At 60.9% G+C, this 137,038-nt stretch overlaps 3 protein-coding genes and 2 long non-coding RNA genes across 10 annotated transcripts; 2 read left to right on the forward strand and 3 right to left on the reverse strand.

The window, feature by feature from the left end:
* Positions 1–13,403: 13,403 nt before the first annotated feature.
* IP6K3 (inositol hexakisphosphate kinase 3) lies at positions 13,404–31,987 on the forward strand. Of its 2 annotated transcripts, XM_002714623.5 has the most exons (6): positions 13,404–13,639; positions 22,035–22,380; positions 25,982–26,153; positions 27,044–27,210; positions 28,151–28,326; positions 30,226–31,987. In XM_002714623.5, exons 2-6 carry the CDS (start codon positions 22,182–22,184, stop codon positions 30,691–30,693), a joined length of 1,182 nt encoding a protein of 393 aa, XP_002714669.1. In that variant the 5' UTR covers positions 13,404–13,639; positions 22,035–22,181; the 3' UTR covers positions 30,694–31,987. The 2 variants fall into 2 exon arrangements, with proteins under 2 accessions (XP_002714669.1, XP_008261013.1); XM_008262791.4 differs by lacking the exons at positions 13,404–13,639; positions 22,035–22,380 and adding an exon at positions 23,257–23,529.
* Positions 19,914–23,498, reverse strand: LOC127493052 (uncharacterized). Its single transcript, XR_007922988.2, has 3 exons — positions 23,195–23,498; positions 22,596–22,691; positions 19,914–20,147 (listed from the first exon to the last, which is right to left on the reverse strand). It is a non-coding gene; the product is annotated as an uncharacterized lncRNA (long non-coding RNA).
* Positions 31,988–37,887: 5,900 nt separating the features above from the next.
* LOC127493051 (uncharacterized) lies at positions 37,888–39,769 on the reverse strand. The gene is made up of 3 exons (XR_011388721.1): positions 39,615–39,769; positions 38,654–38,769; positions 37,888–38,511 (listed from the first exon to the last, which is right to left on the reverse strand). It is a non-coding gene; the product is annotated as an uncharacterized lncRNA (long non-coding RNA).
* A 101-nt stretch (positions 39,770–39,870) lies between these two features.
* Positions 39,871–53,950, forward strand: UQCC2 (ubiquinol-cytochrome c reductase complex assembly factor 2). The gene is made up of 4 exons (XM_002714622.5): positions 39,871–40,096; positions 49,088–49,162; positions 50,404–50,473; positions 53,775–53,950. Exons 1-4 carry the CDS (start codon positions 39,959–39,961, stop codon positions 53,900–53,902), a joined length of 411 nt encoding a protein of 136 aa, XP_002714668.2. The 5' UTR covers positions 39,871–39,958; the 3' UTR covers positions 53,903–53,950.
* A 576-nt stretch (positions 53,951–54,526) lies between these two features.
* ITPR3 (inositol 1,4,5-trisphosphate receptor type 3) lies at positions 54,527–114,815 on the reverse strand. 5 transcript variants are annotated; one of them, XM_051854826.2, is made up of 58 exons: positions 114,580–114,815; positions 101,882–101,952; positions 88,208–88,329; positions 87,299–87,385; positions 86,223–86,381; positions 85,968–86,066; positions 85,752–85,835; positions 83,729–83,875; positions 83,490–83,585; positions 82,957–83,007; positions 82,699–82,841; positions 81,749–81,848; positions 81,508–81,668; positions 80,764–80,905; positions 77,819–77,980; positions 77,198–77,370; positions 76,719–76,838; positions 76,247–76,429; positions 74,856–75,107; positions 74,626–74,770; positions 74,260–74,401; positions 73,680–73,879; positions 72,942–73,071; positions 72,642–72,699; positions 71,543–71,708; positions 70,590–70,754; positions 70,425–70,499; positions 69,964–70,089; positions 68,792–68,914; positions 68,495–68,695; positions 67,433–67,684; positions 67,202–67,327; positions 66,982–67,107; positions 66,236–66,356; positions 65,649–65,839; positions 65,035–65,183; positions 64,787–64,895; positions 64,587–64,677; positions 64,284–64,453; positions 63,121–63,280; positions 62,861–63,042; positions 62,576–62,776; positions 62,375–62,485; positions 61,884–61,979; positions 61,690–61,791; positions 61,520–61,606; positions 60,948–61,058; positions 60,658–60,850; positions 60,389–60,514; positions 60,041–60,213; positions 59,400–59,564; positions 58,406–58,598; positions 57,929–58,033; positions 57,718–57,842; positions 56,923–57,088; positions 56,485–56,645; positions 55,678–55,839; positions 54,527–55,276 (listed from the first exon to the last, which is right to left on the reverse strand). In XM_051854826.2, the coding sequence occupies exons 1-58, from the start codon at positions 114,666–114,668 to the stop codon at positions 55,208–55,210; spliced, it is 7,995 nt and encodes a 2,664-aa protein (XP_051710786.2). In that variant the 5' UTR covers positions 114,669–114,815; the 3' UTR covers positions 54,527–55,207. The 5 variants fall into 5 exon arrangements, with proteins under 5 accessions (XP_051710786.2, XP_051710785.2, XP_069930285.1 ...); XM_051854825.2 differs by having other exon boundaries at positions 57,718–57,845; XM_070074184.1 differs by having other exon boundaries at positions 62,861–63,280.
* Between the last annotated feature and the right edge of the window lie 22,223 nt (positions 114,816–137,038).

Below are 137,038 nucleotides of genomic sequence, written 5' to 3' on the forward strand. Positions count from 1 at the left end.
TTGCAGATGCCACACAGCTGGGGGGATGCTGGCAAATACGCCAGATGACAGAGCTGGGATCTAAAGAGAAGCTGACAGGCCGGAGCGCTGGGGTGGATCTAACGAGATGAAACTTAGCAGGGACAAACGCGCTGATTTCATCTTATGTATTTATTTGTGCCCTGCCTCCAGGTGCCGGGGAACAGGGAGGAACAGCGGCTGTCGGGAGGAAGAAGCCGAGTCGCACGTGTACGGGACCACACACCTGCCCGCACAGCCGCAGCTGACTCAGCGTGGGCGCAGGGTCTGTAGTCTGTGGCTACATCAGCAGAGGTGTAGCACCCAGGTCAAGGAGGGGACAGGGGACTCAGGGGTCAGAGCAGCTGGCTTTGAGGCCGGGACCATCAGGCCATCCTGCTGGGCAGGCTCACGCCCAGCTTCTCCTCGCTGTCCTCCTGGGAAACGGAATTCCAGACCCAGGCCAGGGACCCAGGCCAGCTCCTCAAGGATCCCCCTCCCCGCCCCAGGCTCAGAGCTGAGGCAGCTCAGCTTCTCCGAGGGTCTCCTACCCACCCTCCCCGCCCCCGACGTGGCTCTCCCTGGGAAGAAGCTTCAAATCTCATGGCAGGGCGGGTGAGGTGGGTCCCGGGGCTGGGAGTGGAAGCCTCAGAAAGACACAGGTAGTGAGGCTCCCGTCACTGGAGGGATGTAAGTGGAGGTTTCGTTGGCCGCTCAGCAGAGCTGCCAGCCCTGAATGGATGGACAGAGCCGGCTGAGCTGAGGCCTTGCCCTACCCTGAGACCGTGCAGCCCTGGGCCGAGCTCCTTACTCCCGGGAACCTTCCTGACTGAGGTGTCTGGCCCCGGGGGCGTGGCCTGCCGGGCCCCAGAAGGGGGGTGGGGAGTACAAGGAGCTCGAGTGGCAGCCAGCAGAGGGTGCTGAGACGGTGCCATGCAGTATGACCAAGGGTCAAACAAGAGTCTGACCCCCGACTCGCTGCAGACCCAGGGTCCTGTGTCCTGCCCCCAGCGCAGCCCCATCTTCTCACCCACACCTGACCCTGTGCTTGGGAGAAGGCAGAACCCAGGCTGCTGTGTGTAAGCCCCCTCCCTGCGCCTCATCCTGGAGCAGCCCCTCCTCGCCCCTTGGCTGCCCCTCGAGGGCTTCCTGGAGGAGGAGCACTCCAGCTGCAGGGAGGGGCAGCGGGGCGGGGGCACAGCCCAGGCGGTCGGGTCGTGGGCCCTGGGTTCTGGGAGCTGTCCTAAGCAACCACCCCTTTGTTTCCCCATCTGCGCAATGCGGTGACTCAGGCACCGGCTCGCAGGTGTCAGAAGGACTAAGCAGCATGATGCTTGACCAGCTTTATTTATTTGAAAGGTTGAGTGACACAAGACAGGGAGAGAGACAGAAAGATCGTCCATCTTCTGTTTCATTTCCCAAATGCCCGAACAGCCAGGGCTGGGCCAGTCGGAAGCCAGGAGCCAGGAGCTTCCTCTGGGTCTCCTATGTGGGTGCAGAGGCACAGGCACTCGGGCCATCCTCCACTGCTCTCCCAGGCCATAGCAGGGAGCTGCATGGGAAGCAAAGGGAGAGGCGGGCTGGACCCCAGACACCGGGGTACAGGAAGTGGGCGCCCAAGGACCGGTCTGAGAGGCTGGGCGTGAGCTGCAAGCAGGCAAGCACAGGGGCCCATGGAGGGAGACCGGGCAGGCCGCTTGTGTGAGCACGGCCAGCAGGCGCCCGCAGCACAGCACAGGGAAGGCTCTGGGACAGGAGCAACCCCAGGCCCAGGCTGGGGGAGGCCCGAGTCCCAGAGGCGCAGGCCGGGCAGGCGATGGGGAGGAGGATTCCAGGGAGGCCCCCGGCACTGAGCACACCATTAGCCTAGAGGCCCTGGGCAGGCCAGGGAGTGGGAGCAGGGGTACCCGTGGCCCAGGGGGAGAAGCTCCAGGTATAGGCCACACAGGGGTCCGGGAGGGGACCCCGCTGACCAGGTCTGTGCCCAAGCCTCCCGAGCCTCCCCCCAGCACTGAGCCGGGTCAGCTCCCTGGGGCCTGTCCGTTGTACCTGCTGCCACAGCCAAGCTCCCTGAAGAGTGTGGAGACTGAGAGGGGCAGCCCTGGGGAGACGGGGTGTGATGTCGCCCAGCTAGAGAGGTGGGGAGAGCCTGACACCTCCCTATAGCCTGCCTGGGTGCACAGAACGCGGGGCCAGGGCCGCAGACAGAGGGGCCCACGCCTGCACTGCCCTGCTGACACGCCTGCCCCTCTTTCGCTCTTTTCAAATTGATTTACTTATTTGAAAGGCAGAGAGAGAGAGAGAGAGAGAGAGAGAGAGAGAGAGAGAGAAGGTCCTCCATCCACTGGTCACTCCCCAAAAGGCTACAGTGGCCAGGGCTGGCCAGGCCTAAGCCAGGAGCTTCCTTCGGGTCTCCCACCTGAGCACAGGGGCCCAAGCGCTTGGGCCATCCTCTGCTGATTTCCCAGGAGCATTAGCAAAGAGCTGGATCAGAAGTGGAGCAACCAGGACCAGAACTGGTGCTCATATGGGATGCAGGCAACGGCTTAACCACAGCGCCTGTGAGGCCTCCCTCTCAGACACAGCACGTGCTCCCCCGGGACCGAGGTCGGGGGGAGGGAGACTGAGCCAGGTAGGAGCTGACACGGCGTCAGAGCTGTCAGCTTCATATATGGCTGCGGCGCTGCTGGGGGCCTGGAGCAGCCCTGGCCCCTGGGTGGGGCTGTGGGCCCCCCTAGACCCCTGGAGTGACCCCACCTCTCCATGGGAGCTGTGCCAGGACAGGGCAGGCTGAAGGCAGGGACAGAGCAGCAGGGAGGCCACCTACCCCTGGCAGGCGGCCCATTTCTTTTTTTTTTTTAAGATTATTTATTTATTTATTTGAGAGGTAGAGTTACAGACAGTGAGAGGGAGAGACAGAGAGAGAGGTCTTTCTTCTGTTGGTTTACTCCCCAGATGGCCGCAACGGCCAGAGCTGTGCTGATCTGAAGCCAGGAGGCAGGAGCCAGGTGCTTCTTCCCAGTTTCCCATGGGGGTGCAGGGGCCCAAGGACTTGGGCCATCTTCTGCTTTCCCAGGCCATAGCAGAGAGCTGGATTGGAAGAGGGGCAGACAGGACTAGAACCGGCGCCCATAGGGGATGGTGGCACTACAGGTGGAGGATGAACCCACGGCGCGGCCCCCAGGTGGCCCATTGCATGGCTAGGGAGAGCTGATATCCCCCACCTCCATCCCCAACCCAGCAAGAGCTCTGGTGAGGGTGACCTCAGGGCCCAGAAGGGGCTCCAGGGACACAGGGAAGCTTCCTCACCAAAACCAAACAACAGCCAAAACAAACGGAACCTCTCCTGAGAGCAAGAGGCCTGAAACGCCACCATTAAAGATTCATTCCTTTAACTTGAACACTTTGTCCTTTTAAAAAATGCAAACCTACCAGAGACCCACTTACGAGTAGGTTTAGTAAAGGAGAGAAGAGAAAGAGAACGCACAGTACCCTGGTTAAGAAAGAATGCAAGGGGGCCAGCCCTGTGGCACAGTGGGTTAACGCCCTGGCCTGAAGTGCCAGCATCCCATATGGCACCGGTTCTAGTCCTGGCTGCTCCACTTCCGATCCAGCTCTCTGCTATGGCCTGGGAAAGCAGTGGAAGATGGCCAGTTCCTTGGGCTCCTGCACCTGCGTGGGAGACCCGGAAGAAGCTCCAGGCTCCTGGCTTCGGATCTGTGCAGCTCCGGCCGTTGTGGCCATCTGGGGAGTGAACCAGCAGATGGAAGACCTCTCTCTCTGAGTCTCTACCTCTCTCTGTAACTCTGACTTTCAAATAACTAAATAAATCTTTAAAAAAGAAAAGGGATGAAAAGAAAGAATGCAAGGAGGCCTGGAGAAAGCTGCAGTGTTCCCAGGACCCACCCTGCTGGCTGCACAGCTGCGGCCCAGGAAGAAGCTCTGAGTGGCCCTGTGTCAGGGATTGAGGCTGGACGGGGCATACAAGCACCCCCCATGCATGCCAAGACACTGTCCATGTATGCACATGCCCCACACGTGTGTGGACACGGGCACACCTGTGCACACAGACACACACATCCAGAAGTCCATGGAAAGCAGAATGAAAGGATAAATTTATTTTGGTGCAAAAAGTATTGAGATCTGGGCAGTTTTCATTAAATACACGTTTTCCATGAACTTTTGAAGGGCACTTGTATGCATAGATTTCAAATTTTTTTTGCACCAGAATGAACCTCCCATTGCGTTTCCTATGAGTTTTCAGTACCCCTTGTGGGAGAAACCACGTGTGTAAACCTACTCCCCCCGCCCCAGGTCTTGCCTGTGGCACGGGATCCTGGACACGAGAGCCCCTGGGCCCAGACAAAGCGGGGAAGGGAGGGGATGCGGCTCTCCACTGCCCCCTGTAGCACCTCTCCAGGGGGCGGCTGCCGTGAGCCATGTCCACCCGTTCAGAGCTCCCGGTGAGTGAATATTTACGGGGTGTGTTGGAAGTCGCTGAAGCCCTTGTGATGGCTGAGAGGTGGAGCAATTAGCAGTATTAGCCGGATTAGCCTTCCTCTGCCGGCCTGCCTACAGGTGGCTGGCTGCAGGCTCCGCCCTCTGCAGCCCTGGGCCCTTCCCCGGCCCAGATCCACCTGGTCAGCTTCCGGGGCAGGCTCCCCGCTGGTGCATTGGGCCCACATGCTGGGGCTCTCTTCCTTTCCTTTCTCGTCCCCCCACTTTTATAAAAGGAACACATGGTGGAGCCGCCCTCCCTTGCGCCCCTGTTTTCCTCTGCCCCGTCTCAGTCCTACCTGATCAGACACAGGTGTGCTGCCTGGGGTCACCTGCTGACTCCTGATCAAAGGAGACTGCATTCTGACTCCCCAGCCCTGCGCACCGGCACTGGACCGGCACTGCTCGGCTCCCCAGCCCGCCTCTGCACTCCTACAGCTCTCTGCAGCCAGCCCAGTGCTATTCTAGCTGAGCTCTGGAGTGCGTCAGATTGACTTTTTGCTTCCTAACGTTAATTAAGTTGCCTTCTGGGCACTGGCACCCAAGGATCCCCAGCTCTCTGCTCGGACTTCAAACCGGTCAGTTTCCACCTCACTGGTAACCGGACCAGTTCTGATCTCCCGGACGGCCCTCTCCCCGGTGTCCTGGGACTGCCCCCACCACCCTCCTGCTGCCGGCCAGCCCCTTGCCCTGTGTAGGTACTCACCCCAGCGGAGGTTGTGGGAAAGTAAACATTAGTTCACTTTCGGAGTGAGATGGTTGGCCGTGAGTAGACAACCAGCTGGCGTCTCAACCTTCAGGCCTGCATCCCACAATCCCTCTTCCTCTTCCTAGCATGGGAGCCGGAACATCGGGGAGCAGGTCATGGCCATGCAGGCAGTGCCCTACCCAGTAGTACCCACCTAGAGACAGGCTGCACCAGCCCCGCCCCCCGCCCCGCCCTCAGGGGACCTCCTGCTGCTGGGTGGGGGGGCTCAGTTTCAGGATTTCCTACCTTGTTTCTGGATTCCTGCACGGCTGGCCCTCGCCCAGGAGGGTGACCGCCCGGCTGTCCACAGCCCTCTGTGGCTCATGCTCCCGTCCTGGGGGACACCTTTTCTTCTCATGGCTGAGTTCTCATACCCAGTAGCTGGTCCTCCGAGTGGATTCTTTGTTATAAATCCTCCGAGACCCAGCACCATGCCTGACACCCAGCAGGTGCTGCCCTGGGGAATGGATGGATGAATGACAGAGCGCACAGCCCAGCTGGGTCGAGGATGCAGACTGGAAGGAAGGGAAAGCAAACGCACACACAGCTGCACTGGAACTCGGTGTGGACAAGTACTGAAGGGGGCAGTGCACCAGCTTGCCACGGAGGTCAGCAGAGGGCAAGTGTACCAGCTGCACAAGCAGGAAGGGCTCCCTGGGGGCGGCAGCTGCTGATCAGGGTAAGACTTGGGAAGGAAGGGAAGAGAGAGAGAGGTGGATGGAAGGAGTGGCAGGACATGGATATCTGGTCAACCAAGCTCAAGAAGCTGGCGGCATGGTGCCTGCGGGAGCTTCGAGTGCTGACCTTGCCCCGTCCATCACTGGGGGGACTGCCACAGCCTGTGTGGGGGCAGGAGGCTGTGCCTTAGCGTGTGCAGAGGATAGGGTCTTTCCATGTAAGAAGTGGAGGCTGAAGCCAACAGGGGAGTTGGGGGGGCAGGGGGCAGAGGTTTTGCCCCAGCCACAGGGTGAGGCCGTGGTCAGGGGCCTGGCCACGGATGCACAGCAGTGCTAGGTGAGACCGGGATGGACAGGCCAGGACAAGGAGGCTGGGGGTGGGTTTCGGCTCCAGGTCCCCGTGGCCCGTGCTGAGATCAGGGGTACCCTGCCCGCGGGCGGGGGCTGGAGAGCGACAGTGCCTGTAACCGGGTTTCCATCCTGGTCACTTACAGGCCGAGGGCTTCTGGACTGGTGACTTACAGCCCCTAAGGCTCAGTTTCCCCGGCTATAGAATGGGGCTGCTCTGGGCACCTGCGCGTGTCGCCTGCAGCCTGCCAGCTGTAAAACCGCCTCCCTCCGGGTTCCCTCCCTTCACCCAGGGCTTCAGGACACCCAGGGCTTCAGGACACACAGCACTACGGGTGCTCCTACGCTCAGAAGGTTCACGCTTGCCCACGTGCTCGGCTGTTGACGTCTTGAAAAGTTTTTTGAAAAATAATTTATTTGAAAGGCAGAATGATAGAAATATATATCTTCCATCTACCAGTTCACTCCTCTAAATGGCCACAATGGCCTGGGCTGGGCCCGGCGGAAGCCAGCAGCCTTAACTCCATCCGGGTCTCCCACTTGGGTGCAAGGGCCCAAGCACTTGGGCTATCATCTTTCCCAGGCTCATCAGCAGGGAGCAGGATTGGAAATGGAGCAGCCGGGACTCGAACCAGTGCCCATACGGGATGATGGTGTCGCAGGTGTTGGCTTAACCCACTGAGCCACAGTACCGGCCTCAATTCTTAATTTTTGAACAAGGGTCCCACTATCTCATGTTGCAATGAGCTCTGCAAGTTGTATAGATTGGAATTGGCTCCCATCCACTCAAAGTAGAAGCCAAAGTTACACACACACACACACACACACACACGACCCCCTCCCCTCCAGCCACCATGGCCTCGCCACCCCTGGACTCTGGGGTCTCCACCTGGCAATGCCACATCCCAAGTGTCTACTGAAAGGACCCCTCGGGCGAGGCCTCCCCGGCCCCCCTCCCCCCTTCCCCCCTCTTGTCCTCCCGACCACCCACCTGCCTCTCCTGGCTTTCCATATTTTGTTAACTGTCTCCCAGCTTCCACCAAGCACTTGTGCCGCATCTGTTCCACGTTCAGCCCCCTCCACTCAGCCGTGCACATGGCAGAAGGGGCGCTGTGAATCGGTGAGGGATGAACTGCAGCTGGGACCCCAGCCCAACGCGTCGGTTCCTGGTGAGCCCTAGAGATGCCAGGAGGGCGGCACTTACAGGGCTCCGCCAGGAGGAGCCCTTCCGGAGGGTGTGGCTGGGCAGAGCCCCTCCCGGGGGCGTGGCTAGGATGAGCCTGGGTGAGGAGGGGGGCTGCCACAGGAAACAAAGGACCCCATGGAGATTTTTGAGTCATGTGGGCCACAGGTCCTTGTTGTCTGTCTGAAAGCGAACCGGTTGTTTTATATTTGTATTTGCTGTCTGGCCACCTTAGGGACGGGCTTGAGGTCATGGTCACCCGCAGTTTGAGTCTAGAGCCAGCCCCTCCCCACCAGCTCTGGGCTGCCTTTCCCAGCAGTGCCCTGAGGCCATTGTAGCAGCCCCAGCCTGAGAAGGAGCCTGCCTCTCACATTCCAGGCCTAATTTTATCCCAGAGCTCAGCAGTCAGTGCGAGCTGGGCCAGGCCTGCAGGTGGCCCCCTGCTGCCCACGGGGGTCCAAGCTTCTGCCTTGAGGGGCAGGCCGTGCCTGGGCCAGGCTGCAGCCAGTTAGGAAGTGAGAGAGAAAGCCTGCAGGGTTTAGGGCTCCTGGGGCTCTGGAGGGGCCGGGCCCTGGGGGATGCTCATGGCCAGGCGTCTATCTCAGCTAAGTGGCTGCTGCAGCCCCCTCTTGGGGCCCCTCAGAATCTGAGGCTCCCAGGAGCCCCCCAGTCTAGTGTGAGGAGTCCCCAGCCTGCCCCTCAGTTCCCTCCCCTGTGAAAGCTGAGGCTACCACAGCTCTTCCGGCAGGCACCTGCTGAGGGTCCGGTGGTGCGTGGGCGTGGCCAGCACAGGTAAGGGCTGCTGACAGCCGTCACAATCTGGTCCCTGCTCTTGCAGCCAGGCCCCTGAGCAGCCCCCTCCTCTGTGGATAGCAGCCTCCGGGGACCTTCCTGGGGCAGGGAGCGGGGGTGGGGGGCTGCACCCCCAGCCTGGCCAAGCGTGGAGCCGGCTGCCAGGGACAGGGCGGGCGAAGGCGGAGAATGGATGGCCACTGCAGCCCCGTGTGCTCCTCTCAGCAGAAACCAGGGCGGCTGTAATGGGCTGGCGGCCCCCAAGCTGCAACCAGCTTTGTTTTCTGCCACAAATGATCGCCCACCTTTGCTCACGCTCGCTTGTTCCATTACCTTGGTGGGCCTGAAGGACTGGCGGAGAAACAGCGCAGCTGCCCCGGCTGCCCCAGCCCAGCCCCAGTCTCCTTGGCAGGGGCCCAACGCCCACACACCCTGGCCCCACACACCCTGCCACCCACGCACCCAGCCGCCGGCGCACCCTGGTCCTGCACACCCTCCTCTTCTGAAAGTCCCGGCCCCGGGAGTCAGCAGATCTGGGTCCCCACCTGGCTGTGCCCCTGCCTTGCTTGGGGGCCTCTGCGGGGGCACCTCCTCTGTGGGCCTCCACTTCCCCATCTGTGAAAAGAGAAATTCCATGTGAGCTGGAAGGCGCCACCCTAACAGATCACAGCCCTGGCTTCACCCACCTTGAAACACGGGCGCCCCCTAGCGGGGAGGAGCCACAGGGGGTCTTGGCTCTGCCTGCCTCCACCCCACCCCCACACCAGCTGCCTTGACGCCTCCAGGAATGCCAGGCTCTTCTTTGCCTCTGCGCCTTTGTGGGTGCTGTTCCCTGCTGTTCCCTCCTCGCTCCTCTGCCTGGGGCCACCCCACACCCTTCGCGGCCAGCCTGCATTCCCCCTCTCCTGGGGGGCCTGCGCCCCTCCCACCTTGTGCTCCCACACACCTGTGTGTCTCAGGAGCTAATATTCTGGGTGGCAAGACACAGGTGTGAATTCAGGTTGGAAAGTGTGAATGCCGTGTTCCCCTCTCAGATAGAGACCCGCCCCCCACGCAACCCCACTCAGGATTCCCCTTCACTCTTAGCCCCCCGTCTTTCTAACAGGCAGCCCCATGGCCACACCACACGCTGGCGCAGAGACCTCCCCATTCAGAAGGGGCATCACAGAGTCCCCTCTCCATCTCCCAGCCATGCCAGGGACTCCCACAGTCCCCACCCCGCCTGGCCTGTGTGTCAGGTGCACCGGGCAGCCCATTCGCATGGACCTGGGTGAGACACCCCTGTGACTTCCGGCTCGGCAAGTGCTGCGGTGTCAGTGCAGGTTTGGGGGACCCTGCAGCAGACACGGTGGTCGGAGCGCTTTACTTGCACCGCCACTGAAATAGCACAGCCCCTCTGGGAAGCTCCTGACTCACAGGCAGGGAGGCCGAGGCTCACCAGAGCCCGGAGCCGGTCCCCAGTGGCGTGCCCAGGAAGTGGCTGAGCCAGACCTTGCCCCTGGTGTGTCCACACCCGCAGCCCTGCTCATGGCCTGCCCTCAACTCCAGGCGGCAACAGCCAGCGGTGTCGGGACTCCGGCCGCCCTCTCTCCGCAGCCCTGCTGTGTGTCCCCTCTACTGTGAAATGACAGCATCGCAACAGGTGTCACTCAGGGTCCTGATGTTCTTTTTCTTTCTTTCCTTCCCTCCTTTCCCTCCCTGTCAGAGTGACAAAGGAGAGACAGAGGGGCTGGCGCTGTGGTGCAGTGGGTTAACACCCTGGCCTGAAGTGCCGGCATCCCATATGGGCGCTGGTCCCAGATCCAGCTGCTCCTCTTCCGATCCAGCTCTCTGCTATGGTCTGGGAAAGCAGTAGAAGATGGCCCAGGTCCTTAGGCCCCTGCACCCTTGTGGGAGACCTGGTAGATGCTCCTGGCTCCTGACTTCAGATAGGCCCAGTTCCAGCCATTGCAGCCATTGGGGAGTGAACCATCGGATAGAAGACCTCTCTCTCTCCCTACCTCTCCTCTCTCTGTGTAACTCTGACTTTCAAATAAACAAATAAATCTTTAAAGAAAAAAAAAAAAAAGAGAGACAGAGAGAGAGGTCTTCCATGTGCTGGTTCACTCCCCAAATGGCCACAATGGCCAGAGTGGAGCCAAGCCAAAGCCAGGAGCCAGGAGCTTCTTCAGGTTCTCCCACAGGGGTGCAGGGGCCCCAGCACTTGGACCATCTTCCTCTGTTTCCCAGGTGCATTAGCGGGGAGCTGGATTAGAAGTGGAGCAGCTGGGACTCAAACCAGGACCCCAGGACCCTTATGGGATGTTGGCACTGCAGGCAGAGGCTTCTCTTTTATGCCACAGCCTTGGCTCCTAAATAAATCTTTTTAAAAATACTTGAGGGCCCATGTTCAACCTGCAGCTCTGCCACTTACTGTGGGACATAGAGCCTCAACGTTGCTATAGGATGAGGGCAGTGGCAGCCCCTCCCCCACAGCTATGGTAAGGATCAAGTGAGACCCTCTGCGAAGAGCTGACAGCCCCCCTGCCTCCCCTCACCCGCTGCTCTATTGCGGGACTCCCCCACCCGGCCTGTGGTCAGCTGTGCCGACTTCCTGTCCCTCGGGACCTGAGGACAGCCCAGCCACACCCACAAAAGGCGACACCTCCCCGAATGGCTCATACCCCCCCAGATTCCCCGGACAGGTGGTGGGGTGAGGGCTTTGATTGCACAGGTAGCGAGCGGGAGTGGCTGCAGCCTTTCTCAGGCCCCCTACCCAAGCCCTCTGGGAGCTGACCGGAGCCTGGGCAGGTGCTGGTGCTGAGTCCTGGAAGGTGCCAGGGGAGCTGGGTGATCCTGGGGGTGTCGCAAGCCCTGGGCGTGACCTCCCAGGGGGTGCCCCACTCCTCACTTTCCGAGAAAGAGGAGGGGCTGTGCCAAGCAGGGCTACAGCGGGCGGGGAGCCTGCAGGGGGAGGGGCTTGTACTGGAATAGGGGCAGGCTGGCCACGGCTGGGGTGCCGCCCACGGGAGTGCTGTTGGCGGAGGTGGTGACACGGCCTGGAATGGGGGGTTGCTTTCCTGGACCCAGGCCGCCAGGCCACAGGAACAGGGACAGGGCAGCTGGTGGCAAGGCCTCTGTCGCCTAAGGTCTGGAGGAGAAAAGGGACTTGAGAGGCCCACAGTGAGTTCATACATTAATTCCTTCATTCATTCCCCAAACGCGCACTGGAAGGCTGATGCTGGGGACACAGGGCTGAGACCCCGACGTGGCTCCTGGCTTTGGCCTGGCCCAGCCCTGGCTGCTGTGGTCACTTGGAGAGTGAACCAGCAAATAGAAGATCTCTCTCTTTTTCTCTCTCCTCTCTCTCTCTCACTCTGCATTTCAAATTAAGTGCATCTCAAAGAGATAGATATAAAAACCACAAAATATATATATACATAATTCAGTTTAAAAATCAGAAGAGGAAATCGGTGCACAAGAAGCCGTGTGCTCCCGGCTCAGCAGCGACAGACAGAAGCCGGAAGCCAGAGCTGGGTGCGGAGGGGCCTCCTGGAGGCCTGGCTCTGCCCAGCTCGGCCACGCACCGGCCCCCCGCTTGCTGGGCAGTTCCTTCTCCCCCAGACCTCTAGGGCCTTCCAGCTCTGGCCTCTGGTGCTCTAGGGTCCCCAGAACAAGGATCTGAGTCCAGCCAGGTGGGAGGGGGGCTGGGCCAGTGGGAGCGCTGGAGGCCCCCGGGGGCTGGAAATTGGCAGGGCGGCCCGACCGTGTGTCCTGCTGGGGTATGCAGGGGGCCCTCCCCCACCCAAAACCAGGCTTCAGGGCACTCCAGGAGCTGCCGTGGTGAGGCTCTGACACCCAGGGGCCCAAGTGTGATGCAGCCATGACCTCGCTGTGGAGGTGGGAAAAGTGGTCAGCTCCAGGGAGCACTGTGGGCGGGTGGCCGCCTGCCCATACCACCCTGCCTCCTTGCTCAGCTGGGCACTGGGTGGGCAGGGCTGACGGTCAGGGCCCGGAGCCCCTCAGCTCCCAGCTTGCTCCGTGAGAGGGCAGTGGGGGAAGAGAGGCCGCGTGTGTGGCATGCGCTCTCCTGGACACAGGCAGGATGCGAGAGGAGGGCCGTCCGGGCCCAGGACTGCCCCGACAGCTCTGGGGGAATCCTGGGGACGCCACACACAGAAGCCCAGGGAGAGACAGGAGGGCCTGGGGCAGGTGGGGTTCTCAGGGAGACTTCGGCCGGAAGTCCAGGGTAGCTTGAGCTGCCTGAAGGGTCGACCTTCAGAAGGGTCGACCACTACCTTCTGAACATGGCTCAGGAGTCGCTCAGACGTGAAGCTGGCCTCGGCCCCCAGGCCACCTGTGCCATCCACGAAGTCACCAGCCCACCTGGGCCACGTCATCTCCGAGAAGCCCCGCCCCACCCCACCAGCGCTTGCCCTGTAGACAGCACCTGTCTGCGGCCTTTGAGCCACTCCTCTCCAATCCGCTGTCCTCTGAGCCCAGCAGGTGTTCCAACCCTCCCAGAGGCTAAGGGTAGAGACCTGAGTCCTGCCACACACCCCCCCCCCCAGCTCCTCCACCATCTCCCCCACCCTCTACTCCCTCGGGGCTCCTCCCTGACCTTCCCCACCCTGTCCTGCCTCTGGGCTTAGCCGGGGCCCTCTTCTCCCCCTGCCCCGCCCCCAACCCTGCACCTCCCTCAGAGCCCAATTGATCACTTTCTCCAGGACATTCTCCCTGCTGCCCCCAGGTTGGGCGAGGAGCCCCTCCTGAGCCCCGTGTTCTCTCCCCACACTGGCACTGCTCTGTCCCTGGCTTGCGAGCGCCCCCTGCAGTCTCCTGACAGCGGGCACTTGTGGAGCAGGTTCCTGGGCCCGCTGCCCAACTGGCGTCCTTGGCCCAACCGCCGCCTTCTGTAGGGCTCTCCTCTCCCCGCAGCCATGCTCGGTCCACACTACAGCGAGGCCATCAGGAAGGGTGGGGGGAGCGCACAGGAGACCAGGGGAAGGGGTGTGTGGCGCCCACCCGAGCCTCACCCATTTCCTTCTGAACGGGGTTGGGAGAATAAGCAGGGGCCTGGGGCAGCTGTCCCTCCAGGCAGCTGTGTGACCTCTCCTGCCTTGAGGCCACTCCCAGAGCAGTGAATCACCCAGCTGATAGCTGGCTGTGCCAGCCCCCTGCCAGTCCTTCCCCTCCCAGGGTCAGGTGACCCTGCCCTGCCCAGGCTGCAAGCGGTCTGGCGCTCCCGGGCAGAGCTCTCCACCCAGTGCCCGAGTGGGCAGCCAGTGCCCTGAGCAGGGAGGAAGGGCCTCCCCCCGCCCCGAGGCCTGCAGACGGTGGAAGCTGAGGCACAGAAGTTCTCTCTGCCTGACCCCCCCCTTCCCGCGTACTCGCCACCCACCCTGGAAGGAAGCCCTGGTGAGTGCTGCCTTGGCCCGCAGGGATGGGCGGGGACGGCCTTGCTGAGCCCTGCTCTGGGCCTGAGTCGGGGCAGGGTCTGCTGGCCCCAGGGCCTAGGCACACTGCGGGGATGCTGTGTGTGGCTGGGCCAGCGTCCCTGAGGGCCTACACATCCCCGTCTGCCCGTGTGCGAGCTGGGCTGGCCACAGCTCAGCAGTCTGGAAACTCCGGAGTTCGCGCCCCTTCCAGCTCCGGTGGAGGCAGGGAGGACTGCGGTGAGCTGGGTCTGCTGAGGAAGCTGTGCAGGGGCAGGTGTGGGGGCCAGAAGCCAGCGATTCCCACCGCACGCTGGGCTAACCCCTCAGAGAGGCAGGCGTCCAGGACAAAAACAGCGGTGCCTGGGCCCCGGGAATGGCATGTCCTGTCCCGGCAGCCATGGGTGACGTCAGTGTCCATGGCAGTGGCCTGGGGCCCAGCTGCAGGGTGGTGGAGGCTGACCGTGGACATGGCGGAGGGGTCAGCCCGCTGCCCTGGGCTGCGACAGCCTTGGGGGCCCCACCGGCCCATGGCTCTTCAGGGTCCCCCACCACCTTGGTGAGCCCGAGGCCTGATCCTGAGCCTGCCTGGTGGTCCCCAAAACCCCTGGGTCATAAAGGCGCCGATGCTGGCCCCTCTCCAAGGTGGCCTCGCTTTTTAAAGGCACCAATTGGATTCTTAATCTCTTTATTGTGAAAATATGAAAGCGTGGGGGTGACATCGCGAGCGCTTGCACACCTGCCCCTGGGCTGAAGCAGTGGTTCCGCCGCCTTTGCTTCATCAAAGCTGTGAAGGCTGAGGGTTGGGTTTGTTTTTTTTTTTAAGATTATTTATTTGGAAGTCAGAGTTATAGAGAAGGAGAGCCAGAGGCAGAGAGACAGAGAGAGAGAGAGAGAGAGAGAGAGAGAGAGAGAGAGAGAGAGAAAGATACCTTCTATCCACTGGTTCAATTCTATCCAACGCCTGCAATGACTGGGGCTGGGCCAAGCCAAAGCCAGGAGCCAGGAGCTTCTTCCAGGTCTCCCATGTGAGTGCAGGGGCCCAGGTACTTGGGCCATCTTCTACTGTTTTCCCAGGCACATTGGCAGGGAGCTGTATTGGAAGTGGAGCAGCCAGGACCCTAACCAGTGCTCATATGCAGGCACAGGCTTAACCACAGCACAGGCCCCAGGGCTGAAGGGTTTTGAGGACCTCCCAGCACCCCCCAACACACACACACAGTGCCTTGTGGGTGCTTATATAACCCAGTACCATCATATCTGCGTCCAGCGTGGATCTTTATACCCACAGCTGTCTTTTTCAAGCAGGGTCCGTGCAAGGTGCATTTGCTCAGCCCCTCTCTTCATCACATTCAGTCTGCATGAGCCTCTGCCAGCCCCACACGCTGGCTGGCTGGGTTGAGGGCCAGTTGTCCCATAGGAGGGACGGAACACAGCTGGGTCAGACAGCTCTGTCTACACAGGGCCCAGAGAGGCAGGGCCAGGTCTCCCCTGCACCCTGCCCAACAAACTCCTTAGGAGGGACCTCCACATCTCCCTCTGCACAGGGGCTGTGGCCCCTGGGACTCTCATTAACCTCCGCCCCAGTGCATCCTGGTCCGAGGCCAGGCTGAGTGCACCGGGGGCCTGAGCAGGCACTGAAATAGCCCTCCCCTCGCAGAAATCCAATCCGCGTGGTTGCTGGCCAGTTCACCAGCCTGCAGGGAAAACCATTAACTTCATGAGCACCAGGCTGGGGAGGTGGGGGAAGGTGGGGCGGGGGAGCTCTGGAGGACGGAGCTGCAGGGGTGGAGGATGGTAACGCAGGGGGAGTGGGGAGATGGGACATGAGAACTTGTCTTGCTGAATCCACCTTGATGGTGATGTAAAAACTGCTGCCTGGTAGAGGCGGGTCTTCAGCTGCTGTTTGGGACAAACCCAGGGCTGTCGGGGAATGCATCCCCTGGTCCCTGGGTGAGGGGATGGGTGCTGGCTTTGGTTTTCAGGCCTCTTTGGGCATTTCTGGCCTCAGCACGTCCGCTGCTGCCCTCTGCTGGAGAAAGGCCTTGCCTGCGGCCAGCTCTGCAGTGCCAAGGGCCAAGGTGGCCTGCACAAGACAGGTGGCAGTGGCCAATCACATTGCTTAGAGAAGTGGGTGGGGTGTCTGAGGTTGGGAACCTTATGGGTGGGTTTTGAAATTCAGCCTTGTCCAAGATCCTGGGTGCACCTGCAAGTGGTCAGATCTGCGGCAGCAGAGCTCACTCACTGCCGGGGGCCCCGGGGGCGGTTAGCAGGCCGCCTGGGACCCGGGAGCTGCCCAGCAGGCAAAAGTCTATGATGGAGCAGAGGCGGGGACACAGTGCGTCCCATCCCAGGGCGCTCAGCTTGGCCATCCTCGCCCCACGGTTCTCCTGCCTCCACAGCAGGATCAGAATGTGGCTGGAAAGTGCGTCGGTCAGGGCTGAAGGTTCTAAAAGAATCATCGCTGTATTAAAATCCTGTCTGGCCCACAAGCTGCAGGAACGTTGGGAGATTTTGAACATTAAGGGAAAAAGAAGGAGAGGGGCAAAATTCCCTCTCAAAGGGTCAAATCAGCCCTGAAATAAGTTTCGGTAGCAGCGGAGTTTGAGGCATTGCAAATCAAGCTTCCTGGGGAAAACGGATGTTCTGTGAAGCCACATATCAGCCCCGCCTGGGAAGGAGCCGGGCGCGGCCCGCCCCGCCCCCTCCAGTATCGATCCCACCCCGCCGGGGAGGCGTCCCGCTTGAGTCATTTTTAGAATGGATTTTAAAACCCCATTTCTGTGCCCCTCTGGAAAATAAGCTCGTGCCTTCTCAGCCTGGATGGCCCCAGATGATGCAGTGCTCAGCCACAGGAGAAATGCCGCAACCCTCCTGCCCATTACCACCTAAGCGGTTTTAAATGGGTTTCGGGTCCTCTCATCTCTACTAGATTAAAAAAACCGCTCCCTTGAGCGTCACAAGGACATGGAGTGGTGCTTGTGGCCAGCCCCTGGCTCCGAGAGGCCCGAGAAGGGCGCATCTGGGCTCCCGAAGTGAGTGGCCAGGTCACGCGGCAGGCTGCCTTTCCACGCACAGCCGCCACATTGCAGGTCCTACACCCAGGATTTACTGGGTGTAGCCCCCCAGGCTCCATCACCCCCACCATCTTGGAGTCCACCGCCCCCCTGGGCCGAGCTGGGGCCCAGGCAAACCTCCAGGTCAGACCCTGGGCAGGGGCGGCCCCCGCATCTCCATCCACCTGCTCCTCCTCCATGCAGGCACCCTCTCCCCCACCCTGTCCAGGCCCTTCCAGCTGTGCACACGAGGGGTCCTCAACACGCTCCCAGGAAACACATGTGATAAAAATACCATGCACATGTCTCAAAAAATGTTTTGCACTAAGATAAGTGTAGCTTTTAATCCCAGTTCCTCCACAGACTCCCTGAAGTACCCCAGCACCTAGCCTCCCTGCAGCAGGCCCTCTGCAGGCGCCCCTAAGGCTGAGCCAGACCCCTGGAGCTGCCTCCGCCCAGCCCCGAGCAGGCCAGGACCTCTCCTAACCTTTCCAACCAGGACTCATTTTCCAGTGTGACTTCCCAGCGGGCCCCGTGCGGTGCTCATCGCCCTTCTAGTGTCTGTTGATTGAGAAAACAGATGATGACCAAAGCTACCAGGGATTCCACAGTGCCTTTGAATGCATCCGTGTCCGGTAATCACCAAGTTTACGTACACTTGAGGAATGTCCGGGCTCCGTGGCTGTTGTGTTTCTGGTCTGCAGAGGCCGCTTGTGGTGGTGTGGGTTTGGGCAGGGACATGACGGCCTCACAGGTGGCAGCCCCCCGCCCCCTGCCCGGGCCCCATGGACCTGCACCTCTGCAGATGGTGCTCACAGAGCAGGGCTCAGCTCCTGGACCGCTCCTGACCCTCTCCCGGGCACTGGGCCAGCAGGGGGCGTCAGACAGGACCTGGCCCCATGGAGCTTGGCCGGAGACAGCCAGGGCGGCTTGCAAGGGGGACTGCTGCATTTGGGATGGCCCAGACCTCCTGTGGCCGCACCCCAGCTGGGGCGTCCATAGCTCTGGCTCTGGGCAAAGCCATCCGCTTCCCCCCACCTGCTGCGTTTCTCCAGGGGAAGACCCTCACCTTGGAACCAAGGTGTGACGGGTGGGAGCGGCTGTTGCCTGGGGCGCCTTTGTGCAAGGAAGTGGTCAAGCGCCTGATGCAGGCGCAGGGGCTGCCAGTCTGGGCGCCACGCTGGGTCTCTGGCTGTGAGTTGGCAGGTTGGTCAGAAGGAATTGGGTTTGTGCTGCAGAACAAGCCAGCCCACATCTCGGTGTAGCAGAGATTTCTTTCCGTCACTCAGGGACCCAGGGTGACACAGGCCCCTCCCACCGTGAGCTTTCTGGAGCACCAGGCCAGGAGCACAGAGAACTGTCCCTATTGGGCTGGCCCTAGGCTGCTATCCCCACACCCCCAGGGGGCAAACCTGAATACCTGTGACAATGACAACAGTCAGCCACTTTTTCCAGCTGGAAGGAGTCGACAGGAGACAAGGTCTATGAGAAATGGATTCCCAGTTTCAGCCCTCGCAGGTTTGATTTGTGGTCTCTTCTGCCATCTTCCCTAGTACGGGAAAGGAGAGGCTACAAGAATGCCTCTGCCAGTGAACTTGGATTTGGCAGGCGGGCAGAGGCCGCCTCCGGGAGTGCGCTCTGGAAATTCAGAGCACCGACTGGAGTGACAGGTGCCGATGCCCTCGTCTGCCCCGGCTTGACGGGTGGCATCTGTCGCTGTGTCTGGCATCAGTGAGGTCGTAGGGTCTCCGAATCACCGGGACTGTCATCTGTCCCCACTGTGAAAGCAAACACAACCGTGGCCCTGATGCCAGTGAACCTGTTTGCAGACCAGGGAGCATCGTGCCACCCAGGGGCAGGCTGGTGGCTGCCCCAGCCCCGCGGGGCGGCAGAGCAGGGTTTGCGTGGACACTAGCAGCCCAGGCTCTCATTTCACAACCAGCTCCATGGCTGCACCCATCAGCAGAAATCACCTCTTGAGTCTCCTGGAGCGAGGCCCAGAGTTATCTCATTCAGGACATGACCCTGGGCGGGAGGGGGGGTTGGACACAGGGACCTGGGGCCATCTGTGCACTTCCTGGGGGGAGGGGCCGTCGTTCAGCTGAGCCCTGAGCCCTGGGGAAGGATGGTGGGCAGAGACGGGTGCTGGACAGAGGGACATCCGGCTGCCTTCAGAGCACAGGAGTCAGAGCCGCAGGTGTGGAGAGGGAGGCGGAGCCCACCTCAGGCGCGCACCCTACCGGCCTTCCCAGCACCCAAGCTCACTCCCGGGGCCGTCCTGGGAATAACCTTGCAGGGGCGAACCCCAGTGAGGAGGCCGCAGAACCAGGGCTCCACAGAGGAGTCCTGGGCCCTTTGTCATGTGGGCATCGTGTCGGGGCTGTGACCCAAGACCCGGGAGTTCCCGCCACTTACAGCACAGCCCCGGGCTCCTGACCAGCGGGGCGAGGTGACAGAAGTGCCTGCCTGCGGCCAGAGGAAGTGCAGGGTTGCCAAAGTCCTGTCACCAGGACTTCCTTCCGGGGAGTGGCGGCGGGGGTGGGAAGAATGGAAGCCTGCCCCCACCCAGCCCCTCTCCCCCACCCCACCCCCGCCCAGAGGAGGTGGCTGCACACAGAGGCAGAGACCGCCAGAAAACCTGGAGAGCTTCCTTGGGGAGCACGGTTGCCCCCAGAGCCCTGGCAATGCCCCTGGCTCCAGAGGCGGAAGTGACGGCCCTCCCCACCAGCCCTTGTGAAACCTGCAGGCCACGCAGACGTCACCTAACCCACACCCTAAGGTGACCCCCAAGAGAAGTTTCCCCAGCTGTCGAGTCCAGCTTTTGTAAAGTGTAGGCTGGATACCCACCAGACAGCCAGGCACCACCAACCGGTCCCAAGCTGGGGACAGCCTGGCTAACACAAGAGGGGGTGGGGACACGGCCAGGTGGCAGGGGACTAACTGAGTGCTGCCATGACAGCACCCCTGGGCCCGGCTGACATCCCTGGAGCAGGTCCACCCCTGATCTCGCATGACAGCTCCTGCAGTGGTGGGGCGTGACGCTCTCCTCCTGCAGCCCACCCACCACCAGGACCTGCCCTTCGTGTCACCAGGGGCATGAGGAGGACTGGCCAGGGGGACAAGCAAACCTGTCCCAGCACTGCAGTGACGTGCAGGCGATTTGGGCTAAGTCCTGGCCTCCTTGGGGCTCCATGTCCTGACTTTTAAAAAAAAAAAAAAGATTTATTTATTTATTTGAAAATCAGAGTTACACAGAGAGAGGAGAGGCAGGGAGAGATAGAGAGGTCTTCCATCCGCTGGTTCACTCCCCAGTTGGTTGCAATGGCTGGAGCTACGCCAATCAGGAGCCAGGAGCTTCTTCAGGTCTCCCATGCAGGTGCAGAGGCCCAAGGACTTGGGCCATCTCCCACTGCTCTCCCAGGCCATGGCAGAGAGCTGGATGGGAAGTAGAGCAGCCGGGATTTGAACGGGCGCCCACATGGGATGCCGGCACTGCAGGCGGCAGCTTTACCTGCTATGCCACAGCACCGGCCCCAATGTCCTGACTTTTAAACTAGGTGAAGGACAGCCCTCTGTCCCCCAGCCACCTCCTTGCTGGACTGCAGTGAGCCCATGCTCCTCCTGGGCTCCAATCCCGGCTCTCCCCCTCGCTAGCTATGTGTGCACACGGGCAGGCGGGGGCTGGGTCCGGTGCGGCCAGGCCTGGTTAGTGCTGGCCTGGACCCAGGGGAGGTAAGAGTGGGGGAACAGGAACTTGGGCTCCGTGCGGGGGTGGCCATACATGAATATTGCAGACTAGCTGTCCCGCTAGCTACTGGCAGGGCGAGTATGGGGGAAAGGTCAGCCGGCTAAGGCTAAGAAAGCCCAGAGGGAGGAGTGGAGTCAGGCTGCCCTGGGTGCTCCATGTCTCTTCCTTCTCGCTTTCCCTGCATTTGCAAGTGACACTGAATTTGCCAAGCAGCTGTGATGTCCTGCATGGTGAACTCAGGGCTATCAAACTCGTCCCTGGCCCATGTCCCTGGCCCATGTCCCTCTGCATCTAGACTTGTCCCCCTCCCCCTCCCCCACTTAGTTCCCGTGTGGGGCTGGCCCCTGTGCTGCCTCGGGCTGCACCCCATTTCCTCCAAAGCGGAGCACACACACCAGGCAGAACCCGCCTCTGTCGCCCTTCCTCAAGGACCACTGTGTAGCCTGCAGAGCAGTAGCTGAGCCCGGCCACGGCTTTCAATGCCACCGTGAGCTGAGACCCCCGGGGACCCACAGAGGAGTCTCTCAGAGCTGGAGGCCGGAACGTGTCAGTGGGCACCGCTGTACGTAGAACCAGTCAGCCGTGCCTGCGGCCTGAAGGGCCGGCAGAGGCTCACTCATGCCCAGAGCTGCCGGGCCCGGGGCGTCCACGGCCAGCAGTCCAGCAGAGGGAGAAGGTATTAATAGCTTGCGGTGCCGGGCACCGCCGGGGGAATGTGCTCTCAAGCAGCACCGGTCGGTAACGAGGGCCTCGCCTGGCCGAGTCTCCTTGGTGCCCTCCTGAGACAAAGTCAGGGCGTCTTCAGGGGCCATTTGCAGCCCAGAGCTCGGCACTGGCCAGCCCGGGGAGGAGGAGATCCCAGCTCCACTTCCCGCTCTGCTCCCAGCCAGGCCTCGCTTTGTCTTACTTGCAAAGTGGCCGTGAGCAAGCCTGCCTTTCCTAGAGCCCAGGGCGGGTGGGGGGGGGGGGAGGGGGGGCCGGGAACCTGAGCACTGTGACCATGTTGCTAGAAATAGTAATCACCTGTGTTCAGGGCCCTGGGCTAACCTTTGCACATTCCGTGGGACTTAGCATCATTATTACCTGTTCTACAGACAGGGGAAACTGAGGCTCGGAGTTTCCCCAGCTTGTCCGAGGTCACACAGCAACAGTACAGCGGGGCCGTGACGTAGCTCAAAGGTACAGCTTTGCTGTACTCCTCCAGGCCCGGGCTGCACAAAGGCAGGGGCCCTGCTTGCTTCCTGTGGGGCCCGGGTCCACGTTCCCACAGGAAGGAGGCCAGCGTGGAGGAGCAGAGACATCATCTGCACTTTATTTGTGGCTTTTTTTCCCTAACATTTAAACCTAAGAGGTAACAACGTTAACGTTTCCCTCTCGTCCCTGGCTCCATAAAGCAACCACCATCACTCTGGCAACAGAGTATTCCGGAAGTAATATTTGGCGGTTTCTTAAGTTCCCCCCGGAGGGGGTGGAATCTGCTCTGGTCACAGCTGGGACGATGCAGGGCCACCCCTCCCGCCAAGTGCCCACCCAGGCCTCCCTCATTAAAATCCCACCCTCCCCCTGCTTTCCAGAGGCCCTGCCCACGGCAGCAATCAAAGTGAGAAGGAGCAAACCGAGGACCCCGCCGCCGACAGGCACCCCACATCCTGCCCAGGCTGCGACTTCCCCCACGTCTTCGCCTTGCAGACTTCGTGGGGCGGCCCTCCCCACACGGCACCATGGTTGTGCAGGACAGTGCGGATGCCGGGGACAGCAGGCTGGGCGTGCGGCTGCAGCCCTTCCTGCACCAGGTCGGGGGGCACCTGAGCGTGATGACGTATGACGAGCACACCGTGTGCAAGCCCCTCATCTCCCGGGAGCACAGGTTCTACGAGGCCCTGCCTCCGGCCATGAAGCGCTTCACCCCGCAGTACAAAGGTGAGGGGCCGGGGGCCCAGGCGGGCAGGGTTGCCATGGAGACGAGCCCCTCTCCCAGCCGGGCGGCCTTCATGTCCTAGTTTTCTCTGAACTCCCAGTCTCCAGGTCTGGCTTTCCTGCAAATTAGCTCAGGCTGCCAGACCTGCCCCCGGGGAGGGGGCATTAGGATGGGGGTCCGTCCTCTGGTCTCCGCCCGGGGTGTCAGGTCTGCTTACCTGACGGTGGCCGCACTTCCTCGATGCAGGTGATGGCCGGGAAGGGTGGCAAGTGGCACTCACAGTGTGGGCGCATGGCAAATGCTTGCGTGGGACCTGTGCATCAGAACTCCAAGGTCAGCGCCCAGGCCATTTCCAGCACGGTCCAGAGGACCACTAGTGGGGTGGCCACGGGGTCTCGTGCCCCAGATACTGAGTCCAAGCACTGTTCCCACTGGCTCACTCACTGCCCACAGCACGGGCCACACAGGGCCACGGGCCTGACCCAGCTGATGAGACACGCCCACGTGGGCAGACACCAGACTCAGCACCTAGGGGGGTGGGGGCACGAGGAGAGGGAGCAGGGTCGGGCTGTGGATGGGAGGGTTCCTGGAAGTGCCCCCAGGCTGTGCAGCCCTCCTGGGGGTCGGCCAGCCCAAGGACAGAGGTGACCTGCCTCGCCCAGGCCCCTCAGCAGGTGACCTCGGGCTATGAGTCACAAGGGTGCACGAGGCTCCCACATGGGGTCTCCCATCCTGTCCCAGAATGGAGCAGCCTCCCAGGAATGGGGCCATTTCCGAAGCGGCCAACACACACCACAGGGCACACCGTCTCCTTACTGGCATCTGGGAGAGCACGGGGTCAGGGACATCGCTCCAGAGGGCAGCCTCCCGGTGCCAGCAGTCTCTGTGGGCCCTTGTGGGCTCCCGAGCGCGACGGTCTCGTGGGCTGCACGCTGCTGCCTCGTGGGCTGCCTGTCAGCCGTGGGCAGATGAGGAAGTGCTCTTGGGCCCGGCTGGCCAACAGTTGAGCCAGATTCGGATTGCAGACGGCGGCGAGTGAATGTTCTCTCATGAGCTTAAAAATAAGCACATGAGAGAATGCTCACCGAGGCTCGGGAAGCTGCTCAGCCAAAGCGAAGGTGCTGAGGTGCCCAGGGCATGCGGATCCGGCGGTAAGCTGCCCGCCCAGCTGGCACGGTCTGGGGCCGAGGCGAGCGGGGAGGGCTGGCGAGCAGGCAGACGGGGGCCCTGGCCTGGCCCTGCACGCTCCTGGTGAGCAGAGCCCTGGGAGCCCCTGAACCTCCACTGCCCAATGCCCCAGACACACAGGGCAAGCTGGAGGCCAGGCCGGAGCCCGCACGGGCAACACTGCTCTGCCAAGGCCAGACCCCATCCAGTGGGTCCCAGCTTTGGGAGGGAAGGGCTGGGCTAAGCCACAGGTGGGCGGGTATGCAGGAGCGACAGAGGGAGACAGACAGACAGAGCCAGCAGAGGCCCGCAGGACAGCGAGGCAGGCAGGGATGCGGGGTCTGGCCGTGTGGCTCTGACAACATGAGAATAGAAATGACTTTGGGCTTCTTGCAGGTTTGGGGTTATTTGCACTCCCTGCTCTCCTGGGTTCACTCAGACACTCAGGACCAATGAGCTCAGACAAGAGCTGGGGCCTGCAGGAGTGGGTGAAGGTCACATGTCTTGCCCTCCAGGGAGGGCTTCTGGGTCTGGGGTCCTCCAGGGTCAAGGTCCTGTCTGATCTGTCACCACAGGCTCCCAGGGGCCTGCCACATCCTAGGTGGAACTTGACACAGCCAGTGCACGCCCCTCCTCCTGCCCTAGGCCCCCAGGAGCTGGGAGGCGGCTGAATGGCTCTCGCACAAGCACACAGGCCATGGCCCTCTCTCTCCCCCTCTTGCTCACGGAGGGATGGGCTCAGGGCCTGGTGCTGGTTTCCAGAAGTGTGGTTCTCTCCCTGAAGACACCGAGCTTACACCGCCCTCTGGAGGTCGTAGCCTCTCTGTTCTCTTCCAGGGAGCAGAACCAGGAGGACCCGTGTGACGAGGGGCACGGCTCGCGGGGCAACACCCGCTCTGGGTCCCTTCTTCCATACTCGTGTCTGCTGTGGCCCTGTCAGAGCTCCTTGCAGGCATACGGTCCCTGAGAGGCCACAATGCGTCCGGCCATCCACGGCGGGCAGCAGAGGCTTGCGGGTGGGACAGTGGGGATGGATACCACCGTGATTCTGGTCTCAGCCTGCCGTCGTGTGCACAACAGCTCTGGTGGGCTTGGCCTGGAGACCAAGAGCAATGGGGTCAGCCAGATAGTAAAGCGCCGGGCTCTGGGCAGTCTTACTTTACAGTCACGATGATGTCACGGGACACAGGTGCAGGGAGGGAGCCTTTGCAGGCCTGGAGAGACCTGGACGCACAGAGAATCTGAGAGGCCAGGACTGGCCCGGGGAGACACCTGCGGCCCTGGGGAGCTTACGGAGCAGCCCCCACAAGGAGCGCAGCACGGGTGGCACTGACCAGGCGGGAAATCTGCCCACTCAGCAAAAATCACCACCTCCTCTGAGAAGGTGCCCAAGTGGCCCGGGGGAGGAAATAGATACCTCGGAGGACATCCAAACATGTAGCCCACCTCCTCTCAGCAACAGGGTCCCCGCAGGAAGCAGATGATACATTCAAGGGAGTCCATTTAAAGGGGCTGTTTGTAGAAGTGCACGCAGGCTCATGGGGACCACGGCTCGGTGCCATCTACCTGCCCACGTGATGGGGTAGGGAACCATGCAATAAAGGCCTCTGTCTTTCTCCTCCCATCCTCCCTTCCCCTGGCCAGACTGACTGGGAAGAAGGAGGCAAGGAACCCACAGGTGCCCTGCACAGGGCCAGCCCCCACCCCCGACACAAGGCTGAGCCGAGAGGGCTGGCAAGGGGTGGAGGGAGGGCTGCAGACAGGAGAACACACAGCAGGCACAGGAACAGTGGGCAGCAAACACTCTCAGCATTCGAGGGGCATCTCCTATGCCAGCACCAGAACTGGCAAAGCTGGGCACCTGCCAGATGCCAAGCTGCATGAAGGAAAGCCAGGACCGTGCCACCAGGGCGGAGGGTGACCACAGCTCACCCGAGCCGTGCGCTGCTTATGCGGGTTTCCGGGGCTCTCTGCTTCTCCTGCCCTTGTTGCAAACACCCATGGGAGGAGACACCGGGGACGGGGCAAATCTCACAGGTCTCCAGGTTTTTAGAGGACTGCATTCCAACAACAATGTCCATGTGCCCGTGCACCTGACCAAGGGTTCGGCAGACGTGGGGACGGGACCCCGGCCCCAGGCTGGTGACAGGGAGATGGGGAAGGCGTGGCTGCAGCGAGGAGCCAGAATGTGAGACCGAAAGGGCCGGGGCTGGCTCTGCTTACAGCACAGAGGCGCAGAGAGGGGGATGAAGTGAGGATGCGCCTGGGTCAGGCCCGTTGGGAAGGGGACCAGAATCAGTGAAACCAGGCCAGCCCCCATGGCTTTCCCTTGGACCAGGAGTTGGGGGAAGGAAAAGTTGACTGATGCCATCGAACCAGATTCAGCCACGCCTCCCTTAGAGGCGTCCCTTAGAGGGTTTCTCTTCCCTCCCGCAGGGACCATCACCGTGCACCTCCACAAAGACAGCAGGGGCCGTCTCAGCCTGGTCGCCCACCCACTAAAGGAGAGCCGCGAGCCCTTCAAGGTGTCCCCGGAGTCGGCGGCCGTGGCAAAGCGGCACCCGCGGCGGCGGCAGCACGCCCAGTGGGCACAGTCTCCCGCCGAGAGGTGAGGGCCATCACGCGGATGACAGATGCGAGGACACTGCTCCCGCCTGAGCCCAAGGCCGCCCGCTCCCCATTCGGGGCGGTGCCCAGAAAATGAGAAATCACAGGAAGGCTCTGTCGAGATAAGCGATGGGACCGAGGAAAGGGACCGGCGTGCTCTCTGCGATGGTTTTATCTGAGCAGCTGAGACGTGGGCAGAGCTGTAGACGGAGGAGGAGGTCGGGACAGGTTTGCTCAATTAAATACCTGTGTCACTGAGACCAGGGAGTGTCTGGGATCACAGCGCAGACACCGCAGAGTAGCTACAAGAAAGCGAAAGCGCGGCTTACACTGGGATGGGGCAAGGAGGGAGGTTAACCGGGTGTTCAAGGGTCCCTTGAGACACACAAGACTGAGGGTCTATGGGCCCTGGAGAGGGGTCAACAAAACCTCGGGTAACGTTAGCTGACCTGGGCAGACACAGATTCCTGGGGCTACTGACCACTCGCTAGGCAGTGGGGGACACCTCCCCTTCCCCAGGGTGCGCTGTGGGCACTGTACCTCCACTTCTCCCACCTGGACTCCAGGGCGCTCACGGACTGCAGATGTGGGCGGCCCAGCTCTCCTGAGGCTCCCCGTGGCACCCTGGGGGCTCAAGGACACGGCAGAGTATCAGGGCCCAAGCCCCAGCCCTGCGATTCTGGGTGGGGCCAAGTCACCAAAAATCCACGTCACTGATAAGGGATCTCCCCCAGGCTGGGGAAGGGGCGAGTGCTGGGCTCTATGAGCTGCCCTGGGGTCAGGAGAAACCCCCTGAGAGGGCTGCCGTGTGATCGGGTGCCTGCCGGGCAGCCTGGGGACAGAGGGGACAGAGCCCACGCTGACTGTCACACTGTGCTTCCCTCACCTCAGCCACAGCCTGGCCAAGCTCCACACGCACCCCCAGGTGTCCTCGCTGGTGCTGGAAGATGCTAATGGGAACCAGGTAGAGGCAAGGAGCTTTAACCCGTGGGGCCTGCACTGCCACCAGGCACACCTGACCCGCCTGTGCTCCGAGTACCCAGAGAACCAGCGGCACCGTATCCTTGCCACCTGCAGGAAGGCGTGCCGGGCCGGGGCTGGAGAGACGGCCATGTCTGTGGCAGGCGTGGGCAGGGGGACAGGGGAGGCGGGAGGGGGGGAGACAGGTGTGGAGATAGTTTGGAGACCCAAACCTGGGGCCTAGAAGGAAGCAGGCCTCTCCCAGGGAAAGCGGACTGGGAACACCCAAGGCTGAACCTCGAGGGCCGCGGGCTCTGGCTGTGCGGCCTGGGCAGCCAGGTGAGCTGGGCGGGGCGGGGGCGGGGCTCTGTGAGCAGACAGCAATGATTGATGCCACGCTGGGTTAAGGCGGCAGGCCGTGCAGAGGGTTGGGTGGAGCCCCCACCCCCGCCACATCCCAGAGGGAGCATGGGCAGGGCCTGCGGGGGCTGCCAGGTTCTCAGTGAGCAAATCCAAATTGAAAACGCCTCTTGGTCAGCGCCGTGCCGGCTCGCGCAGACGGGCGGCCGGCTGCACGGTATTTACGGAGACACATCCGCAGCCCTGAACCCTGAGCAGCTTTGGCAGCATAATTACTCCACTGAAATTAATATTCCTGTAGCTCATCTCCGAAGCTCACATCGGCTCGCTTCTCCCAGAAGGTATTGGCCCATTCAGCGACTGAGGGTTTCCGCCTGGTGATTTTCCGCCATAAAATGTAAATTGGGCATGGCCTGCTAGGGATTTCACGCCTGCATTTAAATCTCAACCCCAGAGCAAAAATGGAAAAGGGGGAAAAAAAAGCTCCCATACTCATAAACTCCCCCTAAATAAATGGGCTTATTAGAGCAGCCTGCAAAGCGAATATCTTGAATTCTTAATAGCGAGAAGGGGCCCGTCCAGAGGGAAGGCGGAGGCAGCGGGGACTCGCTCTGCTCTCCCAGGGCAATTCTGAGTTGTGCACCTGCCCCAGGCGGGCTCCTTAACCCACGTGGCCAGGGTTCCTGCTGCTGGAGAACGTGGTGTCCCGGCACACGCACCCCTGCATCCTGGACCTGAAGATGGGGACGCGGCAGCACGGAGACGACGCCTCCGAGGAGAAGAAGGCCCGGCACGTGAAGAAGTGTGCGCAGAGCACCTCGGGCCGCCTGGGCGTGCGGGTCTGCGGCATGCAGGTGGGTGGCCCGGGGACCCACCTCAAGGCACACCCTGGCCTGTCCACTCTGGGCTGGGGCCGTCTCCTGTCCACACACCACTGACCCGGGTGTGGCTGGGCCCGGGGGCCACCCGGAGACACCCTTATGGGGTGCACGGACCTGGTCCACGCCACCCAGGGTATTTTAAGAAGCACTGCCCGAGCAGTGGGGTCCAAACCCCACCATGTTTGAACGTGGTCCCATGGTCTTGGCATCTGAAGCTTCCCACAGTGGCCACGTGGCCCAGCCCAGCAGGGCTTTGATGAGAGTGTGCGGGCAGGGGCTGAGGGTGGAGTGGAAGGAAAGTGTCTGGGCGCCCCCGTGGCCCCCTGGTTCCTCTCTGAGCCCTCACCTCCCCGGGTGCTGCCGCTGTGTGTCCCTTGCATCCTTATCCTTAGTAGCCAAGCCCCTCCTCCCAGTCCACTCCTTCTGCCTCTTTCTGACTGCCTGCCCTGGCTACCAAGGTGGGACGGTCACGATCGGCTAAGCCCAGGCAAAGGAACGGTTAATTTTGATGCTGCGCAGACTCTGTGCTTACTGAAGCTCTGCTCCGGCTCCCGCAGGGCTGCAGGAGAGCAGGAGGAAATGATCTTCCTCCCGTCGTTCACGTCGCTCACTCGGGCAGTCGATGAGACATCAGCTTGTCAGTGTTTGTTACCGCTTGCCTTAACCGCACACACACACACACACACACACACACACCCCGCTGGAAGTGGAGTCTATGAGTTTGTGGCTCACATGTCCCTTGGAAGGCTTGGGATGCAGTTGTCAAGAGAGCGGAGTGTGATGATGTGCCGTGTGAATGGAATCTCTCTCTGGACCTCAAACCTTCTGAAATTGATCTGATTTATTTAGAAGGTGACGCCTGTCATGTGTTTATGACGGCTAATTTAGCAGCCAGTCTCTGGCCTTCCAAAGGCGAGACAGAGCCTATCATAACTCTCTGGGTTGGTTTCTTTTTTTTTCAATCTTGGTTTTCTGTAAGCACACCATGTAACATGAAGGCAGGAGAGACCTGAGAAACCGTCTTGGCCAGGTACGGGCAGTCCTGCCTAGGTGTGGCAAGTCCCCCTCTGGCCATGCCATTCGCAGGCCTTGGTTCAGCCTCTGCTGCCGCCTGTGCCGTCTGAATGAAGTGGGGGCGGCTGCCACAGTCCCCTCCATCAGCGTCTCTCTTCCATCTGCTCCCTTCTGGTGCCAAGACATAATGGGGAGGGGATGGGAGATGGTGCCAAGGAGAGGAGGTGCCACCCCCCCAAGAGTGGCAGTGAACGTCCTGTGTCCCCCGGGCTGCCCCCGGTGCACTGGCTGCTGGCACATCCCAGGCACACCCGAGCTCGCCTGTGTTTTCATCCTCCAACAACTCACCCCTCCCCCTTAAGAACCATGACTGTTCCCTGCGAATCTGCAGAGGAAGGACTTTATAAACTTTGTTGGGGGAAAATTTAATCTGGTTGGCTTTCCAAGGCCATTGGCTGTGATTTCGAATTCCTGCTAAAGCTCTCCAGCTTGGGTTTGCTAATATTTGAATTGAAGAGGGCCGGGAGCCAAGACTTAAATCAGGAGGTGGAGGTTGATGCTGGAAATTCACAAGACAGAAGATCCACATCTTTTCCTCGTGGGTGGAGCGTCACCTCTGTGGGGTGAAGGATTTTTAGACCTTGGATTGCCATTAGAGACTCACACGGAGAGCATTTTCAATGGCACAGTTCTGGTGCTAGAGCGAAGACCCTCTCCTGCCCGTGGCAGCCACTCCGTCCTTTGTGCTCTCGAAAGCTGTTCATAGATTATCATAGCTGGTGACGCTGCAAATGTAGCAGGTGCAATTGTGTTTGACGTTGGCAACTCCTCACGTTTCTCTCTCCATCTTCGCGTTAGGTTTATCAGACGGATAAGAAGTACTATCTCTGCAAAGACAAGTACTACGGGAGAAAGCTCTCGGTGGAGGGCTTCCGACAGACCCTGCATCAGTTCCTGCACGACGGGACCCGCCTGCGCACCGAGCTCCTGGAACCCATCCTCAGCCAGCTGCAGGCCCTCCTCTCGGTCATTAAGAGCCAGAGCTCCTACCGGTTCTACTCCAGCTCTCTCCTCATCATCTACGATGGACAGCAGCTGCCAGAAAGACCCCCGGGCAGCCGGCACCCTCAGGAAGCTTCGGGGGAGGCCCGGGCCGGCCCTCCGGGCGGTCTCCCCAGGGTAGACATCCGCATGATCGACTTTGCTCACACAACATACAAGGGCTCCAGGGACGGGCACACCACCTACGACGGACCGGATCCTGGCTACATTTTTGGGCTGCAAAACCTCATTGGGATCCTGCAGGATATCCAAGAGGGAGTCTGACCCCTTCCTGGGCCTCCCTGGGTTCCTCTGGGCTACAGATTGCAAAAAGGCACCTACTTGTAGCCAGCGCAGTTGAGATGATGCTTAGATGTCTTTATACAGCCCGCAAAAGCCAGCTGTCCGAGGCGGACTCTCCTGAGAGCTGCTAAAGAAACCCTCTGGCACCCTGGAGGTCGTTCCACGTAGCCTGGCGTCTTGCTCTAGTGCTGGTCATCAGACAATGGACAGTCCATGCAAAAAGCAGCCCCGTCTTGGAGCGCACCAGAGAGTGGCCTTGGGAGTCAGAGGCCAGTGTGACGGGGACAACCGGAGTCTCTGCTGCTAAAGATGCTTTCCTGGCCGGCGCCGCAGCTCACTAGGCTAATCCTCCGCCTTGTGGCACCGGCACCCTGGGTTCTAGTCCCATTCAGGGCACCGGATTCTGTCCTGGTTGCCCCTCTTCCAGGCCAGCTCTCTGCTGTGGCCAGGGAGTGCAGTGGAGGATGGCCCACGTGCTTGGGCCCTGCACCCCATGGGAGACCAGGAGAAGAACCTGGCTCCTGCCTTCGGATCAGTGCGGTGCGCCGGCCGCAGCGGCCACTGGGGGATGAACCAACGGAAAAAGAAGACCCTTCTCTCTCTCTCACTGTCCACTTTGCCTGTCAAAAAAAAAAATGATTTCCTGTCACCGCACCACCATCCTCACACACTGGGAGGCAGAAACAGAACGAGGAGAAGCCTTGTAGGGTATGGTTTTTCTCCGCTGCAAGCTACTCATGGCCTCCCACCTTCCGAAGAGCAGCTTCGGGTGGGGTAGGAGGAAGTGGAACAGACCTGCGCATCGCACCTGCTCTGTCTCCGGGTTCTAAGTGGACAAGGACGAGCCCAGACAGGAGTGTGGGTAGCCCAGGGTCCCATGTTGCCGGTGGACAGGAGGGTCGCCTCACAGCCTCCTGCCTGGCCCCCCCTCCCCGGAGAAGAGAGGATTCTGCCACATTCTGACCATGCAATGACTCTGACCATGATCTGCGGCTTCCGGGGCAGGGATGGAGGGGAAGAGGAGCCACCCCGTTAACCTCTGCTCCCCGCTTTCTATTTATTTATTTTGGGGGTGGGCTGGGGGAGGCAGAAGACCCGGAAGGCATGTGGGAACCAGGGGCAATGTTTACAAGGCCAGAGGACAAGTGTAAATCCAGAACCAGCATGCACAGTCCTAATTAATTCCTTCCTCGGTGGTGTGGAAACCTATTACAATGCCCCGGAGTCACGCGCCGGGATACGTTACCCAATTAGGGAAATAAATTTGCTAAGAAAATTGCTGAGGTCACCAGTGATTATCGGCGCGCCTTATTACCAGTTCTGTTTGTTGATTCTGATCATCAGGCGCCAGGGCCCTTCTGATTCATGGGTGACTCAAGCACACAGCGAGAAGGGCGCACTGATTTCCCGCCATCCTTCAGGGAGCTGGGGGGCGGAGGGGGAACGGTGGCTACTGAGACACAGGCGTGGATCTGCAAAGCCGGAGGCAGCCCTGAGAGCGAGGGGTCCTTTCTTCTGCATCTTAGACGCCGCTGAATTCAGGAGCTGGGGGATTCTCACGGATGATGACCGCCAACTTCCTGACATCCACACTCACAGAAGGGAAGAGAGGCCTGGGTCACGAGATTCCAGAATCTTGTTTGATTTTGGAATCCACTGATCTGATTTCAAGGCAGGTTCACTTCTCAAATTACTTTTGGCCAAAGCAATGCTGCGGCTTCGTCCCACGCTCGGCGCTCGTGGTGGGAGCAGGGTCAGAGCCCGTTGGACAGCAAAGGGGAGAAACTTGTAGATGATGGGAAAGCCCTCACACTGCCTTTCCCAGGCCACTCCCTCGCCTGAGAGCCTGGTGCTACAGCAGCCAAGCCCCAAGCTCCAGGCTTCAGCTGCTTGGACCTCCACCCTCGCTGAGCTCTGGGGGCTTATGAGATTTGCCTGAGGATGAGCCACAGCCTCCCCCCACCCATGGCACTGCTGTCACGGAGTGCTCTCCTTCACCCCACCCGCCCTTCCTGCATGAGGCCTTCCTCCTCTTCTCCACATCAGCCTAGGCCCAACCGGAGTTCCCGTCTCCCGATGTCCCTGGCAACTGCAGTTTGTTCTAAGAAGGGGACAGGGTAGGCCACGAGGGTTTCGATTGCCATTTCTGAACTACTGGGCTCAGAAGGCCTGCTGTGGTCTGGACACGGCTCTGCAGACTCAAAACCCCAAAGGCATGAGCCCGCCCGAACCGATCGGAATCTGGGAAGAGGGGTGAAGAACACAAGGTAGGGAGAGAGGTGATGGGGTGTGGGTGTGTTTGGTCTCCGATCTGAATTTCCTGGAAACTGGCAGAAGGAAGGAGGGAGCCTGGGATCAGCTGGGAGCTGGCAGGTGCCTCCCAAGCAGCCATTCATGCCGACCTCCTTACTGCTTCTGAAAGCTTAGGTTCTAGCAGAGGGGCCAAAGGGCAGCCCACAAAACCTGACAGCAGACTTCACCAGACGGCGCCAATGACGTAGGGGACTAAGCTGTGTGGCGAGCAATCACCCCTGGGATCTCTTGTTCGCTAATTGTGGCCATGGGGGGAGCTGCTGGAGGAGGTGGGGCTACGTGGGCCCTGGAGGGAGAGGGGAGTGCACACGGGGCCCAACGTGGGGGTAGACCACGCCATTCGGAACGGGGGCTTTGTGGCGGGGAGCAGTAGAAATGAGAAGGAGGGGAAGGCAAGTGAGCCCAGATGGTGGAGACACTGGAAAAGCTGCCCAAGAGCTCCTTCATAGAGATTTTATTAATCCCGCAGCCTGCCTGCCTGCCCGCCCGGCCTTTCCCCAAATATTTACCACGTCCCTGGCACACAGGGCACAGTGCTAGGCCCGTATGGCAAACAAGCGCGTGAGGATCGTGATGTTCTCATTAAGAACCTTGGGGTTTCGCAAGCCAGTCAGGAGACGGCCCGAACATATCAGGCATGAAAATACCTCCAAGTGCTTCAGCAGGGGCGAGGGCTGCCTGCTCAGGTGTGTGTGCAGCGCCCCTGGAGAGCAGAGGCCTCGCGGGTCTCTGCCGCGGGCGATGGTCACCCAGCGTGGCTTCGAGCTGTGCCTTGGAAGACCATCGGGTCTGCAAAGTGGGGCAGAAGGGCGTGTGTTCCTGGAAGAGGGTCCACACGCACGGGCTCAGGGCTTCCTGCTCAGGACCAGCAAGTGGTCTGGGTGGGCCTCCCACCCTGAAGTGCACGGCCCCGGGGAGAGAGGGACACGGAAACGCGGGGTCCTAGCATGTGAGAACTGGCAAGCGGCTCTGAGCCGCCCCCACGGCCCCCACTGCTCCCTCCCTGCCTACCCACCCCAGTCTGGGAGGCTCTCTTCTTTTTAGGTTGAGAAACACACAGAGTGGGCAAACTCCTTTAATAAACAGGCCGCTGTCGGGTGTAAGAGTCCTGTCCAGTGTAGTAGCAGGGAAACCACTCTGGGCTCCAGGCCCCTCCCTCCCTAGCAGGTACACCTGTGTCCTGTGGCCTGCAGGTGCCCAGGGTGGGGGTGGGGGTACCTCACATGGAGTTTAATTATGAGGCTGGAAACCGGAAGCAGATCTGATGAGACCCCAGCTGGTCTCTACCACAACCTCTCTCTCCACACTCCTCGTGACACAGGGACACCCAAGTTAAAGAGGGAAAGAGAGAGAGAAGTAAAAAGCAGGTGAGGGTCACGTGCATCTCGCCTCCCCTGGTCCCCTCCCTGCCCCCCTAGACAGGTGTTGTGGAAGAGCAGGCACGGCTTGGTACACCCGGGTCGGGGGTGGGGGGGGAAGCGGCCTGCCCCTGACCCAACCTCCCCTCCTCCACCACCAGCGGCGAGTGGGGAGACGGTGGCTGCTCCCCACAGTCCCCTGGGCTCCCCCGGGTGATTGAGGAGCCGGCTGAAGGGTGGAATGTTATTGCAGCTTTTCCATAATGCAGTGTCATCAGGACGCGCTGGGCCTCTGGGCAGCGCCGTGGCAGCCCCATCACTCTTCGCAGCCGCGCGGAGCTTCTGGACCGCGCGGGAAAGGGCAGGCGGCAGTCTCATAAAACAAATGGCAAGGCAAGACCACTCATCAGCAGCTCTCCAGAATGATCTAAACTTCTGACTTTTGATTTAAATCTGCATCCTCTGTGGCCAAAACATAAAGCAGAAGATGAGGCAAAGAGCTAAAGCGAAAGTATGGGTGCCAAGAACCAGCGGCCCGGTGGCAGGGGGGGGCAGCCTGGAACCACGGCCAGCGGAGCCCAGCCGGGCAGGCGGGCTTGTGGCTGGGCTCGGGCCCCTGTCGTTGTTATGCATCGCTCAGAACTGCTTGCGCCTGGCCTGAAATGGGACAGAAGATCTGAGAACGAGCCCAAGCCCCAAATCCTGCCATCTGCTGGCTCCTGGTCTGCCCTGACCCTGTCCCCCACAGCAGCCCCGGCACACCAGGCTCTTGGGGGGTGGGTGGCAGTGGGACAGGTGGACGGGGGGAGACCTGGGTTGTATTCTAAATGAGGCACGCACTCGACAAATATTCAGGGAGAGACCATGGTGCTCAAGGCCCTGCTGCCAGATACTGAGGCTGCTACCAGGAGCCCAGGGAGGGCAGGCCAACACCACTCAGACACCTGCCCGGCTTAGAAAGAGTTCAGCGCGGCAGGGGGCAGGTGGCCGGTGGGACCCTTGAGGCTACTTCTGCCGGGGCGGGGGGGCACTCAGCGGCTGTCTGGATTCAAGTCCAGGCCCACGTTTTCCTGGTAACCTCTGGGTACTGCGGCCAATCCTTTCCTCCAGCTGAAGAAGTCATCAGGAGAAACCTGGGCAATCGCACCACAATGGAGCTCGAGTATTTAATTCCTTTTTAATGTTTACATGATTAACACCAGCATTACAAAAAGGATATTTTCACTTTCAAGCCACTGAAAATGGGCAATCCGAGGTCTCGATTACAGGGATCATTATAACTTGAAACGCTGAAGCAGCGTGCCCTCCCTGCTGCCTCTCCCCGCCCCCTCCCCCATGGATTCTGCCTTCTTGCCATAATGAGCCATCAGGGCTCCAGAAAGGCCAAATCCCTGCTCCAAAGGGCTGGGAGGTGGGGCCCGGTGGGGGTTTCCACGGAGCCGGAGGAGGCTGCATTCAGCGTGGAATGAGTGACAGCAGCAGGTGGGTGGCAAAGTGGTCATCAACTCCCTGAGCGGCTGGCATCGCACAGCTGCATTCCAGGCAGCGCCTCTCAATGCGCCCAGAATGGCACTGGGTGATTGACAAGCCAGTGGGCCCGGCCTCCGGCACAAACCACCCACGGGCACAGGGAAAGGAAAGGGGACCTGGGGAAAACAGGACCGGAGAGGGGCCCAGGACCTCGGAAAGCCACGGGCTCTGGGGGTTTCTTTTGTACCACCTGGGCAGCAGGCTGGGCAGGGGGAGGCATCCAACGCCTCACTACAACTCGCAGAGGAGGCCTCCGGACACCTGAGTGAGTAGGGATGGGAGCCAGGCTCTGGGGAACTCAGCTTGGGTTCAAGTCCTGGCTGTGCCGTCCACTTGCCCATGACCTTGGCAAGACCCTACCCTCTCCGTGCCTCTGTTCCCACCTCTGCACCAGGGGGAAGATGGTGGAACCAACCTCCGAGAGCCACTTTGCGTAAGGCAATGGAACAACACACACTCCCAGCTCTTTTATCCTCCTAAGTCCCATTGCAAGATAAAGAAATGGATGCTCAGAGCAGTTACACAGCCCACCCAAGCCTGGCTGCTCCAAAGGCCTTCCCTTTGCTGCCCGTCTGCCTGGAAGCCTCTCCCCCCACCCCCACGAGGCCGCCCCCTGGGGGACTCAGGTGTCTGTCAAACACAAGCCCCTCAGGGAAGGCCCTGGCACCCTCTCTCCCTGGCTCAGAGCACGGTGAGATCGCCTTGTTTCTGCAAGGGATGAGTTAAGACATAAACGTGTACCATCACTGTGTGTGCCGCATTGTCGCCTCCCACACTTCAGTGTAGAAGCCACAGGAGCAGTGCCCTCACCTGTCTCGCCCGCCACGCGACAACGTGACCTGTGCAGCCACAGGGCCAGGGAGGGCCCTGTGCTGGCGTGACGCTTTGCTGCCCCTGGCGGAGAAGTCTCAATAGCTCTTTTTCAAGGGGGCTTCCCATTTGTATTCTGTAGCGGGCTCCAAAAAAAAATCACACAGCTGGTCCCAGACGAACCAATGAACAAGCCCACTCTGCAAGCCGGTGTGCCAGACTCCAGAGGCAAGCCAGGGGCAGGGGAGGTGGGCAGGCCCGTCCGAGTCGAGGGCGACCAGCGTGCAGGGGGGGCACTGGTGTGAGCTTGCCCTGGCGTCCCGTCGGTTTCTTCAGCCTCTGGTTGCACTTGCTGCCACTGAAGTCGACTCTTCCTGTTGCCTGTGACAACAGACCTCAGTCCTGAGCTCCCAGGACAGCTGCCAGCCAGCCAGGGGGCTCTTCAAATGACAAGGTCTAGGGGTGGGGGCTCTCAGTGGGAGCCCTGGGTGCCTGTAGCTCCGTAGTAAAGACACAGATTCTTGCCTTCTGGGCCTCCCGACAGCCATGGTGTGAGGATGGAGCAGGGGGTGTCTGTGGGCTTGGGTTAACCAGGCAGGCTTCCTGGAGGTGGTGCCCATGAGTGCCTCATTTCCCACACCCCTCCAACTCACACCCTGGGTCCCCAGAGGTTCTCCTTCAATAGGTCTTTATTCCCAACACCTCCAAGGCAGTTAAAGCTGTTCAAGCTGTTCCCACTTCCCACCACCCCTTCATCCTTCCTCAAATTCCACTCCCCCCTTCCTCTCATCCCTGCCTCTTGCTGCTCTTAGAAGCCATCTGAATCTTCTCGCACTCCCCTGAGCCGCTAGAAAGAATAGTTCCTCCCCCGGAACCCGCGCCTCATCTCACACTTCAGTCAGAGCCCCTGTCGCTGTTAACTGTGTGTTCTGGGTAAGTAAATACTCCCAGGAGTCTCCTGGGCTCCCCGCTACAATGCAGGTGGGGTGAGAAGGGGGGGTAGAGGGGGTGGGAGGCTGCTCCCCTGCAGGACGCGGACATGCAGGGCAGGGCTGAGGCCTTCTTAAGGGAAAGCTGGACGGTGCAGCAATCCCTTAGAAAGAAAAACCAGGCCGCCTGGTGATGCAGAATTGTGTAGGAGCAGACGTGGCCAAACACACACATCTTTATTATTTACTTATTTATTTATTATTTGAAAGTCAGAGTTAGCGAGAAGGGGGGAGAGACAGCGATCTTCCATCCGCTGGTTCATTCCCCAAACAGCAGCGACAGCTGGAGCGGGGCCAGGCTGGCCAGGAGCCAGAAGCCTCATCCGGGTCTCCCACATGGGTGGCAGGGGCCCAAACACTTGGGCTGCTTTTCCCAGACACGCTGGCAGGGAGCTGGATCGGAAGTACAGCAGCTGGGACGTGAACCGGCGCCCCTGGAGGATGCCAGCGTCACAGGTGGCAGCTTTACTAGCTACGCCACAACGCCGGCCTCAAAACAAAAACAGTCTCAATGAGAGAAAACGTGTGCACGTCGTAAATCTGATTAACATCCAGGAAACACAGGCTTCCGAAGCTCAGCGGCAATCCGGTCCAGAGCATGCTGCCAGTGGACGGGAGTTCTCCCTCTGCCTCCCACATTTATTTCCTAAAACAGTGGACCAAGGACCTGAGTAGATATTTCTCCAAAGATACACGAAGGGGTGGTAAGCGCGTGAAGTCTTGCTCAGCATCACCAATCATCGGAGAAGCGCAGTTCAAAGCTGTCATGCCACACCTCCGCACACCCACCGGGACGGCTGCTACCAAAAACCCAGAAAACAGCACACGCTGGTGAGGACGCGGGAGTGGCCGGAACGCTCACGCACTGGTGGGCGGAATGTCACACGGGGCAGCCCCGACAGAAAGCAGGGCAGTCCCTCAAGGAGTTAAGAATGGGATTACCGTAGGAGCCACGATCTCACGTCTCTGTCTCCATCCAGGAAAGGACCGGCTCAGAGATATTTATGCCCCAGGGGCAGGAGAGCAGGATGGACAAGCAAAATGTCTACATTCTCCACCTGAAAAAGGAAGCAAATTCTTTTTTTTTCTTTTAAGATTTGAAAGTCAGAGTCACAGTGAGAGAAGGAGAGACAGAGACAGAGAGAGAGAGAGAGAGAGAGAATGATCTTCCGTCTGCTGGTTCACTCTCCAAATGGCCTTAATGACCAGGGCTGGGCCAGAGGGAAGCCAGGAGCCAGGAGCTTCTTCCGGGTCTCCCATATGGGTGCAGGGGCCCAAGGACTTGGGCTATCCTCCCTGCTTTTCCAGGTGCATTAGCAGGGAGCCAGATTGGAAGTGCAGCAGCCGGGACTCGAACCGGCGCCCTTAAGGGATGCTTCACCACAGTGCCGGCCCTAGGAAGGAAATTATGACACACGCTACAGCGTGGATGAACCCGGAGGACAAAAGCCAGTCACCAAAGGCAAAGTCGGGTAGGATTCTACCTACAGCAGGGCCCCAGGGTGGAGTGGCGGCTGGCAGGGGCTGGGCGAGGGAACCCAGCTCCTGTCCAGTGGGCCCAGGGTCCCGGTTCTTCAAGACGGGAAGAGTTGGGGGGGGGGGGGACGCACAGCGTGCTGAAACCCACCCAACAGTATGGTTTATGTGGACAAGGCAAACTGTATGTTACATATATTTCACAATCAATTTGGTTTAGGTTTTGCAGGCTGAATCAGTCCAGCTGACAGTGCTCAGGCTAGGGAACTTGTGCCTTGGGGCCGCAGAGAGCAAGCCAGGGCTGAGTTCCCAGGAAGGGCTAGTGGCAGAGAACCAGTGGTCTCGGCAGGCACAGTTTCGGCTGTAAGAAGGCAGGCCAGGCGTGAGGTTCCAACGCATCTCCCACCCCCAGGCAATTTGTATTTACATGCAAATATATTCGCTTATACAAAAGAGCAGCGGTCTCAGAGGAGGGCTGTGAAGTCTCCAGCTCAGGCAGTCACTGAAAAGCGAAGCAAAGCTGTCCCCGGGGTATCCACGTCGGCCTCGCCCTTAGGGGCGGGGCCGCTCCCTGCAGGCCGAAGACGCGATTAGCTCGGCGGCAGACACGGGCCAGCAGCGCCCCCCGGAGCCCGCCCGGCCGCCCGCCCGGCCGCGCATGCCCACTCCGTCCTCCCGGCCCGCCCCTCAGGAAGGCTGGGAGCCGGAGTGCGCAGGCGCCACTGGCTCACGCCGACTCCTCCCCCAGAGGCGGGAACAGCGGGGCCCAACATGGCCGCCAGCCGCTACCGGCGTTTTCTTAAGCTCTGTGAGGAATGGCCAGTGGACGAGACCAAACGGGGCCGGGACTTCGGTGCTTACCTGCGGCAGCGGGTCGCACAGGCCTTTCGGGAGGGAGAGAACACCCAGGTGACCGGCGGGGAGGCGGCTGGGCGCGGGGTGGAGAGGACGAGGCAGGGGCGGAGCCGGCGGCGCGGCTGGCTCATGCGCGGCCTCCCGGGCCCGGGCCGCACGTGCGCGCGGACCTCCGTGCCCGAGAACTGCGGGGAGTGACGCTCGTTCCTTGCATTTGCGTGGCTGCACCTTGGAATTAGCGAGGAGACTTTTTAAAGTCCAGATGCCCGGGCCTTTCGGGCTTATGGTATCAGAGCCTCTGGGGGTGTGGCCTGTGCGTCAGTGTTTTAAAAAAGTTCTCCAGGTGATTGGAGGTGCAAGCGGGGTGGCGACGCCTGTTGCCGATGAGCGCATCCCAAGCTCGTTGGTCCCACAGCACAGCGCCGTTACCTCCCGGGGTTGTGCTTTGAGCTGATCTCCAAGGAGCTCTTCAGAGCCCACACCAAGCCTTCGCGTTCTTCCTGGGACCCGTACGCCGACCGGGCTTGGATCGTCTGCTCAGGCCCCTGTGTGTAACAGGCCTGCATTCTTGCTCCCCTGCTCTGCGATTCGGTCCTTGGTATCGCACATATTTGCTGAGCTCCTGCCATTTGCCAGGGACGGTGCTGGGTGCGAAGGAGACAGCAGTGGGTATAGCGGGTGAGGTCCTGTCCCCAAAGTGTCACGTCCTCATTCAGGACACAGGAAACAAGGAGACACAAAGGACAACTCAGATAAGTAACCATGACGCATACAGCTAAAACAAGGTGGCACAGTAAAGGAATAGAATGTGTTAGCCCAGCTAGCAGAGGGGACCCGAGTGTGCACTTGACTGGAAGGGGCCACAGAGACCCTGAGGCAGGCAGCGGATTAGCATGTCAGACTAGGGAAGGCAGGTCGGCTGGCCGCAGGCTGGAGCTAGGCATGGTTAGGCCTCCAAAGCCCTGGTTAGGAGTTGATCTTACAAAGCCGGTGTAATTACAGAGGGCAAGAGTGGAAGAGGAGGCTGAAGGAGCCGTCAGTGGCCCCTGGGCCAGAGGCGGATAGAACGGGCAGGTGAGTGGGCAGGACTTGCTGAGACCAGCCCAGGGGAGCGCCTAGGTTTCTCTGTCCCCTGAGCAGCCAGGGGTAAGATGATTCTGTTGAAACGGGGAAGATGAGATGAGGGACCAGGGGTGTGGGGAAGCCGATGTGGGTCGTCTTCAGTGTTAGACGCCAAGTGGACTCCGTTCCAAGTGAAAATGTCAGGTTGGCTGTGAGCGAGCGGAGCCCAGGCTCAGGCAAGAGGTCAGAGATACGAAATGAGATACGCAGTCTAAAGGAACAGCTTTTGCGAAACGTGGTCAAGACCTGTCGAAGCAGGAACATGGTTTTTTTTTTTTTTTTTTTTTTTTTAGCAGCGTGGCCCAACACAGAGCCAGGCCGGTCCAGCTGATGGAGCAAGAGTGTACCATGGTGTCATTGTGACCGACTGCTGCGGGGTGGGGGGTGGCAGCGTGGATGGAGTGTCTGGCCGGGGTCTTCTAGCACACTGCACTCAGGCCCCCGCTGTTTACGGTGGTCTTCATGGCCTCAAGTGTGAAGTTCTGGAAGACAAGCGTCATGTGTAGCCCTAACCCCGCAAGCCCCGTGGCACGCAGGGCTGTGCGTACTAGGCTTGTCTCCATGCGAGCTTCCGGAGGACAGCGATGCCTTTTATCGTCCCCACCTCCCTCCTGCTCTCCCCTGGTGTCTGCATAACTCTTGGCACACAGAAACCCTCAGTAAACGAAGAACGAATGGATAAATAAGTGGTTGGTTATGGCTCATGAGACAGAAGTCATTTGGACAAAGTTGCAGATGTAGCAGAACTAGATGGAGAGGAGTAGTGAAGAGAGAAGGGGCTATTTCTGTGTCCCGGGCGCTGGGACGTGATGGGAGAGCCTCCTGGGTCCGGGGAACCGTGGTTGCTTGCTGTTGGGAGGGGAGGCGCTGGATCCTTGGGCAGGTGAGAGAGTGTGACAGTCCCTTGCCTGGTTGTTAGTGCAGAGGACAGAGCTTTCCCTGGCGGAGTTGTCATCTTTTGTCATCGCGGGGGCAGGGAGGCAGGATATAGCTCCCAGTAGTCAAAGGCCCACACAGGTTTGAGTCATAGCTGCAGGTCAAGGCTGTGTCCCTGGAAGAGTGAGCGGGTACAGCATGATGGCAGCTGGCGCGTCGCGTCACTCAGGACCCTCGTGGTGCCACCTGGGAACGCACCTGGGCTTGGTGAATCTTTGTGATCATTCTTGGAGGGAGCAGCCCCCTGCTGGAATTGAGAACAGCACAGTGAGTCACTCCCACTGACTCCCTCAGATCCTTTGTGGGGACCTGGCAGCAGGGGGCGGGGATGAGCCTGGGGCTGCCGGCTGGTGTCCTGCTCCCCCTCGTTCCCCCTTGGTTCCTCTGTCAGCCGCTAGGATGGCCGGAGGGGGAAGTGGCTTGTTCTCGCCGCCTTGTCCCCATAGAGGAGGGAGAGCAGCAGTCGGCCTCTCAGCCGCCTGCGTCCTCACGGTGACCCTGAACGCTGAGCAGCATTTGAGACCTCGTCTGCCGTGCTCATTCCTGTCCCGATTTCACAGGTGAGGAGCAGGAGCATGAACTCGCTCAGGGTCCCCTGGCGGTGAGACCAGGCGAGCGGGAAACAGACCCAGCTATCTTGTGGGCTGGGCTCGCCTCGCCTGTGGGTGCTCAGCCCCGTTGTTCCCCTTATGTCAAGCCACTCCCTCCTTCCCTGATCGGTCCCCCCCCCTTTTTTTTTTTTAAGATTTATTTATTTGAAAGGCAGAGATGCAGAGAGAGAAGGAGAGCAAGAAGTCTTCCATCCAGTGAGTCACTCCCCACTGGCTGCAACAGCCAGGGCTGGGCCAGGCCAAAGCCAGGAGCCAGGCGCTTCCTCTGGATCTCCCAAGGGTACAGGGACCTGAGTACTTGGGCCAGCCTCCACTGCTTTCCCAGGCACATTAGCAGGGAGCTGGATCAGAAGTGGAGCAGTCGGGACTTAATCGGTGCCCATGTGGGATGCCGGCACTGCAGGCGCAGGCTTTACCGGCTGTGCCATAGCACCGGCCCCTGCTCAGTCCCTTTGGCGCCATGGGTAGTGTGGCCAGAGTGTCGGGCATCTCCCGTGCTGCCCTGCTTGCTTTTCTGGGCCCTCCACGGCCTCCCCAGTGCAGGCAGGAAGAGGTCCTCAGCGGGACAGCAGCGTGGAAAAGCGGGCCCCTAGAAGGCACATGAGTCATTTATACCCCGAACCTGAGAACAAAACGCTGCCTGCGGTCTCCACCTCGTGTTGCCTGCTGGGGAGGCTCGTGGCCCACTCAGGCCCCGCCGAGGGGGAGGGCACGGTGGGAAGCAGGAACGCATGGAACAGCTCTCGCACCGTGTGCCCTGTTGTGCGGTTTCTTAAGTTACTGTTGATGGGCTTTGAGTACTGCTTCCTTAAGAGAACACACGTCCCCTGCAGTGCCGAGAGCTTCATAAAAGACTCACGACGTGGGGGAAGGTGGCAATTGTGGACTTAACTACAGGGGAAGGAGCAAATCCTTCTGACTTCATTAGGTGCCAGGAGGCTTCCGAAAGACTGACTGTACACCAGCACCCATCTATGCAGCGCGGCGCAGCCCCGGAGGGCGGCCTGCACCCGCAAACCACTGTGCTCGCACTGTGTCCAGGTTTAACGCTGCCCAGGCTGAAGGCAGTTGCACTTGGGTTTCTTATGTAGCCACCCAGTGGAGGCCTTGTCCCTGGTGTCCCCCTGTAGGGCAGGGAACCAGCTCCTCCCGCCCCTCGCCCCCACCCCCCCCCCCCCCCCGCCACACACACGCCGCCTGACAGGTGCTGGTCCTTGTGAAGCCACCTCAGTTTTGCTCACCCCCCATACCTGAGCCCCCGAAGTCAGATTTTTGACGAAAGACCTAAGGACAGGTGGTGTATTTTTAGGTATAATCTCAAACCCACCGCCAAAAAGGTGTTGGGAGGAGAACCATCGCATAAGAGGAAGAGGAAGTGCCCACACCTCCATCTTGTTTTCTCCCAGTTCTGAATGGGGCCAGAGCGATATTCCTTGATCTCTGTGGGTTTAAAGATAACAGGTTCTCCTCCTAGGGCATCCACTGTAGGCCGACTCCAGCGGATCACCCCGTATTCTGAGAGCTGTCGGGGCTGTCTGTTGCCTCAGACTGCTGGCAGGCCACTGTGTGAGACCTTCAGTGTCCTCTGGTCCTTGGCATCTGGGGGACCAGCCTGGCCTCTCACCACTGCAAGAGGAGCCCTGACTTCAGCCTCCCTAGTTGGCTGCCATACAAGTAGTTCTTTGCGTTCGAGGGCTTAGTGCACACCGCACCCACCACCCAAAGCCCACATGTGCAGAGCTTGCCAAGAATCTGGTGGCTTCCCAGGCCCTTGAAGCCCTCCCTGGTTTCCACTTAGGGACCCCGCTCCCCTGAGCATCTTATTCCCTGTGCCTCTCGTGGCTCATCCGCCCGCTCCTCTGGGCCCCAGCCGCTCCTGTCGAGGTCCCGGGCCTCCCTCCCTCTGCAGCATGTCGCTCTGTTCCACCCCAGGCGAGGTCCGTGTCTTAATGCCTGTGGGTCTCCTCTCTCTAGCCTGATTGGCAGCTCCTCCAGAGCTGGGGCGGGGCCTTTCTCACAGCCCCCAGCAGAGCGCGCTCTGCCTGGGTGCTCCGGAAATACATGTCCAGTTGAGTCGAGGGGAATAGACTCATTTCCGGAGCACCTAGGCAGAGAGCACTCCAAGTCGAGGGGAATAGACTGCCATAACAGAATGAACTCATTTCACAAGTTCATTACCAAGTCCTGAAAACCTCTTCTCGGGGATCCTCCTGGAGCAAAGCCAGCTCCACCTTAATTAGCAGAGCAGTTTGCAAGACCCTTTCCCAGAAGTGCTTCTGCGTCCCTTTGTGAGACTGGAATAGGGGCCGTTGTACCAATTGCTGTCAGCACCCAAAATTCAATTTTGAAAACCGGAATCGGTGCCTGTGGCAGTGATGTAGATTTGTATGTATAAAAGTTTAATATGGTAAAGAGAAATTTACTGGCGACCGAGCAGGGGAAATGCAAAAGGAGCAAAAATAGAGCCGTAAAGGACATTTTGTCAGTCGAACATCTATTTTATTCACATTTAGGGAGCGGTGCTGAATTTTTCATCGCGTCCCCACTGCTGCCTTTTTCAGACCCAGCACTGCTATTAGTCCTAAAATGTCCGTAATCTCATTAGGTGTGAATGCAAAATTAGGTAATTTAAGGCTGCGTATCAGGATTTTTCTGCAAATGCAGAGTGCGTTTCGCCGGGAACACTGTATATTTCACGTCTGGACAAGCTGTGCTGGAGTCAGTGACGGAGGTGGGAGATGGAGGCGTGTGTCCATGGATGGCCTTGTGCCTAGTAAGCAAGGCTGTGCTCCGCTGCTGAGCTGGGGTTGGGGCAACTGGGAGCCCAGGACCAGCCATGTTTCTGTCTTCCCTCCTCCACCTTAGACGGTGAGAACTTGCTAGAAATGGGCTTGCCTTAAGCCCCCTCACCCTCTCTGAGCCACTTTGATGGCCTCAGAGGGCCTTCTGACCGAGAGTAGGCAGTTGGGCTGGGCACCATTTGTTGGCCTGGTGGGTGTTTGCATCCTCCGATTGTTACGAGAGCCCCAGGCGTCATGGAAGCCACCTCTCTGATGCTGAGGGGTGCTTTAGAGGTGGAGGGAGCGCTGGGCCTCTGTGCCCCTCCATCCGGCCCGAAGCTTCGGGCCTCGCCAGGGTGGGGAAAGAATGCACGTATAGACATTACCCCCCCCCACCCCCCCACGGGTATGGTGGGAGGAAAGGGCGGGAAGTTGAAGTGGGAGGGGTGCTTTGCTTGGGTTCCGGGCAGGTGTGATGAGGTTGCAGAGGTGGAGCCCGGGAGGCGGCTCGGGGAGTCAGGACGTGGACTCCCCTCCTAAGAGCCTGGTTGGGGAGGGGGTCGGATGGAGGGTGGTGGGAGGACAAGTCCAGGTGGCAGAGCTGGGTGCAGCAGGCGCCTGTGGCAGACACCAGGAGTCAGTGCCTGCCCCAGTGATCTGATCACAGAGAGCTTGGTGACCACTGAGAGCCGGCAGGTCAGGTTCCAAGTGAAGCCTTGGGCAAGATTTGCCAGCCACCATGATCCACGGTGGTGCCCTTAATGCCATTCCCTGCCGTGGGCCTGGGCTGACCCTCACCCGCAAGGCCCCTCTTCCCGGCCCTGCAGTCACCCTCTAGCCCCTCCTCCATGTGACCTGCATCCCGCAGCTGTCCTGGGCGCCTCTGCCTCTCAGTCCCTCCCCCTTCCCTCCCTCCCTCCCTCCCTCCCTCCCTCCCTCCCTCCCTCCCTTCCTTCCTTTCTTATTTCTTTAAGATTTTTAAAAATTGATTTTCAAAGAGTTACGGGGGCTGGCGCCCTGGCTCACTTGGTTAATCCTCCGCCTGCAGCGCCGGCATCCCATATGGGCGCCAGTTCTAGTCCCGGTTGCTCCTCTTCCAATCCAGCTCTCTGCTGTGGCCCAGGAAAGCAGTGGAGGATGGCCCAAGTGCTTGGGCCCTGCACCCCATGGGAGACCAGGAGGAAGCACCTGGCTCCTGGGTTTGGATCGGCACAGCTCCGGCCATAGCGGCCATTTGGGGAGTGAACCAGCGGAAGGAAGACCTTTCGCTCTGTCTCTCTGTCTCTCTCTCACTGTCTGTAACTCTTCCTGCCAAATAAAAAAGAAAGAGTTACAGAGGGAGAGAGAGAGGCAGAGAGATAGCTTCCATCCGCTGGTTAACTCCCCAAGATAGCTGCAGCAGCCAGTGTTGGGCCAGGCTGAAGCCAGGAACCAAGAGCTTCTTCCAGGTCTCCCACATGAGTGGCAGGGGCCTAGTTATTTGGGCCATCATCCGCTGCTTTCTCAGGCCAACAGCAGTGAGCTGGACCAGAAGTGGAGCAGCCGGGACACAGAGCAATGCCCACATGAGATGCTGGTGTCACAGGCGGCTTTCCCCGCTGCACTGCGCTGCCGGCCCCTTTGAGCTTCTGAGGTAGGGGCCTGAGGTGACTACATCTGCTGTCCCAAACCATAGCAGAAACGGCCTGTGCACACTTGTCGGGGCTCCAGGGCCAGAATCCACAGCAGTCCAGGCCTTGCCTGGTTCACCCTCACGCCACCCCCCCAAGTCAGGGCTATTATTGTCTTTGCTTTTGAAAGCATGGTTGAGTTGGCCAGTATGCTTCAAAAGTGGCAATTCATGAAAGACAAAGAGCGCGGAAGTGTCCCAGATTACAGGAGACTAAATATACATGTGTTACTACAGTGGGTGGTCCTTTTCCTCTGTGGGGGCTGTGGGTCAGGCACGCTGCTGTCGGGTCTGTGCTGGGTGGCCCAAATTCGAGTTTGAACTTCGGTCCTGTGGGAGGATGTCCTTGTCCCTGTAAGTCTCCCCTCCCCCAGATACCATGGGCTGAAGGGGGTTTATGCCCCAGTTCTCAGACAGATCAGGAGGAGAGCGTGGACGGATACAGAGACCAGAGAGCAGGTGGGACAGCTTTCTTCAGCGGTGTCAGGGCGAGCAGCCGATGTGCTGACATCCAGAGAGCGCGCATAGGCACAGGCGCGAGGAGGGCGCGCGGGGGAAACGCAGCCACCTTTGGTGGTCAGAACGGCACCGCCGCAGCTTTGTGCCTGTGCTGCGCTCCCTCCTCTGCGACTCGTCTGTCCCTCTGCACCAGAGTGTGTGTGCAGACGGCCTGTGCCCCAAGAAGCTGGCCTGCCAGCCCCAGCCTCGTGCCTGTCTTCTGCCCACACATTGCCCTTGGCCACTGTTAGCCAGCACCGGCCACCTGGCGTGCTCGTGATGCGCAGCCCGAGCGCAGGGACCAGCAGTGCAGCTCAGTGATGATCCCTTGTCTGCGTGCTGTCACGTGGGGACCTCAGCTCGCTCTCTGACACACACACACACACACACACAGAGGCAGAAGCAGAGCTGCCTTATTAAAACGCTGATCTACTGATTTGTCTACACGTTGCCTTCTTGGAGAGAGGATTTCAGTTAGAAAAGAGATCTGCCGTCTGAATTCTTGGGGAAACCGTGGAGAGAAAGTCTTGTTCTGGGGAGCTTTCAGAATCGTAGGCAGAAAAAAGCCAGGAGCCACGGGTAAATGATAGCGACGGCAGAGGGGCGGTGGGAAGGGAAAGTCCACCTCCGTGCCGATGCTGCCGGCAGGGGCGCTGCCCCTCGGGCGTCCGGAGGCCGCGTGTGTGCCCCTGCGTTGGCAAGGACCCCTTGCCAGCCGGGCCATGCCGCAGTCAGCATCATGGGCACCCGCTCACTGCGCTCGCCTTAAATACCGCCCTGTTTCAGCAACTCCTCGCTTACTGCAGGTGGAAGGTCACGTGATTTTTTTTATTTTTATTTTTTGCCTTTCATAGAAGAATGTTTTTAATCCGTTTCATGTTGAAAGTTTAACTCCACAGCTCTCCCTTCCTGCAGCACAGGCTCTCCACCTGTACCTGCAGGCCCTCGGGCGGACCGTCCAGTCTGCCCCTCCGCCTCGCACACACCAGCCTGTCCCCCGGGAAGGCCCTCTCTGCTCCCGACCCCACGGCCCTCAGAGCCCAGCTTAGTCTCGCGGGTGTGTACACTGACTGCTTAGCCTCGAGGCCCCCGAACGCCCTGGCTCTGCCCCAGCTAGGGACACGCTCCCACCACTGCGATTCTTTGTCTCCCGGGGGAAGTCACAGGAGCTCAGCAGGCAATTGTTCGCTGGTTCACTTGCTTTGTTTGCAGGTGGGGGACCGATGAGGGGGAGTCACTGCTCCCAAAGGTGATTTCTCACTGCAGGGGGCTGTGGGTCGGGTCCACTCCCACAAGGCTGAGCAGCCCGGGAGCCCATACCAGCTGCGTCGTGTGGGTGCCTCCCTGCGTGTGGTCCTCCCTCGGGTGCAGGCGCAGCGTGGGCGCAGGACTGCTCTGCTCACTTCTTTGGGGGCTCCTTGTTTTACAGATTGCAGAGCCCGAGGCCTGTGATCAGATGTACGAGAGCTTAGCCCGGCTCCATTCCAACTACTACAAACACAAGGTGAGTGGGCCCGGCCTGTCATAGCCCAGCCCTCTGACGGGGGCAGCCGGGAAGAACGAGGGAAACCTGATTATACCAGGCTTTGTAAAGAACTGCCTTCCCCGCTTTGCCGTGTAACCAGCAATTTCAGCCAGGCCAACAAAGGTGCCTGTAGAGGCTTTGAGGTCACCTAGACAAAGGCTGTTAAAATGGAGAATAAAAGCCTTGTGCTTCAATGCCGGTGTGTACTCACGGGACCATGGGACAGGCCCTGGGTCTCACGTGTTCCCATCGCTCTGTGGAACGGGTACTTCCCGCGCTGGTGATAGAGGTGGGGAGATGGGGGCTTCCCCCGACCCTGAGCTAGTCACTGTCAGATGCCATTTAGTGTGGCTTTCCCTGGGCTTGACTGCACACGTACACAGCAGCCTCCTTAACCAGAGGTTCCGCGCCCATGGAGTCAGGCCCCCATGGAGCAAACATCCAGGAAAAATACTGTGTGCAGACATTTTTTGGTCATTATTTCCTGAACAATATATTGTAACAGCCATTTACATGCACTTGCTGGATATTGTAAGTTACATGGAGGTGATTTAAATTACACGTGAGGGTGTGCATAAGTTATATGCAAATAGTACAGACCACTTTATTTATTTTTTTGTTTGTTTGTTTTTGTTTTGTTTTTTTAAGATTTGTTAGGGAGGGACAGAGGTCTTACATCTGCTGGTTCATGCCCCAAATGGCTGCAATGGCCGGACCAGGCCATCAGAAGCCAGGAGCTTCTTCCAAGTCTCCCATGCGGGTGCTGGGGCCCATCTTCGGCTGCTTTCCCAGGCCATCAGCAGGGAGCTGGATTGGAAGTGGAGCAGCCGGGATTCAAACTTGTGTCCATATGGGATGTCTGTCACAGGTGGAGGCCCCTACATACCACTTTATATAAGGGACCCGAGCAGCTGTGGATTTGGTGTCCAGAGGATACTGATGGTTAACCATGTGGCCGCGCAGGAAAGCACATGTGGGCGTCACCGGAGAACTGTCAGGAACACGCTGGCCTCTGGCTCCCAGAGGGGATTCCACTTTGAGGTTGGAGCTGCCTGCCCTGGGCAGACTGGTGCTTGTGAGGCCAAGTCTGACCTCACGGTGGCGCTGCTCCTCTCCTTGCCATGTTCCTGGCCTGGGCCTGCCCAGGGCCCTGGTGAATTGTGAGAGAGCAAGGCTTGTGTGGTGCAAAACTAATCTCTCTCCTCTCTCCTCTGCCCCAGTACCCTCGGCCCAGAGACACCAGCTTCAGCGGCCTGTCCCTGGAGGAGTACAAGCTGATCCTGTCCACAGGTACCGAGAGCACAGCTGCCCTTTCGGTTGCTTTGCAGATGAGTCTTTGAGCGGCCGGGGGGGATTGGCTAATAAGACAGCGCTGCTCGATGGACAGTCTGGAGTCACGGCAGGGCCCGTGCTGTTTGGCCACAGAATGTGGAGAAGGTCAAAGGCATCATTTAAAAAAGAAAATCCATCTTTAGTGCTTTCAAATTCAAGGCTGGGCAGCAGGGAACAGGGGAATACGTATTTGCCAAATGGAAGTAGTTGAAATCAGGATGGAAGGAAAATAATTTTATTTTTATAGCCCTAAGGGGGCTCTATAAACAATGAGGGTTTTAATTAAAACAAAAAGCCATTCAATAAAACATGTATAGGGATATCCGACTGAGACTTATCTGACCCCGGGGACGCGGTCTGTGGATTAGCCGGCTTAGCCAGGTCTGTGTGGGAGTCCTCGATAAACCCCACCCTGCCAGGCCGGTCCCCTCCTCACGTCCCTGGCTCCATTGTGAGCAGAGGGGCTGGGGCAGGGGAGCCGGAACTGCAGCGGGCAGGTGCTGGAAAATTACCCTTCCCATTGCCAAGGAGATTGTGTACAGAAATAGGCCGGCCTTTCCTGGGAGGGCCAGCCCTGGGCATTGGCCTGCTGGGGTTCTGGAGGTCTCTCCAGCGGCCGGCAGCGGCTAAGATGCAGGCGTCTGACCTTCTAGAACTCTCTTACCTTCTGCGCAGATTGGAACCTGGGGCTGTCGCCTGTGTTCTTGTCGACTCTGAGCCTGCTTTCATTACAGCGCTCTCCAGGAATGGGGTGAAGGTGTTGTGGGCAGGCAGGATCGCTCTGTCAGCATTTTTCAAGGTAGACGTTTACTCCCCGTGCCTGGGTCTCTGCAGTCAGCGTGCTGATGGCCAGGCTCATCGCGAGGGCCCACAGACTCTGAGCAGTTTGGACTTAAAAGTGGCATGGACACCGACTCAGAGGCCCTGCCTCTGCCCTCTTGTGACCCCCGGGAAGCTGGAGTGTGCAGGGGACAGGTGGCAGTGAGGCTGGGAGATGGGCCCCCGCCATTGGCTGTGCGGTGGCTTGTTCTGGCCCCAGGAAATTTGCTGATGATTGGTTTTCACAGTACGCCTTGTGTTTTTGTTGCAAACGTGTGGGGTGAGCTGCTCGAGTGTTTCCCGTGACGGGGCAAGCAAAGACCTGCAGCACCTTGTAGCATGAGGCTCTGGGGCCTGTGAGTCCAGTCCCCGCGTGTCGCCGGGCGTGGGGTCCTCGTGACTTGCAGGCAGAGGCAGACAGGGGTCTCGTCACCAAGGGGTGCCTTTGTGCCCCATAAGGGACCCCGGACTTCTGGAAAAGTCCCAGGGCGGGTTGCCAGGCTGGTGGCTGAAGGGCAGCGCCTGTCCTGATTCAGCCAGGAGCCACTGGCAGCAGATGTCATTAATAAATAACGTAGGTGACTTTTTTTGTTCAGAAAGGCTATTTTTGTTCTCTGGGAGTTTTGATAAGAGACGGAAACTCAGCCCATGAACGCTAAAGCAGGCCTGAGCATGTTCTACGTTTTAGACACAGGGCAGCCAGCTGTCACGGCTGCTGGGCTCAGGGGTGCTGCAGATCAGCAGCTCCCTCGGGGCGGGCGGGGGGGCAGCTTTGTCCCCAGGGGCCCCGTGGCAGTGTCTGGAGGCTTCCTTAGCAGGTGGTAAGCAGAGGTGCTCCTGGCTTTGGATGGGTGGAGGCGAGGGATCCCTGGGTGTGGGTGGGTACCTGTACCACTGCTCTCCCCAGCCCCTTCTGCCTGCATAGTGAAGAGACCGTCTGTCCAGCGGGCGTGGGGGGCAGGCAAGTTGCCCGCATTTCCTTTAACCCTCACAACTTCTTTTTTCCTGGAGATTTATTTGAAAGGCCGAGGTACAGATGGAGAAACCGGGAGTTTCCATACTCTGGCTCACTTCCCAAATGGCCGCAACAGAAGCCAGGAGCTTCATCTGGGTCTCCCATGTGGGTGGCAGGGGCCCAAGCACTTGGGCCATCTTCTGCTGCTTTCCCAGGCACTGGATTGGAAGTAGAGCAGCCAGGACACAAAGGGGCACCCATATGGGGATGCCGATGTCACTTCTGGCAGCTAAAACCACCACACAACGCTGGCCCAGACCCTCACAACTTTCGAGGTGGTCATTTTTACCATTTTACAGATGAGGGGATTGGTGGAGACTCAGGCCCAGGTCTACCTCCCTCCCTAATGCCTGTTTAGCTGCATAGCCTGCAGTAAACCCACACCGGCAAGAGTTCAAATCCCAGCTCTGGGGCCACATTGTGACGCAGGTTAAGCTGCTGCTTTTGGCTCCCATATACCATATCAGAGCACCTGGCTCAAGTCCTGGCTACTTTGCTTCCAGTCCAGCACCCTACTAGTGTACCCAGGAGGTAGCAGATGGCGGCTCAAGTACTTGGGCCCCTGCCACCCACCTGGAAGACTAAGATGGAGTCCCAGGCTCCTGGCTTCAGCCTGGCCCAGCCCTGGCCGTTGCAGGCATTTGGGACATAAACCAGGGGCTGGAAGAGTGCTTCTCTATCTCCCTGCCTCCCTCCCTCCACCCCTCGTTGCTCTGCCTTTCAAGTAGCTGAAAAAAAAAATTTTGTAAATATTTATTTATGGGGGGGCTGGTGCTGTGGCACAGTGGGTTAACACCCTGGCATGAAGCACCAGCATCCCATATGGGCGCCGGTTCGACACCCGGCTGCTCCACTTCTGATCCAGCTCTCTGCTATGGCCTGGGGCGGGGGCCAGTGCAGGATGGCCCAAGTGCTTGGGCCCTTGCACCCACATGGGAGACCCAGAGGAAGCTCCTGGCTCCTGGCTTCGGATCGGCGCAGCTCTGGCCGTTGCGTCCAATTGGGGAGTGAACCATCGGATGGAAGACCTCTCTCTCTCTGCCTCTCCTCTCTCTGTGTAACTATGACTTTCAAAAAGTTAATTTTGTTGCAAAAACATCTTGAAATCTATGCACGGAGTTTTGAGTATCATGTATTTCCATGAACTTTTTGAAGTACTCTGAGAAGTCTAAACCCCTGTGGTGCAGCGCATGGCTGTGGATCGCATGGTGCACACCACCGTGCAGCTTTGTACACTCGTGTGCAGAGGGCAACAAGCAGTGCGCCGTGCTTCCTAGATGCCCAGGACGGGGACCCTGGGAGCGGGCAGTGTCTCGGGCGCGCGGGGCTCCTTCACTGCCAGCGGGCTGCTCTGATGTGCGGGCCCCAGGGCTGCCCGTGTAGCCAGAGCTGAGACTTGAGCCATCCCTGTGTCTTGTTTTGCAGACACCTTGGAAGAGTTCAAGGACATGAACAAAGGCATGTGGAAAAAGCTGCAGGAGAAGTTTGCCTCCAAGAGCCCTGAGGAGAAGCACAGGGCCTGGGCACGGGCCTTATCTCGCCCACCAACCTAAGTGTGGCGCCTTTGATGTTGCCCTTGTCAATAAATCACCCGACCCCGACCTCACGGCTGCGGAATCGCGTCTGCCCCACAGGACGGAAACCCGTGCACTAAAGCAAGCTTCCGCCCGAGGAGCGGTGTCAGCCGGCTGCCGGGACCGGCGTCAGCACGGGGAGCTCTCTGGGGAGGAAGCGCGGGTTCCAGGGCGGGTCACGGGGCCTCTGCCCAAGGTGCTTCCTGCACAGGCCCAGGAGCCCCGCCTTCCGTGGAGGCCTGGTGTCTCCTGGGATGAGTCTCGGGCTCCCCCGTCATTGTCAGAGGCCCTGGGAGGATGTGCGCAGACTGAGGACAGAGCTCAGCCTCTGGCCTCCCGAGGACCCACGTGCCCAGCCAGGCTAAGGGACAGGCAGGGCCTCAGGCTGCAGCTGGCTGCCGACTGGGTAGGCTTTGTAGGAGCCCCAGACTTGCCGCTCTGAGCTCCCTGCGTCAGGAACACGGCCCAGAGAAGAGGCTGTGTGCTGTGAAATCTGTGGAATAAACTGGAGGGGACGGTGGGAACTGTCGCCACGCGCTGTGAGCCTGAGGAGTGTTGGGGCCGCAGGCGAGCCCCGTGGGGGAGTACAGGCAGGACATGCACTCCTTTTTAATGAGCTGGGTTTATTTCTATTAATTTATTTAAGGCAATTAACATTAGTTCTTGAGACAAAAGACTTGTAAAACAATACACCCAAAGGAGAAAAAAACAGGCAGTCAACAAACAGCCGCTCGCAGTGCTCAGCCCGTGCGGCTGGCCCAGGAAGAGGCAGGTCCTGGGGGAAAGGCTGCCCATCTTTGAGTCATCAGGACACCTGGGCGACATGGCTGAGCAGTGCACCTTGGAATAAGTTAAATAACTAAGCCCTAAAGTCGCTTAGTGACAGCACCGCCGCCACCTCCCCAGAGGCAGCAGCAGCGAAATGTAGTGCTTGGAGAGGAGGGGAGCCCACTGCTGACGCCGCGGGGGTGCCATGGGACTGGCAGGCACTGCCCGAAGGAACGCAGGTCACCGGGACTTCTAAGGCATTAAGGTAAACTGAGTCCCAGTGGACTTGAGGGCTCAAGGCAGGACCACCAGCTCCGAGGCTCCCCCTCCGTGCTGGCCTCAGCCTGGGGTGGGGTGGGGTGGGGGGAGGTCTGGCGGGCAGGAGCTGGACCCTGGGTGGGTCCCTGGCCTTGAGAGGCCACCTGGCTGGCTGGGCCCCCTGGCCCGGGGGAGCAGGCAGCTTCCGCGGGCACAACCCCCGGTGTTGGCCGTCCTGGTCAGGGCCTCCGGGCGTCTTCAGCGGCTCATGCAGTTCTGCACATCCACAAAGCCCAGGCGCTGCCTGCGTTTCCGCTGCTCGGTCATCTAGGCGGGGACAGGTGCAGGCCCGGTCAGGCCACCCGCCCCCTCCCCGGGAGGGCTGGCGTCCTGCTCCTCTGCAGGCTGCCGGCTCCAAACCCTGCTGCTCAGGGAGCGCATCACAGAGCCCTGACTGGCTGCAGCTGGGAAACCAGGCCACTGCCAGGTGCAGAGGACGGGGCAGGTGTGCCGGGCAGCCACAGCTGCCTCTGACGTCCCCATGCCCCAGGAGCCCCGGGGAGGGGGTCCCCATTGGCTGCAGAGCCCAGGGAGGCCATACCTCCGGGCCGGAGTTCCACTGGGCCATGGGGCAGGACTCGGTGTAGGGGAGAGCTCGGGACCTACTCACGTCCCAGGGCTGACAGGAAGGCTGAGCAAAGTGGGCTGGCCCAGGGCGGGGTGCGCACCTGCTCCTTGAGCTCGTTGAGCTGGGCGGTGAGGTGGGACACCAGCTTCATGGTGGAGTTGAGCTTGTCCTGCAGAATGCGGATCTCGTTCTGTTCCCCCTCACCCTCGTTGCTCACGAGGGACATGGCTCGCATCCGGGGGAACCAGTCCAGGTTCTTATTCTGAAAAAGGCCACCAGGGAGGTGAACAGTCTGGCCCAGGAAGCCCTCACTTGGAAAATCAGTCATTGGGGCTGGCGCTGTGATGCAGCAGGTAAAGCCGCCACCTGCAGTGTCGGCATCCTATGTGGGCGCCAGTTCAAGTCGCGGCTGCCCCTCTTCCTATCCAGCTCTCTGCTGTGGCCTGGGAAAGCAGTAGAAGATGGCCCAAGTCCTTGGGCTCCTGCACCCACATGGGAGACCTGGAAGAAACTCCTGGCTCCTGGCTTCAGATTGGCACAGCTCCGGCCATTACAGCCAATTAGGGAGCGAACCAGTGGATGGAAGACCCCTCTCTCTCTCTCTCTCTCTCTCTCTCTGCTTCTGCCTCTCTCTGTGTAACTCTTTCATATAAACTAATAATAAATCTTTCTTAAAAATCTTAAAAAAGAAAAAGTCATTGAGGGGGGAGCTTCTGCCACCCCTTGACAGATGCATCACGGGGAAGCCTGGGCCGACCCAGGCCACGGTGAGCTGGCAGGGAGGCTGTGCCACCTCGTCAGGGTACCCAGCCTGTACTCTCCTGACGTCCCCAGGGAGGGGACAGCTCTTGTCCGCCGCAGGCTTCCTCCCGCCCCGTGAGGAGCGAGGCGGCAGCCCCGTGGGCACCTTGATCATCTGGGCCACGTAGCTCTCGGGGCCGGTGTAGTCGGTCTTGTTCTTGACGCGGACCAGCACGATGAAGTACAGGTAGTTCCACATGTTGTGCTCCAGCTTGATGTGCTCCTCGAATGACACCGTCTTGTTATCAAACTTGTCCCTCTCCAGACCTGCGGGCGTGCACGGCCAGAGCTGCCGCCGGGCTGCCTGTGGGCCGTGTCCCCCGGGCGAGGGGGCTGGCGAGGGACCGAAACCAGAACCTCGAGGCCACCGGCAGGCCTGTAAGCCCAGGGCTTAGAGGGCCGGTTTCCGAGGCCCTCTCCCCCTCCCGCTTCCTCGAGCTCAGGCAGGGCCGTTCTCTGCCCAGTTCCGGGGACACGCGCCAGCCATCGGCGGCCCCTCAGCAGGGCTCCGCAGGGGCTGCTGGGGGCTGGGCCCGGGCCTCACCGCAAATGAAGCAGGTGGTCTTGAGGATCTCCTCCTTCTTCTGCTTCTCGCTGCGCAGGTCGGCGAAGGTGTCGATGATCACGCCGAAGATGAGGTTCAGCACGATGATGATGACGATGAAGAAGAACAGCAGGTCGTAGACCACGCGGGCTGGGAAGAGAGACTCCTGCAAGGAGGGGACAGGCAGGCTGGCCCCGCGTTCACCCGGCCCTGTGGCGATGGGGGCTCCAGCTCATTGGCCGTGAGGAAGGCAGGGTGGGCCCGTCTGGCTCCCTGGAGCGAGAGTGCAGCCAGAGGCCCCCAGCGTGGATTCGGAAAACAGCTGACTCAGCACGGGCCGGTGCAGCCCCACGGCGCGGGAACGAGGGCTACCGGCCCGGGCCTGTCCCTGCCCCTAACTCTTGGTTAGTTAGGGCAAGAGCCAGGGCCGAGCTCCCCTGCCCCACCCGCAGGATGCCTGACCTCACACATTCTAGAAACCCTGTCTGGCCAGGGAGGCGGCTCCTCACTCCCCAGGCCCCGGGGGTGGACTGCGGTTCAGGGAATGCCGGCTCCCAAGCCAGATCAGGAGGCCTCCCTGGAAGCTGACTCAGCTGCCCTGCCCTGCCCTGCCCTGCCCTCCCCGCTGCGGGCCCTGCGAGCCGGAGCGCCCGGTGCAACGGAGTCTCTGCCTGACTCACATCCTCCCCAGCCAGAGTGTGGCTGCCAGGGCCCAGCCCCGGCATCTCCAGGGGGCCGCGGGGCGGGGCTCACGTCCCCACGAAGCCGACGGGTGGGCGGGGCCCCGGCACTCACGTCTTTGGAGGGCTTGCGGAGGATGTCGCCCACGCCGCCTCCATTGCGCAGCCCGTGGTTCATGACCGTGACGATGCACATCAGCAGAGTGTCGCAGGCCCGCTCCGTGCTGTCCGGCTCCCCGTCTTCTGCAAGTGCACAGTGTGCTCAGACCCACGCCACTGGCCCCTGCACCCGCCCCACCCCCGCATCCACTGATCCCCACCCTCACCTTCCAGGGCCTCAGGCACCGACACCCCGGAGACACAGTCCATCTTGTCCCCGCTGCATGTGCCCACAAACGCGGCAGCTCCGTGTGGCATCGCCAGGGGGCTGGCTGTGAGGACAGGGACAGGGTCCTTATCACCCCCTCAGGTCTGTCTCCAGCATCACACCCTCTGGGCCGCCTCCCCCGGTGCTGCCTGCCCCCACTGCCGGCGGGGAGAGGCCTCTGTACCCCCCAGACCCGGGACCCAGGCAGCCCCTGCAAATGCTGAGTTTCATATGAGTGACAGCAGCTCCAGCCCTCAACCAAGTGGCTCCTGAGGGGTCAGAACCGCAAGGTTCTCAATCATGGCGTGAGCTAGACCAATCAGGAGCTGACTGGTGTGAGCTAGACCTTCCCAGAATCTCACAGGACAGACTGGCAGGGAGTCTCGCAGGATGAGCATAGGGGTCCTGGCCCTGACATGCAGGCCCTGCCCCAGACCTCTGGAGTGGTTGCTGGGCAGCCGGTCGACCTCCAGGATGAAGTCGTCCTTGAGGAAGAGGAAGCCCACGATGGAGAAGAGGTAGACCAGGATGAGCGCCAGCAGCGCCGTGAGCAGGATGGAGCGGCCGTTGCGGGTCACGCTCTTGATGACGTTGAACAGCGTCTCCTCCCGGTAGATGAGGTCAAAGAGCTGCCGGCGAGGGACAGGGCCCTGAGCAGCTGGGCCGCCCCCCTCAAGGGGCTCCCGCGGGCCCCCACAGGCCCCAGCAGCACCCGGCACTTGGGCAGGGAGAGCCAGCGGGTGGCCTGCGAGGGGAGCCGCGGGGATGGCACGAAGCGGGGGAGCGCACGGCCCTCCGCAGGCACTCGGTGCGCGAGCTCACTTCACCCCCAGTATTCTGAAATGCAGGAGCTGCCTTCGCCACTTCACAGAGGGGGAAACTGAGCCAGCCGACAGTTAAACCTGCGGCGCGGCGGGTTAAGCCACCGTCTGCAGCCCCTGGCATCCCATATGGGCACCGGTTCAAGTCCTGGATGCTCTTGGAAAAGCAGCGGAGGGTGGCCCAAGTGCTCGGGCCCCTGCACCCACATGGGAGACCTGGAAGCAGCTCCTGGCTTCAGCCTGGCTCAGCCCTGACCGTTGTAGCCATTTGGGGAGTGAACCAGCAGATAGATCAATTCTCTCTCTCTCTCTCTCTCTCTCTCTCTCTAATTCTTATAATAAATAAATCTTTAAAAGAAAAATATATAAAACTTGCCCAAAGACAAGGGGCTAGGAGTGACCAAGGTGAGATACACACCCATGGCCTGGTCCCAAAGTCCAGGCTTGAAGCCCCACTGTACTGGACAGAGCAGGTCAGGCTGGGGTCAGTAAGAGAGGACACTGAACATCCCCTCCTCCCAGCCCAGCAGCCAAAGGACAAGACAGAGGCTTGCGCTAGGGAACCACCCGAGTGGCCCCGCCCAGCCCCACCCAGCCCGCGGGCCTCACCAGGATGCTGTAGAAGAGCTCATGGGCGAAGAGGCCCAGGACACTGGTCAGGATGTAGCCCACGTGGTAGAGGAATTCCACGTCCATGACCATGGCCTTGTAGCCACGGATGAAGGTGCCACGGTTGCCCACGAAGCTCACCACAAACACGATCTTGTTGGTCAGCTGAGGGGTAGGGCATGGGGGTCAGTGTCCCGCCCAAACCTCCACCCCATCCCCTTACCCCTCGACGCCCCACCCAGAGGTGCCGCATTAGCGAAGCCACTCCCAGCTATGCATCAAGGCTCCCGGGACGGACAGGAAGGGGAGCCCCCGGGGCCTGCAGCTCCAGGAAGAAACCAAGGCTCAGAGAAAGGAAGAGAGGGGTGGAGAAGACAGCCCCAGGCCAGCATGGTGACCCGATAAGTCGGGAAAGGGCCCCCTCTGCTCAGGGCACGTCCCCTCCCTCTGCCAGGGAACCGTCACCACGCGCCGCCTCTGACATCCGCTGTGCCGGCTGCAGACACGGCGGCCCCGGCACCGGTGCTCAGTGGCTCCGAGCATGGGACCTCAGCCCAGAGAGCAGGGGGTGGGGCAGAGCGGGCCAGCTTCAGGTCCCCCCGCGGGTGGGCACGTGGGAAGAGCGCTGCGCCGGCACTCACGTTGAGGGCACCCAAGATGTTGAGCGTGGGCCCGATGCCCAGGTAGTAGATGGAGCGCAGGATGAGCGCCACGATGAGCGGGCGGATGCTGTAGCGCTTGGTGAACAGGGCCGTGACGGAGAAGCAGATGAGGATCCAGAAGAGCAGCGACATGAGCGGGGAGCCCAGCACGCCTGGCCGCGGGAGCAGGGGTGAGCGGGGCGCGGGAGCCCCAGAACACCGCGCCTCCTGGGAGCCTCCCCGGCGCAGCTCCTGGGGCCGGACGCCCCGCCTGGCTGCCACTGCCCGCCCTGGTTTCTGGCCCCTGGCTGTCCCCGCCCCGCCCCGGGGCCTCCCCGCTGCCCGCACCTGTGGACGCGCCCTCCACGTAAGGGTAGAAGAAGGCGATGATGATGTTGATGAACACGGCCAGGTTGAAGGAGATGCTGCCCCACAGGGTCATGCGGCGCGAGAACCAGTAGATGAGCGGCATGCCTGGGGACAGCTGGCCGTGAGTGCCCCGCCCCCTGCGCGCCCTCACAAGCTCCAGGCCCCCCTAGGAGGGAGGCGGGACGGGGTGGGGGGGCCCCCGGGGCCGGGGTGCCTGGGCCCGCCCTCCCGCGGTCCGCGGTCCTCACTGCGGAGCCGGCGCTGCCACTCCATCTCGTTGTGCAGGAAGGAGGACTGGTCGAAGAAGTCGCTCACTTTGCTGCCCTGCTCGTCCTGCTCGGTGGTGGTGAAGAGCCGGTGCTTGGTCTCCTCCGTCAGGAACTGGCAGATGCCAGGCACCGGGAACACGATCTGCTCCATGCTGCGGTCCTGCCGCACGATCTGCGCGTGCGCACACACGGCATGTCACGGCACGTCACGGCACGTCACGTCCCCCGGGGCCCCGCCTGCGCGCCCCGGCCACCCCCCCCCCGCCCACCTCGATCTGCGACGTGTGGTTCTCGTAGTAGGCCAGGGGGTCCTCTTCCTCCTCCTGCGCGGGCGCCGAGGACTTGAGCATCTGTGACAGCTGCTTGTTGTTCAGGCTGAGCTGGAGGTGCAGGACGCCAGGGTCGGCCCCCACGGTCCGGCCAAGGTCCAGCTCTGGACCACACCCCGGGGAGCATCGCCCACCCCTGAGCCAGCCAGGGGGCAGCCACAGCCACAGCCACAGCCACTCATCCCAGGAGACACCAGGCCAGGGAGTCCCATAGCACAGCCCCGCTGTGGCCTGGGTCCTGCTCTGGCTTTCCAGACCTGCCCTACACCCACTTCTAAGTCCCTGTTTCTTCCCTGGACCCCACCCCCAAATTCTATTCCAGCACCCAGATCCCAGCTCCTTCTTTGGTCCCGGGCCACGCCCCCCAGCCCTTGGCCCTGAGCCCTCCCCAGATTCCAGCTGTTCCCTGTGTTGTAGCCCCGCCCTCAATTTCCAGCCCTGCCCATCTCCCACCTGGCCACGCCCCTGGCTCCAAACCTTGCCCCACTCCCAGCCTTGTCCCAGGCACCCACCATGGAAGAGATGCCCTCGGCTTCCTCCTCTTGGATGCGCCTCACGGGCCTCAGCAGGTTCTGCAGCTGTTTGTTGTGCCTGGAGAGCTGACGGAGAGGACGGGCACAGGTGCTGGGGGCGTGGTCGCTAGGGCATGGCCGGGGGCAGGGCCACAGGGTGGGGCCGGTACCTGCAGTGCCAGGATGTAGATGTTGTGGCCCACTTCTCGTGGGCTCACCTCTGAGTTCTCACGCTCCTCCTCCTGCAGGTAGGCCTTCTTGATGACGTCCACCTGGCAGGGAAGCACCGGCTCAAATGCCCTCTTCCTGAGGGCGGGGTCCCCTTCCGGACACGCCTGTCGGCCCGCCCGCCTGCCCAGCTCACCAGCTCCTGGGGCCGCAGGCTAATGAGGATGCGCTCGGCGTTCTCGCTGTCGTGCCGGCTCTCCATCAGTGCCAACAGCAGCTTGGAGGCATTGTCCTGGGGGCGGGGCCCGAGGGGGTGCAGGCCACAGTCTCAGGGCCCTCACCACAGCCCCACAGCCGCCTCCTGGCACCACGCCCCCCCAGGACGTGCCATGTCCTTCCTAACCTCTGCCCCAGGCTCCGGGGCAGCACCCCGCACAGCCAGCCCAGCCCCACAGGCCTGTCTTCACCCCCTGCTGGTGGCAGACACCCACCCAGCCACACAGCAGACGTGTTCACCTGCAGAGGGCGCGCGTCGCGGCTCCTTTGCCCACCCGTGCACCCTGCACACACCGCATATCGCCACACACGCCCCACACAGCACACTGACATCACGCATTCCACATGTGACCACGCACACACTCGACACCCGGCACACGCACGCCCACGCAGGCCCGCCCCGGGCCCCACCTTGAGCTGCAGCACCAGATCCATACGGTACTTGCACAGGGGGCTGATGTCATTGAGGATCAGGGCGGTGATGATGTCTATGCCGTTGGACTCGTGCGTCACGATGCAGGTCTGGTGGGAGGCCGGGCCGGGGGGTGGGGGCTCAGAACCGCGGGAGCCCCCGGGGAGCCCCCTCCACCCGCCCACGCCCACCCGGCTCACCTGGTTCTCATGGCAGGGGCCCTGGCAGTACTCGGTGAGGGTCTCCAAGGTCTGGATGACGAGGCCCACGTTGTCCTCGTTGATGTAGAGCCCCAGCAGCCCCAGGCCCCCCGTGGTGCTGCCGCACATGATGTCCAGGAACTGCAGGGTCTCGCACACCAGGTTGTAGTTGGTCTTGTTGTTCTGACAGCGCAGGTAGTTCTGTGGGAACCGGAGCGGTGGGCGTGGGCGTGGCGCAGTGGGGGCGGGCGGGGGGTGGGGAGGGGTCTCGGGGCGCACGCGCACCTGCAGGTCCCGGTTGTGGTTCTCGCACAGCAGCTGCAGGAAGCGCAGGATGGGCTGCATGATGAGCACGGAGGTGCCCATCTCGCTCTGCACGCGCTCGCCCACCTCGTGCCCCCGGGGCAGGCTGGGGCCCAGCGAGTAGCGGGAGGAGGAGCTGGGCATGGAGAAGGAAGCCACACGGCCTGCAGGGGACAAGGCGCGTGAGGAGGGGCGGTGGCTGGAGCGCCAGCCCCGCCTCCGGCCCCGCCCCAGGCCCTGACCTTTGGCCGTGGGGTCTTCCCGCGGCTGGCTGCCCAGGTCGTTCATGTTCACAGCCACCGTGGACTTGGTCTCCTGCTGCGCCCGCTTCATGCGGTCATGCAGCACCTTGAAGAAGCGCTCCGACTTCTTGTCGCTGGTCATCAGGTTGTAGAAGGATTTCTGGGGGTAGAGGGGTACAGACAGTGGGTGAGGACAGCCCCTGCTGAGCCTGGCTCTACACAGCCCTCGGCTGGACACTGGGCCCACAGATGGGGTCAGGGAGGGCGGTGGGGACCGTGCGAAGCAGGCAAAGCGCTGGAGGCGGCACCACCACCTGCTGCCTCCGTGCCCACCGGCAGCAGAGGGATTCCCAGAAGGCTCGGTCCCAACTCTCCCCTGCTAAACCCCGCAACAGCTGCAGGTGCCTGAGGAAAAGCCACGGCCCGCCACGGCCCCCCAGGGCCCCCCAGGCCCTGCCCAGGGCCTACGAGCCGTCCTCTGCCCCTCGCCAGCCTGCACGGCTTCGTGGCTGCCACGTGCTGTACCAGGAAGGCTCTTCCTCCTCCGTATCTACACACTCACTTCCGGTCTCCCTTGCTCCCGACTCAGGGACTCCCTCGCCCCTCCCTCAAGTTCCGGGTAGCCCCCAGGCCCTTGCCCAGTCACTCCAACACACTCTCCACGCTGCCCAGGGTCATGCCGGCCCCTTTCCCCACCCGCCACGCTCTAACATGCTCAAGGGCAGAGGTGTCGAGTTCCTGCTGTGTGCTAGACACTGGGGCCCCAGCACCAGCACAAAAGGACAAGGTCCCTGACCCTGCACCCTGCCCCGCCCCAGGCACAGGCAATGCCTCGCCCCCAGGAGGGGAGAACCAGGAGAAGAGGAATCGCGGGCTCTTTCGTCCCCCACTAAGGCCCTCTGTGCTGACAGTGTGCCCAGCACACAGAAGATACAGGACGCTAAGCAGGACAGAGTGGGCAGGCAAGTGTGGGCGGCCATGGCGGGGGCAGGACAGTGGGGGCAGGCTCAGGCCTGGCCGGGGCCACACAATGGGGAGGGGGGAGCAATGTGTGGGGGCAGGAGCCACTCAGGGGTGGCCGGCCGCCAGTACCCAGGCCTCAGCAACTTGGCACCCAGTCCCACCTGCAGGCAGGAAGGGTCCCCACCCCACCCACTGCACACCTGGATCTCCGTGTTGCCACCGTCCAGCAGGCGGATGGCCAGGCCGATACTCTCCTGGAAGATCTTCTCGTTCTTGGTACTGGTGATGAGGTCACACACCAGCTTGGTGGCCCCCTCCTTGTCCAGCCGGCACTGGGTGGCCGCGATGGCTGACCAGTCTTGGTCCAGGCCTGAAGGGGTGGGGCTCACTTGATCGAGTGGAGCTGGTGGGGCGGGGCAGGGAGGGTGGGGGAAGGGAGGGCCCATGGCCTGGGTGAATGGGCCACCAGGAGACGAGGCAGGGCAGGGAAGGCCGCTACTGACCGATGCCCATGGGGTCCGGAAGGTCCCCCCGCGAGCTGGACTTCCGGTTCTGCAGGTAGTTCTGCAGCAGCATCTTGCGCAGCTGGTTGCCCTGGGAGCAGAGGGGAACGGGCCCCCCAGTGGGCACGCGGCGCGCCCACGGCCAGCCCGAGCCTCCCGGCCCGCCTGCCCGCAGCGGGGGCGCCCCCGGCCGCACTCACCCGCTCCCCGTACTTGGTCTTCTTGAGCAGCATCTGCTGCAGGGTGCGCAGCACCTTGATGCACAGCTTCTCCTCGGACTCCACGAGGTCCTTGGTGTGCTGGATCAGCCTGCGGCGGCCAGAGGAAGCTCGGGCCGGCCCCACGCCGCCTCCCAGGCAGAACACTCCCCCCACCCCCCGCCTCCACCCCCCAGGGCCTGCTGACCCCCCCAGCCCCTCCCTGGCCCAGGCCACCGGGCCCCGCTCACTTGGACAGGAAGCCGCCACTCTCGCAGCGCTGGTAGGCTTCGCTGCCCTCCAGGAAGAGCAGCTCGGGCCAGTGCAGGACGTCCACCAGCACGGACAGCTCCGCCTGCACCAGGGGCCTCAGCCGCTCCTCCAGGGCTGTGATGATGTCCTGGGTGGCAGGGCGGGGTCGCCACCAGGTCCCACACAAGACCGGGGCTTTCCCGCCCAAACACCAAAGAGCCCACGGATTGTCCCGCACCTGTCTCAGGGCCCCAGAGCCAGCAGATAGGGGGAAGAAAAAGCATGAGTGCTGTCTGCCCAGAGTCCCTGGCTGGGACCCCCGAAGCCTAGCTTTTCTCCTAGCTGTGTGGCCTTGGGCAAACCCCTTGCCCTCTCTGAGCCTCAGTCTCCTGTCACAAGGGGAGAACAACCCATCGCAGCTCCTCTGCCAGCCACCGAGACAGTGGAGAGAAACATGCTACAGGAACAGACAGGTGCTGCGGGGACCAGGGTGCCCTTCGATCCCCACAGGAGGGGGCAGGCGGATCAGCACGGGCAGCATAGGAAGGGACCCTCCACTGTCCAAGGGGGCAGCCCCTCGGGGGGGGGGGGGCAGCAGGCAGCGCACACCCACCTGCAGCTTCTCGATGATGTTCTTGTAGTCCCACTGGTTGGCAGTGGGGGCGACGCGGGGGAAGGCCCGCGTGGCCGCCTTGTAGTTGGACGCGTTCCGCTGGGCGGCAGCCGCACAGCTGGCCCCGCTGCTCAGCAGCGAGCTGATGTGGGCGTCCAGGTCCATGGGCAGCAGGATGGCCCGGCTCTTGGCTGAGAGGGGAGAGGCGGGTGCTGCGGGAGGGCTGTGGGGTGGGGGAGCTCAGCCAGAGCCAGGGCGCGGGGCTGCCGCACTGGGGACGGGGCCAACCAGGCGGAGAGCCTGGGGGCAGGGCCGCCGCCTGGACCGAAGCGCGCTCCTCCCCTCTGGTTCCACCCTGGCCTTCCCGACCCCGCCCCCTCCCTCCATCACCATCTACAGGCTTGCTGCTGCGAGCACACAGAACACAGGCACAGACCCTGGCTGGGGACGTCCCCCTGCCTCTGTCCATTGCCAAAATGCAGGGCAGACATCAAGGACTCAACGGAGAACCACCTGGAAGCAGGTGCCGGGCGGGCGGAGGGACAGGTGCCACCGAGGGCAGCGTGGCCGGCGCCCTGCGCACTCACCCACCATGGCGAGGGTCCGGATGCAGGCCTCCACCGAGCCCTTGTGCTGCTGCTGCAGCCACGGACACTCGAGCAGCCGCATGGTGGACTGCAGCAGCTGGACCACGATCGTCTGATGCGTCTGCAAGAGGCCACACAACCCGTGGCTGCGGCTCGGCCCAGCCCGACCAGGCCCCGCGGAGAACGGGCATGAGGGCAGCACGAGCTGCCCTCCAGAGCCGACCCCTGTGCCTCTGAGGCTGCTGGGAAAAGGCACCCCCATTTCCTTTAGCAGTACACCACCTGCCCAACTGTCCATGGGCAGCCGTGTACCTCTCCAAGGTCCACGCCTGGGTGCACAGCCATGTGGCTGACCCTTTGCTCCCTTTTAAAAAATGTTTAAGGGTGGACGCTTAGCGAAGCAGTTAAGACGCGGCTTGGGGCGCCTGCATTCTGCTATCAGAGTTGCCTGGACGCGAGTTCCGGTTCCGCCCGATCCCGGCTTCCTGCTAATACAGCAGGTGATGATGGTTCAAGTGCGTGGGCCGGCCCCAGCTGTCGCGGGCACTCGGGGAGTGAACCAGCCGATGGGAGATTTCTCTCCACCTCTGTGTGCACAGGTGAGGGGTCTCAGAGGCACCCTTTGTGAAGCCCCCAGGGACGTGCTGATCCACAGAAGCCAGGGATCCCGGGCTGCGGGGGCTGCCGGCGCAGGCCCTCACTCGCCCCCTCCCTACAGAAACACTGCGGGGGCGGGAGCGGCTCACCTGCAGGGAGGTACTGTTCTCGGAGAACGGGGAGCTGAAGAAGGCGTGGACCGTGTCCAGCACCACGGTCAGCACGTACTTCTCGAGGGTGGGGTCGGCCAGCCGCTTCTCCCGCTTACTGCACACCTGGAGCAAGACACACAGATGCCGGGGGAGGGGCCCACGCACGGAGGCCCCGCCCCCACCCCGCCCAGGGGCGCTCTCCCCTCCAGGGACAGACCCGAGCCATGTCCAGGGTGAAGCTCTCGAAGAGCGTCCAGATGTGGTTGCTGGTATAGATCTCCTTCATCTCCACCTCCGTGTCCACGTAGCAGTGGTTCACGAAGTTCACGTAGGCCATTTTCACCTGCACGGCGGGGCGGGGCGGTCAGGGGCACGCGCGTGCCCTCGCCCAGGCTCTGCCTCCTGCATGCCCCAGCCCCGCCCCCACCCCGTCCCTTCCCAGCCCCACCTCGGTGATGCAGTCCTCGTGCGTCACCACCGACACCACATCCTCCAGGGGCAGCAGGGAGGTGCACTTGATCTCCGTGTAGACGTTCTTGCCCTCGGCACAGGCGGCCAGCAGGTCCACCAGGGAGATGTGGTACATGAGGGGGCTCTGGTCCTCCACGCCGTCCCGGGCGCCCTTCATCATCTCCAGCAGGTGGGCCAGTGAGGCCTTGTCATTGTAGAACACAACCACGTCGTCCCCTGCGTTGGTCAGCTGTGGACAGGCCACGGAGGCGCGTGTTACAGCATCGTGGTCCCGACGGCCCCGGGGGCTCCCACCCCTGCCCTGCGCTGGGACTCCCTGGCACGCTCAGGAAAAATCTCCTGCCCCAGTCAGTGTGCAGGGTGCCCCGGCTGAGGCTCGGGCCCCTTCCCCACGTAGGCTCATCTCCCAGGCAGCCCTGGCTGGGCTCACCCGGCCCTGCCCTGGGCGCCCTCGAGGAGGGTACCAGCCACTGTATTCTTCCCACCAGGTGACACCTGGTGACAGCCCTGAAAGGTGCACAGCACACGGCACCTGCAACACGGGTGCCTCCTCTGCCGTCCCAACCCAGGCTAAGTGCCGGTCCCTTCCTTTCCCCATCCCCCACGCCCTAAGACGCTCAAGGGCAGAGACCAGGTCTGGCCCCGGGCAGGCATAGCCGTGGCCCTTCACCCTCTTGCCTTCTGTCTGAAGGTGTTGAGTTCCTGCTGGGGGCCAGATGCTGGGGCCCCAGCAACCAGCACAAAAGGACAAGGTCCCTGACCCCGCCCCCGCCCTGGGGAACACGGAGCCTCGGCATAACAGTGCTTCAATTCGTAAAGAAGGGGCACTTGTGATCCATGAAGGAACACGGGCTGGATTTCCTCCAGGCTGCTCTCCGAGCTGCACCAGGCCGTGGCTCCCTGGGCCCCCGTCATACCCGCAGCCTCGGTTCTCCCGCCCAGGTCCCTGCCTCACCCTGCAGCTGAGCCCTTCCGCTAACCCTCAGTCTATCTCAGCAGCCCGCCCCCAGCTCTGGTGCGCGTCCGGCCCCACCCTCACCTCGGTCATGATCATGTCCTGGCACTTCTTGACGTACTTGCCCTCGGCCTTGATGACGGTGTGCAGGAAGTCCAGGTACTGCACGTGGCGCCCGTGGGTGGCCAGCAGGTGCACGAAGTGCTGCAGCACGGGCTCGCTGATCTCCGAGCACAGCTGGTAGTTGTTCAGGAAGATGTGCTGCATGGTCTCCGCCTCCAGGAGCTGCCGGGGGCGGGGTGGCGGTCAGAAGGAGGGGCTCCGGGCACCGCCCCCAACCCCGCCCCCGCCCCCGCCCCCGCCCCTGCCCCACCGCCTCACCCCCGGCGTGAGGAAGAGGTGCAGGTGCTTGTGCAGCAGGGCCTGGTTGCCGGGGTTGCCCGCACAGAACTTCTGCAGGAACTGGTGTGTGTAGCGCAGGATCTCCACCATCTTAGCGTCGCCCTGGGCACAGAACAGGGGAGAGGGCAGTGACCCCCAGGGAGGCAGGGGAGGCTCGGACAGGTGGGGGCTGGATCAGGGCTTGGGCTGGGGGCCACGAGGAGGCCAGGCTGAGACGAGGCTGCAGCAGGGGCACAGGGCAAAGGGGGCAGGGCAGGTGAAAGTTCGAGGCTCAGGGTGAGGCTTGGGCCAAATCGGCATCAGTGAAGGTGAAGAGGTGGAGATGAGGCTAAGACTGCAGGCAGGGCCAGGGTGGGCCTGGGGATAGGTCGGGGTGGGATATCAGGGTGAGGAATCGATGTTGGGGATCAGGGGGCTGGCGCTGTGGCATAGCGGGGAAAGCTACTGCCTACAATGCCAACAGCCCATATGGACGCCGGTTCAAGTCCCGGCTGCTCCACTTCCGATCCAGCTCTCTGCTATGGCCTGGGAAAGCATCAGAGGATGGCCCAAGTCCTTGGGCCCCTGCACCCATGTGGGAAACCCAGAAGAAGCTCCTGGCTTCAGATCGGCCTGCCTCCTGTCATTGTGGCACTTGAGGAATGAACCAGTGGATGGAAGACCTCTCTCTCTCCCTCTCTCTCTAATGCTTTCAAATAAATAAATCTTAGAAAAAAAAAAAAAAAAGTTGGGGCTGAGGACCAGGACAAGGCCAATACTGTTAGTATGGGTCAAGGAGAGGCCAGGGTCAGATTAGGGTCAACACGGGTCAAAGTCAGGAGGTTGGGGGTCAAAGGTTGAGATGAAATAGATTCAAAGGGTCAGACCAGGAGAAGAAAGACGCTGGAGTCAGGGGTGAGAAGTAGGGTAAGGCTGGAGTCTAATCAAAGTCAAAGCGGGGCAGGGTGAGCAGCATAAGGTGAAAGGTTAAGGTCAAATAAGGTCAAAGCGGGGCAGGGTGAGAAACCTAAGATCCTGAGAGGGAGCTGAACAAAGATGTGTCTGGTTAAGGTCAGGGTGAGGCCGGATGCGGCTGGCTTCGGGGTCTAACAGACAGTCCAGACAGGGCCGGGCGGAGCCCCCTGGGGCAGGAGGGCGGGGGCTGGAGGCACCTTGTCGTAGGGGACCTGCAGCAGGTCCAGCATGACCTTGTGGGCGTCCATGTTCTTGAGCAGCCGCTGCTGCTTCTTCCTCATCTGCTCGCCGACCCCGCACATCTTGTTCAGCCGCTCCAGGATCTGGGGAGGGAGCAGGTGAGCCCAGGGCCCCACCCTGCCCAGGCCCGCCCCTCAGCCAAGTCCCAGCTTCCACGTGGGATGGGGAGTGGGAAAGGGGTCACGGTCGTTGAGTAAGAACCAGCAGAGCCGGGGATGGCCGAAAGGTGCAGGCCCACCCGTCGCGGGACAGAGCAGCAGACCGTGGAGGGGAGCTCGCTAAAGCCCTTCGGCTTGGGGTGCAGTTCCCCCCTGCTCACGGCAGGGCTGCTTCTAACACAGGACAGAGCTGCAGGATGTCTCCTGAGGCCGGTGCCCAGGCCAGCTGCAGCCCCACCCCGGGGGCCCCGGCCACTCACGCCCTTGACGATCTGGTAGTTCTCGCTGCTCTTCTCCCCAGCCGGGGGCAGGAAGCCCTCTTCATCCATGGGCCGCTGGGGGTGCAGGGAGGTCGGGGTCAGCAGGGCCCAGCCCGGCCCAGCCTGGCGGGGAGCCCTGGCCTGGCCCCCGGCCCCCCGGCTCACCTCCTTCTTGTCCTTGGTGGCCCCCGCCTCCACCTCCTCGCCCTTGCCGCTGCCCTTCTTGTCCACCCACAGCTCTGACTTCTCCACCATGGTCCGCAGCCGGTCCAGCTCGGACTTGATCACCTTGTAGTTCTCCACGTCCTGGGCTGAGATGAGCAGCTGCACCTGAAGGTGGGGTGGGCGTGGCTGGTCTCACAGGCGCCCCAGGTACCCGGAGCACCCGGAGGGCTCCGGCAGCCTGCCCAGGCCAGGACTCCCCTACCCCTGTTCTCCCCACCCTCCCAAATACTACTCAACTCTGATGGCCCTGCCACAGGCCCACCACCTCCAGGAAGACCTCCCTGCCTTGAGGAGCCACAGCACCTGGCTTCGGTCGCTGCCTCGTGTCACAGGCCACTGTGTCCTGTCACTTGCCCACTCGGACCCTGAGTGAGCAGGGAGAGGCACACTGGCCTCACCCGACGCTGGCTGCAAGAGGGACCTGAACCAGGACCTGGGAGGGCTCCCACCTTCCTTGCCCTGGGCTCGTGGGCCCCTGGATGTGGCTGAGCAGTAACCATGCTGTTGGGGCCACGGCCAGTTCGTGGCTCAGTGGCTGGCACGCACAAGCACTTGGGGAACGGCAGCCCCAGTGGACAGACAGGTCACGGGGAACTGTGAGACGATGACATCACAGCCGCAGCCCACCAGGCAGGAGCCAAGGCACGTGGCCCAGGTGCATGGAATAAGGGTTTGAGACCTGCCAAGTGCTGCCCGCATGGCAGGAACCCTCAGACTGGGTGGGCACCAAGATGGGCGGAGGGGGCCGAGCTCCGGCCTCCCCTTGAGGGCGCTCAGTAAGGCTGGAAACCACAAATGCGCTGTCCCCCAACCGTGAGCTCCTCCACCATCATCCACCCCAGCACCCCGTGACCGCCTAGGCTGCGCGCCAGGGCCGGGTGCGCGTGCGTCACCTGTTTGAACGTGTGCATGGCCTCCTGGCGCTGGCTGAAGTGCTTGAAGAGCAGCTGGAGGGCGCCCGAGACGAGCGGGGCGTAGTCGTGCATGGTCAGGTGGATGAGCACCCGCAGGAACATGCGGCCGCCCTCGTCGTCCACTTCCAGCATGCTGTTGCTCTTCCTGCACGCAGGGGACGCAGGGGACGCAGGTGCGCTGCAGGCTCCCGGCTCACACCCCACCTCCCACCGCTCACGCCCCGCCTCCCGCTGCTCACGCCCCGCCTCCCGCCGCATACGCCCCGCCTCCCGCCGCTCACGCCCCGCCTCCCGCTGCTCACGCCCCGCCTCCCACCTCTCACGCCCAGCTTCCTGCACCAGTAGCTGCAGCTGCTGCCACATAGGCTCCCTCCCAGTGTGTAAACCGTCACTGCCCTGGGCCTAAGCCACCACCCGGGGGCCATGGGCTCCCTCCGTGCGCCTCCTGACTAAGCACCTGAAGCAGGGCCTCTATGGGATCCAGAGACACCCCCCCCCCCCAGCATCGCTGAGGGGACTGGTGGGAGGGAGGGGGCCTGGAGCAAGGAGGAGGAAGCCCCACTCTCCTCCCCTCAAGGAGGGGCTCTTGGCAGCACCTGGCGAGCCATGTTCCAGGCAAGGTCTCACGATGGAGAGACTGAGCCCTGGCCGGCACGAGCCCCGCCCCAGGAAGAACCACACGGGGAGCTGCCCCTCCAAACGCGTTCCCCCAACGTTTCCACGGCTGTATCTCAAGGCCCAGTGGCTTCCTTGCAAATCTCTTGTGCTTTACTTCCTGAACTTTCAAAAGTGCTGCTCTGAGAAGGGGCCGCCGCAGGCCGTGCTGGGTGCCGGGAGGCTGTGGTGCACCCAGGGCAGGCGCTGCCCAGGGCACCCAGACCCGGGGACGCGCGTGCAGCTACCTGACCAGGTCCTGCTGCCCTAGGAGACACAACTGCTCCGGGTGACTGCAGCCAGGGGGCCGGCGGAAAAACAGAGGAGGGAGGGGCTGACCCCCCGCCTGGGAACCCCAGCCACACCAAAAGGGGGTCTCAAGCCCTCCCAACCCCACAACTCCCCCGCCTCCACCTGGCCTTACCCCACTCCAAACATGGCCTCTGCCTGGTCCCCAATGCGGTCCAGGTTCATGTTGGCGGCTGTGGGGAGCGAGAGGCAGATGGAGGAAGGGGTGGGTTCATGCCCAGTAGAGGTGGGGGCGCTCCTGGTCTAGACCGGAGGCAGCTGACTGGCTGGGGCCCTGGGCAAGTCCCTGCTTCCCGCGGACCTCAGTTTCTCCACTGAGGAAACGATCCCTCCCCCCTCCCCCCTCAGCACTGTGGCATCCGAGTTCGCCCACACTTGGGAAGGGCAGGGCAGGGAGCCGGCCCCGGGGCCTCACTGGTGGAGTCGAAGGCAGGGGCCGTGCCGTCCGCGCTGCTGTCCTGCATGGGAAACACCTCCACGAACTCCTTCTTGAAGACAGACAGCAGGTAGGAGATGCGGTAGTCCAGGCGGACGTTAAGGATGAACTGGACGAGAGGGGCAAGCACGGTGAGCCCCGGGCTGCAGTCAGCAGGCCACGGGAGGGCAGGGACCCTGAATGGGCACCAGCACTCGGGGGCTCTGAAATGTCGCTGTGACAAAACCAAGACCCCGTTCCCTGGGAGGCCCAGGGTCCTCCTCCCAGCTCCTGTCCCAAAGATAGGGCTGGCATCTCTCAGCGGGAGGCAGCGAGGCCCAGGCGGGAGAGCCCCGGCTCCAAATCAGCTCTTGGCCTCCTCGCCTGTTCTGTCAACACCCCGGGGTCTCAGAGGAAGGAGAGAGAGAGGCCTGTGAGGGCGAGGTCACTGCGGGACACCCTCGATCGTCTCCTTGGGAGCCCCATCAGAAGCTCGGGCCTCCGATTCTCCGCACAGGCACTGGCGACACCAGGTCCCCCACGGTGTCCCTGCATCGCCCTCCCCATCGGGAGACAGCGGGGCTGGGACAAGGGCCTCGTCCTTCCTCGGGACGCGACGTGTCCCCGCCCCAGCTACTGCTGACAAGTCCCAGGGGCCAGACCCAGAAGTGAGAGGGCTGTGCCCACTCCCGCTGCCCGCTCACCCGCCTCACGCCTGCCCAGCTCCAGCCCAGCCACCTGCAGGATCTCCAGGATCTTCAGCTTGGTCTCCATCACCACGATGTCTTCATTCTCCTCGAACTTGCTCCGGTCCAGCGGCTCCGCGGCGCCAGCACCAGCGGGCAGGCCGGGGCCGCCGAAGACAGACTGCTTGCGGCTGAGCACCATGGTGGACATCATGTGGCCCACGCCCTGGATGGAGCGCCGCACATTCTTGCCTGCGGGTTAGAGCAGAGGGGGGCGTGGCAGCACAGGGCTGACCCCGAGAGGCCAGAGGGCCAGGGCCAGGGCAAGAGGGAGCTGAGGGGAGGTGCGAAACCGTGGCAGCTGCTACAGAGCGTGGGGGTGGGAGGCGGGCGCCAGCCTCAGCTCCTCCTGCAGTAGAGGCCTGTACGGGCCCCTGAGCACGCAGCGCCGGCCCCTCACAGAGGCTCGGGATTGGCAGGGCCGCGTCTCCGCTCCTGTAGCACCCTCCCTCACGCCAAGCACCTCTGCCAGAGCTGGGGCTGGGAGCCCTGCGGCCCCTCCGAGGTTGGAGGGGACGGGACCCAGGGCGCCCCCGTGCAGGCGGCACAGCGGGCGGATCAGAAGGCCTCACCTCCTGGGTCCTCGTAGGCCTGCAGCATGGCCGGGGGTCCCTGCACGCAGTCAATGATGCTGAGCAGCGTGCGAGTGAGCCGCAGCAGCTCGCTGAAGCTGTAGAAGCCGAAGTAGATGAGGTTGTGTGCCAGGCTGACCACCTGCGGAGGAGGGGGCGGGGCCGTGAGTGTGGGCGGGGCCGTGAGCATGGGTGGGGCCTTGCAGGTGGGCAGGGCCTTGCAGGTGGGCAGGGCTGTGAGCAGGGGTGGGGCCTTGCAGGTGGGCGGGGCCTTGCAGGTGGGGAGGGGCCACAGAGGCTGAAGGCGGGGTTCCCGGGAGGGTGGGGCCTCAGGGAAGGAGCCAGAGCCCGCGGACCCCAACCCACCTCGAAGGTGAGCTTGTTCTTCTCCTCGTTGGCGAAGGGCACGGCCTCGCTGACGACGCCGTTGAGGTAGTCCTCCACGAACTCCATGGTGCTGGCGAACTTGTGCTTCTTGTCATCTCGCGAGGCATTGAGGTTGGAATCGTAGCTGGGGATGGAGGTGAGGCAGCATGAGGGCCCCTTGACCCGCCCAGCCCTGCCCCCTGCCCACCCCTCCCCCGCCCTTCTCTCACTCCTTGATGGTGATGGCTGTGGGGATCTCAGTCCAGAGACGGGCGAACTTGACGGGCGTCACCAGCTCCTGCGGGTCGCGGTCCACGTGCACGCGCAGCATCAGGTGGCAGAAGGAGGCGCGCAGGTCGAAGGGCAGCATCTCGTCGGCCATGCACAGGAAGATCAGGTCCACGCCCAGCTGCTGGGAGATCTCGTCGATGGCCAGGTACTGCCGATCCAGGCACATGCGGGCGAAGAGCTTCAGCTGGTACCTGCGGGCCAGGGCGGGCGGTAAGGCCAGCACGGATGGCCGCCAGCGCCGTGGTCTCCATGGAGGGGCTCAGGTTAGACCACGCACCGGCTGCTGGGACGGTCCTGCCTTGGAAAGCAGGGGAGGCAAACCCACCTGGAATTGTGAGCACCTGTGGTGCCCCCCCCCCCCGCCACGCTAAGGAGGAAGCACCTGCAGACTCAGCCAGCACAGGTGCTCATGGGAAGGGGGTGTCTGAGAGGCGAGCGAATGGCTGACAGTGGGGAGACAATGGGGGGGGGCAGCTTCGGGCAGGACCTCGAGAGAGGAGGGCAAGGTGGGCGGCTGGTGACAGGCACGACTTTGGTGGCAGAGCTAGAAAAATGGGGATGGGGGAAGTTGTGCTCAACAATATGAGATGCAGGGAGTCGGCCTCAGGGCATAACGGGTTAAGCCGCTGCCTGTGACACCCGCATCCCCTCTGGGCGCCGGTTCGAATCCCAGCTGCTACGTTTCCTATCCAGCTCCCTGCTAATAGCCTGGAAAAAAACAGCAGAAGGTGGCCCAAGTGTCTGGGCCCCTCCCACCCACACAGGGGACCTGGATGAAGCTCCTGGCTCCTGGCTTCAGCTGGCCCGGCCCTGACTGTTGGCAGCCATTCGGGGAGTGAACCAGCAGATGGAAAAATCTGTCTCTCCCTCTTTCTCTTTCAAATAATCTTAAAAAAAAAAAAAAAAAAGCAAAACCACGGCAGGATGTAGCACCCTCTGCCACCTCCTCACTCACTGCCCACCGGAGCCGGCCGGGGCAAACGGGCTGGCCACGAGGACCTCGGGCAAGCCCCCCACTCCTCGGCACCTCCTTCAGCGGCCGCTGTGGGGCGCAGGTGAGCAGGGGCGAAGTGCTTTGGGTGGCGCTGGTGTACAGGAGCTCCGATACGGGACGCAGGCAGAAGTTTAAATCACTAGGCCCTCCCCCAACAAGCTCCCCGAGGTGCCCACGAGGCAGGAGGCAGCTGTGGGTGTCGGACGCCTGGTTTCGGGGCTGACCCTGACGGCAGGGCCGCCCCGCGCTACTCAGCGTCCGTCAGTCATCCCTGCGTGAAAGGCCGGGCGGGGGCGGGGGCGGGGGCGGGGGCGGGGGCGGCACCAGCACCGGCACCTGTAGTAGCTGAGCACGTTCTCGTCGTGGGCGTTGCCGGCGCGCGCCTCCTGGGCCAGCTGCCTCACGCTCTTCTCGTGGTGCTCATTATTCCTGTCGGTCCATGTGAGCCACACTTCCTCCTCCGAGTACTCGATGCTCAGGTACTCATGGGACTGTGCCATCTCCTTCACGGGCCGCAGCCTGCAGGCCAAGGCCACCTTGCCGTGAGCCAGGCGGGGCGGCCCCGGCGCCCTGGAGCCCCGGCTGCCCTCCGAGGGTGCACGGTTCCAATGGGGGGCACCCCACAGAGCCCAGGAGACTCCAGGACACGTCTGTGGCCCAGTCTACTCTGGGGCCCCCCGACACTTCCCCAGGCCCAGAACTGGGCATGCGCGGAGCAGGCGCTGGGCTCGTGTCCGCAGAGGGCGTGGAGCCTGGACCCAGGGTCCGAGGGCTGAGGCGGCCGTGGCAGGGCTGGGGCAGCACTCACTCGGTCTGGATGAGGATGTCGCTGTTTTTGGGGTCCAGCACACACTTGCAGATGAGCTCCTGCGTCACGGGGATGGCGATGTGGTTGGACACGCACAGGTCAGAGAGGTAGTCCAGGAACCTGCGGTGGCGACGCACGGACAGGAGGGGCTCAGACAAAGCCCACCCTCCTCAAGGCTCGCACGGGTGGGATAGGCTCCCGGCTACACAGGAAGGCACAGCCCACAGGGCATCGCCTGGGACAGGGAGTGAGACCTGGCCAACGCCCAGGGGGCAGAGCAAGGCTGATATTAACAATGTGTAGGTCTAATACACACACTGCCTTTTCCATTTACCAACAGGTGCAGAGGATACATTTCAATGGGGGCGGGGAGGGGAAGAAAGGAGGTCTTTACTGCAAAGCGCCAGCGCCGAGCAAGGAGCCAGGCGGCAGATGCTCGGTTCCCGGGGCCCCCAGCGCCGCGCGCCGGCCGGGCGCACCTGGGCTCGCGGTTCTTGCGCACGAGGCTGACGAAGGTCTCCACCTCGGTCTTGGTGATGTGCTTCTCCAGCAGTTTGCGGTTGTTGTGCAGGAGTGCGGTGATGGTGTCCTCGGCCAGGATGTCGTAGCCGATCTGGGACTGCATCATCCCAAACTGCTTGGCAATGTGCTCCTGTAGGGGCAGACAGGCTGGGGAGGTTGGCAGGTGCGGCAGGGGCGGGGGCGGGGCAGCCCTGCTGCAGAGCCCTGCCCCCACCCCCAGACCCGGGAGCCAGGCCCAGCCCAGGAGGCCAGCGCTGAGCAGAGGAGTGCCTGTGTGCGATAGGGTTGCTCAGCTCATGATGGCCCATGTCCCCTACCAACCGGGGCCCGGCTGCCAACTCCGTAATCCGCAGGGTCACTGCAGAGGGACTGAGCAGAGCCTTTGTTCCCCAGATGTTAAAATTGCCAGACGGCAACAATGCAAGGCCCCCGGAAGCACCAGGCCAGGTCGCAGGCCTGCTATCTGGTGCCTGCAGCCGTGCCTGGAACCCAAGGCATGGCCGAAGAACGAACGCGCACGTGAGCGAGCCAGCCGGCGAGCGGACTCTGGCCCGGGGCAGGGCACCGGCGTGGCCCACCTGGTTCTTGCGGTAGTCCTCCTGGGAGTGGCGCAGCACGCGGTAGCAGAGGCGGAACATGTGCTGGTACGGGGCGTTCTTCTGGTCTGACAGCTCCTCCAGCCGCACCAGGGGGCCCTCGCCCCCCTTGTCGCGGAACGGGGCCTTCAGAATGCCGAAGATCTGGGGGTGGGTGGCGGAGGATGAGGAGGGAGCCCCGACACCGGCCTGGGCCCTGGACACCTGAGCCCCAGCTGCCCCTGTCCCAGAACCACCCTGAGCTGATTCGGCACTGGGCCACAACCCAGGCCGGACGCCATGAGCCCCAGTCCCAGCCCTAACTCTCTCCGTGCTCCTGGCCAGAATCCGACACTGACATCAGCCCCCCTCCCTTCCGGAGTGTAATCCCAGCTCAGATCCTGGGCCTGCCTCCGTGTTTTAAGGGAGAGCAGGAGGTCACAGCATCTCCGGGGTGTGGGGCTGGGAGGAGAGCGTGGCCAGGCTGCTGTGACCAGAGCTTAAGAAATGAGACACAGGCCAGCCTTGCCAATAAAATAAAATAACGCAATCACAGAAGCAAAAAATAAATAAATAAAAATAAAAATAAATCAAGGGCTGGGTGGGATGGAAAACTATTCTAGCACAGAAAAGAAAAAAAGCGACGAGGGCCGGCACTTAGGTCTGACTGCGACACCGCCATCCCACAGGAGTGTCAGGTCGAGTCCCGGCTGCTCTACTTCTGGTCCAGCTCCCTCTAATGCACCTGGGAAAGCAGCACAGGACAGCCCAAGTATGTGGGCCCTGCCAGCAATGTGGGAGAGTGGATGAAGCTCCTGGCTTCAGCCTGGCCCAGTCGTTGTGGTCTTTTGGGGAGTGAACCAGCAGATGGAAGATCTCTCTCTCTAACTCTGTCTTTCAAATAAGTAAATAAATATATATAAAAAAAGAAAGCGAGAGAGCAACCAACTAGAATGAGAAAACCTAGTAGGATCTTGTTCGAAAAGACAAACCACAACAAACTTTAAAAAGATATCTGGACGCCAGCCGGTACCGCGGCTCACTAGGCTAATCCTCTGCCTGCGGCACACCGGGTTCTAGTCCCGGTCGGGGCGCCGGATTCTGTCCCGGTTGCCCCTCTTCCAGGCCAGCTCTCTGCTGTGCCCCGGAAGGGTAGTGGAGGATGGCCCAGGTGCTTGGGCCCTGCACCCCATGGGAGACCAGGGGAAGCACCTGGCTCCTGGCTTTGGACCAGCGCAGTGCGCCGGCCACAGTGCGCTGGCCGCAGCGGCCATTGCAGGGTGAACCAACGGCAAAGGAAGACCTTTCTCTCTGTCTCTCTCTCTCACTGTCCACTCTGCCTGTCAAAAAAAAAAAAAAAATCTGGATGCCAACGCTGTGGCGTAGTGAGAAAAGCTGCTGCCTGCAGCCTCAGCCTCCCATATGGACGCCGGTTCGAGTCCCGGCTGCTCCACTTCCGATCCAGCTCTCTGCTGTGGCCTGGCAAAGCAGTAGAAGATGGCCCAAGTCCTTGGGCCCCTGCACCCATGTGGGAGACCCGGAGGAAGCTCCTGGCTCCTGGCTTCGGATGGGGGCAGCTCTGGCTGTTGCAGCCATCTGGGGAGTGAACCAGCGGATGGAAAACTCTCTCTCTCTCTCTCTCTCTCTGCCTCCACCTCTCTGTAACTCTGCCTTTCAAATACATCTTTAAAAAAAAAAAAGGTATCTGGGAAGTCAGAGAGACAGGACCGTGGCTGTGGTCACTCAGGACGACCTTATTTGAGGATGCCTGCTGAGAAAACCCTGGAAATGCTGGGAGTGAGGGAGTGGGGGCTGCAGGCGCCGACGCAGGTGCACTGTGCCAGGCCGGCAGAGGCACCACGTTCACTGCACTGCCGTTTCACCACTTTCTCAATATCTGAAAGTTCTCATGACAAAAGGCTAGGGGAAAAAATCATCTTTAAAGCACAGGTTCAGGAGCAAGCAGTTAGCCTGGTGGTTAGCACACCTGTGCTTCACATCAGAGGGCCTGGGTTCAATTCCCAGCTCCGGCTCCTGACTCCAGCTTCCTGCCGCTGCAGACCATGGGAGGCGGCAGTGACCGCTCAGGTATTTGGATCCCTGGCACCCACATGGGAGACCAGGATTGTGGTCCCAGCTCCCAGCTTTACCCCAGCCTACGTCCAGGCAATGAGGGCATTTAGGGAGTGAACCAGCAGATTGGAACACCCTTCTCTCTCTCTCTCCCTCCCTCTCTTTGCCTTGCAAATAAATAAAAAAGGATTTTGTGAATATTTTTTAAAAAGCAAAAGTTCTGACTCGACACCCTGAATTCAGCTCTGGCCCGGCTGCTGCGTGCCTGTGGGCTCTGGGCCCAGCCACTCCAGCCTCTGGAGCGCCGGTCTCCTCCTCGGTGGACCGGGACGATGCTCACGGCACCTCCCCTGGGTGCTGAGACGGGGAGGTGCTTCCACAGGGAAGGTCCTCAGGGAAATGCCTGGTACAAGGCGCACTCCCTAAGCACTCCTTTTTTAATTTAAAAGTCTGAAAGATGTGTTTATTTGCAAGGCAAAGTGACACAGAGAGAGGGAGAAATAGAGAAGACAGAAAAAAATCACTCCCCAAATGGCTGCAACAGCCAGGACTAGGCCAGGGGGAAGCCAGGAGCTCCATCCGGGTCTCCCACAGGGGCGGCAGAGGCCTAAGCACTTGGTCCATCCCCCACTGCCTTCCCAGGGGGGTCGGCGGGGAGCTGGATCAAGGGCATGGAGTGGCCAGGACTCAAACCGGGCACCCCCAAGCGGCGGCTTAACCCGCTGCACCGACACGCCTGCCCTGTGCTGCCTTGTAGAAAGGGGGGAGAGGAGCAGGCGCTGGGAGACTGCATCTCCCTCCAGCAGAGGCACCACCTTTCCGGAGGCCCCGCCCCTCCCGGCGGCCCCGCCCCTTCTGGCCACCCCGCCCCACACCTGTTTGAGGATGTTCTGCTCCCTCATCAGCTTCTGCCGCTCCCGGTTGGGCTTGGTGACCATGACGTCCAGCACATTCTGCCCATTGTTGGGGACGTCGCTGACAAAGAACACCAGGTCCTCCAGCAGCTGAATGACAAACCTGGACAAGGGGGCGCCGTGTGAGAGGCCATACCTGGGACGCCCCTCCAGGGCCACCCGGCTCCTGCGCTCTGTGCAACCAACCCCGCTGAGACACGGCGTGTGTGCCGCCCTCACTCAAGGCCCCGTGAGCTTCTCTCCCCCAGCTCCCCAACCAGCCCGTGCCCACCCACCCTGAATCTCAAAGTGGCCCCACCACCGAGACTCTGGGCATGCCCCAACCTGCAAAGGAACTGCGGGTACAAGGGAGGGTGTTTTGCATGCAGGGACCCGGGTTTGTGCCTGGACTCTGCCACATCCTAGCTGTGTGACCCCGGGCAAGTTTCTCAACCTCTCTGAGCCTCAGCCCCACCATCAGTAAGCAACAGTAATGATGGCTGCGTCGTGGGGTCAGTTCTGGGAGGATGTGGGCAGTGGAGCAGGTTCCTAACGGCAGGGGCCCCACTGTCAGCCAGAGTCCCCCAGGGGCCAAGCCCCAGGCCCACGTCCCCTGCCCCCTCCAACCTGCCTGCCTCTCGCTGCCTCACTCCCTTGTTCACGAAACGCAGACCCCAGGAGGGTGAGATCCCTCGCAACCCCCCGGGCACCTGCCCCGCTGCCCACCTGCGGTCATTCTGGCTGATGAAGCCTTCGCTGAGCTTCTCCACGGCGCTGGCCAGCATGGAGCTGGCATCGTTGGCAAAGTCCAGGTCGCGAATCTCGGACACGGGCACTGACACGATGGCAAAGGCCTCCTTGTCCTCCTTGGTGGGGCAGGTGCCCAGCTGCAGGGACAGCAGTCAGCAGGGGCCCCGGGGACCTGGGGACCAGCTCCCGCCCCGCCCCCACCCCGGGCGGCCCGGACCATGAGCCGGATGGGCCGCTCCTCCTCGATGTCGATGGGCACGTTGGAGCTCTGGATCCACGTGTTGGTGCACAGGTGCCGCAGCCGCACGTAGGAGTTCCTGCAGGCAGGGCGTGCGCCATGAGCGTGGCCTCCGCCTGCCCAGGCTGCCTCCCCGTCGTCCACCTGACTGCACCCCGACAGCCACAGCACAGGGCTCACAAGCAACCCCCAGGGAAGGGGCCCGAGCCTGACACGGGCCCTGCTCTAACCACTGCTCTCACGTGGGCCTGCAGGACCATCTCGCTTCCCACACCAGAGCTAGTTTTACGCGTGGGATCGAAACCCATTTGGACAACCGAGGGTACTGAGACGGTTTATCCCACTTCATGTCAAGACGCACGCGTTTCGTGTCTTTGATTCTGAAATGAATCTTGATGTGCCCCAGGCCCCCAGGCCCCCAGGGCGTCAGGGCGTCAGGAGCGGGATTACGTAGACTCCACTAATTCTCCCGCCAGCCCCGTGGATGGAAAGACCCTTGAGATGCCCACTGCTCAGGTGAGAAGACTGAGGCAGGCGGGGAGTCGGCTGCCCGAGGTCATTCACTAGTGAAGCTGAGGCCCTGGGGACCGCCTGCAGGCTTGCCAGCATCTTGGGGTTGGCGAGGAGCCCAGCCTCTGCCCCGAGAGTTGGGTTCCTGGTGCTGCCGTACCCTGTGCCTGCCACCCGGATCGACCGACAGAAACTCCGGAGAGCAGATGCTGCAGCGAGCCCAGGGCGTGGCACTCGCGCTGATGATACAGGGCGGCAGCCCAGCGCGTGACACTGGGCACGCGGTGCCAGCCGCCCATCATTGCAGAGCTGCGTCCCCAGAGGCCTGCAGGAAGCCCGCAGGCCGCAGGACAGAGGAGTCGGAAGAGCTGGGGCCCCAGAGCCAGGACGGCAGTGCCGGGCCCGCGGCGCACACTCACCGGGGCACAAAGGAATCGGTCTTCTGCAGCGTGGTGGGGTCCAGCTCGAAGAGGGAGGCGATGTCGTTGCCGTGCGGCACGGCCACCAGGCGGTACTTGATCTTCTCCCCCGCGTTCCTGCGGCCTGGGCGGCCCTGGGCGCCCTGCGGCGAGCACCCCGGATCAGGCGGGAGCCCCTCCCTCCTCTGCAGCGCCCCGAGAGCCCCAGAGTCCCACGGCCACTCTTGCCAGGCTCAGGAGCCCTGCTTTGGTCCTCACCGCTCCTGCCGCCTTGGGATCCGAGGCATCGCCTTTGTAGCTGGGGTTCTCCTAGCAGAGATACAAGGCGGGGGGAGGGGTGGCTACTGGTCACCCAGCCGGACACACATGCGCACATGAGCCCACACCCAAACACAGCCACCTGCAAAGGGCGCGGGGTCCATGTACCCGGCCCCTCCTCTCCTAGGGTGCCCAGCCCAACTCCCAGAAACTACCAACAGGAGCCCCTCACAGCCCCTGTCCACACACCTGCACCCTCCCCCCTACACACTAGCGTGCGTGCTCTGGACAGAGCGGGAGTTTTGCTCACTGCTCTATCCCCAGCGCCTAGAATACTGCCTAGCACACAGCAGGTGCACAGGAATACTGATGGGGCTTATCTGCAGCCACGCAGCTGACAGCAGATAAATGCGTGGCTGCAAACAAGCCAGGGCCCGCACACACCTCCACCTGTGTCTGTGGATGCGTGCTCCCAGTGCCCGCAGGTGCACACCCAGCCTGAGCTCCCAGGATGCCCTCTGCCTCCCCCTCACCTCCGCAGCCAGGTAGTTGCCCGTGGCCAGGTGCTTGAAGCGGTACAGGCCGTTCCAGTGGCCGGCTCCTCCTCGGCAGGGGTCATGGTGGACCACCTGGGGGGTGCAGGGGTGAGGCCTGGAAACCTCTGGGGAAGCAGGTGCCGGACCAGGGGAGAGGTGGGGGTCCACGTCCCGGCCCCCAAGGTGCTGGGGGAGTGGGAGGGCGGGGCCCGGGGTGGCGGGTGCACGGCTCTGACCTCCACCTCCCAGAGGGCGTTGGAGCTGGTGGCCGAGGTGGCGGACTGGCGCAGCGTGGTGCGCAGGAACACCTGCAGCTTGCCCCTGTACTCGTCACACGTCAGGAACTTCTCCTGCTCCGCGTGGAACAGCCGCACCACGTCTCCCTGCAGGCGGACGGGGCAGGCTTAGGCACCCTGGAGAGGCCCCATCTCACCCCGCGGGCAGAGCCCGCAAACAGAGCGAGCAGGTGAGCTGGGTCCCATCAGAGGTGGGTCATAGCCCAGGGCCGCCACTGGCAGGCACTCTGCCCAAAGCCCTCACCCCGACCCCAAATCCAGAGCCGTCCCGGGCCTCTTCATGTTCCAGCCCACTCCTGACTTCCTGCCTGCCCCACCTGTACCCCGAGACACCTGCCTCTTCTCTGACAGCGGGGATCCACCCGCTCCGCCTCCCTGTGCTCCCAGGGCCCTCTCTGCCTGACTATTGGTGACCACGTCCATTGCTGTTGCTCCCTGGCAAGACCTGAGCAGCAGGAGGGCAGGGGCCATGGCCAGGGCTTTGGACACAGAGACTGAATTTGGACCCTGGCTCTGCTGGCACAAGCTGTGTGACCTCAGGTGAGTTCCTTAACATCTCTGAGCCCCAGCTGCCTCTCCTGTAAAGTGAGACTGTGCCGGCCTCCTTGCAGAAGTTACGAGGGCCGGCACTGTGGCACAGAAGGTTAAGCCTTCGCCCACGGTGCTGACATCCTACATGGGTGCTGACTGCTCTGCTTCTGATCCAGCTTCCTGCTAATGTGCTGGGAAAGCAGTGGAAGCTGGCCCAGGTGCCTGGGCCTGGGCTATGCATGTGGGAGACCCAGAAGAAACTCCTGGCTCCTGGCTTTGGCCTGGCCCACCCTGGGCCATTGTGGTCATTTGGGCAGTGAAGCAGCCGAAGGATCTCTCTCCCTCCCTCCCTCTCTCTATATCTCTGTCTTTCAAATAAATAAAAAAGTTACGAGGATGGTAAGCTGTACAACAGTGACACTGCACACGTGCCCTGTGGTGGCTGCCGTGCGAGCACCCGCCAGACCTCTGCCCTCACCTCCGCAGAGCCCCACCACACGCATGCGTGAGCGGGCGGGGGCTGTGCACACACTGGGTTCGTCACAGAACCAGCGACTTCTGAGCCCAGGCCACACAGGGCGAGAGCAAAAAGGGGAGACTTTGCCTCTGTGCTGCCTGCGATCAGTTGGCCTGGGCAGTGAGGGATCCCCGGGTGGAGGTTCCACTGCCTACGAGGCACAGACTGGGGGCTGGCATGTGCAGCCGGGGAGGACCCGGGGAGGGCGGGGCCAGGCTGGGCTTGAACTGCATGCAGGCGATGCATGGGCAGGGAGGGAGCGGGCACGGGCGGGCACGGGCAGGCACGGGGAGGGGGGTGGAGGGCAGGACAGGGGGACAGGGAAGTAGAATGGAACGGCCCAGCTGGACAGAGCAGCGTGGGGAGCCACTGCAGGCGCCTGAGCAGGGCGGGGAGCAGCACCCTGGGGCGACCTTACGCTGTGGCTGCTCTGGGGCCGATCGCCTGTGCCTCTGCCAGCTGCCGGTGCCCTCAGACGTGGTCCCTCCCCGGAGTCTTTCCTGCGGATTTCCTAGGCGCCCTCCCCCCACAGGCCCTCCCCTCTCCGGCCCGCCAGCCCTCCCTCCCATCCTAGCGCCCACGCAGGGCACGGGCAGTGACGCCTCACTCAGCAGCTCATCTCTGCTGAAGAGGGCAGTGGACAAGCGCCTGGTGTGTCCTGGAGCCGGTGGGGGTGGAGACCTGAGCCCACCCCAGGCCCCTCTAACCCTTAGCAACAGAGAAAACTTTGAGAGGGACAGACAGACAGAAGTGAGGCCAGCCAGGACCCAGCAGCGTGAGGAGGGCTGGGGCCCCAGGCGCAGGGTCGGCCGTGTCAGATGGAGGAGGGGGTGGGCAGGGTACAGAGCTGAGGAGGCAGGAAGAGGAAGTGGCCTGCAGGAGGCGCTGGGCAGGCAGTGGGGGGGCGGTCCTTACCCCTTTCAACACCTCCTCCAGGTGGTCCCGGAACTGCATAAACAGGTTGATCTTCCAGCTGGTGTTGCAGTTCACGGAGTTGACCTGGGGAAAGGTGGAGAGACCCCCGCTGAGGGCCAGGGCGGGGCGGGGCGGGTTGGAGGAAGCAGAGCAGCCCTGGGTAGGGCTCCGGGCCGGGCCGGGGACAGACGGGGAGGCGCCAGCCGGCCCGCTCACCTCCTTGCAGCCCGCGTTGTCACTGAGCTCGTAGTTGCTGGCGTGCAGAGGCTGCCCAGCGTTGACCGGATTCAGGATCACCTTGTCCCCCACGACCACCTGCAGGGACCAGCAGGCCGCATGAGGGAGGCAAGGGCAGGGCGCCACCACCACTCTCTGGCCTCAGTGCACCCTTCCGAGAAGTGGGCACCCCCCCCCCAGGCCCTGGAGGCCCCTCCCTCGCACGCCCGGCCCGGCGGCCGAGCCCGGCCTCACGTTGTCCCCGTTGCTCCGCAGCTTCCAGAAGGGCTGGATGAAGAGCCAGGAGCCCTCGTTGCCCGTGGCGTCCAGCGTCACCCGCATGGCGTTCTTCTCCAGCAGGGCCGGCAGCCGCTTGTTCACCGTCAGGTACTTGTTGCTCTTCATGTGCAGGAGCTGGGGGCGGGGCGGGGGCGGGTCAAGGGCTCCATCGGGGAGGGACCTGGGGGACCCGCTGGACTCTCGGTCACAGCCTTGGCGCACACACAGCGACAGAAACACACACCGACGGAGACGCATGCCACACACACACATGTGTACACCACACATGTACACCATACATGTGTACACCACACACACCATACAGGAACACCACAAACATGAACACACCACACATGCACCACACGGGCAAACACACCATATGCACACACACCACACACACCCCACTTACATCACACAGGCAAACACACCACACACACACACACCACACAGCGCACACGTGCCACACATATGCATACATGCCATATACATGCATTGCGCACACAACACATGCACACACGCCATGTACATGCACCATGAACACACCACACACATGCACACACACCCCACTTGCATCACAAGGCACACACCACATACACATGCATACCATATACGTGCACACCACACATGTGCACAATACCACATATGCACACACCATGCACCACACATGCAAACACACCACACAATGCATACCACAGACGTGCACACATGCCACAAATATGCACACATACCACACACACACATCACACACACGGCCACCCTGCCGAGCACCCGCGGGGTCACATAAGGGCTACGATCTCCCAGGTTAGCTCCTGTGAGCCTGCACTGACTCCCTGGCTGGGCAGATGGGGAAACCAAGGCAGCAGGCAGTTAAGCAGCTGCCCAAGGTCACAGCAGGACTGAACCAGACAACGTGGCCGAGGCAGCCCGGCTCAGCTGGCCGGAGCGCACAAGACATCCCCCGGCCCCGGGCCCCACCTGGACCCGCAGCACTTCACCTCGTCCCCAAAGCCCCGCCCCCTGCCCCCCAGCCCCCGCCCCAGCCGTGGGCCCACCTGGACGACGCTGCCGTACTTCACCACGTCCCCATGCACCTTCTTGTTCTCCGTGTCGTTCTGCTTCTGCTCCATCTGGGCTGCGTGCTGGGCAGACACACACCAGGCAGGGGTCTCCGCAGCCGCTCCCACAGGGAGACTAGCCCCGGGGCCCCTGGGACCCCTGCGCCAGGCCCTCCCCCTGCAGATGCGGGACTGAGGCTCACTGCGCAGAGGGGCAGCCCAGTCTCACAGCACACACAGCCCAGGTCCCTGACCTGCCTCGCCTTGCACCCAGTACCCCAACACCTCCCTCATCTCCCCAGACTCCTACAGCCTCGCCCAGGCCCCCCACCCCTGCCCAACCCTGGCAGGGCGTGCCGGGTACAATTCGTGGCTGCCCATTCACTCCTCTGAGAGCCCCTGGACACTGCACTCCCAGCTCACAGCCTCCGGGGAGGGCCGTCAAGACCCCTGCAAACTCAGAGGATGGCCGTGGACAGACCAGTCCCAGCTAGGGACCCCAGGGTCCAACTCTTTGAAACAAACAAGGAGGTTGAGGTTAGAGTCAGGGTTCTCAAATTGGGTTCCCTGGAGCCAAGTCTGCCAGGAGCCACTAGTACCTCCATGTACAGCTGCACAGGTTGGTCACTGCACAACGGTGTCCATTCCACTCACTGTGCCATGGGCCCTGGCACAAGACCGTGCCAGCCTAGAGGAAGGGGCACCCCTTCTAAGTGGCACAAAGGAGGGTACAGACTAGGACGTCATCAGGAGGGCACTTTAGTCCCGCCACTCCCTGTCACAGCCACTCACAGCCGTCTCTTGCATACCGGGGTGTTTAAAACCACCGGGCTCAGCCAGCGGGTGCCTTCTGGTTCTGAGAAGCGGCTCTGCACGTGCCCCCCCCAGCCCCCAGGGCACAGGCACCTGCAGCTTCTGCAGCAGTACCACATCTGCGATCTTCTCCTTGTCCTGCTTGGTCTGCTTGGCCTTCCAGTACTGCTTCTGGGCCGAGTAGCGGCTCATGGGGCACACCTTGAAGAGGCAGTCTGGGGAGGGGCGGCAGGGAGAGGCGCGGGTTACCAGGGTCTGCGGCCCTCGGATCCCTCCCTGCCCGCTGGCCCGCTGGGATGAGAAAGAGAGAGAAGGGGGCGCCGGAGCCGCCTGCACTGTGCTGACCAGAATGGGGAGCCACAGAAGCAGGCGGGGGGGCATAGGACCTCCCGCCATGGGTTCTACTACAGGCTCCTAGGGCCTCGTCCCGACGCCCCGTCTTTGTGGGTGCTGGAAGCTGATGGCACACACCCATCCTTCCTTGGCCATCTGCCACGGCCCCCAAAAGCCATCTTGCACACAGATGCCCTGGAAGTCGTGCATCCCCCACCCCCAGAGCGGCAGCCGGCACAGATGGAGAACGGAGCTGCACTTCCGTGGGGACAGCTTCTCCCAGAAGCCACCCCCACGCTCGGCTCTGTCCTTTGCTCTACAGGACAGAGCGGAGCCTCCCTCGGCACCACGGGCCCATCTCTGATTCTGCTTCTAGGGCACTGGACCCAACACAGGGTGAATCAAAAGCCCACAGCCACACGCCCGGTTGCATGTTTGTGTTGCAAGGAGACACAGCGCCGTCAGTTTCCCAAGTCCAGACTCCAGCAAGAGCGCACCGTCCTGTGTGTCTGCTCATCAACTCATGGTCCTGTCCTGAGTGTGGTGGGGGCAGGGTGGGGAGAGGATGCGGGCGCCTGAGTGAGCTCCCATGGCGGGAGTCACACCCCGGGCGAGGAGCTGGCCTCGGGGGTCGCACTGGACTCCATGCTGCATGGGAGAGGAATGTAGGGCCACCAGGGCCACAGAGATGGCAGCCCCCTCCCCCAGGCCCTCTCAGGAGAAGGCTGGGTCCGTCCTCCGGCCGCTGGGAGCCAAAGCAAGACTGGATTTGCCGTGCAGCCCATGAGGCAGCAGAGGCCCCGGCGCCATCGGGGGAGAGACTGGGCGACTCAAGGATCGGAGGAGACAGAGCCTCCTGGAAGAGAGGGAACGGCGATTCCACAGAGGGAGGTACCCCAGCCTGTTGGGGGCCTCCCAGAAATGAGCCCCCCGCAGCTCTCAAGATGCAACGAGGCCCTCCCGCTCCCCCCCCGGCGGGGTTGCGGCTCCCAGGGCTTCCTCCACCGCCACATGGACTCAGGCCCCAACAGAACCGGCAGGGTGGGGGTCACACCAGGGGGCCTGTTGAAATTGGGTAGGGGGGTTTTGTGTTGTCCCAGCGCTGGTCACAGCTGGCACTTAGGGGACAGGACCGGGATGCTGGGCGCGTGCACCGCCACGACTGGTCCCCGTGGTTTTAGGAAACCTAAATTCCCCAGGAAGGCAACCCGGAAACGGACGAGGGAGGCTGTCCTTGCTGCTCTTCAAGCTCTGCCCGGAGTCTGGGTTTTTTGGGGGGTTTGTTATTGCCGTTGTTTTTTCTTTGGCCATTTCAGGAAATCCATCACTTGCTGTACCAGACGGCAGGTGCATCGTGGCTTGGTGAGGCAGAGGGGAGACATGCTCTGTCTCACTGGGTTTTCTTCTTGTGCCCAACACTAACTTAGAAGAGATGTCATTTTGTTATAATCTGCTTGCCTTTTTCTCCTCTTTTCTGTCACCCCCGGAGCACTTCATGGGCGCCACCCCCTCCCCAGGCTCTGGGCACTCCTCGCGCTGGGCTGCCACCCAGCATTCTATGTAAACACAGCCTGGGGGGTACGAACCCCACTTTGTGATGCTGTAGGGGGGCTCTGGCTGGCCCAGCCCACCTCGTGCCGCCCTCACCAGACTCAGCGGCAGGCAACAGGGCCCTGGTGACTGTCACCGTGGCCCCAGCCTCTAGCCAGCCAGATGCACACAGGGCCCTAAGGTGAGATCTTCGTGTATATGGGGCAGGGCGCAAAGCTGGCCTTGGAGGGAGGGAGAGGGAGGAGGCTTGGCGCGAGGCAGGAAGGGAACAGGAAGGGGGCAGGGCGTGCACATGGAATGGAAGAGGGGCCAAGGCGGGAGCGGCGACAGAGGCCCAGGAAGTCCCAGCAGGTGTGGGGGCTGAGACCCCAGGCCTGGTCTGGGTGGGCCTGGAGCCCTCCCCCAGGCCCTACCCCTCCACCCTCATCCCGAGAGGAGGCAGTGTCCTAGCCTGGAGCTGTTCTGACCTTGGCCCACCTAAGAAATACATTTTGGTCACAATGTCGCATCCCTATCATGGTGGGCAGGCTCTGGGAACAGCCTTGAAAACCATGGTGACAATGTGTCAATCAACCCAACCTGCAACAACCAAGAGTCCAAGGAAAACGTTATCTCTTCATTCCGTTTTCCCCCAAACATTTTGAAGTCCTCTCATCTACTCTTTCAAGACTTCTGAAAGAACTGACTACACAGTGGGGAATCAAAGAAAGATCAGAGCCTGTCGCTCCCCATCTTCATGGAGGAACGACACAGGACCCTGCGCTGTTCTTTCGTCTTCTCGGCCCTCCCCGGGTTTGCTGCTGGTTCTTCCCGGGTTGGCTATCGTCCCTTCCACCTCCGTGGAAGGGCGGTTCCCCCTGCCACATTCCCCACTTCCGCGGGGGAGCGGCACACCGCCGGCCGGCTCTCTCGGGGGCTGCACAGGTGTTCCTTCAGATAGATGTTCCCCCTAGATGTTCCTGGTGCATGCCGTCTCTCTCCTCCTTTATAGTCCTCCTCCGCCAATCCGTGCTCAGCTGCCCACACGCCGAGTACGCTGCTCTCCTCCAATCAGGAGCAGGATCAGCTCCTGGAGGTCAGCACTCAAGTTGGCAAGAGGCAGCTGCGTAGAAGCTGTTTTCTCCTCTCCCAGCGCCATATTGTGGGAGAGCAGATGCATAGAATAAGTCTTAATTCCAGTAACTCAGTCCAGTCCGGGTTGCTCCCCACAGAGCCAGTGAAGGAGACACGGGAACACCCAAGCCACCTGTGCTGAGGGTATCTGCTGACTCCAGCAAACGTGAACTTGTATTTGCACAGCTTCACCAGGAAGAAGGGTCAGGGATCCAAGCCCAGGCCCACAGAGGCTGTGGGACAAACAGGAGCTGGGGCCCCGCAGGGCTCAGACAAAGGCTGAGTGGGGGGAAGAACAGCGCCTTCCAGAACCCCCCAAGTCCCCCTGGACAGCTCAAAGAAACCCACAGCTGCGCTGGGCACCAGGGGGTCTCGCACAGGGACGCCTCCCCCCCCCCAGCCTGGCAGGAGGCACGGCACCACCCTGGACCACCTCCACTCAGACCCAGTTTTTCAAATGCAGTGGAACACAGCCTTGGGAGCCAGGTACCGGAACAGCAGGGCCCCAAAGACGGCGCTGGGAGCAGGCGCACAGGGCTGCAGACCCAGAGACCCCTGGGTCCCTGCACAAGACACGGCCTCGGCTTTTCTCCCTGCCTGCCCCTGCTGCTGGCAACACAGGCAAGCTTGAGGATCCCTGCAGAGAACAGGAAACCATAAAAAGTGACAGAGCACACTGGAAAAGAACCAAATGGAATTTCTAGAAACAAGAAAGCTCCAGTAACCAAAATGGAAAACTCACACTGGACGTTTTTAACAGAACAGCCAGAGCCCAGAGGCATTTGTGGAAGAGTTATCGGCCCTTGCTGTGGCTGATGCAGCCCATTCCACCCCACCCACTTCCCCAGGGGGAGCACACGGCCCACAGGGCCACAGCCCGAACCTGCAGCACACGCGGTGCCCTGACAAGGTGGGGGGCCCAGGCCAGGCGCCAAGCCTCACGCCTGCTCTCCAGGTCTCTCCTAGAGACTCACTCCCCTGCACTTGTCATCCTGCACAGGGGCCTCGCCCCACAGCCTGCGCGCCAGCAGATGCTTTCTGGATTAAAAAAAAATAAGCGCATGGACTCGTGACCCGGGCCGTCCCACGCACCCCTCCCCATGCTTCTGCTGTGCTCTGTGTTTGTCCAAAAGCAGTCCAGAAAGAGCCAGAACCTTCCTTCTCACCAAACACCAGGGCTGAAGGGCAGGGCGAGAAAGAGGAGCCAGGAGACACGGCCACGACACAGCTGCAGCATCACAGGCCAAGGGAAGAAAGCAGAGGGTCTCGGGGTTTCCCACCTGCGGGTGGGGGCACAGGGCTTGTGGGGCTGCAGACAAGAGGCTACTCATCCATCAGACACGATCAGCCCACATTCATCGGGGCGAGAGGAGCTTCACATTTTTTTTTTTTATTTGACAGGTAGAGTTATAGACGGGGAGAGAGAAACAGAGAGAAAGGTCTTCCTTCCATTGGTTCACTCCCCAAATGGCCGCTACAGCCGGTGCTGTGCCGATCCAAAGCCAGGAGCCAGGTGCCTCCTCCTGGTCTCCCATGCGGGTGCAGGGCCCAAGCACTTGGGCCATCCTCCACTGCCTTGCCGGGCCACAGCAGAGCGCTGGACTGGAAGAGGAGCAATCAGGACTAGAACCCGGTGCCACAGGCTGAGGATTAACCAAATGAGCCACGGCGCTGGCCTTAGCTTTTTTTTTTTTTTTTTTTTTTTTTTTTTTTTTTTTTTTTTTGACAGGCAGAGTGGACAGTGAGAGAGACAGAGAGAAAGGTCTTCCTTTTGCCATTGGTTCACCCTCCAATGGCCGCCGTGGCCGGCGCACCACACTGATCCGATGGCAGGAGCCAGGTGCTTCTCCTGGTCTCCCATGGGGTGCAGGGCCAAGCACTTGGGCCATCCTCCACTGTACTCCCTGGCCACAGCAGAGAGCTGGCCTGGAAGAGGGGCAACCGGGACAGAATCTGGCGCCCCGATGGTGATTAGAACCTGGTGTGCCGGCACCGCAAGGTGGAGGATTAGCCTAGTGAGCCGCGGCACCGGCCTGAGCTTTATATTTTTAAGACTGATTTATTTGAAAGTCAGAGTTACAGAAAAAGGGAGAGAGCGACAGAGACAGAGACAGAGAGACAAGGAGAAATCTTCCATCCACTGGTTCACTCCTTAAGTGGTCCCAACAGCCAGGGCTGAGCCAGGCTGAGCAGGAGCCAGGAGGTCCTTCCAGGTCTCCCATGCGGGTGCAGGGGCCCAAACACCTGGGTCATCTTCCGCTGCTTTCCCATGCGCATTAGCAGGAAGCTGGATTGGAAGTGGAGCAGCCAGCCATATCCCATATAGGATGCCGGTGTCACAGGCAGAAGCTTTGCCCACCACACCGCAATGCCAGCCCAATGGAAAGAGCTTTAAATGACACAAACTCCCAAGCCTCCCACAGATCTGGGCGGAGGCCTAAGAATATGCATTTGAGGAGGAATAGGCACTTTTTACACTTATTTATTTGAGAGAGGGAGAGGGAGCTCCCATTCATCCATCTGCTGGTTCACCCCTCAAACGCCTGCAACAGTCAGGGCTGGGCGAGGGCTGAAGCCAGGAGCCAGGAGCTCAACCCAGGTCTCCTACGGGGTGACAGGGACCCAGTTACTTTTAAGCCATCCCCTGCTGCCTCCCAAGGTCCACATTAGAAGGAAGCTAGAGGGGCCAGCACTGTGGTGTAACAGGTAAAGCCACCACCTGCAGTGCCGGCATTCCATATGGGCATCGGTTCTAGTCCCGGCTGCTCCACTTCCGATCCAGTTCTCTACTATGGCCTGGGAAAGCAGTGGAGGATGGTCCAAGTCATTTGGCTCCTGCACCCACATGGGAGACCCAGAAGAAGCTCCTGGCTCCTGGTTTCGGATTGGCACAGCTCCAGCTGTTGTGGACATTTGGGGAGTGAACCAGTGGATGGAAGACCCCGCCCCCTGCTTCTCCTTCTCCTGTGTGTAACTCTGACTTTCAAATAAATAAATAAATATTTTTTTTAAAAAAGGGGGGGGGAGGACAATGGGGCATCTATTGCAGGGATGCAGGGAAAGGAAGCTGTTGGAAGATGGGTGAACAGAGGCGTGGGCCATGTGAGCTAAGCTCACGTCTATCTGATAAGAGTGCCAACAGGTGCTATTTAAAATTGGTCAATCAAGAAGTAGTGAACAAGCCTAGCCCCCTGGGGACATGGGGACAGCTGGCAGGAGAAACGATGAAGGGTTAGGAGGGACCGCTTTCTCGTAGGGCACAGCGGCGAAGCGGGGCAAGCGGCCGTGCCCATAAGAACCACGGGAGCCCCGGTCCTCGCGCTCAGCGACTTTACTGCCGGCACACACCTGAAGAGCGCGCCTGCAACTTCTGTGAGACAGCCATGGGCCAAGGGCTTCAGGCAGCACTGGCAGGAAGGGCAGGAGGCCGCCAACAGCCCCAGGTGTGCAGCCACCGGGGATGGGTGAAATAAATTACCACACAGCCATAAAACAGAACAACACCTTCAGGGGGCAGGCAGCGTGGGGCAGCGAGTCAGGCTGCTCTTGGGATGCCCACATTCCATAGCAGAGGGCAAGTTCAAGTCCCAGCTCCTCTGCTCCCAACCCAGCTCCCTGCAGATGGGCCTGGGAAGCAGCAGAGGACGGCCCCAGTCACCCTCATGGGAAACCCAGATGGAGTCCCAGGCCCTTGGCTCCAGCCTGGTCCAGTCCTGGCTGCTGCAGACACTTGGAGAGTGAAGCAGCAGGTGGAAGATTCATTCATTCTCATAATCTCTCTCCCTCCCTATCTCTGGTGTTTTGCTTTTCAAGCAGATAAAAATGAAAAAGTATGCATCTTTTTGAAAAGCTTTTTTTAAACAATACAGAAACTGTGGCCCATGATACAGCTTGGATGAACCTGGAGGATATTATGCTGAGAGAAATAAGCCAGCCACAGGAGGACAAATGCAGGGCTGGGTGTTTGGCGCTTCAGACAAGCTTGGATGCCCGCATTCCATGCTGGAGTGTCTGGGTGTGAGGACCTGCTCCACTTCCAGTCCAGTTTCCTGCCAGTGCACACCCTGGAGCGCAGCAGGTAATGGCTCAAGTGTGTGAATCCCCGCCTTTCACGTAGGAGATCCGGATGGAGCTCCAGGCCCCTGGCCCAAGCCCAGCTGTTTTGCACACTTGGGGAGTGAACTAGCTGATGGAAAAGTTCTCTTTTTCTCTCCTCCTGTCACTCTGTTTTTCAAATATATTTTTTAAAAAAGATAATACAGGGGTCAGAGCTGTGGTGTAGAAGGCTAAGCCTTTGCCTGTGGTACCAGTACCCTATATGGGCACCGGTTCAAGTCTTGGCTGCTCCACTTCTGATCCAGCTCCCTGCTTTGGCCTGGGAAAGGAGTGGAAGAGGGCCCAAGCCCTTGGTCCCCTGCATCCGCATGGGAGACCCAGAGGAAGCTCCTGGCTCCTGGCTTCTTATCAGCCCAGCTCCAGCCATTGTAGCCATTTGGGAAGTGAACCAGCAGGTGGAAGGCCTTTCTCTCTGTCTCTCCTTCTCTCCATCTCAGATAAATAACTCTACCTCTCAAATAAAATCTTTTTAAAAAGACTTATTTATTTGAAAGACAGTTACAGAGAGAGGTCTTCCATCCACTGGTACACTCCCCAGATGACCGCAAGGGCCAGAACTGTGCAGATCCAAAGCGAGAAGCCAGGAGCTCCTCCAGGTCTCCCACATGGGTGCAGGAGCCCAAGGACTTGGGCCATCTTCCACTGTTTTCCCAGGCCATAGCAGAGAGCTGGATCGGAAGAGGAGCAGCCAGGACTCAAACTGGCACCCTTATGGGATGCCGGCACTGCAGGCTGGGGCTTTAACCCACTGCGCCACAGCACTGGCCCCCAAACAAAATATTTTTTTTAATGTACATAACCAGTAAATGTGTGAGAAAGTGCTGACCTTGGGAGTCTCACAGAAATGCAAATTAAAACCACAGTGAGATGCCAGGTCACGCCCGGCGGCTGCAGGAATTAACTGTGCCCAAACCAAAAGAGGCCAGGACGCGGTCGGAGGGGAGCTGTGAACAGCCCTAGTGCTCACCCCAGCACTGCCCCAGGAAGCAAACCAGCAAAAGCCTTGTGCACAAGCCCAGGGGCACGCTAGGGAAGGCTCACGACAGCATTGCGGGGGGCGGGAGGGGGGCTGTCCAAGGACAGGAGCTGGCAAACTGCTCACCCCTGGGAGCAGCACAGAGCGATCTGCTAGTGGGAGGACCCCAAAACCAGTGCACCACAGGAAAGTGCAGAAATTCGTGCCGAGGCCTGCCTTTAAGACACGGGCTAAAGGGGCCGGTGTCGTGGTGTAGTGGGTCAGGCTGCTGGCCAGCATCCCCTACAAGTGCCAGTTTGAGCCTCAGCTACTTCACTTCCAATCCAGCTCCCTGCTACTGGCCTGAGAAAAGCAGCCAAAGATGGCCCAGTGCTTGGGTCCCTGCCACCCATGTGGGAGACAGGGTTGAAGCTTCTGGCTCCTGGTTGCAGCCATCCGGGGAGTGAACCAGCAGATGGAAGATCACTCTCTCTCTCTCTGTAACTCTTGACTTTCAAAATAGATAAAATATTTTTTTAAAAAGATGTGGCTTTTTTTAAGATTTATTTATTTATTTGAAAGTACGAGTTACACACAGAGAGGAGAGGCAGAGAAAGAGAGGTCTTCCATCCACTGGTTCACTCCCCAATTGGCCGCAATGGCCAGAGCTGCGCCGATCTGAAGCCAGGAGCCAGGAGCTTCTTCTGGGTCTCCCACACAGGTGCAGAGACCCAAGCACTTGGGCCATCCTCCACTGCTTTCCCAGGCCATAGCAGAGAGCTGGATGAGAAGTGAAGCAGCCGGGTCTCGAACTGGCGCCCATATGGGATGCCGAGGCTTCAGGCCAGGGCGTTAACCCACTGCGCCACAGCACCGGCCCCAGATATGACTTTTTTTAAAATGATTTATTTGTTTGTTTGTTCTTTTTTGAAAAGCAGAGTTACAGAGAGAAAGAGAGGGAGGTCTTCCATCCACTGGTTCACTCCCCAGATGGCCACAACAGCCAGAACTGCGCTGATCTGAAGCCAGGAGCCAGGAGCTTCTTCTGGGTTTCCAACATGGGTGTAGGGGCCAAAGGACCTGGACCTTCCTCTGTTGCTTTCCCAGGCACATGAGCTGGATCAGAAGTGGAGCCAGGACTCGAACTGGTGCCCATAGGGGATGCAGCATTGCAAGTGGCAGCTTTACCCATTATGCCACAGTGCTGGTCCCAAGATATAGGTATGAAAATGCAAAAGTCCCCACACTGTTCAGAGACCTATGCCTACGTCCTGTATGCCTAGAGCCCTCCAGGGGCAGGTATGTGGCACACGCATCCTTTATCAGAGTTCCTATACAAGTACCAGCCCCTGCACTTCCAATCCAGCTTCCTGCTAATACACACCCTGGGAGGCAGCAGGTGCCGGCCCATGTCCTTGGGTCCCGGCCATTCAGTAGGAGACCTGGATTGAGTTCCTGGCTCCTGGCTTCAGCCTGGCCCAGCCCAGGCTATTGTGGACATTTAGGGAGTAAACCAGTGGACAGAAGATCCCTGTCTGTTGATTCTCTGCCTTTCAAATACAATGAAAGCCAATAAAAATTTTAACACAGGCCCCTGTATGACACACAACAACGTCTACCTCTGAAGAGACAGCAGAGGGAGGGAGATGCCAAGGGCTGGGGCTGCAGCTATGCCGTTTCTTTCTTTCTTTTTTTTCTTAAGATTTATTTATTTGAAAGGCAGAGTTAGAGAGAGGCAGAGGCAGAGGCAGAGAGAGAGAGAGAGAGAGAGAGAGAGAGAGAGAGGTCTTCCATCCGCTGGTTCACTCCCAAAATGGTCGCAACGAAGCCAGGAGCCAGGGGCTTCTTCCAGGTCTCCCACACGGGTGCAGGGGCCCAAGGACTTGGGCCATCTTCTACTGCTTTCCCAGGCCACAGCAGAGAGCTGGATCAGAAGTGGAGCAGCTGGGACTAGAACCGGCGCCCATATGGGATGCTGGCACTGCAGGCGGTGGCTTTACCTGTTACACCACTGTGCCGGCCCAGCTATGCTATTTCTAGATAAATAAAACAATCATGGCAAAATGGATTTAACAAAGCTCAGCAACAGGTCCACGGGTTTTTTGCCTCGGCACTGCTGTGTAGACCTGGAATAGAACACGGTATCTCAGCACCTACGCCCCATCACTGCAGGCACGTGACCCCCACACACCAGTCCGGTGAGCTCCGAGCATCCCCGAAGTTGATTCAAATACGGGGGCTGCCTTGTGCTTCCCTTCCCCTGGTGCAAAGGGGAGGAGAGAGGGGGCTTAGGGAGGCACCAGACCACCCGCAGGCCCAGTCAGCCTCCCAGGACTCCTTGCACAGGTCCCAAGCACAGGGTAGAGCTGACCGCTGGCGGCCGCCGCACACGCTGGGGCCCCAGCAGCCCGGGCCTCCCAGGCCTTCCCAACTCCAGAAGGAATTCTCTGAACATGTCGGGGCTTGGGGTGCCTGGGAAGGCAGTCGGGGCTGAACCGCAGGAAAGGGCCCAGCAGGGGCTGACGGAGGCTTCACCAGGCTCTGCCAGCCCAGCCTGGGCCCCTCCCAAGTCAGCAGGTGACGGGGAAGCCAGCAGAGCACTGGACAGCTGGACTGTGGGGCAGAGACGGTGTCCCCAAGACAGAATCCCCCCTGGAGGGGGTGTCTCGGCCCAAGGCCATCCCTGGCCCCAGCTCCCCCTCCCCCTCCCCCTCCTCCCAGCCAACTTCCAAAGTGCCTGTGCGGCCCACACCCTGGCTGGCCACTCCCTCCAGGGCCAGGGTGTCTGCCGGACCAACCAGGAAACAGTGAGAGCTGAACTCCTCCGGCCGAGTCAAGATCCTCTTTTCTCTGTCCAGCTTCAGTCTCAAAACGGACAAGGCTGGAGTCCCTGTCCCCGTCCCAGGAGCCAGCGCTCGCACTCCTGGCTCCTCTCAGGTCCAGACGGGGCCACAGGGAGTGTGGCAGGGCCTCTGCCCGCCTCCCGGAGATGCCAACGGCCCAGAGCCAGAGGCAGCGGAGGAAGTCTGAATCCCTCTCTCTCACTGTGCTGGCTGGGCCCGGCGAGGCCACGGGGATGGTGGGAGGCCCGGGGATCTGGGGTGACCCCTCTCACAGGCTTTGGGAAAAAGGAGAGGCAGAGACAAGGGGGCGTGGGAAGGAGCATTGAGGAAGGAGGGCACGAAGTCAAAAGCCCATTTGTTCTGCTGAGTGGCCTTTTTGTTGTCAAAATTGGCCCCAAATCCTGTCCACTGGAAGCCTGGGACAAATCCTTCCCTGCCACACCCATCTCCTTGTCCCCCGCCTGTCACACCACAGTGCTGACCACATACCTCGACACATGCTAACCTTCCCTTCCCAGTGCCAATGTCCTCCGTACCCAGACAGAGCCCACCCTGGGGACCCTCACCCGTCTCCCTCCTGACCCCCAGGCACCCTCGGCTAGAGCCGCGGCCTGCGCCTCTGTGAACAGCTTCTGTCCCAGGAGACGCCCAGGGCTCCGGCCCCTGGCCACCTCCAACCTCCAGGGAGCCAGGCACGGTCAGAGCTGCGTCTCTACAAAAGAACCTCCCTCCTTGAGCACCCAGAAACCCCAGAGCCGGGCACCGTGCCTTCCAGGCTGGGCTCAGCTGGAGAAATTCCAGGGGGGGTCACATCAACAGGAGGTGGGGCAGTCCGGCTGGGGGGCCCTGGGAGGAAGCCAAGGAGGGGCCCAACATGTGCGTTTACTCTTCACACGTGTACCAGGCATCCACCGTGGGGCAGGTACTGCAGACAGGGAGTGGGCGTTTAGCCTGGTGATTAAGGCGCCTGGGTTGGATTCTCGGCTCTGGCTCCCATCGCCAGCTTCCTGCCAGCGCAGGCCCTGGGAGGCGGCAGTGATGGCTCAAGTCCCTGGGTTCCCGTTCCTGCCACCCGTGCAGGAGACCTGGATTGAGTTCCTGGCTCCCAACTTCGGCCTGGCGTTTAGGGAGTAAACCAGTGCATAGGAGCTCTTTCTGTCTGTCTCTCTAACTCTCGAATAAATCAAAAAGAAGAAAAAGAAAAACAGGCATCCCTGCCCCGATGGAGCTGTGTCTGCAGTGGGCACGAGAGCCATCGCTACAGGCAGCGCGCGGACTCGGGCTATGGAGGACGCAGCAGGTGACAGAGGCGGGGGCGGGTTCCGACTTCCTACTGGGTGGGCAGGCAAGGCCTCACTGCCTGTGTGAGGCCTGAAGCTGCTCACCAGGCGGGCCTCCTGCATAGGCGACCTCAGAACACCCCAGGAGCAGGCACTGGGGCAGAGCAGGGTAAGCCACCCCTTGGGACGCCCACATCGCACATGGGTTCAAGTCCCAACTCTGCTTCGGATTCAGTTCACAGCTGCTACCCGTGAGAGAGACCCACACGGAGTTAGTTCCTTGCTCCTGGCTTCAGCCTGGCCCAGCCCGGGCTGTTGCCGGCATGAGGGGAATGAACCAGCAGATCAAGATCTCTCTCTCTCTTTTTTTTTTTTTTTTTTTTTTTTGACAGGCAGAGTGGACAGTGAGAGACAGAGAGAAAGGTCTTCCTTTTGCCGTTGGTTCACCCTCCAGTGGCCGCCGCGGCCGGCGCACCATGCTGATCCGAACGCAGGAGCCAGGTGCTTCTCCTGGTCTCCCATGGGGTGCAGGGCCAAGCACTTGGGCCATCCTCCACTGCACTCCCAGGCCATAGCAGAGAGCTGGCCTGGAAGGGGGGCAACCGGGACAGAATCCAGTGCCCCGACCGGGACTAGAACCCGGTGTGCCGGTGCCGCTAGACGGAGGATTAGCCTAGTGAGCTGCGGCGCCGGCCTAAGATCTCTTTTGCTCTGTCTCTTCCCCTCTCTGTCACTCTGCTTCTCAAATAAATAGATCTTTAAAAAAAAAAAAATGAGGAGCAGCAGGGAGGCCAGGCAAAGCCAGCCCTGGCTCAGCCGCGGGCCCCTGTGCAGGCGAGAGGACCCCTCACACTGCCCACAGCCTGACGGCCGCCGAGGGCCCTGACAGCCACCCTGGGTGCTACAGGACTGTCTCAGGTCCCGCTGCCCTCCCAGCAGCCCTCGCGGTGACCAACTGCAGCCAGTGTCTCCTGACAGGAGGCACCCCGTGCGCAGTGGGGGTGGCCACGGCAGGCGGCTTCCTGCCTGCTCGCACCCTGCCCAGCACGCCCAGGATCTGTCTGTCTGTCCATCTATCAGTCCTGGTGCTCACAGGTCATCACAATGGCCAGGATACCATCAAGTCCTCCCAGAGACCTCTCGGCCTATGTGTGGGGACAGGAGCCCACCAGCCCAGGCACGAGCACGAGGACGCAGCCAGGGGCAGGTGCGTCTTGGAAACCATCAGGTCCAAGACCCTTACGGATGGGGACCCAGAGGCACACAGGCCTCCCCAGGCCTCTTAAAGCCCCCAGCACTTCTGTCCCCTCAGCAGATATGCGGTCACCAGAGAAGGACCTGGGGCTGGGGTGGGGGGTGCCTAGCAGGTGTGGGGGATGTGCCCCAAGAAAGGAGTGTGGAACATGAAAGGAGGGAATACCATGCAGGCCGAGGGGGCCCAGGCAGCAGAGCGGGGGCCACAGGGCAGCCCTGGCCAGGCCATGAGGTCTGAATGAGGCCAAATAAATGCAGGCCCAGGCCCGGGCCCAAGAGCCACCAGGCTGAGAAGCGCGGGGGTCACGGGCACGGGTCTCACCTCGGAACTTCTTAGGGGGGTTGTCCAGGTCCCCAGCAGCAGGCTCCACCACACAGCGGTCATCCACCAGCCTAGGAGACACAGGCTCGGTCAACAGAGAGAAAAGGCCCACGGCCCCACAGCACCCCTGCCTTGGGGCAGGCATGAGTGAGGCCCCCCCAGAAACTCCCAACATCGCTGACAGAGTCCCCAGCCAGCAAGCCTCTCTCCTCCTGGCACTGTTAGCAGCGAAGTCTCTTGGGGTGGGGGTGGGAGACCCCCAGGAAGAACAGCTGAGCCCGGGTTGGCGCTGGGCAGTGGGTGGGCTCTGCACACTGCGGTATAGCCCCTGCCCTGGCCCTGAGATCCTGCTGCCATGACAGACAGGGGTGGGGGTGGGAATGGAGACGTGGGCAGGGGCGAGGAAGACAGCCAGGAAGACGAAAAGGACGGGGGCGGAAGCCACGAGCGACTGGAGACACAGAGAGGAGCTGCAGGGCCACCTAAGGCTTTGGGCCTCACAGGCAGGACAGACCGGCCCCACTCCACACCATCCTCATGAGCCACCCCAGGGCCCGAGAGTCCCCACTTACAGTCAGGACTGGGGTTAATCCTGTATGGGTGGAGGGCATCCAGCCATTCAGCCCCCCACCTACCCACCAGTCCGTCCACCCATCCACCCACCCATCTCTCCCTCCCCACCCCTCCGTCCACCCATTCCTGCATTTAAAATTCTCCCACACCTCCCAGCCTCTGGGGAAACACAGCGACCATCACCCCCATTTCAAAGGCCGGCTTGCTGGCAGCACTTAGCACCTGTTGCTTCTGTGGGCTTCTCACCAACTTCTCGGCAAGGGGCTACTCATTAGTGCCATCCTGAAGTCACAGCGCTGACACCAAAGCCCGTGCCCCGTCGGCACCTCCCCTCCGTGGGCTGGTTAACAGGGTCTTTCACTATCCGACTGCCTGCCACTCTTCGTAAGCCTCCCCGCCTCCCTGCTGACCCTAAGGTCCCTGGAGTCTCCAGGGGCAACACTGGCAGCCCGTGGCGCCTTGACATCCACCCCTGCTCGGCTGCTGGGAGCCGCAGGCTGGCAGACCACCGCCCCTGCACACCAGCCCCTGTGCTACTCCCAATCCCCGCTCAGGGCGCTGCTGTGGCCCAGCGGGATTAAGCTGTCGCTTGGGATGGCTGCATCCCATGTCCAAGGACTGCCTGTCCAATCCAACTTCCTGCCTAGGAAGGCAGCATTGGACGACCCAAGTCCTTGGGCCCCTGCCACCCACGTGGGAGCCCCAGATGGGAGTTCCTGGCTCCTGGCCTCCGCCTGGGCCCAGCTCTAGCTGCTGTGGGCTTTTGGGGAGTAAACCAGCAGATGGAAGATCTCTCCCTCTATCCCTCCCTGTCACCCTGTCACTCCACCTTTAAATAAATAATTCTTGGACAACTAAATAAATAAAGCCTTCCTGAGCCAGGACGCTCTCTCCCTAGGCGTTACCGCAGGTCCTGGTCCCAGCCTCCCCTGCATCTGATCGGTGCCTGTTCCTACTTCTCCACCTGCTGAGACAACACCACGGGGACCCGCTGACACTTCACACAATGCAGCCCTGTGACACAGTGACAGCCAGGACAGGGCCTTGGTCTCCATCCCAGCTCCTAACACTCGGGGGTCTGCTAGGGGCTAAGAGCAATAGGAGCATCTTTTGTTACAACATTTGGATTTTTGTTCCCAGTGCTCCAAATAGCTCCAGAGCAACAAAGTGAAATGGGATGCATTCCCAGCCCCTTTCAAATGCACCTAACTTACAGTTAGTGAACCTACGTCGATGACGTGACTTCTGGAAGCCGCTCTGGATGGGAGGGGTTGCCAAGGGAACAAACCGTGGGATCAGAGTTGGAACTTTCAGTACCCCGCCCCCCACATCGGGACCACCTCTGGAAGGCGAGAGGGGCTGCAGGCAGATAGGAGGTGTGAGGATCTACTCGATCTTGCCTATTCAATGACGCCTCCATGTAAACCCAAAAGGACAAGGTGGGTTGATGACCACACAGAGGCGCCTGGAAGGTGGTGCTCTGCCAGGAGTCCCAGCTGCTCCACTTCCGACCATCAGGCTCTCTGCTGTGGCCAAGGGCCCCTGCACCTGCATGGGGGACCTGGAGGAAGCTCCTGGCTCCTGGCTTCGGATTGGCCCAGCTCCAGCCATGTTGGTCATTTGGGGAGTAAACCAGTGGATGGTCTATAACTCTTCCTCTCAAATAAATAAATACTTTAAAAAATACAAAAACTATAGACCCACAAAACCTTAGCATGTACAAAACGGAGTCTTCTACCTAAATGTGCTCTTTTAAATATTTATTTAGGCATTAGAAAGCACAGTTCCAGAGAGACAGGGAGACAGGGAGATCTTCCATCTGCTGACTCCCTCCCCAAACAGCTGCACTGGCCAGGGCTGGGCCAGGCCAAAGCAAGGAGCTTCATCAAGGCCTCCCATGTGGGCGGCAGGGGCCCAAGCACTTGGTCCATCTTCTGCTGCTGTCCCAGGTGCATCAGCAGGGAACTGGATCGGAAGTGGAGCAGCCAGGACTCAAACCAACACTCATAGGAGATGCTGCGTCACAGGTGGCAGCTCTCCCCCCCATACCACAGCACCCGTCCCAGTGGGCTCCTCTTGAAGTCCCCCCATCTCAGGGGACAGCAATTCCATCCTTCCAATTGTGTGGGCCAAAACCCTCAAGTCAATGCCTGCTTTCTCTCTCCCACTCACACCTCACCCCTCCCCTGCCAGAGGCTCCTGTGGGTGCTATCGCCAAGTGCATGTAGAATCCAACCGCCGGACCCTTCCATCACCACCCTGTTCCCTCACCCATCCTCACCCAGATTTCAGTCCTTGCCTCCTCAGCCTCCCCCTTTGCCCAGCTACACCTGGTCCCCACACAGCAGGGGGTCTTCAGTCAAATCAGAAGCACCCAGAAGAAGGAAGATCTCTCTCTCTCTCCCTCCCTGTCACTCTGCCTTTCAATAAATGGATAAAGACACATGATCCGCTGGCACCGCGGCTCACTAGGCTAATCCTCCACCTTGCGGCGCCGGCACACCGGGTTCTAGTCCTGGTCGGGGAGCCGGATTCTGTACCGGTTGCCCCTCTTCCAGGCCAGCTCTCTGCTGTGGCCCGGGAGTGCAGTGGAGGATGGCCCAAGTGCTTGGGCCCTGCACCCCATGGGAGACCAGGATAAGCACCTGGCTCCTGCCATCGGATCAGCACAGTGCACCAGCCACGGCGGCCACTGGAGGGTGAACCAACGGCAAAAGGAAGACCTTTCTCTGTCTCTCTCTCTCACTGTCCACTCTGCCTGTCAAAAAAAAAAAAAAAAAAAAAAAAGACGCATGATCCACACCCTCAGCTCTCCGACCTCATCCTCGCCTGGGCCCCCTCACCCACTCTGCCCCAGCTCCACAGCACCCTCCAGGCCCTCAAATCTCCCAGGAGACTTGGCCCCGGCTGCCTCCTCTGGACACCCTCATCTCCTGCAGATCGGGGCCCACATGACCCATCCTCCCTCCCCAGGCTTGCTGTCTGTAGCACTTATCACCACCTGCTGGCTGTCTGTTTACCTGCTTTGTTATGACCCCTCCCCTCACCCCCACCCAAAGGTGTCAGTCCCAGGAGGGCAGGGGTGTGTGTCTGCTGTGTTCCCTGCTGAGCCCCGGCACCTAGACCACGGCCTGGTGTGGAGCTGGCACCCACCAAACACATCCTGAGTGCCTGAATTAATTTACTCGGCTGGCTGCAGAAGACAAGGTCCCTGCCGCAGGGAGCTGAAAAATCTCATCAGGAAGACAGGGCGCACACTCAGGAGAAAAATGACCTAGGGAACAGGCCTGGGTGCCCGCTGGCAGCACTGCTCTGGGTTTTGTCCGAATTCAGGGAGCGGGGAAGTCGGAGCCTGGCCAATCAGAGAAGGTGCGAGAAGCAGCAGGAGCTGCTCAGAGCCTTGAATAATTCACAGAATTTCCTGTAAGACATTAGTGAATCAGATCAGATGGCTGTCTCTGAGCAAAACCCTGAGGAGAGGGGACCCAGAAAAGATACGTTTCAAAAATATATATTTATTTTATGTATTTGAAAAGCAGAGAGATGGAGACATAGAGATCGTCCACCTGCTGGTTTACTTCCCAAACAGCCACAACAGCCGGCACTTTTGGCCAGGCCAGAGTCTTCCACGCAGGCGGCAAAGACCCACCCACTTGACCCAGCCCCACTGCCTCCCAGGGTGAGTGAGCAGGAAGCTGGAATCCCAGGATTGGGACACAGGCCTGGGATATGTAACGCAGGTCCCAGACAGTGTCTTAACCCTGCACCAAATGTACACTCAAGGTGGACGGGTTTTCACAGGGAAAAGGGGCAAGCATGGGCCAGGGTGGGGTGCTGGAGCCACAGGGCAGCATGGAAGTTGTGCAGCTGAGGTTGAGGCTGTCCCCAGGGTCCCCATCTTACCAGGGCTCGTGGAGGAAGAACGAGCAAGAGGCCCCAGAGACCCCTGTCTGAAGAACCCATCCTCACCCAAGAGCTGCATCCCAGCCACCTCCCCTGGAAATTCCTTATCTGGGTCCCACGGGCAGGAGGAAGCCGTGCAAATTCAGGGTGCATTTCCTGGAGCCAAAGCGCTTCGGGGTGCCTCCAGCACCAACAGCCTCCCATATCGGAGCAACAGTTTGAGTCCCTGCTGCTCTGCTTCTGATCCAGCTCCCTGCGAACATGCCTGGGAAGGCTGGGGGAGGTGGTGAGTACTTGGGCCCCTGCCACCCACGTGGCAGCCCCGGATGGAGTTCCTGGCTCCTGGCAAGGCCCAGCCCGTTGTTGTGGCCATCTGGGGAGTGAACCAGCAGACGGGAAACTGGCATGTCTCTCAGTAATTGCCTTTTTAAAGATTGATTTATTTATTTGAAAGAGCCACAGAGAGAGAGACAGAAAGGGAGATCTTCCATGTGCTGATTCATGCCCCAGACGACTACAACTGTCGGGGCTGAGCCAGGCCAATGCCAGGAGCTTCATCCCAGTCTCTCACATGGGTACAGGGGCCCAAGCACTTGGGCCGTCTCCCAATCCTTTTCCCAGGCCATTAGCAGGGAGCTGGATCAGAAATGGAGCAGCCAGGACACAAACCGGCGCCCACATGGGATGCTGGCATCGCAGGTGGCAGCTTTACTTGCTATACCACAATGCCCCGCCCCCGCCAGTAACTGCCTTTTAATTAAATAAGTCTTAAATAAAAAATAAAAAATAAAAAAAAAACAAGGTGCTTTTCCCAATCCCCCTGGGGTTAGGTGGATGTCCACATGTCCTCACCCACACATGGCTTCTGAAAGGCCCTCCGGGTGCCCCATGCACACCCAAAGCAGGAGCGCAGAGGAAGCTGCTTAGAGACGGGAGGGCTGCCCAGGAGGGGAGCGAGGCCTCCCGGAGAAGGTCTGAAACAAGATTGGGCAGCCGAGGGTCGGGAGGGCAGAAGTGCAGAGAAGCGGGTACTGCAGGAGGATGGAGGGGGCAGGGCAGGCTCCCGGGGATCAGGACTGGGGCCAGATCAGCTCCCCCTTGCGTCCCGGACCTGCCATGCTGGACTCCATCCTGTAGCACCCCCCCCTCCCCAGGACCCCAGGGAGCACGCACCTTGCCTTCCTCCCTGCGCCCCTCCCCGGGGAGCCTGGCGCTGTCCCCACCTAGTGTGTAGCTAAAGACGGCCACGGGAGATGTTTGTAGGGTCGCAAAGCACGGCCCACGCCCCCTCAGTATCCTCCCCTCCATTCCTCCGGACCAGTTCGGTTAGGACAGGTACTGTCTGGAGGAAGGGGCTGCAGGTTGTGTCGCATGAAGCCTTTTACAGATAAGCCCCAAAGCCCTTATCAGATGGACCAGGGAACCCCCCCGGGAGCCCGAGGGCCGGGACACCGGACAGGTAAGGTTCGATAGACCGGGAGCTTCCGAGGGTGCAGCCGGACTGCCCAGCCTCTCCACGCCGTCGGAGCGGGCGGGGCCCGCGCCCAGCGCCCGCCCACCCGCCGCGGCCCCACCCCGAGCCCGCCCCCAGGCCCGCCCCGGCCTCCGGGGCTCTCTCGGCCCGCCCCGCCGCCCAGCGAAACTCGCCGCCCCACGTGCAGCCGCCGACGCCGAGCGAGGGCGAGCTCGGCCTCGCCCCGGCCTGTGGGACGCGGCGCCTTCGCCCGCGCGCCCGGGGCGGGCCATGGCGCGCGGCCCGCGCTTCCCGCCTCTTCTGGGCTCTGCAGCCTGCGAGGTGGAGACGGGGTGAGGGCGGTGAGGGGCGGCCTTGGGGGGACCCCTCCCCACCTGGCGGCACCGGCATGCCTGGGCGTAGCCCACTCCTGGAGGACATCTGTGTTTATTAAACTAGCCCGGCCACAGGTGTCGCTCTGGGTGCGCACCTGGCGCTGTAACCAGAGCCCGGCTATCCAGGGGCAATGGGCGGAGTGCTTCATCCCCCCTCCCCCGGTCTCCCGAGCTTCCCCCAAAAAGTCCTTGGCTCAGGGTCCCTGGAGGGGCCCACTCCCGCCTCCGCCCAGCCACCGGCCCTGCGGTTCCGCCTGGGCGCCTGCGTGCTCGCCAGGGCCCCACCACAGCCCTGCCATCTTCAAGGCAGCACTTGGGTTTCTGCAGATTCACTGCCGGGACTGCATTAGAGAGCCCGACCTCCCCACGTGCGTGCGGGATCCCTGACGCACAGATCAACTTTACATCAATAGCTCGTTCCCTCCTTGGTCCAGCAAGACCACAGAGTGGAAAGGTGCCACGGGGGCCACACAGCTACTCGGAGCCCCACTATGCAAGGAGGCCTGACCTGGAGCCTCCTGTCTGTGCTGGAAGTGCTTCCCCCTCCCCCCAAGGAAGCTCAAGCCCACCCAGCACAGGTGCCCTGTCCACAGCTGTGCCTCAGCTGCCCCAACGCAAGGCCAGCCTGGCACACACTCAGCCCCTGCTGCGAGCCGCCCATCTTCTGGGTGGTGCAAGACCAGCTGCGCCTCGAGCGGGCCCCCATGGGGCATCAGTAGAGGGGCACCAGGAATGCAGCTAAGGGGTCGGGAGGGTGCGGCTGGACTCAGAGCTGTGGATCACTCCTCTAAAAGCATGTGGAAGAAGGTGCTGTCCCTGAAATATGCACGGTCTACACCCCAAGACCTTGGTCTTAAAGAGGAAGGGAAGAGAGCTGCATCCCAGGATCTGGGCGGCCCGGCTCTGCCCAGGGTGGACTTTGAGACCCAGGTGGGAGCCATGGGAAGGCAGCAGGGGCGGGTCAGTGCAGTCTGCAGAGATTAGATAAGGAGAAGGAAGAAGGGTGCCTGATGAAAGTGGGGCAGGTGCCTAGCAGGGAGTCTGAATCAAAGCTGGCACCTAGCAGGCTGGCCACCCTCAGAGCAGCCATGGGTGGGGGAAACCACAGCCTGGGGAAATCCCCACGGGACCCCCTGAAAAGCGCTCCCCATCGCAGCTGTGAAAACTGATGCGGCATGAAGGCCAACTGACACCCAGGTTCCAGACCCCAGCTTGGCCCAGGGCCACCACCCCACAGCTCTAGGCTGGCTTCAAGGAAGGCCACTCCCCGCAGCAGGCACTGTGAGAACACTGGGATGGGCTGGTGGGCAGGCGTCCTGGGGGGGCCCTTCCCCCCCATACCCAAAGTAAGGGTGGGGTAGGAATGTTGGCTGAAGTCCATGGCTCCCCAGAGCAAAGAATCCCCTACATCTACACACAGACCAAAGCCATTCCTGTCCTCACCTCTGCCTGTCACCACCAAGGATCCACCTGTGCCACCCGAGGGGCCAGCCCGTGCACGGAAAGGCAGGACTTAAACACAAACGCAGCACCCGCCTTCTGGGAGCTTCGGATCCAGAAAGGATGGGAAGCTGCTGGCTCAGAGGACAGCAAGAACAACTAAACTTGACCCCGGCCCAAGTAAAGGTCGCAGCCGACTCTGAGCCACAGACCTGAGTTTCCTTCTGCAGCCCAGATGGCCCATCGCGACCTCCCGAGATTCAGACACTGGCTCTGCCACAGCGCACGGGGAGGGGCTGATGCCGGCTGGCCGAGTGATGGGGAGATTTGTTAAGCAAATAGGCACAGGTGCCCGTCTCAAGCACCTGCAGCTGTTCCTGGGCTGAGATTTGTGTTCACTGCCCCTTCTGCCTCTGCCCACCTGCCGGCCAAAGACGACACCCCACTGAGCTCCCTGGACCCCTCACTCAAGCCCCTGCCGTGAGTCCCTCCTGCCTGCCTCCCCAAGTGGAGCCCTCCCCCCGCTCCATCATACTCCCACCGAGGCCCCCCCAGCCTCATTTCTGCTCCCCACGAATTCGCTCATACAGGCCCTGGTCTGAAAGGCCATGCCCCTCCTCTCTTTGGACCTCTGCTGCATGGCCCCAGGCCCTCCAGGCTGCAGGAAACTGGGCACCCTTGGCATGACCAGCCTGCCCTCCAGGGCGGGCTTAGAGCTCACATGCAGAGACCTTCGATGGACTTGTTGAAGACCTGGGTTCTGCCCTCCCCCACTCCCCCAGGACTCCTGCCTTCCTCCCTCACTCCAAGGGAGAGCCCCCTACCCCCACCCCCACCCCCAGTGTGAAGTTTAGAGAACTGGAGGTGGATACATAGGACCCCAGACATGCTGGCAGGGGCCAGAAAACCCAGAAACCTCCCTCTAAGCGGAGAGCAGAAGGTTGGTGTCTCTCCACTCCCCAGCCTAAGCCACTGCCCCACGGGCCACGGCAGGGAGGTGACACGGGGTCAGGAATGCAGGGCAGGGCCCAGTGTACGCGGGAGGCTGTGGCAGGATTCTAGAAGGCTTGAGGAGGCAGCCTCCGCACAGCCCCCTCCTAGCACCTGCAGACCACCAGGCCCAGGCTCACAGGCAGGGGCGGGAGGGCTGGCCGTACTCCCCACCGGCTGGTGCGACACTCACAAGCACGTGACAAAGTGGGGGCGACCCTCTGTGGCACAAGTTCTGCCTCCGCCCCCTCCAGGCAGTCACTGAGTGCCTGGCTTTGCTCTCCATTTCTGGGGGTTTATCCTGAAAGGGTAACTGCCCAAGGACTGGGACGGCGCGGGGAGGCAGGTGGGCGGGGGGGACACGGAGCACACCGTGCCAAGGGGCAGGAGGGCACAAAGCCGCGTGTGCAGACTGCCGTCACCTGCAGCTGTCTGTGCATGGGACGGACTTGGAAGTTTACACGGAACGTGAACATAAGTCACAGTGGGACTACAGCTCGAGTTTTCTCCATGGGACATTTATTATTTTTTAATTAAAAAAAAAAAACTGCATGGGGCGGGCTAGCTGAGACCAGGCCTCTCTCTGCCTGGAGGTACAGAAGTGAGGGTCTCATCCCAGGGAAACCACAATGAAAGAAAAGCCGAGGCAGGCCTGCCACCCACGGGGGAACGCAGGGACATGGGCCTCCCACTGCCCAGCACGGAACAAACCGGAACGCAGCCACCCGGCACATGGCAGGTGCCCATGGTGAATGTTTGTTGAGTGACTTAATGAAGTCTGATGTTGGCAAAGAGACGGGCTCCCTGGGCCCATGCAGCAGGCAGGCTTCCTCACGGCCGGGGAAGGCCCCGGATCAGGAACCCAAGCCCGGGTATGCAATCAAATCACCACCTGGGGAGCTCTCAACAGACCCCGCCCCTAGTGATGCTGGTACAGGTGGCCCGGCATGGGACCTGGGAGCTGGGATTCCTGGCAAGGAGGGTCTTGGGAACAGCCAGAGCACTTTGGGGAATGCGCAGGCTGCAGGCACACCCTCTGAGGAGGCAGGTTCTTGTCCAAGGAGCCAGGAGACACGGAAGCCAGCCCGAGGCCCGAGCCCGGACCCTGCCCTCCAGGACTCACACCCTGGCAAAGCAGGGGGAGCTGGGAAGGCGCACGGGAAGCTCCACGGGCAAGAGGCAGGGGTCCCTTCCGACCCTTGGGCAGTGCGGGTCTGGGGCTGCCCCACTGGGCACTCAAGCCAGATCGTCCAGGGAGCGGGCGTGAGATCCTACGGTGTACCCAACATCTATGGCCGTGTCTCTTCAGCCCCTGGGCTGAAGCCACCCGAAATTCCGCGCCTCCTGCTGGCCCTGGTCGGCAGCTCGAGCTGTGGCCTCTGCCACCTCCACCTGGGATGCGGGGCAAGGCAGGGACCCCGGCCACACTTTGCTGCCAAGAACAGGCATGGGCTAGCAGTCTCCAGCCACTCCGGATCCACACCCCCTCCCCTCCTCCCACGCCGGAGTTGATGTACAGTCTTCACAGGAGCGCTCACTGCCCAGGCAGCTCCGAGGGGCCCACTCCGCTTTGCCCTGAAAATCTCTGGCTGGTTTCTACAGGCTGCCCAAGCCGCCTCCTCTAGCAATGTCCCCCATTCTCAACTCCCCAGATGACCCGGCCCCTCTGCCCATCAAAGCTGCCCTTGTCTCAGCCCATCTTCACCAGTCGCTGGACTAGCCTGGGGAACTCAGTCAAATTGGCCTCCAGGGTTCAAGGCAGCCAGCAGCCGCCATGTGAGAGGCTACAGGGACGAGGCGCCAAGGGAGACAGAAAGATCCCAGGGAGGCCGGAGCAGGGAGCGCCACCTCCAAGCAGGCTGCAGCGCCAAGCCCCCCCCCCCGGGGGGGGGGAGCCTGTGCAAATGCAGAGTTGGGTTCAGTAGGCCTGGGTGCCGAGGGCGCTGCGCTGAAGCCGCACCCCGGAACAGGAGGTTCACACTGCCAGTGACCCTGCCTGGGAAGGAGCTAAGCGTGAATGGTGTGATGAATTGGTTAACCCTGGCGCAGTGCCCGCCTGGCATGCGATGAGCCTACAGGGGAGCCTCTGACACTGTGATTAACCCTGGAGAGCAGTCCATAGACAGCAGTTTAAGGAAAAGGGTTAATTCTGCCCTGCGGGGTGGGGAGAAGCTGGCTCTCTCCAAAGAGGCCGCTCTGCACTAGGCCCTGGGAGGGTGCGACGGATTTACTCAGGTGGAGGCTAACTGGCAGGAGGGCGGGAGCAGCCCAGAGCAAAGGTAAAGAGACCGAGAGCCCGGGACAGCCTCCAGGAACCAGCAGCAGCCTGGTGCACCGGCAGCTTCAGGTGTGTGAAGAGGCACCCAGAAAATTAACTTGGGGCCTGCACACGCCAGCTCTCGAACGCCAGGCTGGGAGGGTGTGCGTCCGGCCGTGTCGGAGACACTTGCAGACAGAAGGAAGGTCCATCTGGGGTCCACGCTGGGGAAGAGAGGTCACCAGGAATGGCCCCCCAGGATCCACGTGGCCTGGAGGAAACAGTCCCAGGGCCCTGAAGGGCCGAGGTGGGAGAAATAAACAGGAGGCCACAGAGGCGACCTTTGTGAGGAACTCAGACCTGCCAGAGGCCAGGGGAAGAGGGAAGAGGATGCCCTCGCTGTGTGCTCAGCCCTGTAACTGGGCCCTAAGCCACACGGGAGACACGGCCCATGCCCGAAAAAGGGGGTGCTTCCACTTCTGCTTGGGGTGACCCAGGCAGAAGTCAGGTCCACTGGGAGGGGGAAGGTACCATGTGGCCAGGGAGTCCACATTGGAACAGCGAGGGAACAGGAGAGGCCTGGAGGGAGACAGATAGGGCAGCAGGGTAGGCTGGGATTCCCGATCAGAATCCCCTGCTACAGAGCCAGGGGGAGTCCCGCATCCCAGCACAGGGTGAGGCCAGCAGGGCCCGAGGGCGCCAGGGCTCTCCTCCAAAACCCCCAAAGAAGAGGCACCCAGGGCTGGCGGTTGTCCAGCCCAGTGGGGTCCGCAGAGGAGGGCAGGTCCCTCCTGAGGGGCAGCTGGGTGTGGCTGGGAGGATGAGGCAAAAAGACTTAGCAGGCCCTGCCCTGGGCCCTGGCACAGAGGCGAGGAAACACAGCTAGCCCCTCTTTGCAACCACTCCCCCCGCCGGGCTCTGAAGATATGAACCCATTCTCTCTGCCCAGTCCCTCCCCTGCGCTAGCCCTGGCACAGGACCCGCCCTCCCCAGGGCCAGGAACTGATGCCCTGTTTACCCTGCGCAGACCCTGGGGGGTGGCGGCCAGAATTAATTAATGTTTGTGAAGTGCTCCAGAGAACCTGGGACCAGGGACCCAGAGGCGCCAGATGAGCCACGCAGGAAATTGGCAGAAGGCGGTGGGGAGAAAGGGGGGCGGGGGAGGGGGCAGCGGGCTGAGGCCTGGGACGCCTGGAAGGGGAGGGCTGCAAAGACGCAGGGACCGCACGGGGGAGGGCAGGAGAGAATGCGACCCTACGACGGCGCCGCAGGGTCGCCAACCACAGCCTGCCCACCCCTAGAACCGGGCACGTCCAGGCCCGGATGCCCTTCCCCAGCCGAGACCCCAGTCACCCACCTGCCCGCCCCGGGACCACCTGCAGAGGAAGTCCTGGCCCCTCCGTCCCGTGAAGAAAGGCGTGCTCAGGAGGGCGGAGGCTTCGCCGAGCTGGGCGCAGGCTGCCAACTCCGGCAGGGCGCCCGGCTCCTACCTGAACAAACATTTCACTTCCTTTCTCTAGAAGCAGGAGGCAGCCGCTGCCCCGGTCCTTGGGGGCTCGCGGCGCCCAGGCCCTTGCCGGGGGTGGGGTGGGGGTGGGAGACAGCGACGGCAGGACGCGCGCAGCTGGTACCACGGCCCGCCCGCGCCCGCTTCCTGCCTGCGCCCCCTCAAGCTCGGCTCACTCACCCCAAAGTGCTGATGAAGCCATTGACCGAGCCCTCGGCGTACAGGGAGACGATGTCCCCGATGTGAAGAAAGCTGGACATTTCGCTCATGGCTGCGGGCCTCCGGAGCTAGGGGCGGCTAGGGCGCCCAGGGGCGCACGTCCAGGCTGGATGCGGAGGACCGAGGCGTCCGGGGAGAGGGACGGGAGGGGCGCGCCCCCACCCCGGAGCTCGGCGCTCGGGGCGGCCGGGGCGGGCTGGCGGCCACGGGAGCGGGAGACGGCGCGACGCGGCCTGGGGTCCGGGTGAGGAGGTGCCCGCGTCTTGGCGCGCCCGCCGCCCGCCCGCCCGGCCCGGCCCGCGTACCTGCAGCGTAGAAGGAGCAGGAAGTCTGGGGCCGCCACACACACATGCAAATCCCGCCCGGGAGGCGGGGAGGCCACACCCCGCCCCCTCCCCGCACCCGCGGCGGCCCGCCCGCCCGCCACCCGCCGGCACCCAAGCGCACCGGCGCGCCCCTTGCGCCACCGGGCCCGGTCTCCGGGACGCCGAGGGCGCCGCCTGCCTTCCCGACCCCTAGAGACGCCCTGCGAGACTCCGAGGAGTTCCGGGCTGCGGAGGCTCGCGCGGCTGCCATCCCGGGAAGGCCCCGCTGTGGTAGGGGGCCCTCCGCCCCCGGGGGTCCTCCGGCCTTTCCGTTCCCCGGGGCGCGGGTGTCTGAGACCCTGTGCGGGAGCCCAAGGGAGGTGCGGGCTCTACCGTGAGCGGCGCGCGCAGGGCGCGCCCGGAGCGCCCTGCCCTGCGGCCGCCGCGCCGTCTCTGCGCGCAGCTGAAAGCCGTCTGGCGCCGAGAGGCGCGCTCGTCCCCTTGCAGTGTGGATCAGGATTCATTTTTCTCTACGTGAAAAGCTTTTTCATTGCACAATAGAAAGTGCTCGGGCTTGGAGGGGAAATGAAGCAATGGGGTGGGTTTTGTTTTTTCTCTCTCCGCATTCCTGTGTACAAAGAGATCCAACTTCCCAATCAGTTCAGCCGCTCCCTCGCCAGGAGTTGGCTTCAGAACTCTCGGCTCCTTCTGTCTTTCCTTAAAAACAAAACGGGGAAGGGGGGAGGCTACCTTGGCCAGTTACTAGCGCGCCCAGGCGCCCAGTGCGCCGGGTCCAGGTGCCGGCCGCGGGGAGTGTCCGGTGCCCTCAGACCCGCGGCCCCGGCTTTCCCACTTTCTGTTCCGTGCCGCGGGCGCTTGGTGTTGTCTTCCTCGCTCTTTTATTTGAATTCCCGGAGTATGGCGCGCGTTGCCACCACCACCACCCCCTCCCCACTTTCTGAAGGGTGGGGTAGGGGGGCGTCTGTCCCTGGGAGAAAGGGAGGAGGGGACTTGGAGATGAAGCAGGAAGAAGTGTGTGTGTGTGTGTGTGTGTGTGTGTAGGTGGGGGGGGTGGAGCCAGCTGATGACCTAGGCAGGCGAGGCACCCCTGGGCTGGGCGCCCCGGGGCTGCAACCTTTTTTGGAAGCCCCCTAGACCGTGAGAGGGGAGGGCGCCGACGGGGTCTCTGAGTTCCGCGCTGGGCCGTTTTTCGCCGGCGGGCACAGTCATGCGTGTTTTACCTCTGACCAGTGCGCACTCTCAACTATACATTAGCAGGAACAATAGTTTCACAAAACAATGCTTACCCTTATGACCTGTGTGGCCGCTCTGTTATTTTCTATTCTCATTGTTTGGTTGTGTTCTTTTAAATGCTGTTTGTCACACACGAAATGGCTTTGTTCTTAATGCAACAAAGTAAGTTGCAGACTGCAGATTGAAAAGCCTCATCTAAGCTGCTCTGCCCAAAATGAGATGAGCAAAGCCCAGAGATGAAGCAGCAAGGGCAAGGTCACACAGCAGGTTCTTGGCAGCTGGAGGCAGAAGCCGAGACCTTGACTCTGAGCCCAGGACTCTGGAGTCCCTGACACTGAGCTGCAGCTGCTGGCCCCTGGAGCCTCCCTGGGAAGGGCCAGCCCCCTGGACAAGCCTCACTTGCTCCCAGAAGCCAGGCCTCCCCTATCTGCCCAGAGTTTAGAAGAGCAGGAGACGCATTTAGCCCACTAGCGTTTACTGCAGGCCTACTATGTATCAGCTTCTGCTGGTCTCCAGGCCCTGATGAGGCCCCCAGCCTGCACCCATCTGCCTTTTCCCCTTCCCCAGACAGAGGATGAAGAGGGACAAGTTGCAAACAGCGTCTGCAGGGGCCACACGGAGTGGGGGTGGGGGCTTGTGTCCTCCCGGCCGCAGCCCCCCCACCCCCCCACCCCCCGGCATGCAGGTCTTTCCTGTGCTGAGATTCGGAGCATTCTGTAGCTCGCCCAGGGACTGGGGATTACGCCACTTGCCACCCATCTGTCCCGAAGCCCTTGGCCTTGGCTCTCTGCGTCCTCCCTACACACGCACCTGGAAGCACTCAGTTCCGGAGGACTGCACTCCCCAGGAACTGAGCTGGGAGAGCAGGAGGGCCTGGGAGCCATGCCGGGGCACCTCCCACCACACGCGCTGCTTCTAGGAATTTTGCCGGACAGGAGATGTGGCCTGTGCTTCCGCAGGAATCACCTCTGGGCGCTACGTCCCAGCCACCTCCTGCGTCCAATCAGCCCCTCTGCCTGCTCTTCTACATCTCTGCACGCTAAATTTGCTTAAACAGAGGTTCAGTTGGCTAAAACAAACAAACAAAAACAGGCATTTGGTGTAGCAAGCGAGACACTGCTCAGGACACCCGCACCCCGTATCAGAGTGCCTGGATTTGAGTCCCAGTTCATCGCCTGCTAATGTGCCACCATGGGAGGGAACAGACCATGGCTCCCTGCTGTCCAGACCGGGTTCCAGGCTCCTGACTTCAACCAGGCCCACCACGGCTATTGCCAGCAGTAGGTGAATAAACAGAGGGATGGAAGATTCTCTCTCTCTCTCTCTCTCTCTCTCTCTCTCTCTCTGTTTCTATGTTAAATAAATAAAAAATAAGGGGCCAGCACTGTGGCATAGCCAGTAAATCCGCCACCTGCAGTGCTGGCATCCCATATGGGCACCAATTTGAGTCCTGGCTGTTCCACTTCTGATCCAGCTCTTTGCTATGGCCTGGCAAAGCAGTAGAAGATGGCCCAAGTCCTTGGGCCCCTGCACCCGTGTGGGGGACCTGGAGGAAGCTCCTGGCTCCTGGCTTCAAATCAGCTCAGCTCTGGCTGTTGCAACCAACTGGGGGATGAACCAGCAGATGGAAGACCTCTCTCTCTCTCTCTCTGTCTCTCTCTCTCTCTCTGCCTCTCGACTTCCCTTTCTATAACTCTGACTTTCAAGTAAGTAAACAAATCTTTAAATAAATAAATAAATAAATAAATACGAAACAGAAAGAGATAGCCCAGCCCCACTGAGTTCCACACGCCCTGGTCCAGGCCACCTGTCCCACCCCTGTACCCACTGCACCCACCAAGGCTGCTCCTCAAGGAAGACCCATGCTGTGGACCGGTCAAGAGGGCAGGTGCTGGCTCTCAGAGGCCTGGCTTTGAGTCCCACGTCCTTGTCCGCCAAGCCTCTGTTTCCTCACTGGTGAAATGGGAGGAGGATCATAGCAGCGCATGTGTGGGAGTCCTGGGGAGAAAGGGCTCCAAGCGCCTGCCTCCGTGTCGCGCCCCCGGGACCCCCTCCACCTGCAGCCCTCGCTGCACGCGTAGCGCTGCGCCTCCCTTGGCCCTTTCCCCCTCTTTGTGTCTCATGATCAGGATCCAGTCTCCTTCCCTGGAGTGCCAGAGCACCAGTCTTTTGAGCGTTGTTGTGAGGGGCTGGCACGGTGGCACGGCGGGTTAAGCCACCATCTGTGACACTGGCATCCCTTATCGGAGTGCAGGTTTGGGTCCTGGCTTCTCTGCTTCCAGTCCAGCTCCCTGATAATGCTCCTGGGCAAGCAGCAGAGGATAGGCCAAGTGCTGGGCTCTACCACCCAGGTGGCAGACCCGGATGGAGTTCCAGGGTCCTGGCATCGGTCCAGCTATTGTAGCTCCTTGGAGAAAAAAAAAAAACAGCAGATGAAAGATCTCTCTCTCTCTCTCTCTGCTTTTCAAATAAAATAAATTTTTAAAAAGTAGTATTGTGGGGCCAGCACTGTGGCGTAGCAGGTAAAGCTACCGCCTGCAGTGCCGGCATCCCATATGGGCACCAGTTCGAGTCCCGGCTCCTCCACGTCCGATCCAGCTCTCTGCTGTGGCCTGGGAAAGCAGTAGAAGGTGGCCCAGGTCCTTGGGCCCCTGCACCTGTGTGGGAGACCTGGAAGAAGCCCCTGGCTCCTAGCTTCAGATGGAGAAAGCTCCGGCTGTTATCATCTGGGGAGTGAATTAGTGATGGAAGACCTCTCTCTCTGTCTCTGCCTCTCTGTAGCTCTGCCTTTCAAATAAATAAATCTTTTTTTTTTTGTTAAAATGTAGTATTGTGAAATATTTTAAGAAATAAGAGATTAAAATATAGTAAACATCCTGTACTTTTTCCTTTAGCTTTGTCCAGTCTAAATGTTTGCAATATTTGGCTCCAATTGTTTTTCAGAATTAAACTTTAAACATTCAGTTGCGGTTCCCTGCAGAGGTAGGCACCGCCCTGATTCGAGTGGGTATCATTTTATGCTCATGTCACGTGCAGTGGCTTTCGTAAACAACACACCTCACTACTTTGCAAGCCTGCTGTTGTACACAAAGTCTCTCCCTCTGTGCACCTCCTTTGATCCGCTGAGCTGCCATGCGAAGGTGCACTTCCTGATCATATCACACTTTATTCATTTTGTCGGTGATAAATCTTAGATAAAGAGCTAGCTAACCTCTCGCTATGACAATGTTGCAGTACGTTCTTCTTTTTTTAAAGATGTATTTATTTATGTAACATTTAAAGTGACCAAGAAAGAGGGTGGGGGTAAAGACAGAGAGAGAGAGGGAGAAAGAAAGAGAGAGAGAGAGAGAGAGAGGTCTTTGATCTGCTGGTTCACTCCCCAGATGGCCCCAATGGCCAGGGCTGGGCCAGACCAAAGCCAGGAGCCAGGAACTTCATCTGGGTCTCCCCCCTGAGTGGGAGGAATTCAAGGACTTGTGCCTACATCCTGTGCCTCCCAAGACAGGAAGCTGGATCAGAAGCACAAGGCAGCTGGGACTCCAGCCAGCACTCCAAGATGGGCTTTGGCCACCCCTATCAACAGCTTGGTCCATGGCACCACATGCCCGCCTGCCCCTCCCCTCCCCCTTTTTTTTTTCAAAGAGAGAGACAGACAGTGATCTCTGTTCACTCCCCAAATACACACCATATCCCGGGCTGGGCCAGGCTGGAGCTAGGAGCCAGGAACTCAATCTGGGTCTCCCACGTGGGTGGCAGGGACCCAACCTCACAAATCATTACCTGCTGCTTCTCAGGGTCTGTGTTCAGGAAGCTAGAGTCAGCGGAGCCCGGCCTCCCTCAAACCCAGGCTCTCTGATGTGGGTGCCGGCATCCTAAGCAGCAGCTTAACCTGCTCTGCCACAGTGCCCACCCACAGATCCACGGTTTTAAGCTCAGGCTTGGGGGCCAGCATTGCGGCATAAGCGGTTTAAGCGCCCACATGCAATGCCAGCATCCCACACGGGCACCGGTTCGTGTCCCGGCTGTTCTACTTCTGATCCAACTCCCTGCTATTGGGCGGGGGGAAATAGCAGAAGATGGACCAAATATTTGGGCCCCTGCCACCACACGGGAGACCCAGAGGAAACTCCTGGCTCCTGGCTTTGGCCTGACCCAACCCTACCTGTTGCAGCCATTTGGAGAATGAACCAGTGGATGGAAGATCATTCTCTCTCTCGCTGACACTTTTCTTTCTCTGTAACTCTAACATTCAAATAAATAAATCCTTTAAAAAACAAAAGACTCGGGCTTGATTAGGAGTGTCACACGTCATCAGGGTGAGCGGAGAAACGTTTGGAAAATACTCACTGGCCCCTCATCCCAAAGGAGCCTCGCCTGGGGGCAGAAGAGAGGGGTGGGAAATTCAAGTTGAAAGTCAGGATTCCCGGAGAGCCAGTGACCCCAGCAGCCTCCAGGTAGGGGAACCAAGGAGCAGGGACTGGGCGGGGGTTACTTTTCACCACATCTGCTTTAAAGATCGATTCACTTATTTGAAAGGCAGAGTGACCAAGAGAGAGGGTGAGAAACAGACAGAGAGAGCGAGGTTTTCCATCTGCTGGGTCACTCCCCAGATGGCCATGACTGGCAGAGCCAGGTCAAGCGGAAACAAGAGCCAGGAGCTGCAGCCGGGTCTCCCGCATGGGTGCAGGGGCCCAAGCACTTGGCCCTCCCAGGCTGTCAGCAGGGAGCTGGATCGGAAGCAGAACCCAGCTCTTGGGTATGGGATGCTGGTGTACCAAGCGGCAGCTTAACCCGCTGTGCCACAATGCCTGCCTCCCACCATCTCTCTTTCTAAAACTTGGACAATGCGAATGTATCATCTACAATCAAGAATTAAAAAAAAACCTTAGAGCCTCCCCATAAGCCCCAGAGACCCCAGCACCAGCCTCCTGCACCCCTATCCCACGGGGCCTGAGGCCACAGGGGCAGGGCAGGGTGTGGCGCCGAGCTTCCCCCTGGACTCAGAAGTGGGCCAGCATGAACCCTAGGCTGCCTCCAGCAGTGTCCCCTCCCCCAGCCACCTCCTGGAGACGTGTCCCAGCTCTGTGGTGTCACTTCCCGCAGGGCACCACCGCGCTGGGTCTGGGGTCCAAACCGAGTGTGGATTTCCCCTGCTGTCCGTCCTGGCAGTGACTGCAGGGTGGGAGCCCCGCCCACACCGCGGCTGGCCGGCGGCCTGGTGGTCTGAGGCGGGGAACAGTGCAGGCAGCTCTCAAGGGCCTGCTCCGCCCTCACCCAGTGCAGCAGCCGGGCAGAAGGACGGGCGGAGCCCGAGCCGCGGCTGAGTCAGCGCTGCAGCCACCCAGCCGGGTCACCGCCGTGGGTGGGGTGCCAGCCTGGGCCCGCTGGGCTCCCAGGGAATTCCTTCCCCATGCCATAAGCTGCCCTGGGCGGGCACCCCAACCACAGCCACCATCTAGCCTCAGCCAGGGAGACTGTGTCGGGCTGCCTGCCCTGGGAGCCTGCGTACGCACACACACTGTCACCCATAGACTCACACGTGCACACTGTCACCATATGTATACACACATACACACTGTCACCACACACACACTGTCATCCGTACACAAACACACAGATAGTTACCACACACACACACTGTCACCATATGTATACACACATACACACTGTCACCACACACACACTGTCACCCATACACAGATAGTCACCACTCACACACTGTCACCACACACACATTGTCACCCATATACAAACACACACACAGTCACCACACACACACTGTCACCATACACACACATAGTTACCCATATACTCACACATGCACAATGTCACCATACACACACACTGTCACCCATACATATGCACACACACACTGTCACCATACACTCAGACACACAGGGTCACCAATACACACACACACACTGTCACCCATATACTTACACATACACAGTCACCGGTACATATACACTGTCACCACATACTCACAGTCACCATACACTCTCCCATTCTGTCAACACTCACACACAGCCACTCACATACAGTCTCCACACACTTATACACAGTCACCCATACACTCACACACACATTGTCACCCATGTACACTCACAACACGGTCACCCCCACACTCAGTCACCATCCTCTCATAGTCACCCATACACTCACACACACATTGTCATCACATACACTCACAACACGGTCACCCCCACACTCAGTCACCATCCTCTCATAGTCACCCATACACTCACACACACATTGTCATCATATACACTCACAACACGGTCACCCCCACACTCAGTCACCATCCCCTCATAGTCACACATACACTCACACACTGAGCCCTTCTTGGAGAGAAGCCCCCAGTTCTGAGTCCTCAGCCCGAGGGGCTTCTAGCCCAGGTCCTCCCAGGCTGTGGGGCCATCCCGGGGTGTCCCCTCCGCCTCTCCCCAGAGGTGCTGGCTGGCAGGTCCCAGAGCAGGCGCTGGAGCAGGCCATGGAGTCCTGGCTTGAACATTCCCCGAGCAGGCTGCAGAAGCTCCCAGGCTCCCTGCAGAATCAGAACGTAGAGCTGCAGCAGTCAGGCCCTGGCGGGAGACTGGCAGACCCCCGGTGGGGGGACAGACTGACGGCCAGACGTGTGAGCAGGAAGCACCAATGCAGGGTGCAGTGCCCTGAGCTGGCAGCGGCAGGGAGCCCTCCAGGCAGAAACCCAGCCACCTGCTGCCTGGGCTGCAGCACCCCACCTCCCTCTCCTCCTGCCCCCAAGCTCTCATCTGCACCTCCCGTTGGTGGCCAGAATGCAAGGCAGCTGCAGGCTGGAGAGACCAGCCTCCCAGGCCACAGAGCTGGCACAGAAGACTCAGCCGGGGAGGGCAAATAGGATGCTCAGCGTAACTGAGAATTGGGTTTTTTTTAGATTTATTTATTTATGTATTTGAAATTCAGACTTACAAGGAGAGAGAGAGCTATCTTCCATCTGCTGGTTCACTCCCCAAATGTGTGCAACAGTCAAGGCTGGGCCAGGCCAAAGCCAGGAGCCAGGAGGTTCATCAGGGTCTCCTACATAGGTGCAGGGGCCCAAGCACTTGGGCCATCTTCTTCTGCTTTCCCAGGTGCATTAGCAGGGAGCTGGATTGGAAGTGGAGCAGCAGGGACTCGAACCAGCGCCAATATGGGATGCCGGCCCTGCAGGCGGCGGCTTTACCTGCTATGCCACAGCACAAGTCCCAGGAGGGGCTTTTTCACTCAAGCCATCACCTGCTGTCTCCTAGCGTCTGTGTTAGCAGGAAACCTGGATCCAGAGTCAGAGCAGAGCACTGAAGCCAGGTACTCCCACGTGGGATGTGGCCATCTTAATCACTAGCCTAACACTCACCCCAAGTGGCATTTTTTAAAGATTTATTTATTTTACTTGAAAGTCAGAGTTACACAGAGAGAGGAGAGCCAGAGAGAGAGAGAGAGAGAGAGAGAGGTCTTCCATCCGCTAGTTCACTCCCCAATTGGCCACAACAGCTGGAGCTGTGCTAATCCGAAGCTAGGGGCCAGGAGCTTCTTTTGGGTCTCCCACGTGGGTGCAGTGGCCCAAGCACTTGGGCCATCTTCTACTGCTCTCCCAGGTCATAGCAGAGAGCTGGATTGAAAGTGGAGCAGCCAGGACTCGAAGTGGAGCCCATATAGGATGCTGGCACTGCAGGCGTCACTTTACCTGCTATGCCACAGCGCCAACCACCCCCGCCAAGTGACATTTTAAAAAAATGTTTGCTTGTTTGTGTTTGAAAGAGCCACAGAGAACGAGCTATCTGCTGATTCACCCCACAAATGCCCGGAACCAGCTCTCCGGCCTTTTGGGTGCTCTTGCCATAGTGTAAATGAAAGATCTCCTCAAGACCCGGTGGGTGGAGTGGGGCCGGCGCTGTGGCACAGTAGGTTAATCCTCTGCTCAGGGCGCCGGCATCCCATATGAGCGCCAGTTCTAGTCCTGGCTGCTCCACTTCTGATCCAGCTCTCTGCTATGGCCTGGGAAAGCAGTGGAAGATGGCCCAAGTTCTTGGGTCCCTGCACCCACATGGGAGACCCGGAGGAAGCTCCTGGCTCCTGACTTCAGATCGGCACAGCTCTGGCCGTTGCAGCCATTTGGGGAGTGAACCAATGGAGGGAAGACCTTTCTCTCTGTCTCTCACTGTCTGTAACTCTACCTCTCAAATAAATAAATAAAATATTAAAAAAAAAAAAAAGACGAGGCAGCAGCACCCCAGCCAGGGCCGTGGCCGCCACGGTGCGCAGCAGGTGGCCAGCGATGCGGTCTCCCCGTGCTCTGCGGTGCCGTCCCACGCCGGATGCACAGTGATCAGAAGCAGATTTGCACTGGGGAAGGGATGGAGCTAAGGAAATGGCCTCCTTGGCAACATCCGTGGTGTTTCATTATTCTGAACTCCTTGGAGTCACTTTCTTGTTTTGTTTTGTTTAAAGATTTATTTATTGGAAAGGCAGAGTGACAGAGAGTAAAGGAGAGATGGTGAGAGATCTTCCATCTGCTGGTTCTCTCTCCAAATGCCTGCAACGGCCAGGGCTGGGCCAGGCTGAGGCCAGGAGCCTGAAACTCCATCCGGGTCTCCCACATGGGTGGAAGGGGTCCAAGCACTCGAGCCATCTTCCGCTGCCTCCCAGGAAGCTGGAATCGGGAACGGAATAGACGGATATGGGATGTGGGCATTCCAAGTGGTAGCTTAACTGACTGCACAACAAATCCCACCCCTAAGGGACTATGTTTAAAGCTCACAGCCAGTAAATATTCTCTGTAGTTGTCATTGCCTCATTCTAAGGATTCTGAAAAAAACAGAAGTCCTTACCGATCCAAAGAAATTGCAATCCAACAGTGCAATTTCATTTTACATGGACGACCAAGGATGGGCTAAGGTTTCATCAGGGACTCCACAAATCAGCCCTCCAAGCCCCCTCCCCAGATGAAGACCCGGCTGTTGAGCACATGTTGCAGCCACTGGGCAGGAGCAGAGTTCTGGGGGCCGAGCTGAGCTGCCAACCCATCTCCGAGTTCTGAGTCTGAGCCGAGCAGGGGTGTGATTCCGGTGGGAGCTGGTCACGAGCCCCGCCGGCCTCTGAGGTCCCCCATCCCGACACCTGGGTCAGTGTCTTGGCAGGAGCTCCCGGGGGGTGGCAGCCACTGTGGGTGGAGGGCAGCTTCAGCCTGGGATGCTGGGGGAGGGGGAGGGCACAGAAAACTCTCCTGGGAGCAGGGCCAGGCAGGAGCAGGCATGGACCGACAGGAGACCAGAAGGATGACGTCACACCCACCTGGGCTGGGCCCCTGGAGCCAGGCCTTGCCCCAGGCTGCCCGAGGAGCAGCCGGGGGTTCACGTGCACACACGCACAGCTCCCACGCCAGCTCTTCAGCCTCTGTTTCTGGATCCTTGAGAAGAAAGAGGCCCTGCATGGAGGGGAGGGCCATGCCCTCGCGAGCGGACAGGCAGGGGTCACGGCTGAGGCGCTCTGGGTAGGCAAGGAGAGAAAGGCCTGCTGTTCTGCCCAGGAGAGGAGCAGACACTGGAGCCCTTGTCCCGGCCGCGGGGGAGGCTGCTGGCCGGCCAGATGGAGAGCAGCCGGCGTGGCCTGAGTGAGCAGCCTCTGCCTCCCACACCCCCAGCTCCCGAGCCTGCTGTCCACAGCAGGACAGAGGAGGCCTTGCTGGGGCCCCAGGAGCGCCTACCCCAGCAGACACCAGAACCACCAGGACATCGGGGTGCCCGGAAGCGGGGTGCCTGGAAGCGCCTCTGCGAGCCGAGCCAGGCACCGCCTTTCCTGAGCCCCAGATGCTCCAGGCCTAGGCTTGCTTTGGGGGTGCAGGGAACACACCCAGGGGCAAAAAGTCCAGTGAGGTGGGCCGCATTCAACCATCGGCAAACATGTACCAAACCTGTGCCATGCACCAGCTGCCATACAAGAGCCTAGAGTACCACTGTGAGTGCAGGTACCCACAGTCAAGTTCAGAAGCAGGTTTTTTTGTTTTTTTTTTTAGATTTATTTATTTGTTTGGAAGGCAGAGTTACAGAGAGGCAGGGCCAGAGAGAGAGAGACAGAAAGAGAGAGGTCTTCCATCCACTGGTTCACTCCCCAAATGGCCACAACGGCTGGAGCTGTGCTGATCTGAAGCCAGGAGCCGGGAGCTTCTTCTGGGTCTCCCAGGTGGGCGCAGAGGCCCAAGCACTAGGGCCATCTTCCACTGCTTTCCCAGGAGCACTAGCAGGGAGCTAGATCAGAAGCCGAGCAGCTGGGACTCGAACCGGTGCCCATATGGGATGCCGGCACTGCAGGTGATGGCTTTACCCACTCCACCACAGCGCCAGCTGCAGATGCAGGTTTGAATCACTTGCCAAAATTATACCGCAATCTTGCCAGTGGCTGTGCAGAGTAGGGACACAGGACTGGCCCTCACCAGGGACGCTGAGGCAGGGGATGATTGGGGGGGACGCAAGAGGGCTTCCCTGGGGAGGTGGCACTTGAACTAACGTTGCAGGCAGAGGGCAAGGGAAGTGCAAAGGCCCTTTGCAGGAAGGACCACGTGAACGCCTGTACACCAGAGAGCAGCAGGCCCTGCGGCTGTAGTGGAGCAAGAGGCCCCCCGGGGTGAGAGAGGCCGAGGCCCAGGCCCAGGCCCAGGGGGACTTCCTGCAACAGGCAGGGATCTGGTCTGTGTCTTTCCCAGGGCTTCTGCCAGGGAGGGGCTGCTTGCAGGGCTGGGCGCAGGGCCGGGAGGCAGGAACGGGGAGGAGTGGGCAGAACCAGCAACAAAGACCAAGGGACAGTGAGGATGAGGCTGGCCTTCCTGCCTCCAGGTCTCCCAGCCCGAGGGGCGGGGGTTGGGGTGGGAATGTCACAGCACCGGGGGAGGAGGGGGTCTCTGGCCTCTCCCTACGCCCCTCTCCTCTCCCAGCCTCCCGGGAGCACACAGTGGGCCACCTGGTTCACAAGAGTGTCCTGGGTCCGCTGTGGTGGGGCTGCTCCCTTCTGGAACCCAGGGCCAGCAGGGAGCCTGCTGATGAGCTTGGCAGGCAGCTGCCCTCCCCTCCTCCCCCCTCTTGTCCCCCTCCCACCCTCCTCCTCCTCGATCTGACCCTCACCCAAGGCAGGGTGGGACTCCCGGGAGAGAAATTACACAGAAAGCTCCCACCTGCACTTTCAAACTCAGATTCCTCTTCTTTCTAATACACTATTTTTTTTTTAGCAATTTTTGAAAAATTGAGCAAATAATACAGAGACCTACACAATCCCCCTGCCCTCTCCCAGTTTCCCACATTGAGGGAGGCTCGTTTGTTAGGATGGATGAACCAAGACCAGCATATTATCAACTACTATTAAGTAATGATTTTTTTTTTTTTTTTGACAGGCAGAGTAGACAGTGAGAGAGAGAGAGAGACAGAGAGAAAGGTCTTCCTTTTGCCGTTGGTTCACCCTCCAATGGCCGCCGCGGCCAGGTGCTTCTGGTCTCCCATGGGGTGCAGGGCCCAACGACTTGGGCCATCCTCCACTGCACTCCCTGGCCACAGCAGAGAGTTGGCCTGGAAGAGGGGCAACCGGGACAGAATCCGGCACCCCAACCAGGACTAGAACCTGGTGTGCCGGCGCCGCTAGGCGGAGGATTAGCCTGTTGAGCCGCGGCGCCGGCCCGAATTATTGTTAATTCAAGCCCACAGTTTACGCCAGGGCTCACTCTGCATTGTACCATTCCCTGGGTCTTGTTTCATTTTCTATGTATTTATTGGAGAGACAGAGGGGGGGTGCACTGCAGGCACCGAGTCACCTCCGGATCCAGGTCTCTAAGCCAGGGCCGGGAGCCCACTGCCGCCTCCCTGGGTCTGCATGGCAGGCAGCTGGAGCCAGGAGCCAGAGCCGGGGTTGGAGAACCCAGGCCCTCCGACGCAGGGTGTGGGCATCTGAGCCACGGACCCCGCACCTGCCCCGTCCCGTGGGCTCTGAGGCAGGCATGATGGCAGGCGCCCGCCACGGCCTACGCTGTCACGGGAAGGGCTTCACCGTGCCGGAAGTGCGACTGTACAGCGGGCTCCCGCCCAGGGCCCTCTGGCAGCCCCTGGACTGCTTCTCACCCTCCCCGGGAAGGTGGGCACCCCAGAGGAGGAAGTCAGAGCTCAGAGTGGGAGACAATCCCAGGAGGCACCAGCTGGCAAAGCTGTGCAGAGCGGCTTGAGATGGTGCCACCAGCAACTGGCCGCCAGACGGGCAGCCGAGGGGGAGGGCGGGAGTTCCCCGCGCCGACTCCCGCCCTCCCTGGTTGAAGGCAATGGAGCGAGTCGGTCTCCCTGTGGGGCGGGGCATCCCCTAAGGCATCCGCCACCCCGCAGCAGGCACCTGCTGGGCACCAGCCCTGTGCTGGGCCCTTTTGCGCGGCAGCATCAGGCAGAAGAGCCGAGAACCTCAGGGTCCCAGGAAGGGGGCATCGTGGTGGGAGGGCCCAGGGGTCAGCCTCCACGCGGCTGAAGGACATGGTGCAGCCTCAACAAGTACTGTCCACACTCAGGCCAAGTCCAGGCCGGAAGGCCGGGCACCGTCAGGCCTCTCTTCTCTCTCCCTGTGGAGCAGCAAAGCAGGGGTGGGTGGGGAGCACAGGGATCCCCCCTCCCCGCCTTCACTAGCTCCAAGCCCCCAGCCCCCTGCAGGCCCTTGACAAAGGCTGGCAGAGCCAGCCCAGGGAGCTCCTTCCAAGACTGGTGAAGCCTTCATTCTTACATTCTGTATCCAAACGCAGCCCCTCCCAGGGCCTGCGTCCAGGATTGGCTGAGGGCACAGAGAGGGAGGTGACCCAGGGCAAGGCGCTGCACTCGGAGGGGATTCAGAACTCCAACACCCACAGCCCACCCCCAGGTAGTGCTATGGCTGCATCAGTGCGCTGGGTCTTAACATCTCAGTCCCCATTTCACAGACAGGGAAACCGAGGCGCACAGAGTTGATGGGACTTGCTGGCAACAAAACAGCTGATGGATCCCTCCTACTCTTCAGGGAGCTAACGGGCTGCTGAGGGCCGCACAGCTGGGCGAGCACCCTCGTGTCTCACACAGGGACGTGAGGGGATTGGCTCGATGCTGCAGGTTACTAAGTGACAGAGCTGGGACTCAGCCGGGCTCTGCCTGACCCTGGAGCCTGCAGGCTCTGCTACAGGCAGAGGATCGGGGAGAACCTTGCCCACCGGGAGTTCAGCAAAGGCAGAGCAACCCGCCGAGCCGGGTCCTTGGCCCTCACGGACCCCGGCCCGCTGACCCCGCCTCACTCGCAGCTCCCGTCATGCTGAGCTGCGCTGGCCGCCACACGCTGTGGACCACACGCAGGTCCCAGCAGGCCTGGTTCCAGCAAGCTCTCCCTTTGCCCTCAGACAAAATGCACACAGGAGGAGAGGTGGGACTCAGGTGTGGGGAGTGGAAATGGGGGCTGGGTGACCGGGCAGCAGCGTGGGTCTCTAAGATAGCAACTTGCGGGGTGGGGGGAGGGGAGGGCACTGTTGCGAAGCGAGTAAAGCCCTGGCCAGCAGCGCCAGCATCCGGCCTGGGCACTGTGGGGAGCAACTCGGACTAGACTGTTACTGGAATTAAGACTTATTCTATGCATCTGCTCTCCCACAATATGGCGCTGGGAGAGGAGGAAACAGCTTCTACACAGCTGCCTCCAGTTCAACCAATAAACTGTAGGACCTGCTCCTGATTGGAGGAGAGCAGCATGCTCGGCGTGTGGGTAGCAGAGTTGCGTGCTCGGCGTATGGGTAGCAGAGTTGGGATTGGTGGAAGAGGACTATAAAGGAGGAGAGAGCCAACATGCACCAGGAACATCTATCTGAAGGAACACCTGTGCAGCCCCCGAGAGAGCCGGCCGGCGGTGTGCCGCTCCCCCGCAGAAGTGGGGAAAGTGGCAGGGGGAACCGCCCTTCCACGGAGGTGGAAGGGACGGTAGCCAACCTGGGAAGAACCAGCAGCAAACCCGGGAAGGGCCGAGCAGGCAAAAGAACAGCACAGGGTCCTGTGTCGTTCCTCCACGAAGACGGGGAGCCACAGTGCACCAGTTTAAGTCCTGGCTGCTCCACTTCTGATCCAGCTCTCTGCTATGGCCTGGGAAAGCAGTAGAAGATGGCCCAAGTGCTTGGGCCCCTGCACCCATGTGGGAGACTCAGAAGAAGCTCCTGGCTCCTGGCTTCAGATCGGTCCAGCTCCAGCTGTTGTGGCCATCTGGGGAGTGAACCAGTGGATGCAAGACCTCTTTCGCTCTGCCTCTGCCTCTCTGTAACTGCCTTTCAAACAAATACATCTTAAAAAGAAAAAAAAAAAAAAAGAAAGAGCAACCTCCCAGCTGCCCAGGTAAAACCCTAGCCCCAGGCCCCAGGCTCCAGACGCACCAAGTTCTCCCCTCGGGGCCTGGTGCTGGGAGCAGGGGCTGGAAGGCTGCCTCTGGACCACCTCAGACCCCCGAGCAAGGTCCACACCAACAGCTCACACTGTTCCCATTCATGTCAATGATAATCGGCATCGATCGAACACTTACCACAGGTACTTTATGTTTCTATCAGCTCTCAGTCCCCAAAGGGCCCATGCCCACTTGACAGATGAGAAAACTGAGGCCCAAGGCCCTTCCCAGGACTCTCCATCTCTCCAGCAGGTGCTCCTGCTTCAGGCTCGGAGCCGGCTGCAATCCCCGCCCCCATCCCGCCAGCCTTCCCCAGTCACAGGCCCCTGCTAGGACGCCCGGTTCCGTCGCTATCCTGCAAACACTGTCTATGCAGCCTGTCTGTGCAGATTGGGAGCAGGCGTCACAGTCACAGAGACCAGTCTAGCAGTACAAAAGGAACACTGGGAACATCTCCCTCCCCCAGCCCAGGGGCTCCCTCTGTCCCCAGAGGCCTCCCGTGGCCAGCCCCTCCCTGCACTGGTCACTATCTCTACTATTGAGTCCAGCCCTAGCCATACGCCAGGCCTCAGCTTACCGAGGCGCTGAGCCCTAGGGACAGGCTTATCCTGTCCCCAACCAGCTCCAGCCCTGTTCAGTCACCAGACTGGGGGCAGGAGGCCAGGCCGCGGAGACACGAAGTGCCAGGGGCTGAGGGCAGGGCCCGGCCAGGGGCCAGCCTGGGCACAGAGGCGGGCGCCAGGAACACCTTGGTCCTGGCCAACCAGCAGGCGCTGGTGCGGAGGTGTCGCCCGGCGGCTCGCCGAGAAGGCGCTGGGCGTGAGGGGCCAGGGAGCACTTCCTGTTTCCCTGCCCACTCCCCATGGCCAAGGAGCCAGCTGCGGGCTTTGGATCCAGTCCAGAGGGGCGCAGCCTGGGGGGACGTGGCAGGCAGGGCACTGAGGGAGGCCTGGGCAGGCCTTTGGGAAAACATTCCAGTTCCTACTGCCACCCAGCGAATTAGCCAAAGCAGCAGCGCGGACCCATTTGATTTTGTTCAAAGCATTGTGGGCCAGGAATTCGGGAAGGGCCCGACGGGGCGGTTCTTGCTGGTGGTAGTGAGGTGGGGGGAAGGGGTGGGGGTGCTGCCTTGTGACTGCAGTCAGATGTTGGCTCCACCGGCTGGATGTGCACCATGGTTCCCGGCCACGGCTGCCAGGGGGCGCTGTGGGGGCTGCCTCTCCAGCCTCCCAATCATGGGGTCCTTGGCTGCCCTCCATGGAGGCTGGCTCAGCCCAGAGCAAGAGTCCTGAGAAGCAGGGGGAAACCATGTGGCTTTTAGGATTTTGCCTCCACGATGCCAAAACGTGACTTCAGGGACCACAAGGCGGGGCCCTGGAGGACGGCACGAGGCCTTAGGTCAGCACCCATGGTCCAGACCCCAGGACCGTGGACCAAGGAGCACAGGGCCCTTCCTGTCCATCGGCGACAGTGCAGGCTGCAGCAGGCAAGGGATGTGCAGGACGCTTGGAGTGAGCCAGCCTCCGTGTGGCAAGGCTGGGGACCCTGAGACAGGCAAGCTGGAGAGGCCACAGGGGTCAGTCCCAGCCCACAGGGCTGTGCCACCTGGCAGGGAGGAGGTCCACGGCGGGGGGGGGGGGGTGGACAGGACTGGCTGGGATCTCAGGTTCCAAAGCTGAGCTGCAGCCAATCAACACTGCCCACTTCCGAGGCACCAGCTCGGCTGGGAGACAGGGAGGAGGGACCTCTGGGGAGGGGGTCAGGAAAGGGGTGCGTGGGGGGTGGGGGAGCTTGTGCTCAGGCCCCTTCTAAACATGGGGTGTCTCTCATTCCCCTGTTCTGGCTGCCTCCAAAGCTGCCCTAAGCTCACACCTCCAGGAGCCCCGAAGGCCCTCGGGCACTTCCCGAGCAGCGGCCACGCCCCTGAGAGGAGGCGGCTCTCGGGGAGGGAGATTTTTTTCAGCCTGCTGTGAGCTGGGGCTGCAAGTGCAGGGCGGGTAAGCAGAGCCGAGCGCCGCCTGCACGGGCATCCCCGGGGTGGGGTGGCGGACAGATCCCCTCCCGGGGGGAAGTTTCTGGTGCAGGCAGATGAGCTAGCCTCTGTGCCCCACCCCGGACCCTGCAGGCAGGCCCCTGGCCCTTCTCAAGGGTCCCCTCGGCCCACGCCCCCCCCCTTTGTTTCCACAATCCCACCTTCTCTGCAAGCGAAGCTGCTGCCTGGGACGGCTGCAGCCCACGTCGGAGCACCTGGGCCCCCAGCGGCCGGAGGTGGCTCAAGTAGTCGGAGGCCTGCTGCCCACGTGGGAGACCGGCATTGAGTTCTGGCCATCTGGGGCATGAACCAGCTGCTGGCAGATCTGCTCCTCTGCTTCTGTCTCTCCACCTTTCAAATAAGGGAAAAAGAAGAAGAGAAGACAACGGCCAAGATTAAGCGGCTGCCTGCAGCGCCAGCATCCCATCTTAGCACGGTTCATGTCCCCGCTGCTCCACTTCTGATCCAGCTTCCTGCTAATGCACCTGGGAAAGCAGCAGAAGATGGCCCAGGTCCTCGGGGCCCCCGCACCCACGTGGGAGACCCGGCTGGAGTTCCAAGCTTCTGGCTTTGGCTTGGGGCAATCACTGCAGCTGTCTGGGGAGTGAACCAGTGGGTAGATGACCTTTCTCTCTCTGTCTCTGCCTCTGCCTCTGTAACTCCACCTCTCAAATATATCAATAAATCTTTAAAAAGAAGAGAAGGAGGACGAGGAGGAGGAGAGGTGGTGGGTCAGGGAGGCTCCTAGAGGCAGAGTCGCCACAGAGCAGGAACAGCAGGTGCAAAGGCCCTGAGGCAGAAGTGCAAGAACAGCAAATAGCCAGTGTGGATGCAGCACAGGGCCAGTGTGGACGCAGCACAAGGCCAGTGTGGACGAAGCACAGGCCCCACGCAGGAGATGGAACGGAAGATACAGAGGGACTCGGCTGAGCTGCAGCAAACGGCCACACAGCTTCAGTGACTCCCCCAGAGCTGTCACACCCTGGGGACCCGAAGACCCCGCTTCACAGAAACCCCAGTGTTGTAGCTCCAAGGGCTCAGGCTGAGATGCACTCTGCCGCCCGCACCCACCGGCTTTTCTTTTGGTTTCTCTCTACTGCGGTGTTTCTCAACCTCAGAGCAAGCTTGTTCTTTGTGGTGTCAGAGTGGGGGTGGGACGGCCTGGGCTCACTGGACGCCAGCAGCACCCCCTCCCCGACCTGTGACACCAAACATGGCTCCCAGGGGTCCAGATGGCCCCCAGTTGAGAACCACCCCTTCGGCCACTGTCCCCCCCACCATGGCAACCACAGTGACTGCCTCCTGGCTGAGGCCCTGCCCCTGCACCCCACCATGCACATAGTGCCCGCCCCTCCCTGTGTTAGAGCCCTCCAGGGCTCCCACTGCCCCAGGCCAGCTGCTGAACCACTCCTGACTGGCCCACTCGGACTTCTGAAATCTGGCCCCTGGCCAACTCTCGGACTCACCCGCCCCTGTCCCTGAGCACCTGCTCCTAATAGGACCACACCCTGTACCCGCCACCAAGAGGCCGCTCCTACCCCACCCACCAGGGCCTGCCTTCCCCCTAGCGTGGGGGACAGCAAGTGAACACGCATGGATCACAGCGTGCAGCAGGTGGCTGGATGGGGAGGGGTTAGGGAGGGAGAGTGGGGTGAGGGCCCCCCTACAACATGCAGACAGTGGGCGGGGTGTGAAGACTGGGAAGCTGCGGGAATGACTGGGGGTGCCCGCAAAGGCGTGGAGGGCAGGGCTGGGACGGGGAGGGATGGCGGAGGCCAAGGGCTCCACGCAAACCTGCCCGCTAAGCAAGGGGACCGGCGGGAGGTGCACGGTGGCTGGGGCTTGGTGCCCACGGGACACGTCCCAGCACACGCAGCGCCCAGGCAGGCAAGCTCTTCTCCCAGCCACCGGTCAGATCCCGCCTCACCCACGTGGCCTCCTCAGACATAATGGAGGTCTCCCTGCAGGAATGCTCCCCTCCTTCCTCTGGCTCTTCCTGCATCCCCTGGGACGCCTGAGGGCGGGGGGCGTCTCCACCGAAGGTCTACCCGGACGTAACTCAGCGGGCCGCCCCGGAAGGCGCCCACGCTGCGCACTCCCGACCTAGCCCAGCCCAGCCGGAGGAGCCTCAAGTGGCCCGGGTTGTCGCGCGCACTTGCTGCACCCTGGTGCGCACACACCCGGCGCCAGCCGCCCGTATCGCCCTCCCGCCGCGGGCGCCCACGCGTGACCCGCGCCTCCACGGGTCCTTCCGGCCTCCACGGCCGGCCGCTGCCCCACCCTCTGGCTGGGGGCGGGAGGACCCACCCGAGAGGGCCCACCCAGGAGGCACCGGCTCCCCCCGGGCGCGGAAGCGCGGGGCAAGGCGCGCCCCCTGGTGGTGGAGCAGCCGCGGGGCCCGGCTTCCTGCTTCTGGCCTCTCTTCCCTACTCAGCAACAGAAGGAAGCTTTAAAATTTACCATATTTACCATTTTTAAGTTTTTACTAAAGATTTTTATTTATTTATTTGAAAGGCGGGGTTATAGAGAGAGAGAGAGAGAGAGAGGTCTCCATCCACTGGTTCATTCCCCAAATGGCCGCAACGGCTGGAGCTGTGTTGATCTGAAGCCAGGAGCCAGGAGCTTCTTCCGGGTCTCCCACGCGGGTGCAGTGTCCCAAGGACTTGGACCATCTCCCGCTGTTTTCCCAGGTGCATTAGCAGAGAACTGGATCAGAAGTGGAGGATCCGGGACTCGAACCAGCACCCTTATGTGAGGCCGGTGCCACAGTGGGGCTCGAGGGAAGCTTTAGAGATGTGAACCACATCAGCTCACTCTACCCGGAGGAAAGTGTCGCTCCCCCTCTTCATGGAGGAACGACACTAAACCCTGCCTAGGCTTCATATCCAAGTCACGGCACCATTATGTCGCTCCCCGTCTTCGTGGAGGAGCGACACAGGACCCTGCGCTGTTCTTTCGTCTGCTCGGCCCTCCCCGGGTTTGCTGCTGGTTCTTCCCGGGTTGGCTGCTGGTCCTTCCCGGGTTGGCTACCATCCCTTCCACCTCCGTGGAAGGGCGGCTCCCCCTGCCACTTTCCCCACTTCCGCGGGGGAGCGGCACACCGCCGGCCGGCTCTCTCGGGGGCTGCACAGGTGTTCCTTCAGATGTTCCCCTTAGATGTTCCTCGTGCATGCCGTCTCTCTCCTCCTTTATAGTCCTCTTCCACCAATCCCAACTCTGCTACCCACACTCTGAGTATGCTGCTCTCCTCCAATCAGGAGCAGGTCCCACAGTTTATTGGTTGAACTGGAGGCAGCTGTGTAGAAGCTGTTTCCCTTCTCAGCGCCATATTGTGGGAAAGCAGATGCATAGAATAAGTCTTAATTCCAGTAACTTAGTCTAGTCCGAGTTGCTCCCAGTTGCTCCCCACAGAAAGAAACTCAGGACCCCTGCGTAGCTCACATGCCGCCCCTCTCTTCCTTCCCGACCTCGCTCTCCATCCATCACGCGGGTCCCCTTCCTCTTCTCCTGCCTCAGGGCCTTTGCACATGCTGTTCCCCCAGAGGCCTCTGTGGCTCGCGCCCGCATTTCCTGCAGCCCCTGCCTGTGCATGGCCTCCCTGGCCAGACTGTCCAGTGCCATCGCTCTGTCTGCACAGCCTCATCTTTCCTGCAGGCCACCACTGAGTCCCCAGACTAGGCTCAGAATGACCCTGGAGTCTGCCTTTGTTGCCGGTGTCCCCCACGCTTACAGAGAGAGGTCAGAGACAGGAGAGGCGACATCCACAGAGAGACGGAGGAAGCCAAGGAGAAGAAAGCTGGCCGGTGCGTGACCCGGAGAGGCGTGGCAAGCCTGCCCCCAGCAGCCCACGGGCCCGAGGATCAGCACCACCATCCCAACTGGCTGCTGTGGACAACTTAGAAAAGGCAGCCCCCCGCGGGCAGAACCTGTGCCGGGGATGGCGGCCGGGCCAGCTGAGCCTGGCAGCCCCCAGCGGCACACGCCTCTGGCCCGGCAGCCAAGCACCCCAGCACCGGCACGCCCAAGAGGGAAGGCAGCTGTGGCAGCCACGCTGCCCTTAGACCAGGGCCTTTGCGAGGGCCTGGGCTCTTCTAGAGCCTGACCCCAGCTCGGCGCTCACCCACAGGACCCCCCCCACACAGTGTAGCCCCTGCCTCCGCTACCCAAGACTGTTTAGCCAGGCCTGAGTGGGAAGCCAGCGGGACCCTGGGGTTGGGAGGGGCGCTCGCACCTGTGCCTGCGCACACACACACCCCACTTCCAGAACTGAGTGTTTCCCCCTGGGCTCCGGAGCTCCCAGCGAGCCCCCAGGCTGCTCTCCACCCCACCACCACCGCCCCCGCCAAGAGCAGCCACTCCGCCAGGCCGGAGGAAATGATTAGCCGGGCAGTGAGGGCTCAGGTGAGTCATATGG

Source organism: Oryctolagus cuniculus, chromosome 5 (genome assembly GCF_964237555.1).
Source record: "Oryctolagus cuniculus chromosome 5, mOryCun1.1, whole genome shotgun sequence".
In the NCBI taxonomy this organism is placed as follows: domain Eukaryota; kingdom Metazoa; phylum Chordata; class Mammalia; order Lagomorpha; family Leporidae; genus Oryctolagus; species Oryctolagus cuniculus.

What these genes read in the sequence shown, in the direction of transcription:
- IP6K3 (XM_002714623.5), top strand. Translation starts at nt 22,182, where the DNA reads ATGGTTGTGCAGGACAGTGCGGATGCCGGGGACAGCAGGCTGGGCGTG. An exon ending in CTTCACCCCGCAGTACAAAG is followed by an intron (nt 22,381 to 25,981) that starts GTGAGGGGCCGG and finishes TCCCTCCCGCAG; the next exon opens with GGACCATCACCGTGCACCTC. An exon ending in CCCAGAGAACCAGCGGCACC is followed by an intron (nt 27,211 to 28,150) that starts GTATCCTTGCCA and finishes CCACGTGGCCAG; the next exon opens with GGTTCCTGCTGCTGGAGAAC.
- UQCC2 (XM_002714622.5), top strand. Translation starts at nt 39,959, where the DNA reads ATGGCCGCCAGCCGCTACCGGCGTTTTCTTAAGCTCTGTGAGGAATGG. An exon ending in CCAACTACTACAAACACAAG is followed by an intron (nt 49,163 to 50,403) that starts GTGAGTGGGCCC and finishes CCTCTGCCCCAG; the next exon opens with TACCCTCGGCCCAGAGACAC. An exon ending in CAAGCTGATCCTGTCCACAG is followed by an intron (nt 50,474 to 53,774) that starts GTACCGAGAGCA and finishes CTTGTTTTGCAG; the next exon opens with ACACCTTGGAAGAGTTCAAG.
- ITPR3 (XM_070074183.1), bottom strand. Translation starts at nt 114,668, where the DNA reads ATGAGCGAAATGTCCAGCTTTCTTCACATCGGGGACATCGTCTCCCTG. An exon ending in ACCACACGTCGCAGATCGAG is followed by an intron (nt 60,851 to 60,947) that starts GTGGGCGGGGGG and finishes GCGCACGCGCAG; the next exon opens with ATCGTGCGGCAGGACCGCAG. An exon ending in AGCTCTTCTACAGCATCCTG is followed by an intron (nt 58,599 to 59,399) that starts GTGAGGCCCGCG and finishes CCTCGCCGGCAG; the next exon opens with CTCTTTGACCTCATCTACCG.